We start from the raw sequence: 144,179 nt of genomic DNA, 5'->3' as shown, positions 1-144,179 counted from the left end.
GGCAATAATGACGGACTGCTATCGTCTGAAAGTAGTCGGAAGAAAAAGAAAAAGAAGAAAAAGAAACGACACACAGATTTGGAACAGGAGGAGCATAATGTCGACAACCACAAAGAAGATGCCGTGACTGAACCAGAGGCCGAGACGAATGAGAAACCTAAGAAAAAAAGAAAGAAAAGGAAGAAAAGGCATCTCGAAGAAGATTTAAATGGTGAAAATATTGGTAACCAAACCGAGCATTTTAAAGTCGGTACACTGGGAGGTGTCGATTACGACCATTTGTTGTAACTAAACTGCATGGGTAGTCAAACTGTTCATATTAATGATTCCAAATGACTTTGATAACATAAACACGGCTGTGCAATTATGAATGTCTGCAGTGTACTGTGAATAAATTCTCTATAACACACGGTATACTGTTGTATGCATTCGGGTGTGACGAAGTCACAATTTTTATCTTTGGTATGTGTACATTTTGGTCCTTACATGCACCTATATTTTATCATTTAATTATTCCATATATCCAACACACAAGCATAGATCAATCATTTACTGAGTCAGTGATGCGTTAATTGGCATCTCACATCCAGCGAATATTATTTGCTGACCTGTCTTGATAATGTTTAAAGATATTTATTTTCAGTTTACGTTTATATCAAGAACTGTTTCAAGTATTTACTGATACATATTTGTTCATAACTGCTTAGGCTTTACTTTACGCCAGTTAACAATCGTCTGGTTTAATAGTATATTTGGTGGTTGTAGTGGTAGTGGTGGTGGTGTGGTGGTGGTAGTTGTGGTGGTAGATGTAGTAGTCGTAGTAATAGTAGTAGTTGCAGTAGTAGTAGTAGTAGTAGTAGTAGTAGTAGTAGTAGAAGTTGTAGCAGTAGTTTATAGTTAGATAATAAATTAAGTACATGTTTCATCATTTGTGTCATGCGACTTGACTTAATACATTGCTTAAACATTATATATCTGCACACAAGCTCACGTCAGCGAAATTGTTCGTTCCGTATTTGTTTCTATAATCCAGGAAGGTAGCGAATTGACAGTGCAGAAATGCTTTCAATATTGTTTTAAATTTTGCGTAACCAGTTAGCGAGTTGTTCAAACGCCGTCTTTTATTTGTTTCATTTGCTTAGGTTCTGTGAAATTTTCTTCAGGATTCATTGGTATACTGAAATTACGTCATAGTCTGTTTCCATGCACATTTTTGACATGTAGAAACGATTAGAATACAGATGAGTGCATGACATGTGTGACGCAACAATACAACAAACGATAACACTCCAGATACTTAATCAGGAGTAAATGTGTTGTTCGTGTTCACTACAGGACAGCTTTACGCATAAAATTAATAAACTGGTATAATAACCTCCGTAGAACGGTCAATGCAAAATGTTGAGGATCTGAACTTATTTTAGCGCTGGTCGAACCTCACATCTACCCCAGATATAATCACAAAACACACTCGCTTCTTAAACGATATAAAATTAACAAAATATCCCACACGAAGACAAATACAAACATGCTTGCCAATACTTGACGGGAAAACTAAACACTGCACATAACCTTTTGTGTGGTAGTGTCTTAAGTATAGGAATACTTTTGAAACGATTAGGGGATACAGTGTAAAGTTTTTCGTTTACAACGATATATATTTCATCTATAATACATACAGCCTATCAAGTAAGTGATGTATCTACAGAAATTGAGGATATGCACAAGGGTACGCTCTACTCCATCCACACAGCACAAATCAAACTGTATTGATACTTAATAAAGTAAGCAAAATCTTGAGCCCAATAAATAAAATCGCGGGTCCGCAGATTATAAAGATCAGTTGTTGTTTTAACTTCGTCATTTGTCGTCATCTTTTTATATGCGTGCATGCCTTTCGCCACCTATCCAATCTCCAATTCGGATACAATGAAACCATTCGGACGACATTTCAAAGGTAGAGGCACTGGGGGCCGGGCGAAATAAATGTGCAAAAATATGTTTGTAACATGCTTATTCAGAGCAACTAGAGGGGACATTTGGATTGTGAGATAAATTCTAAAACTTACCAATCACTTGTATACCAGAAAACGCATGTACACGATTTATGCGATTATCTTCAACAAGGAAGTTTGGTATGGACATTATTAAATTTCGCGAGATTATCAAGATGAGAATAAGTCTGGTAATATCCAACCAAGCAAGACAATGTTATAGATTTTCTGTCAAGATAGTGTTATTTATGCTTAAATTCCTTGTTGTATACAGATTTAAGCGTGATAAAGCAAATTGCAGTACGGGGTTAAACACTCTTTTTGCATAGATTCTGCTCAGCAATGTATGCAAACAATTGAGTCTATATTTTTATACAATATTTTGACACAATAAACGCGATATATTTCGAAAACATGTTAGTAACGATATATTTCATAGACCACAGAAGTAAAAAAAATAATTTTATGTGTAACTTTTTAACACCATGTTCAATCATGAATCCGAATTTTCTCACTTTTGTTAAGTAAAACATTTCCAAAAACGAAAATAAACTAAGATACAGCACGCAAAGCGTTTGCAAATATAATGCCCAGCCCTTCTCCCAAAGATCGGTTTGTCGATAGGTAGGTTGAGGTTCCGTAGACCATTCGTTGCCGAACTATATCTTTTGAGAATTCTTTGAAATACAACCATGAAAATTGGTTTGATTGTTACCTAGGAGGAAAGGAAGATACTTACGCCAAGATCGCATGGGCTTGTTGCACGCAATTACAAAGGTACATTTTCAGCATAAATATCAGTGATAGCAATTTGAACATTTCTTAAGAAGACGTCCACATTATTATAACACCGCATCTGAACATTAAACACAGTATTACATCATTATTAGATAGATTACAAATTGTTTGTCGGACAGTTTAATTCATGAAATAAAATTGTCCGGGTTAAGCAGGTGTTCCCAGAAAAACAGTTTGATGCATGCTGCTTAAAGGGGGGGGGGGGACAAATTTTTCATACCGTATGTGGGATAAGCAGGGACTGTCCAATGGATTATGGTCTGAACAAAACACAAAATTATTGTTTTAGATATTAAAAACGATTATCGCCTTTGATTTAAGGATATAAAAACTCAAAGCAGACTAAAGGAAGTATCGTGTAAGTACCTGTTATCGAACAGCACCTTATATCGGACGTTTTGTTTTGGTTCTGTATGCACATGCGCAAAAGTGCGCATGACGTCACATTGATAAACAAATGGTCACACATGAAGTCCATGACCTACTTGCCTACTTAGCTTGAAACAAATGCGCCAAAAACAGGTTAAAGGAATGCATTTATTGTTATTTACACCGTTTTGTGTGTTTTTTGCTATTACTTTTTGAATGCATTTATCAAAACATGCATTTACACACCGAAAATCATATTTCCGTTTGCAATTTTTATTTCAGCAGACGCAGATTTTTTCGCCGAGTCCGGGTCACGTGATAGTCATGTGACTTTGTATATACTGGAGTAGTATTTATGAAGTGTTGGATAATAGGTCATGTTTACATTGGCCGCCATTTTGTTTTGTCTGCTAGAGGTGACAATAATCAGGGAATCATTGTTATGAATTCTTGAAGGTAGTTTGCTGGAAAACTTTACAGATAAATCATTCAATGATTGAACTGTTAGTCATTAGTTAAAACAAAATGTTTTTGTCATTTTAAGTGTTGCAATTTTAAGGTAATTGAACGTAATTTCTTAGGTGTTCGATAACTGGTTCGTCCACCATATAACACAAACCAACACATAAGCCCAAGCGGATGGGAATTCCATATTATATTTCAAAAACGCCGCTCGACGTTTTTGACCTAAAAATAAATGTAGCTGAAAATCAGCTGACAAGTCACGTGGTACATGGTACTGTCATTTATTTTCGGCATAGAAATTACATTATTTCTAAAGAAAGAGATTTAGCTTGTTGAGCAAATAATTGATTTTCATTGAATATTTTTGATAAACCAATAAAATATACTTCATATTTAAATCAATATTTTTATTGGAAAATCACTTTTCACAAATACGAATATGCGGTCGAAAACTGAAAGCCATCAGAATTCAAGATGGTTCGGACAAAAACAAGTGCTAGCGCTAAGACTAAAAAAACAAGAGATGCAAGGTACAGGCGTAATAAAAGGGAGAGGATAATAGGCATTGGTATTCAGTGTGATCGACGGAGAAGAGTAAAAGAAGCTACTGGGATTGATAAGGACGAGAAAATGATGGAAATATTGCCTGCCTATAATACTCGAAAGAGCGGTTGGCAGTATACAGAGATAGATAGATAGATAGATATTGATCGATGCGTAAGTCTTCTTCATTTTCAGTTTGTGTTTCATAGCTACTTTTCTGTAGTATAAATTCCCGTAATTATTTTGCTACATAATGAACACGATTTGACTTACACACACACCAAACCGTATAAGTATAAAAGATTTGTTTTAGAAATGTACAATGCTTTTAAATTTCAGAACTACTTCTGAACTAGAGAGCTTCAACAATCATCTTTTGATGTACACTCCAAACCAAAGCGAAATGCTTTCAGGTAAATAAAAAGTTAAATGTTTAAAAAATACACTTGTTAAAGTGTTTCTTTTTTACTTTATGAACACATGCTCATTCATTGAACAAAGGAATTTATGCTCTTTCCTGCTTTCTTTTTGAGAATTTACATTTTAATAGTGTAAAAATGATGTACCCTTTGTGACAAGTCTCGTAATAAACTTCCTGAATGACTAAAATATGAATATATTTTTAGCTCGGCTGTTTTCGGAGAAAATCCGAGGCATTGTCATAGCCAGCTCGTCGTTGTTGTGTCGTCAGCCAGCTGCTCGTTGTCGTGTTGTCCGCCGGCGTCGTGCTATAACTTTTACATTTTGCTCTACAATCAAAGTGCTTCCACCTACAACTTTGAAACTTCATAATGTGGATTCACCTTGATGAGTTCTACACGCCACACCCATTTATCGGTCACTAGGTCAAAGGTCAATGTCCCTGTGACCTCTAAAAAAAATTATGACAAGCTTTCGAAGCCTAGCGTGGCACCCGTAACGTGGTGCTCTTGTTTCATGTGATAGTAAAATTATTTATGAACAGGATTTTTGTATTTGTTCACAGGATGTTTAAACAACTAGTAGTTAATCAAGAAATGAATTCTGATTATGAATATGTCAAGTCATTGGTGTTGAATTAGTTCATATCTAGTGTAACATCATCAAAGTCCTAAAGGCAGATTTTCACATGATGGCATGATATTTTCTGAGTTTTATTTCTAAAAATTTTTTTTCAGCTATGCTGTTTATAGATGCAGGTGTCAGTTAGCAGCAATAGATTATTCAAAACACTTGAATCGTCCTGTTTTGTTGGACAAAGAAGGAAATGAGAGATATTTATATTATTGTTTTCGCCCTGTATGTTGGTTTGTTTGTTTGTGTGTTTGTTTGTGTCAAACTTTAACATTTTGCCATAACTTTTGCAATATTGAAGATAGTAACTTCATATTTGGCATGCATGTGTATTTCATGGAGCTGCACATCTTGAGTGGTGAAAGGTCAAGGTCAAGATAATCCTTCAAGGTCAAAGGTAAAAAAAAACAAATTCAAGAGAAGTAATAAGCTTTAAAGAGTTCATCTGAACCTACCAAATGATAAAATAAAATAAATTAACTACTGTAGCAGAGTATGCACTGAATCAGTAAATTTATATTATGGCATATATATTGTCTATAGATCTTTATCCTTTTGTTTTGTTTTAGCAATTGTCATTTAATTTTTTCAAACATCATGTCAGTTATAAAACAATCTTTCAGGAGAAAAAAAGTGTACTCAAAAGCTGCTTGTAATTGGAGCGCAAGGCCTGTGAAAAAAACATACATAACCGGTTTGATCACTGAAGTTATAAATGAATTCACCATAGGAAAGAAAAAAATAAGTGGCACATGTGAACAGCTGCCTGAAGACTCCAAAAGAATTAGGTCAACTATAGCCCCTGTCACCTCTCCACCTACATCAATACTTAGAGATCAGCATGTCTCTAGATTGAGAAAAGCGAAAAAAATGAATTGTTGCCCAAGACGTGTTTGATATTCATTTGAAGTTGACGCAGAAGTTATCTTTGTTAGATAACTATTTAAGTTTCACATCTTTAGTGTTAATATAATTTTAGAAGTGTTTTGAAAATGTACAATCTTACATTATGTTATAAATAATGAATGCTCTTGGTTGTACAATGCAATTACATTTTTTAGGAAGTTTTAATATTGAATTTAGCATAAAATATTTTTTAATGTTATATTTTGTGCAATTTTTATCAATACATTTTTATGCTCCCCTAAAATTTATTTTGGGGGGAGCATATAGTCGCCGCTTCGTCTGTCCGTCCGTGTGTCCGTCTGTGACCAATTTTTGTCCAGACTATTTCTCAGAAAGTAATGACCGGAATTCAATGAAACTTGATGGGAAGCTTTACTACCAAGAGATCAAGAGGAGATGTGCATATTATCAGCCGGTTCTCTTCAGATGATTTTTCACAGAGTTATGGCCCTTTGAAATTTTCCATTGTACATATAGTGCAATTCTTGTCCAGGCTATTTCTCAGCAACTAATGACTGGAATTCAATGAAACTTTATGGGAAGCTTCACTACCAAGAGGAGATGTGCATATTATCAGCTGATTCTCGTCGGATGATTTTTCACAGACTTATGGCCCTTTGAAATTTTCCATTGTACATATAGTTCAATGCTTGTCCGAGCTATTTCTCAGCAACTTATTACAGTAATTCAATGAAACTTGATGGGAAGCTTCACTACCAACAGGAGATGTGCATATTATCAGCCGGTTCTGGTCGGATGATTTTTACAGAGTTATGGCCCTTTGAAATTTTCTATAAACTGTACATATAGTGCAATTCTTGTCCGGGCTATTTCTCCCCAACTACTGACCGGAATTCAATGAAGCTTTAATCCATCCATCGTATAATTTTGTCCGAAGTTATGCCCCTTATGACGTTTCCTTTTATCTGAATATATAGTGCAATATTGTGACAAAAAAAACAACTTTTGGGGAGCATCACCAGTCTACACCGGTTTCTTGTTACACATGTAAAGAACACAATTTTTCTTACAAAATGTTTAGTTTTTTGCTTGATTATCGATATGTGTTTTTCATTGTCTTCTTTATTACCTGTAATTAATAAACCATTGTAGTCAATGTCTCTAAGCCTCTTATAATTGACCTCGAGAGTAGTTTCCTCTTTAATTATCGATACTATGAATGTGATAGTGTATCCAGATATGCCTCAGTGTTCTATTTACACATCAACATTTAATAATTTTTAATGGCCATACTCATTTGAAATGCAAATCATCTAAATAATTAAATGCCAGCATCATACACTCGAACCAACTTCAATTAGTTCTCAACTCCTGTCACATTTCTATGTGCATGTATTGAGTTCGATCCGTTTTCTGACACCAGATGAATATAATACAAAATTTGTAAAAAAAATCAAACTTCAATGCATGGATCAAGTTCATATCACACTGAATAGAATACCTCAACTGTATATCAATTTAGAAGATAGGAAAAACTCGGCTGAGCTAAAATGTAGACAGTCTGCACAGGTTACTACATAAAGAAAGCACACAATATACAAAACATTGTTGAACAATAATAAGATACTATTTTTTTAAATTTCAACGGCAACTTGTTGCTTTTTTATTGATTTCAAAATGTTAATTCATGCATTAGCATATGTCATGTTTGAAATGTATTTTAAGAAACCTGATCTAACAAAATATCAAGTGTGAAACAAAATGACTCAAAATAAAAATAAACAAGGGCTGTTTGTAAAACATGCATGCCCCCCATATGGGCTGTCAGTTGTAGTGGCAGCCATTGTGTGAATACGTTTTTTGTCACTGTGACCTTGACCTTTGACCTAGTGACCTGAAAATCAATAGGGGTCATCTGCGAGTCGTGATCAATGAACCTATGAAGTTTCATGATCCTAGGCGTAAGCTTTCTTGAGTAATCATGCGGAAACTATTTTACTGTGTCGAGTCACCTTGACCTTTGACCTAGTGACCTGAAAATCAATAGGGGTCATCTGCGAGTCATGATCAATGTACCTATGAAGTTTCATGATCCTAGGCTTAAGCATTCTTGAGTTATCATCCGGAAACCATTTTTCTGTGCGAGTCACCGTAACCTTGACCTTTTACCTAGTGACCTAAAAATCAATAGGGGTCATCTGCCAGTCATGATCAATGTACCTATGAAGTTTCATGATCCTAGGCGTAAGCGTTCTTGAGTTATAATCCGGAAACCATTCGGTGGACGGACGGACGGACCGACCGACATGAGCGAACAACATACCTCTTCTTCTTCGAAGGGGGGCATAATAAAAAAATCAAAATGCAAACTAAAATTGAATAAAAGCAAAAGATATAAAAAATAAAAACAGGTAATACACTATTGACTGTTTTTTATGAACGGTCTTTTCAAGCAAACGTTACCATTTTTGAACTCATCCAAAATATCCTTGAGACCAATCTTTTGACAAATTTCATTTAGATTGGGCAATAAATGTGGCCTGTACGGCTGTAGAGTGTTAACAAGGCAAATGTAGACGCCGCACGACGAACAAAAGGCGATCACAAAAGCTCACCATGAGCACATTGTGTTCAGGTGAGCTAAAAAGTGTTAAAATCGAACAATTAAGTTCAAACAAGAAAATAAAATAAGTATACAAGAAATGAATTTTGATATTCAATTAGTTTATTTACATAGTATTCTTAAGAAATATGTCATTGCTTCTTTTATTTCTTTCATCTTACAATCCAGAGTACTCGTGGCATTTCATTCAAATGACACCAAAGTAAGCATACAAATGTAAAAACTACTGTGCAAGTTTTAATAATAAACTAGCACATTTCACACAAATTGGTATTTCAAAACAAAATGCATAGAACTGAAAAATCCAAATGATTAAGCATAACTCAAATGATTTGCATAAATATAAATGTTTCAAAAAAGGAGCCAGAACAAACAATAATCAAAACTAAGAAAAGTTCTATGTCTGATAAATGCAAAAGAATAGCAACAAGGGCTGTTTGTAAAACATGCATGCCCCCCATATGGGCTGTCAGTTGTAGTGGCAGCCATTGTGTGAGTACGTTTTTTGTCACTGTGACCTTGACCTTTGACATAGTGACCTGAAAATTAATAGGGGTCATCTGTCAGTCATGATCAATGTACCTATGAAATTTCCTGATCCTAGGCCTAATTATTCTTGAGTTATCATCGGGAAACCATTTTACTATTTCGAGTCGCTGTGACCTTGACCTAGTGACCTGAAAATCAAAAGGGGTCATCTGCCAGTCATTATCAATGTAGCTATGAAGTTTCATGATCAAAAGGCGTAAGCATTCTAGAGTTATCAGCTGGAAACCATTTTATTGTTTTGAGTCACTGTGACCTTGACCTTTGACCTTGTGACCGGAAAATCTAAAGGGGTCATCTGCCAGTCGTGATCAATGTACCTATGAAGTTTCAAGATCCTAGGCGTAAGCATTCTTGAGTTATCATCCGGAAACCGCTTTACTGTTTCGAGTCACTGACCTTGACCTAGTGACCTGAAAATCAATAGGGGTTATTTGCCAGTCATAATCAATGTACCTATGAAGTTTCATGATCCTAGGCCTAAGCGTTCTTGAGTTATCATCCCGAAACCATCTGGTGGACGGACCGACATGTGCAAAACTATATACCCCTTCTTCTTCGAAGGGGGGCATAAATATGCAAAATTATTAGAACACTGGGCCTTCACCTGGTACGAAGCCTGTACACTGGCCTTAAGGACTAGGAAACTTCTCCCTTATTAATTTAACACAACATGCTGGGACAGTTATTCTGTCTCCAGCAGTCGGTTTCCCATGCATTAAGATGGTAAATTGTCTGTATGCAGCATGTCTGAAAGATTTATTGACATCTTCTAGTGCCTCTGCATAAAAGGAAAACACATCTTGTTGATACTGCTGCTGACTGTAGAGGGTCATCCTATCCAGCACCGATAGAGTCATCTCCTACAAAGAAATTGTAACAGATTTTACTATTAACTTCTTGCAAATGTAACTCCAATCAGCAGTCAGTGAGACAGCACACTAGATTATATGAGCCTTGTTCTGAGAAAACTGGACATAATGCATGTGCGTAAAGTGTCGTCCCAGATTAGCCTGTGCAGTCCACACAGGCTCATCAGGGGCAACACCTTCCGCTTTTATGACATTTTTCGTTAAAATGTCTCTTCTTAGCAAAAATCCCATTTAGGCAGAAAGTGTCGTCCCGGATTAGCCTGTGTGGACTGCACAGGCTAATCTGGGACGACACTTTACGCACATGCATTATGCCCAGTTTTCTAAGGACGCGACTCATATAAAGGGATGGAAAGGTGTTGATGGTATCAATGCAATGGATCAATGGAGTACAAAATATTGAAATGGTATGCAAACTTAACAGTTTTTAAGCAAAAAAAAGAGTTATCCTTTCTTTACTCATGTAAAAACATATATTGTATTGAATAAAATAGCAAGATGACGAACAACTACACAATGTCTTAGAACTTAGCATCTTTGTTGGCATTAGCTGAAATTCATTTTAATAAGCCAATAATGATTCAGTAAATGATTTTCCCACATGACAAAATTGCCTTTATAGCATATTAAGATGGGATATTTAATAGGTTTGCATGGTAGAACATTATTGACCCATTTCTTAGTACTTGTTATAACACAATATGACGCTGCAAAACTTAAGATATTCAGTTACAGAAACTCATAATACATGAATCTTACTCACAGGTCTGTGACTTGAGCATAATTCTGGGACCATCCCACAGCAAACTCGATCTTCCACTCTCTCGTATTGTTGGCATCTGTGACAAAAGCACCACTCCGGACTGGACACGAGGGTCTTGGTCCTTTTTCTCTTTCCTTTTTGATAAAATTCTAGCAATATCTATTATGAAACTCGGTTGGTTCTCACAAACCTCTTTCAAAAATTCTTTCCTTTCGGTGTCTTAAGACTTTCAATTATTTCCTGAAATGATACAGTTAAACTCAATACCAAATTCAAGAATCAGTATCACACACAAGTAATCAATTAACCCTAAACATTAACTGATCTTGAGAGATTGGATATTAAAAACTAGTGCATAACTGTCACTGAAATTCAATTATAAAATCCTCAGGGTAAAAATATGACCACATGAAATAAACTTATGATTATTTCAGAATTTACCCTCAATTAAGTATTGACTTGATATCAAGATTAAAAAAACAGCACTAAATGATATTTAAGCAAATTCTAGTGAGTCGGTGCAAAAAAGGTTTGTTTGTGAAAATGTTTAAATAAAAACCTGCATTGCAACAGAAAATTTAAGGGAAGTGAACACAACAATAACTTGCAGGTTTTTTTGTGAAAAAATAAGTCTCCCTTGCAAAGTTCTTCATGAGCAAAATGGCCAGTTTTCTATTAGAGTCTCAAACAAACTAGGTGTAAGGAGCAGAATTTATGGTGAACAAATAACTATTTCGCATATAACATTATTGGAAATGAGTTTAGTGATACTGAAATTATACTTAATACAGTGCAACCTTTCCAAAGTGGCCCTTACTGGAGGGCAAGAACGGGGGAGACATAATGATCAAATGATTGTTTAATTATGTATTGTAATTATTCCAATCTACATGCATGCTTATTAATCTGTTATAAGCTTTAAACTAGAATTCTTCTGTCTATATTTTCAACAAACACGAAAAACAAACCTTAGATTTTCGTTCTTGTTCTTTTCTATATTCAAGAATTCTTTCTTGTTCTTCATGGTCATAACAGCGCCTTTTCACTTTCTTACTTCCTCTTTTCCTTCCCTTTCGTTCGGTTCTTTAATCATCCTAAAAAAGATTTAATATGACATGTTTGAAAAAAAATACATGATTAAATTTCAATTAGCATGTCCAAACATATATAAAGATGTAAGGTATGCATTTCAGGTATGTTGTTGTTTCACGTTTATCTTACGAGTAACTTCATAATGATATCATATGGACTGCATAGAATGTGTTCTCATATAATACTGTAAATGAATGAACGGACAAACGAAAGAGCGAAAACAATGAAAGATGCATTTTAAACAGCACTGACACTTATGATAATGCATGAACTGACTTTTTAGGATTTAAAACAGCCAAACCAATCTATTGATTATTCGAGAAGAAACATTTTCAGTACTATGCATATATGTTTCTCTAAAACACAGAGAGTTAACGGTAAAATTATGATTTTATAAATAATTGTAATTCAAATAATTTAAGTTACCTCTATCTCACTGAGTGGTTCTCCTTCAGACTCATCAGAACTTGAAGGAACAAAAGCCAGTACTGGTTCCTAAATATAAATAATGCACAACATCCAGGAGAGTTACATATTGCAATGCAACAAATATAAATAGCCAAGTAATAAGATATAAATAAATAACACCTCATCAGAAAAAAATGTAGAAGTTTGGACTTCCAACTTTATCAGCCAGTGAAAGTTTGTTACAAGCTTGTATTTCCAAGAAAACCTTATAAAGATATGAAGTATAATTAGTGCAAATATTCTGCTGTGATCATTTATAAAAATGTTATGTTGAAATAAACAAAAATCTAATCTAAGCACCCACATGTTTTAGTTCCAGGTGAATCACTGAAAAGATGAGGTTAAATGTTAGAATGATAAGTATAAAACCTAACTTACTAACTGCACTTAAAATCAAATAAAAGCAAGTCTTACATCGTCAGACGAGCTATGGCGTTCCAGTGTCCCCTTAGTTATTGTTGCTAATGTATCAACTTTCTGGATCTTTCTGGCAGGACGTTTTCCTTAACTCTTCTGTAGACTTGAATCCTGAGTGTAACAAATAAAACATCATGCATTTGATAAAAACCAAGTAATGCAGAAAATCTAATAAATAATAGCAAAAAGAGTAACCCTAAAATGACAAAATCATGATGTCAATGTCATAACCTAATCACATGAGTTATAATGCATTTCTTGATTTACTACATGTTATTTGCAACCACAGCCTACATCCACAGATTTCGGACCTAAATATTGTGAAGAAAAGCAAAAAGTCCTACTATTCTAAGCCAAGGTCACTGTTCAACTCTCAGGCCTTTACAATAGTAGTTCTAGCTTGTAAATCATAATGATTTATAATCAAACCTGCATTTATCAACACAGAGCGGACAAGGGTGATATTATTATTTATTTTTAGTTTGTTAGTCACAAATAGATATACATAATTCACTATACCCCTCCAGTTGACCAGGTGGGAGAATTTATTGAATAACTGGCACATAATTAAAATGTGTTCACACAAGAGCATTAAAATAAACTTACTGAATCTGTGTCCTGTGAATACAACAACATTCTCTTAGATGGCTGTCTCACGCGTTTACTTCTTCTCATCTCTCCCTCTGTTTTGGCCTAAATAAAAAAACATAAAAAATACACTTATGGTGGACGAACCAGTTATCGAACACCTAAGAAATTAAGTTAAATTTGCAAACACTTAAAATAACAAAAACAATTTGTTTTAACAAATAACTAACAGTTCAATCATTAAATAACTTATCTGTAAAATTTTCAAGCAAATATCCGTCAAGAATTCATAACAATGATTCCTTGTTTATTGTCACCTCTAGCAGACAAAACAAAATGGCGGCCGATGTAAACATGACCTATTACCGAACAGTTCATAAATACTACTCCAGTGAATATAAACAAACATGAAACTGAACATTTTTTTTTTGAAACATGAAAATTAACAAAATTAGAAAAGCATGTAGCTTTGAACACAAAAACACAAGTCTATTCCTCTGCTATATTGTGGCAAGGACAATAGAACGGGTCATTTCTCCTAACAACATTTGTGGCTGTGCAAAACTGCAAGTGCACCCAGTGGCTACAGTTATCAAAGTCACACTTGGCCCACTTTACAAATATCAATGATACGCAGTTAGCAAGTTCTTTTGGCTGAAAGAGGCTGCATACACAACAAGTTTCATCATCATCTTCATCTTCAGAGGATTCAACATCAGTGTTTAGATGGGAGGGTCCAGGCTCTGGGTAAGTGTGTTGTTTTGTTGATTGTTTTTTTTTCAGTTGTTTGTTCCTTGTTTGTGAAGCTGTTTCTTTTGTGGGCATAAGCTTCGAATGTTTGTTGGATTGTTCAGTTTGTTGCTTGTTTTTCTGTTCATTTGTTGTTTCAGCTCTTTCCCTGAGTTTCTGTTCAATTATCGGATCTGTTATTTCTTTGCCAGATGTAAATTCAAGAATGTTATTCTTTTTCTTTGCATTGTTGAATTCTTTCTTTTTGTTAATGACAACTTCTGCTTCATAGAAGAAAACATCAGGATTTCTTTCATGCATGTTTTTGTTGATTTCAGGAACAGATGGTTCAGCAACATATGGTAGCGAAGTGGTAAAAGGCTCCTTGCTAACAGCTGACTCGTCAACAGGAAAAACACCTGATTTCTTGAAGGCAGATCGAAGATTTTCCACAGACAATGCTGCTACGTATGCAGCAGATCCAAGAGGAGCAACATTGCACCTTGTTATTTTTGTAGAGGGATTTTCTCTGATATATCTGTGACACATGGAGTTGTAGATTTTTTGAAGGGGTCCAAAACAACCCACATCAAGGGGTTGAAGGACATGGCTTGTGTGGGCCGGTAAGATGAATAGAATAATGTTATTCTTCTTTGCCCAATCCAGCACTGGAACATTTATGTGGCTTTTATGACCATCAAGCAGAACAAGGATAGGCTGTGACTTGTCCACTCTTTGCACATATCTGAGGAAATGGGTGTCCATGTAGTGTAAAAACACAGCTGAATTTGACCAGCCACTGTCAGACATACACCCTGATGACCCTTGTGTAGACCCTTGTAACAGATCTGCATTCAGGCGTTTCCCTTTGAAAACAAAGAATGGTGGAAGCTGTGTGCCTAATGCGTTTCCACATCCAATTATTGTTGTAACGCAGGACCTTGACGAAGTAACTGCTGGTGCCTTCAATGTGCCACTTATTAAGAATGGTGGGGTATGCTCTGTTTGGATACCTTTTTCGTCAATGTTATAGACACACTCAGGTTTGTTGTGGAGGTCATGTTTTTCAACAACGCTCATCAAATTGTTGAAATATTCATGAACATTGGCCTCTGATGTGGCTTCAGCTCTGTAGTTGGACAGTGCCCTCGGACGAACAACTCGCAACTCAGGCCATCGCTGCTGGAAACCCTTAAACCATTTCACAGACAAAGGTTTATCATTTGGCCTTTTACCAAGGAACACTGCATAGTTTGTAGCACTTGCTACAACTTCACTGATGGTATAACCATACCCAAGGGCAGCCATTGTCTTGACATGGTCAACTAGTTTGACCTCTTCTTCCTGAGAGAAGAGTGGAGCTGGTCCGGGTTTGAGGCATTCAGGGTCAATAACCCCTTTCACACGGTCCCATAGTGTAGTATGAGGAACACCATACTGTTTTGCAACAGTTCTTACTGGCAAGCCACTGTCTTTTACTTTAAGGTATGCATTGTGAAGAGCTGTTGGTGAGTAAAGACCTCTGTGTTTAATTATCTTCTTAGGATTAGACTGAAAAAAAAGAAAAACAAACTTAACTTTATGATGATCAATTGTCAAGAAAGAAAAGCTGGAATATTTTTTCGGAACTGTGCTGTAGCTCTAAGAGCGATAATAAAACAAAGTCAAATGACTATCACATGACTGTCACGTGACCCGGACTCGACGAAAAAATCTACGTCTGCTGCAACCAAAATTGCAAATGGAAATACGCTTTTTGGTGTGTAAATGCACGTTTTGATAAATGCATTCAAAAAGTAATAGCAAAAAATACATAAAACCGTGTAAATAACAATAAATGCATTTCTTTTACCTGTTTTCGGCGCATTTGTTGCAAGCTTAGTGGACAAGTAGGTCACGGACTTCATAAATGACCATTTGTTTATGGATGTGACGTCATGCGCACTTTTGCGCATGCGCATATAGAACCAAAACAAACCGTCCGATATCAGGTTCTGTTCGATAATAGGTACTTACACGAAACCAGCGACATTTAGCGTCGAATTGCAAGGTAAAGGTTTCCAGTCAACTCGTACCTAAGTCAACTCGTACCCTAGTCAACTCGTACCCGATTTGGTCAACTCGTACTTAAGTCATTTTTCAGATTGGTCAACTCGTACCTTTTTAATATTTATTCTTTATGGAAACAAATTGCGATGGGTGAATGCATGCATTAGATGTTTTTAATGTTTATTGCAGGTACGAGTTGACCAAATAAAGTTATATTTTGGCATAGACTAACATTACTTTTATGTTTTTTTTTACCAAATATTTGTTAACTTCTTCCATTGCATGATTTTTATAAATATTACCAAATTGCACAATAATTATCATCCATGTCGTTACACTTGTGTATTAGTTAATAAATGTTGTTGTTGTTGTTCTTGTTGATATATCTCAAATTATGGTTCGTCTGAAAATTTAGTCCATGATTTAATCAGTTAATCAACACCTAAAATACGTATTAACACCTACGTGACACGGGTCGTTAATATCGTAATTTACCTAATCTTCACCGGTCATTTTGGTTTGCATATACAATAAATGGTCTTTTTAATTGAAAAGGCAGACGAAATCGACTAAGGTTATAATATAAATTGACGTTTTATCTCTCCATTTGGAGACCGTTTACATAATTTACGAAATTGGCCTTTAAGTTGCGCTGCTTACCATTTGAATATTTATATAATTAAATAATAATATTCTTATACCTTAATGTATTTATAATAATTGAACATTTTCTTTGAGGCCAATTTCTGCACAATTTAAAATATACCGCTCTGTTTCATTTACATAATTTATGTTTATTTACTTAATCATACGCTAATAATCATATTAAAGATAATTTATAAAAAAATTAATAATATCAGTTCTGTTCTATAAACATGATTTATGCATGCATCAATATTTAGTATACTCTTTAGGATAATAGTTTCAACTTAATAATCATATTCTACATTACTAATTTCTATATGATTTAGTAATTGTTCTCAATGTTAACTATATTAGGTTAATACGCCACTCAATCAATCAATCAATTAACACAGACCGTTATCTCTTTAATCTCTTAATTAATCGACAACGATCAATAAAGGCCAGATGCTACTTCACACAGCGCAATACACGCGATAATTATTGGCAGTTGATCAGTTAAGTAAATTGAATATTGATGATGTTTTTATTGAGATTTAATGATGTTTATATGGATTTTAAATTTATTTGCCTATATTGATCGACAATATTACAATAAATTAGATAATCCGACAGACGGTGGTTATATATTGCTGAATGAAAGAACCATAAACAACGCAAGAAGTTACACTCAAAATCTCATAATCTTAATGATTATCAAACACATATTAATGTACAAATAATTTATAAATTTCCTATATACAGCTTATATATAAAATAATAAATAATGCACTTTATATTGTGTACATTATAATTTAGACTTTACATACTCACCAGTTCCAAATAGTTTATTATAAATGATTATAGCTAGTAATAATGATAAAATAATAAAAACTGACTAGTTATATTTTATTGAGATGTTTTTATTATATACAATTGACAAATTAATTTAAACTAACCAGTTCCACAAAGCCGATGCTGCCAACGTTCACAAACGTCGCGGACCCGATATCGTATATACGTATGTACTGACGCTATATATTATAAAGATGTAAATACCATCAGTTATAACAAAAAAAGGTTTGTATTCCTTAGTTTACGCTTCTATAGAGGTCCGTTTCTCGAATGAAACTTGTTAAAATAATTATAAAGGGATTACTTACCAGATTGACAGTGTCTGTGTTGCCATCTATCGCATTCATCGCACATAATGGCCTTGCACTCATCTAAAACAATATGTCCACACACAACACAAACACAGTCCCCATCTCCCTCATCCATGATGAAGCAGATTAATTAAACAAAACACTTTAAATACGGACTCTGTGTTTCGTGTCTTGGACTTAATTTCATTTATTGTTTATCGTGGAAATACGGACTCTGTGTTTCGTGTCTTGGACTTAATTTCATTTATTGTTTATCGTGGATTATAATTTAAGTTTCAAGATATTAATGATTAAAGCCAATCTGCAAAGCCTTTATATAGTAATTTGGGGATTTACTCATATAAACGTGAGAAAAACATACCCCTTTAAGTAAACTTCAAAGTGGATCATACCTTTAATTGGTTAAGTCATCAGGCGGTGTTTACAATCAAACATTTCATCAAAGAAAATGCCGACAACTACCGCGCGTGTCATTTTAGATGCACGACAAACAAATTGTTTAACAAATCGCCGACTGTCCTGTTGTCATAAAGGTGTTATTAGTCAACATTTTATCAAACAAAGCGCCGACAAACACGTCCTTTATAATTATACACGTGTGAAAATAATGAACTAGTTTACTTTTGAAACAAATTTTTTTTTAAAACCTTTATCTATATTCATATCAAAAACATATACAAAACATATTTCACGTCTTTGATATATATATATATAATATTTTTTTGGAGGGTACGTGTTGACCAATTCGGGTACGAGTTGACTAGTGAGGGTACGAGTTGACCAAAAATCGGGTACGAGTTGACCGAATCGGGTACGAGTTGACCGAAGGTACGAGTTGACTTAGGTACGAGTTGACTAGCTCCCCAAGGTAAAGACCAACAATCCGCTAACATTCAACGGCATATAAACTCATCTTGTTGAATTAAATAACATAAGATCGGAATCTTAATATATTATATTCTATTCAATAAAAAAAACATATTTTCTTACTGGTTCGCTCATTGTAGATATCGAAGCCTCCGCCATTTTGTTTGTTTGTGTCTGAATCACGTGACACGAAGCGCGAAATACAAATAGAAAGGGATTTCCCAAGGTAGACACAAAAGTCGTAATACAATTTGGCTGTTGCTCTTTAGTTTTGTAGTTTTTAGCAAAAGGTTGAGTTGGATATGGTTCAAATTAACGAATGTTATTAATTAATATCAAAATAAAAGCCTGCTAAATTCAGGAAAATAATCCATTGGACAGTCCCTTTAATGTTATATTAATGGAATGGTACAAAATGCCTCATACCATATGCAATCTGTTTTCAGTCTAATTAAATGTCAATGCAAAAATCATATTTAAAATACACATGCTGATTTTTCAAAACTCTATGCACCTTATCTTATTTGCGCACTATGAAGACCCATGTACACTAAAATATTGAGCTTGCAGAGTTTATAAAACAATTTTAAACACACTGTACTGACAGTATAGACGACGATTAGTGTACTTTTTAATATCTCACTAGTAGAATTTTGGATAACTTGTACCAAAGGATCTACAATAAAAATCGATCTAGAACCTTATGTGTTTTTTGAGTTACCAAGCTGAATGCAGACTTTTCGTAAGTCCTTGAATGGTCAGATCTTTATTTTATTTTTTTTACACGTGAAAATGAAACTATTTGTTTTGAAGAAACACAATGTTTACTAATTTACTTGTTTCGTTTTCCGAACCTTAATATGTAAGTGAAAACAAGTGTACATGATTTAATGTATATTGTTAGCTATTGATTGTATGTATTAACATTCTCAGAACAGATGAATTTATGTTATATTACGTGTCATTCCAAAAAGGAAACATGTAATTTACAATTTCCCTTTGTGATATCACAAATCTGTTTACTTAACTTTTATGTACAACTTAGTCGTCAACGATTATATATGTGTATGTATGGAAACTAAACAAACAAAACTCTGCGTATACATCCATCTATATCGAACAAAATTCTATTCCATTTAATATAATTTGAAGGTTTTTAATTATTTGAGATACATTTTTAATAAACCGTTCGATTGTTTTTTTCTTAAATTAATTTCATTTAAATAAAATGAAATCAATACACCTTTAATACTTTGTTGAATTGTGCATTGGAAAGCACCAAAAATAAACGAATATACTTTGTATAGCGTCGATCGCTTGCACATGACGTGTCTCTATTTACAACAAGGAAGTTTGATATCAGACTTTTTAGTATTTTGCTTATCAATACCTATTCGATTGAACCAATTGTTGGCAAACCAATCATTGATTGAAAACACACACACACACAATAATAACGACGATTAAGTTTAAGGTTTTACGGTTTGAGGTAAAACGTTCATCATGTACATCGCGTGCCAATCGGTCTGTGCGACCGAGTTATTAGGGCTGAGAGAGTTTCATACATTTTACGGTTTAAAAATCTAGTAGGATAAACTTTTTGTTCTTTTTTTGTTTTGTAAATATTGTGTTATAAAAGGAATGATCTATGTATCCACATATGTCACTTCTAATGCAACTAGCCTTTGTGATTGAGCGCACACCGCTATTTAATATAGAGGCAAACGCACAGGTGACCGATCTTCAGAAAAGGCAATTTACCACAAATACAATAAGTTATCACATTACATATGTATAGGGTAGATAAAATACCGTTTCATAATACTATTGGTGTATTTTTACTTTTTAGACATTTTTCAATCCTTCTTCGGACTATATAGCTCCATAGATGCACATTTTTATAAAAAAATGGCGTGTATTATCTGATATTGGCATATACATTGCAAAAAGAAGTGAGTCACATTTGCTATTTATAGAATAAGATCTAATACTTAAGAGTTTGATTTCCGATTCTAAGATGTATGACCCATTCATAACTCTGTTTAAATACATTAATTTACATTTAACGTTTTTTTTCTTCCAATAAAAATATGAATGTGTGTGATTGAAATGTTGACATTTCTTGATTGGTTTACCAGAAATATCAGAAATGAAATGAATATAAGATGAACGCATATAATATTTTACAGCATGCAGCGACTGCACAAAATTTATAACTGGAAATTATCTGTCGGACCTCTTAAGTTGAGAATTTATCAAGGGGATACAATAATGCGCATCAAAACGGCCCACAAACACTTTTCCTAAGTTTAATCAAACACACGAAAATTGTAATGCTTAATGCTTTTTTTTAGTTTCTCGTAAAGACTGACCTACATATAGTTCACTTCTCGAATTACAGCGAATTAATGACCAAGTTTTTATTGTATTTATAAGTATTGTCTTGCATGTTAAGTAAGTACTTTCTTATATAAATTATTAGATAATTATAGCCAAAGTGCTGTTCTGTTAGGTCGATAGAGAACTGGATGATTTTGTACCCGTCAACAGTCTAGGAATTTTTAACCGAGCAAGATGGTGTTATGGAATGTCTATTAATATTGTTTATTTTGGGCCTTTCTTTCCGTTTCGTATGCATACGTTGGCGTGAAAACATAAAATGAAGTCCGTGGTCAAAATCCCATAATTGGTCTGAAACAAAATTTAAAGCACCAAAACTTAATTAGAAATTACGCGGCGCTTGACCAAAACTGATAATACCAAAAGCAATCGTGAGTTACAGGCTAATGCCAGAAACGGCAACGGATTATTCCTGATTTGTTATGCCCCCTTTCGAAGAAAAGGGGTATAAAGTTTTAGCACTGTCCGTCCGTCATTCTGTCTGTAAGTCTGTCTTTCAGTCTGTCTGTCAGTCTGTCAGTCTGTCAGTCTGTCACACTTTTCGTGTCCGCTCTATAATTCAAATAGTTTTCATCCGATCTTTACCAAACTTGGTCAGAAGTTGTATCTGGACAATATCTAGGTCAAGTTCGAATATGGGTCATACCGGGTCAAAAACTAGATCACGGGGTCACTAAGTTCATTTCAAGGATTTAGCATGGTGTCCGCTCTCTAATTGAAGTAGTTTTCATCTGATCTGTAAGAACCTAAGCTCTTATGTTTCTGTTAACGCCGTTCGGGAAATTTAATCATAACGTTGGCGCGAAATATATATATACGCATCCGACGTCATTTATCCATTGTTATTCTACGTAAATATCTGTTAAGTTTAAATTGTTTTAAGAGTGTGTCATTTTGTGTATGGAAGAATTAATATCGGTAAATATATTGTTGGTACTTATATTGTATATGTATTTCTGTATGTATTATCATTATTATTACATACGCGCAATCGTTTGAATTATTTATTTAAATACTATGTTAATAATTTGGTATGTTTGTCTGTATATTTTATAAATGTATTGTATTTTTTTTTAGAGAATCGTCAGCAAATAAAAATAATGACGCATATCTCGTGCCTTCGTATTGAAATGGCCAACTCTTAACATGATCTTTACCAAACTTGGTCAGAAGATGTATCAAGACAATATCTAGGTCAAGTTCGAATATGGGTCATGCCGGGTCAAAAACTAAGTCACGGGGTCATTTAGTGCATTTCAAGGATTTAGCATGGTGTCCGCTCTCTAATTGAAGTAGTTTTTATCTGATCTTTACCAAACTTGGTCAGAAATTGTATCAAGACAATATCTAGGTCAAGTTCGAATATGGGTCATGCCGGGTCAAAAACTAGGTCACGGGGTCACTTAGTGCATTTAAAGGATTTAGTATGGTGTCCGCCCTCTAGTTTATGTGGCTTTCTCATTTATTTTGATATTCTAAGACATTTTTATGCTCCCGAAGGAGGGCATATAGTGATCTGACTGTCCGTCCGTATGTCCGTCACACTTTGCGTTTAGATGCTCATAACTTCTATGTCGCTTCAGATAGCAATTTCATATTTGGCATGCATGTGAATATGGACAAGGCCTTTCCATAAGCACACACAATTTGACTCCGGTGGCCTTGACCTTGAACTTAGGGTCCGCGTTTAGTTTTCGAAATCTGCGATTAGGTTTCGAAAAAAGCTCATAACTACTACCAAGCGTTTATAGGGGGGGGGGGGGGAGGGGGGGGGCATAAGTCATCCTATGGTGACAGCTCTTGTGTTTATTGTGATAATCGCGTTCTTTTATTTGCACATTTCTGTACTGCAATTGAGCTTTTGACTTTTTTAACACCCTTATTCTACGGAAAATAGAGACATAAATGCATACAATTCGTTCTCAAAAAGGTTTATTCGCAGAGGCAATCTACACTGCCGATCAGTGTCTGATCACAAATATGTTAAGGATATTGTAATTGAGCTGTTGGTTCAATACTTCCAAGATCATTAATATTTTTGATCGAGATACCTGTTAAGAAAAGTAGCATAACTTTTTGAAAATTAATATTTATTGCTGTTGAGATTGTTGTCTTGTATAACAAGTAAGTGTTAGGAGTTTATCAATACCATGATTAGTTTTTAAAGTTAAAGGATAAAATTGCATGGACTGGATGAGCGTTGAATATTATCCGTAAGCGAAATCACTCTAAGTAGCACCAAACCATAAGCGTCGTGCTTTTTGACGATGCTGGAACAGCAGCGTCCAAGGCTTGATAATCACCTAGAAAATTTTCACAATGGCCATCTATGTAAAAGACCGAGCCAGTCCGATTGAGATAACTCGATTTTTCAGTTACTTCCCTTGGGCATACGCCATTGCGTAGGATCCTAGCATTGATAACATTCTCCTAGCAGAGTTGTCGTTCGTGTTTCAACATTCAACAATGGCCGCCTTAATGAGAGTTTCGATTAAAAACTTTCTTACTGCATATATTGGCTTGTTTCGCTATTAAGAAGCTGTCATTTAGGATATATGAATGATTAATTCACTAAATCTCCGCTTATGACAACAATAGTTGGAATTCGAAGGATATATACTCGATGTGAATGAAGGACTTTCTGGTCTCTGGATCGTAACAGCTTGACACGGCAAAACTGGCATACTGATTACTGGTATTTTTAGTTATCAATATAAGTCACATTGTGCTTTATAAATTGTATTCGAGCATTTTGCGACTTATTGAATGACTATGATACCCGATATCAACATTTCATCGGGGATTTGCAGATCACCAAGCTGTCCTGAGATTCAACATTGATTTCAAACTTTTTACTGGTTAGTACTCTTTCTTAGTGTTAGTAATGCACCTTCCAGTATCGCTCGATTGTTCATTGTCGGCTCGGGTACTACGTACATGTACCCCGGGTACTCTTAAGTATACTTACATGTATCCCGGGTACGGTAAATATACTAAAATGTACCCGGGAAATTTAACCCTAAATCAGTCGTTGTCGACTAGTTTTTGTAATAATTATATATACACATTTATGTCAATTTTCTGAAGAATGGCCTCTATATTATAGGAACACATACTCAAAAAGCATGTTGATGCAGTGTTTTTTGAAGAGAAGTGTGTTTAAGATAATCGGTTGCGCGTTTTACGACATCGGATTTTGGGCGCGAATACAACTCGGGTACAGTCTAATATGGACCGAGTACAATTACGTTTATTTACCGTACCTGGGGTACATGTAAGTATACTTAGAGTACCCAGGGTACATGTAAATATACTTAAGAGTACCCGGGGTACATGTAAGTAGTACCAGAGCCGACAATGACCAATCAAGCTCCATTATCCGTCATGAACCGACTCGAAAAACCGAGTCGGCAATATTTGACTTAATTTTTGGTTTGGTTGCTCTCGAGGGATCGAAAATTTAAGAATCTTCCTAAAAGCCCTACGGGTTTGATCCCCAGAAGCGACATTGAAAACTAGCATACTTTGTTATCTAAAAGGTTGCTAAACCTGATATACAATGATAATGTGAATTTTCTCTCACATGATGTTCATCAGTCATGTTATATAAAAACTTACAGCAGTAGTAAACAACTGGACATAATTAATGAACGCATCTTTCATTTGTCTTTGACACTTTGATTTTGACATGGCCTAGATTTAAATATGTGACTGGACTTTACCAGCACTCTTGTAACAGAGCTTAAGTTTAAATGTACCATTGAAGATCGCCTAAATCCAGGTTTTGCTATTATAGACGTGTGGAAAGTTTTAAGGGTGTGACAAGTAAGCAAAAATTGGTCATTACCCAGAGGCCACAACTGTTCTATGACTGTATTAAAACAAGAAAAATCAGTGCCTGATTTAGATTTCCTTAGATAGTTCAATAAAAACTAATTTCATAAACCTGGTAACAGTTTAACTGTAATGCTACCAATGTGTCACACCAGGGCCTTGAATTTGAAATATAGGACATGCATGGTAATTTCTTCATGAAATCAGGACACAAAATTGTATTTTAAGTCCTTAATTGACCTGGCTATAGTTTTCAGATTATTATAAGCTCAATCAGTATATTTATATCATTATTTATGCTTTGTGTATTGTAAACATATACACAATCATGCAGTTACATGATAGCAATAAATAATATCAAAGCTACTCATACTATAAAGGTCATTGACAAAGCCTATGGTCAAAATGTGAACACATTGGGTGTAATCGCCCTCTCGTGCCAGCAAAAACAACACGTTGACAGGTTGTCATTTTTGACAGATCTACTTTCACTTTCATTTTGTCATATCAAACTATTAAAAATTATGTGGCTGAGAAAAATATCGCCATTGCTTTTTATGCTCCCGGTAGGGTGGCCTATATCAGTTGAACTGTCAGTCAGTCAGTCAGTGTGTCAGTCTGTCCGTCCGTCCGAAAACTTTAATGGCCATAACTGTTTTAATATTGAACATAGCAACTTGATATTTGGCATACATGTGCATCTCATGGAGCTGCACATTTTCAGTTGTGAAAGGTGAAGGTCATCCTTCAAGGTCAAATGTCAAATATAAAGCGTCTGTCTGTCTGTCCGAAAACTTTAACATTGGCCATAACTTTTTCAATATTGGCGTGCATGGGTATCTCATAGAGCTGCACATATTGATTGGTGAACGGTTAAGGTCATCCTTCAAGGTCAAAGGTCAAATTTTGCAATATTGAAGATAGCAACTCCATATTCGGCATGCATGTGTATGTCATGGAGCTGCACATTTTGAGTGGTGAAAGGTCAAGGTCATCCTTCAAGGTCAAAGGTAAAATATATGGGTTCAAAGCTGCGCAGCAGGGGTCATTGTGTTTCACAAACACAGCTCTTGTTTAATATATTTTCTGCACATTTCTTAAAAAAACTTACATCAATACACGATTTTCTTCGTTCATTCAATCATTCCTGACAGACTTGTGTACATATTTCGCTTACATTTTGACGCGCGTAGGTAGGACCGCATTACCGCTTCCGAAATGTGTATTCATACTATTGCCTTCGAGGAACTTATCTGATGTTTGACGGAAAGGGCCAAAAATGTGTGAGTGTGGGTCAAGTTCCCCACAGGTACTACTTTCCCGTTCCCCCATTTTTTTTTTCCGTACCTAAAATTTTTCGTACCCAATTTTTTTTCTTACCCAATTTTTTTTTCCTACCCAATTTTTTTTTCATCCCCAATTTTGTGTTCGTACCCAAAACTTATTCGGTCCCAATTTTTTGGTTCCCAAATTCTTTTTCGTACCCAAATTTGTTTTCATCCCCAAATTTTCTTCGCAAAATTTTTGTACCAAATTTTTTTTTCGTACCAACATACACAATTGTGGTGATTGTGGTGATATGGATAAACTTAACTTGATGCTTTTAGATCCATCCTCTCAAAAGCATCGTCACACCAGTACTATCAGTACTTTGATTGTATATTAATATCAATTAAACTAATTAGCTGTGTTTTAGTGGTAGCATTCAGCTTTGATGTAAACTTACTTCCCTTGTTTACCTTGGAACTCTATTTACATATTAAAACATTCTTTGAACTTGGGATGTTCTTATCTTCTAATATTACAACATACAAATAAAATGGCTTAATGTTGGTAGTATTCATCATTTTACTAATAAATTCTCTTACAAACCTGAAACTTCTTATGCGCCTTTTAATTTTCTAAAGCAATCATTGAGTTTTATGACTGCAAATGACTGCAAATGACGTCCATAGACACTCGTCACTTGTTTTACAAGAAAACACCTTTACAACCCCTTAACAACCAATTAATTATCCCTGGCATCATTTGATTTCCTTTGTAAAGCAATACTTTTAAAGAAGCTATTCTTATTGCAGTGATTATCAAAATTGTAATTATGGACTTCGGTAATATTCTGCAATACATAATAAAATATTCACATGTCGGTAATTCGTTTTATTGCATTACTCTTACTTTAATAGTAAAAATTCTCCGACAATATAAAATAGTGTAAGTCTTGATGGAAACCTAGGATTTAGTTTCTATGGTTCTTTACTTATTACTCTAAGTAGACTGGCTCACATGAAGTATGAATCAGCATATATGGACAAGACAAGACAACGGTAACAACGTACACACTAAATAATGTTTTTTTGATCATTTAATTACAATTAACCAACATGTAAACTGACACATGTATACCATCCGTATGATTGCAATTTAAACCTAATCATTTCTGTCTTTGTATGTTTTATTACTTTTAGAGTAAATTTTGAAATAAAGATTTGATTTGAGATAACAAAAAGAACTTCAATATGTTTAAACAGTGTCTTAATTGAAGTAAATGTTTACATGCTTTATTATGCATATCTATAGAAATATTCCTGAGCATAATACGTCCAAAGAAACAAATGGTGGATCGTAGATTGAATGTTATGCGCTAGCTGTTTAGATACGAGGTATTAAATGAAGTGTTAGATCACTGAACATCACTTGTCAACAAGGGAAGTAGCGAGAATAAATGTTACATATGTAGGTCGAGCTGTTGTGTCAAGATTAATGTAATTTTCAATATTGACGGTTTTTGCATTTAAAGATACGTGTTTAAGCATTATGTCATCTCTGTAAAAAGCATATTTACTTAGTGTCATATAGTGACAAATTAAACCAATGTAAATTTAATCTCTTTTGAAACCTTAAATTACGACATACACTACATTTTCTTAAAGCTTTTATTATAAATATGACTATCAATTTATAGATTGTTATGTCGTAACATTGATGTGCATTACAGTTTTACCTTCGTAGTATTATGCAGATCATGTTAACCCATTTATGCCTAGCGTCTCGTGGCGTCTCATCAGGATCTGCGCTGTTTGCTTAAAGGAATTTTTGTAAGAAATATTCTAAATATAGGAATAAAAATACTAGACATCCCTAATTTTGGAAATAAATTGATTCAATTTAGAAGGATGGGAGAGTCCACTAGGCATAAATGGGTTTAAACTATGTTGAATGCTGCTACACAATACTTGTTCGATGAGCTGTGTTCCCCTGATTGATCGGATCAGTATTCAATTTTTTGTTATTTATGCCGATATTTTATTGTTATTATTATTCAAATCCCGAAGTTATTCTTTATTTTGAAAATATTGTTTGCTAATCTGCGCACGAAGCGCGAATGGTAAGCTATTGGGGTCACCCTATATCCAGCTTTTGTCGTCGTGAGCAGTCGTGTTGTAAATATTTAGCTCGTTATTGCACTAGATGCCACATGTTGAATACCATCTTGATAAAACATGCTCAGAGCAATAATGCCCCTGTTGTTTCAGTAATAACAAAACTCCAAAGCTTCGATGTCGCCTATTGTTTATTTCAAAGGTAAATTAAGCGTTCAAATTTATTATTTCTTGTTTTACAGGTTTTTCGTCAAATGCGGGAAATTTTTCTTGCCTGAGCCAACATGATCATTTAAAGATCGCTTGTTACAAATGTAAACTGCACATTCGAGTAAAACGCTGGTGCGATCGCCTTTACAGATGATGGAACACTTGATGTAATGTGAGTTTTCGAAGTATATTTACGGGTCCATGCGAGTCCTCGTTAAGTGCATCTATAGGGTGGACTGTTATAAGATACCACCACATATTTTTATTTTTACGACAAAACATAGCAAATTACAAATTTTCTCAAACAATAATGAATACTCATCAGACAATGTACAATAGGTTTTCTATATAACAAAGGAAAATGCTACAATAAATAAAACATATTGCACAAATAAGGGGGGGGGATTAAGAAATGGATATAACTCTATAAATATTTAATTATTTATCATAAAACAATTAAAACATAAACCAAACAGTTCAAAAAATTAGTAATCCAGTTGGACTACATCAGTGCTGTGAAAGAGCTATAAAGTTCTCCTTCCTCAGGCATTGCACACTGAAATCAATTGAAAAAAGGAAACATTTGTGATGATAATAATGTAAATATTTATTTAACGAAAAACGAAATAATTAAAATGATAATTCTGTTTAATAAATATATACATACAATTTTACATTTTATAATGCATATTTGTGTTAGAGTATTTAGTTTATAATATCTCGCCACGCTTCAATTATGCATGGTATATTAAATAAATACATTTATATAGAAATAATAACTTTTTTTCACTGTATTGTATGTCTGATATGACCAAAGAATCGAAATCAGATGATAATCCTGAAATGAGAATATATATTTAATACATGGTTTTACTTTATCACACAGTACTGTTGAATTAATTATGATAAGATATATTGAGCATTTGTAAACTATTCGGAATGCAACAGACATTCAATACGTGTCCATTCATTTAGATAAAATGATAGAGATGAAATACGTATCGGCTATACTATATAATAACTGTTTAGTATAGGCGAATTGTACTTCATCATTATTAATTAAAGGGTCATTTTCACGTTTTGGTAAATTGACAAAATTATAAGACACATTGTTTAACTGATTTGGTTTGAAGATGAACATGCGGATATATCATGCTTTATGCAGAGGGCAATAGCAAAAAATGAGTTTCACAATGTTTAAAGGGGACTTTCAAGTTTTGCGAATTTGACAAAATTGAAAACAATTGTTTCGGATTCGCAAATTTTCGTTGTAGTAATGATCTTTATGAGGAGAGAAAACAGAAATACTGAACATATACCATGCTCTAAAATATCCGTTATTTGAATCTTTTGACGATTTAAAAACCTGAAAATTATAAAGCGTTGCAACGCGAAACAATTGAAATATTTGAGTTCTGTTGTTGTCGTTATATTTTGTGATACTACGAAGACAAAAAGCAATTTATAAAAAGTATAAAAAATACCTCTATTTCTATGAGTACGGATAGCCGAGTGGTCTAATCGATAGACTTATTCTCCAGGGTCAGTGGTTCGAGTTCAGATAAGCACTACTTTTCTTTCAATTTTATTCTTATTTTTCTTACTGCAGCATTTTAGATCAAAGGTTACATGTATCAATATAAAGCATTTAATGACAAACTTCAATACAAGCCAAAATCTGTGAGAAGGTCTCTTTAAAAGCATGTGTTGTATTATGTTCATGGGCGTTTATCTTACAATTAATAAATGGTCAAAATCGTAAAATACATTGCATACAAATCGTTTCAAATCGTGTTCCACTAAAGTCGCTAAAGAATAGTTCAGTTTTATTTTTATACTTCAATAAACCAAGAAGACAGTGTCTGAGCATGCACCAGAAATGAGCAACAAACAGTATGAACAATTTAAATGCACGGATATGAATCGTGCGTTATTGAAAGCTTTACCAAGGCACGTGAGCACGATAACAAAAAGTACCTCATTAAAAGCTTTATCTGGGAAGATGAACACATCCTTCTCGACAGCATAAGGTAAATATGTATTGGTTGTATATTTTGCAAGTTTAGATATCAGAATATGTCAATGTATCTTAAAAGACTTCATCATGCTCGATGACATATTAAGAAAAATAACTAACTAAACTATTTGAATACATTTTTTAATTTTGTTTTAGTTGAGACTCATACTACATGTATGTCGGTATTTTTCTGCATATCAGTCAGTGAGATAAAACTATTCACGAGCATTGACGAGCATTTTCGGATGTAAAATATAATCAGTTGCGTGTTTACTGTCACTATCTAGTATGATCCACTCATTGTTTACTCAAACTTGTTATATAAATGAGTGCGGCAAGATTACATTCGAAGTAAATGTATAGAAACGAAGCGTACGCGAATTTAACTTACAATACGAGTGCTAACTACATGTAGCTAGTTCGTCTGTGGCAGTGGTACGTACTTTTTGTACAAACATAAAGCAACATGTGATATATGTCTGGTTGTGAAACGGCAATTATTAATTAATTATTTATTTTAATAAAGCTGTGTATATGTGCAGTTTTAAAGATGTAAATATTGTTTGTAACTATACAGTTTATGTTAGTTATTTCATAAAAAAGAAAACACGATTTACGTATAGAACTAAACGAAAATACACTAGCAGTGGGAGACGAGCTCACGCCGACCTATAAATGAGCATGTGCATTCGCTATGTAACCGTCATTATTAGTGGGCATGTTTATAATGGGACATTTATCCATAAAAAATTATGTACTGTGTTTTTAAGTTATTGTTTACATGTTTTACTAGGTGCATGATGATGAAACTTTCATAAACTATCTTATCTTATCTTAAAAAGTGACATTTCAACATTTTAGTAATGCTAATAATTAAATTATTATGCTACTGAGTGCTGAAAAAATATACGTAAAGAATACATAATAATACAAAAATATCAGTGAGCATGAAGAAATGGGATATATTTAATACTTTTGTCGACCTCGAGTCCATTCGATTAATGTTTAGTAATTAAAATGAAACATTTATATTATAAAATATGTTCAATCGTTTTCTTTCTTCACATATAGCGGAAGAAGGTGTGCGACAGTATACGGAATGGACCCCAAGGCTAATAAACAGGTCCTGAGTTAGTAACAGTTAAAATGTGTGATAAATAAAAATATAATTATCATTTCAATTATATTTTGTTTATTTGTACGATTGCTATTTAAAACAATCTCCTAAAAATAACTGTGAACATATTTTCTACTACTGTAACTACTATAACTACTGTAACTACTACTGCTAGTACTTCTACCACTACTATTACTACTACTACTACTACTACTACTACTACTACTACTACTACTACTAGTACTACTACTACTACTTCTACTACTACTACTACTACTACTACTACTACTACTACTACTACTACTACTACTACTACTACTACTACTACTACTACAACTACTACTACTACTTCTACTACTACTATTACTACTACTACTACTACTAGTACTACTACTACTACTAGTACTACTACTACTACTACTACTACTACTACTAGTACTACTACTACTTCTACTACTACTACTACTACCACTACTAATACTACTACTACTACTACTTCTACTTCTACTACTACTATTACTACTACTACTACTACTACTACTACTACTACTACTACTACTACTACTACTACTACTACTACTACTACTACTACGACTACGACTACTACTACTACTACTACTACTACTACTACTACTACTACTACTACTACTACTACTACTACTACTACTACTACTACTACTACTACTACTACTACTTCTACTACTACTACTACTACTACTACTACTACTACTACTACTACTACTACTACTACTACTACTACTACTACTACTACTACTAATAATAATAATAATAATACTACGAATACTACTACTACTACTTCTACTACTACTACTACTATTATTATTACTACTACTACTACTACTGCTACTACTACTACTACTATTACTACTACTACTACTACTACTACTACTACTACTACTGCTTCTACTACTACTACTACTACTACTACTACTACTACTACTACTACTACTACTACTACTACTACTACTACTACTACTACTACTACTACTACTACTACTACTACTACTACTACTGCAACTACTGCTACTTTTACCACTACTAGTACGACAACTACTTTAGTATAATTTGTTTAATATTGCTTTTAAATCTATATATTTTCAAAAATTTAATTAGAGTTATTTGGCCGAGGTCTCATAAACTTATTTTTATAATCCAGAGTGTTTTTATTTTTTTTAGTTAATAATAAATGAAATTTGTTTCATATGAAGTCTATATTTGTCTTCATTAATTTTTTTGTTTACCAGTGAAAGGTTTTCTATTCGCTGTAAGGCTATATTAATTATTAACAATTAAAAAGCAAAATCTCAACATAAAGTTCTATCCTACATCCAAATCCTTCTAAATACAAAAAAATCAAGTTTGAAGCCAATCCGTGCCGTTAATTAAAACTTAAATACAATATGTATGAAACGGCCTTAACCAAAAAATAATCACAATTTCTACACAACTGTCCACAATAATGGCCATAAATGACCATACACTACTATCTGCTATACTAATAAGTAATTATTATTAAAGAGAAATCAGCGAAGATACAAAACAGAAAGATTGCGAGCTATTATATTATTTTAAGCGATTCATTGAATACTTTTTACTTTTGTTGCAGTATGAGTATGAAGATGAATCCAAGGAAACAAGCAATATTATGGATCTCTTGGGATATGGGCCCCTTATTAGAAAGACAAGAAGAGAAGCTTACACGGAGCTTGACAGGTTTAGGGTGAAATATGTCGACCGTTGGTTGTTCTCCATCACAACAGGGAGCAAGGCGGAGGGACTAACATGTGTATTTAAAAACGATATAGATCAGATATTCGTAGCACGAAATGCTATGTGCCTGGAAGAAGGCATTGACCAAAGCACAATTTCTGGTGACATCGATCTCTTCAATATGAATTTTCAAACAACCAGTGCGGGATATTGTAGACTACTACAAGGCAGACATGGTCCGATTGGCCCGATTCACATTATCAATGCTCTATGTGAGGATGGATGTGGTAACTTTGTATTAAGCAGTACACTGTATTTAGAGCAATATACAAGAGTTCGTTTGCCAGGGATTCTCTACCATGCAAGTGTTGGTCCATCGTTGCCATGCTCTACTGGTCAATTTAGACTTGATAAGGTACACGCAATTCGCTGTCACTGTCCAAGCATATTGCAGACATGGGCAAATCGACTTCGTAATTGGCCACCACAGAAAGTGATTGCAATGGGAGCATTTGTTGCTCCTATTGGTTTTAAAGGCAGCGCATTCAACCATTTAGAGTGGCGGATATGCGTTAATACTGCTGAGACGGAGCTTGTGAATAATCTAAACGACACGCAGGTCAAAATATATGTAATACTGAAGATGGTAGTTCATGATGTATTGTCGCCTAATACAAAAGAGATAACATCATATATATTGAAGAACATCGTATTATGGCTAGCAGAAAACAACCCACAAGAAGTGTTCCATTCAGGAAGTTTGTTTCATTGGCTTCACGGGGGATTTGATATATTACAAAAGTCTATATCAACGAGACATCTATCTTACTATATGATACCTGAGAGAACTTTTATGGCAGAAAGGGACCTACATGATAATCAACAGCGTGAGTTTGCAACATCGATCAATTGTATTATGAACGAAGGTCCAAGGCTACTACTAAGATTGAAGAAAATACGCCGAGCCATTGTGTCCCATCCTGAACCTCTCCTGTGGTACAGCAGGATGAGGACTAAGCTGGAGATTTTATACTTGATGATGTTGAACAGATTTCAATGCACAGACTTTAACGGAATATGTGACGAGTCTGATTCGATGATCCATAGCTTAAGTAAACGTGCGGTTGAGATCGCAGTAGAGGTCGTATGGCATATGCATCAGGAAGGCAGTTAATTAAATGATTCGATGTATCAATTATATGAGAGGATGCTCAGCTAAGTAAGAACATGTTCACAACAACCAAACACTGCAAACATTAACATAACATTCCTTGTATCAAATTTGGGGAATAGTTAATTATTAAAGTAAACTAAACAAAGAACTAAAACTGCTAAATGAACATCACAAATAATGACGACAATGAAGCTCTACTTTACTTATGTATTATCAATTATCCATACCCTCAATATATCATAATGATAATACCGATGTCATTTTAATAAACGAATGAATGACAATTGGACCATCGACATGCGACATTGCAAAATAGAGGAAAGTAATAATGTTATATTTTATTTTGTATATTTGTCAATTCGAAATCATATTGGTTGTTACTTTACAGCGCGATGAGCTTTCATATTGCATTATAAATCATGACACATCTAAAGTATATTGACACATGTGTTGTTGAAAGAACGAACTTATATAGGCATGATTGTAAAGTTGGTTATTTTGTGGTTTGTAAGTATTCAATCAGCATCTGCACAAATTTACAATGTCGCTGATTTTGCTGTCTACCTCCGTAACAAGTATTATACGTCGATATATGAATGTATAGTAGCGTGCGATGTATATCAATTTTGAGGTATACGATATGTGAATCAAACGGAAATATTACCATTTTATACTGTTCTCATCCAAACTACTGCCGCTCCGGTGTCGTGTTGTTTTAGTCAATGCATCTGCGTTGTCTAAAACAATGTGTTAACAAATATACAACAATTATCATTGTGAAATTGTTATTCCATATTGCATCAATACAAATATTTGTATAAAATTGCCGACGTCGTTGTAAGTCTTATAGAGTGATGTTTTAGTTGAAGCAAATGTTAAAGGAACAGTTCACTGGATGACAACCTACTTGCACTACAAAAGCAGGAGTCTGCATCAATAGAAATAACTATACATAGTCCAGATGAAGAACAAATGTACTCACTGGGGAAACAGTTTTAATTTTCTTTCATTCAAATTAACTTCTAGCAGAAACACATTGTTCATCGAGTCCAGTATTTTGTTCTTTTTATAATATCTTTCTTTACATTGGATGCAAAATGCCTGACATAGTGGACCAAGGAATTCCATCTTTGTTTCAACTGCATAGTTTCTAACATGAAAGCTTAAATACCAAAAATATGTTTATTAAATACTTCATTTCATCATCATTTGTTTGAATCTGTATTAAAACCGACGGTTTTCCGATTTAAAAAAAGTTTGGTATGAAGCGCTCTTTAACAAAACCGCCGACCTTTCGTACCCATTGAACATTAAAAGAAAAAAATCACATTTTACATGCACAAGTAAATATCAACACTTTCGTGAATCAACAAATAAAAGTGTATTCTTTATCATATGAGCGTATTTGTATGTAAAATACTGAAAGTTTAATGTTTATATGCATAAATGGGTTTCGCATTTCAGGCACCTGTCAAAATCGCTAATTTCGTTTTGCATGTATATATGAATTTCATAATAAATTTAGTCAATTTCATACTATGAATATTATAAAAACACGATGAAATAATACAATATTTACTTACAAATCGATTACTGTGCAATTATTGGAAAATTGGAAGATTTCGCTTGTGATAGCGGCGTAGCGATGTTTACTAATTTATGCGGGTGGTAAATACGGTGTGTAATATAAAAATGTAGACTTCAGTTGAAAGGGAAAGGAATGCAGTTTCAGAAAATATATCTCTCTAAAATATAGTATCTGACTTTTATTTCCGGAAATCTTTTAATAGTAAAATATATGCCGTAATGTTTTTGAACAAATGTCAACTTTGATGTACCCATGTTGCTCGAAAGAAGAATAACCTATAGAAAAGAAACTTTTTACATTGTAAATAGAATTACAAAAAAATAATCTGTTAAAGCTGATATGAAATATATTCAGTGGATCGAATTAAGTTAAGCTGGCATAACGGCTATTGCATTGAGTACTCTCTTTTTTACGGTGGGACGTACACTTGCGTACTATTCTTATCAGACATCGTCGTAATTTCCACAAAAGTTTTATCAGCCGTTAGATATTATTGATCGATTTTCTTGCAGAAGATGTGAAACAGGCACCATTGTTTCCAAACAAACCAGGTTCGCAGCAAAGGGCAAATATAACAAGAGTTCTGATTGGCTGATGCCACAATAAAAAAAATAAATGCTGGTCGAGCAGGATTTTTCTGCTGCAGCAGAAAAAAATGCTGCTCGGGCAGGAATTTGCTGGTCGAGCAACATCTAGATGCTGCTCGACCAGTAAATTCTTGCTGTACCAGCATCTAGATGCTGCTCGAGCAGCATTGATTTTCTGCTGCAGCAGAAGTTAAAGTTTCGACCCCTTTGGTGCGCCATAGTGAATGTCATTGCGGGCGTGAAAGGTGCTATCGGCTTTGCGTGGTTAAACACACTGTAAATAAACAATTTTGACATGAATTTAACGGGATTTAAATACAAAAATATATTATTAAACAAGTTAATACACTCCTTACGTTTGTCTTAACCAAGTTGTTTTTCTTGTGCAATTATTGGGGGTACTTTTAAAAAGTAAAAGTATAGGGATAGAGTACTCCAACCATTAAATTTGAATAAATAATACTTGTCAGGGTTTGCTTCATGCTTTCAAGGTTATCGAAAAGGTGTTCGAAAATGTTCGTGTACAACAAAAGAGCGAAGATCGGGAATCCGATCTTTGACCATTATATATGTGTATATCAAGGATAAAAATGTCATAAACTATCATTTCAACGTTCTCATGAAGACAATTACTCACAGTAAGTAGTTTAATACAAACTATATATATTTTACCTTATGTTCAAATTATGCAAGAGTAGTCGGTTTTGTTTACCATGTATGCACACGAGTTTATTATTATAACTCTATTTAAATATTCAATATTTCGTGCGACACATTTCATAGCTCCATTGCGAAAGACAACAGCAATACTGAAACTAAATGCATACAGAATGCTATCATTCGATCACTAATGTTCGCAATACCGTTGGTTATGAGTAAAGAAACAAAAGGCAGTTCAGAACAATTCATATTGATATTTAGTTGTACTATTGCGTAGTCTTAAATTTATACATGAAACAATCTTCAGTTTTATCTCGGCTTTAGCTACCGATCTATTCATTTAATATTTTGCGGCTTTCACCACCGTTAAAAGCTTTTTTTGTTAAAGTGTTGTGGTATTTTCAACGATCAATACTGGAAATGTGTAACTGGTTTTAAATAAATTATAAGAGGATGGTAGCAAAAGAGTCTCGGATGAAGAGGTTCAGAAGATTCATTTGTTCTGTATTGTTTACACATTTGTGTTTTTTATTTGTAGAATTTAGCGTTTTAAAATAGTTTTACACAGGCTTGACTATTGCATCGCATTAGAATATTACACCACACATGTTCCAAGAAAAGCATATGTTCAATATTTTAGATCTCTATTTTAGTCAAATCAAGAAGTACACAGAAAGCAAACTAAACCAATCTCAGAATCTCAGATGAGCTCAAACAGGACATCAATTATGTCAAAGTTCCCACTTTATGCAACATTGCCGCTAAGAATTGCATCGTTTTCATCAGTGGTTCTGCGAGTTTCAACGCAGTTGCTAAGCGTTGCAGGATTTTTCTTGGTTTCCAATGAAGGCGAAGATGCAACAAGATGCTTTCATTGTGGAATCGGTAAGAGTTCTTTTCCAAAAGAGTTGATGAAATACTGATTTATTAGTTTTACAGTTGTAACACCAATATATGTATTAAACATAATTAAAACAGTTTGAGTTTAACACGAATAATATATTTGAATGTAATGAAACTATATCCTGGGTTTAAAAATGTGATAAATTAAATACGGAATTAGACTAAACTGTACACCTGTATGTCCATTCATGAGGACAACATAGAAGAATTTAGACAAACATGTACATGTCATATATTTTAAATTTACTTACATGTAATTCATTTTAGGTTGGTACCTATGTTTTTTTCAGCCGTGGCTTTGTATGGAAATAAATACTCATCTGTAAGAAAAACTTATTATATCATAAGTTTTGACTACTTACGAGAGCAAAATTTATGAAAAACATACTTTCGTGAACTAGAAAATAAAACACAATTGTAAGGCATTTCGTTCTCGTTTAAAAGAAATGTGCAATATATATATGCAACATGTGCCTGGTTTCCAGGGTTACGCAATTGGAGCCAGGATGATGACCCGTGGGTTGAGCATGCACGTTTCTCTCCCAATTGTGACTTTCTGTTGAACATGAAGGGACAGGAGTTTGTGGATCTTGTCCAGTTAGCGGTTAAATATTCATCAAATGTAAGCATACTTGTTGTGATGAACATTAAGGATTATATATTTATTTGTTGCATTTTTTATAATTTGCAATGAGGCAAATAGTTTAAAATCGCTTTGCAAAAATATGATGGCTTTGTTTAGTTGTCAACATTAAACAAACACAACACTACATTTATATAGAGATATATTGAATAAATAGCAGCATAATATGTCATGTTTCTTTTGTGGGCGCCCCTTGTGTGCTACTCTACGTTTGTCAACATAAACAATTTGACAACCGTTTGAGCTTAAGATCTGTATTGACACGAAAGGTAATGAAAATAAGGACATTGCTCTGAAATCTTATTTACAAGTTTTATACTAGGATGTTCAATAGATTAATTAAAGTATTATTTAATGTCATGATTCCGTAGTACACGATGCCCCTTTTGAGAAGCACTTGTTCCTTTTGTGGTTCTAGATCTGTCCTAAATTTAGAAATATTTAAAAACTAAATAAAAAACGACTAACATATTGAACAATTAAGCTCTTTTGTTATAATAAAATTAAGCATACCGTCAAATATCTGAATTATGATGATCATTAGCAAATTGAGTTTCAGGTAAATTGCATTGCATACAACTTCAAATATTTTATCTTCAACTAATGCGTCTTCTCCTTTATAAAGTAAGAAACTACACAATTACACCACACTTTACCGTATGTACCACACACTAATTCTTATTCTGTTTATTAAAGATGTTATGTTGTGTACGTGTATCCGTTATGATGTTATAATCGTATACAAATCAAAAGGTTGACTACATTACACATACACTGTTGTTTTTCTATTTTAAATTTATAACAATCAGATGATAGAACTGCACAAATATAATAAGTAATGGTTTATCATGTAATACTATTAAGTGACTATTACGATTGGGCAAGCATGGTAGCAGTTACACGCGTCATAAAACAAACTACATGTATACAATTTACAATTAAGAATACCATGAAATTCCTGAAACATCAGTAAAACGAAACCTCTTATTCCTTACACATTTTTAGAACGAAACTTATATATCACTAATAGGAAACAACTTTATGCAGGCACATCTCTGGTAAGAAACCACTATCTGAGTGTTGTTATTTAAAGGAGATTTCTCACTGGAAATGGCATTTTTTTAATGTGTCGGTAAATCATTAAATTGATAGATGTAAACGACTTAACTGTAGAGCTCTACTTAATTGAACAAATTGAGAAAGATGGAGAGAAAAAAAGAACAAAGCGAGCAAGGCTTGTACCAGTAAACTTTTGGGAGCATAGGTTTTCGCTTTAAGCAAATACCATCGAGACTGTGATAATATGTTTTAATATCTTATATAAGTGATCCACTTGTTAGAATGAAATTGTACGGAAACAATAGGATCATTCCAAATTATTATGTCAGTGCGTGTAAAGCATTTTAATTTTAACAATGTCAAACGAATTCTTAAACAAAGCTGTATTTTATAATAAATCTGCTTCAAAAAGTGGTACTGGCCTCTCTGATTATCAGAGTTTTTTTTATTTTTTGACTCCATGCCAAAAAGCTGGAAAATCGACATTTGACAATAAGTGAACATGTTCGTTTAAGACCATTAGTAAAATAAATTACACAATCGATAAAATACAAAATACCACATAATGTCTCAGAGGTAGACGATAATAACATTGAACTTGTTATTCTGTAGACATGTAGACACTGAGGAAACAGCCAGATAAGACTTGTTGAGGCAGAAAGCTGAGTAAGGCATCTTCACGAAGTGTATGTACCGTACCCGCAGTGAGGTTTGCCTGGTTTTCCTACCCTGTGGCCACCTATTTTTTTGCGAGGGACGTGGCAAGGAGCAGCGAATTTGCAAACTAAGTTGAAGCAGTGTCAAAAATACAGTGCGCACATTTAAATCTTTGGGACATTACAATACTACGTCCAACATAATAATTCACCTAAATGATATAATTCTTTGTTGAATAGTATATCGGACAATTTACTATAACTAGCACAGCAAGCTAAAATTATTACTTATGAATAGAAGGTACCATGCTGTTGGTCAAAGTATAGCAGCATGAAATTTGCATACAATACCATGCACTGATTAAGTATACGTTTGCATTCCAGACATACTGTTTCACATTAACTTTATATCGAGATATTAACATACATAGAGATGTAGCATATGAGTATGTATGTTTATGTTCAATTATATACTTGAACATATAAAATGTAATACATTTACTTGAGTTTTATGTTGTTGGTATTGATGCGGAGGATATAAAAGAAATGAAATATACAATGCCTTTTTTCTACTTGCAATATTGTTTAATAACAGAACAATTATTAAAGATTGAAAATATGCACATGCTTTTTGTATTTGTGTTAATTAAATAACAGTGACATAAGAAAACGTATATCGACGCCTGATTGTGTATTCGTATTTATTCGTATAACATGTTTGGCTTCATCAGTTAAACAGAGAACCAAGTAGAAAGCGATACATGTATAGAATCACTTATATGCAGCATTGGTTCGGATACATGCTTTTAAATCAATTGACAAGGCTCGACATTCTGTGAAATAAGTTTGATTTAGTGATCGTGAAATAATATTTAACCGACGAATATATATAGAATTGTATTGACGTTCTTGTTAATTGCGTTGAAATGAACACGCGTCACATCACTTATGATAGACATAGGGAAGACTAATAGTCCAAAGCAAATATTTGTTATTATACAATATGTTAAACCGATCCTCGTTAATAGTCGGTTAAATTCGTTTAGAAGCTTAGCTTATTCTAAATGTAGAACAAAATCCGTGATATTAACGGATATTTGAAGAGATCCTTATAAGATCATTTGAGCAGTTTAAACTCGTCCTCTGATGGTAACAGGGTAAAGACATTAAATTGCCTTTGTCTATTTCGAGGAACATTTACTGATTGTTATTGATAATGTAATTGGATGCTGTATTGCAATATATTTTTACATTTAGAATCATGAACACAAACCTCTTTTTTAAGACCGTTCCGTATCTCACTGTCTCCAAATTAGGTACACCTTCCCTTAAAGTCTTTACCATTTCATTATAAAATGGAATGAAATGACTCAAAACGTAGCTGAATTCTTAGTTGAGTTGTGAATTCTGTTCCACTGCATTAAATAATTTGTATTTATTTTATATTTATAGTAAACAAATGGCGCCGTTAAAGTAATTTCAATGGTGCAATTCAACGGTTGGGAAGTAGGAAGTAATAAGTTTTATCAACGATTCACTTTAACATAATTTTTATGCTATTTTTTAAAAATATGATAAATTGTCCATTTAAATGTTTTTTTTGTTTCCATATAAAGAATGACCAAAGGTAATAAAAAAAAGATAAACAGTAAATTTTATGCCATCCTTGTGTACAAATATTATTTAGAACATTAAAATTGTCATAACTTTCCGTGAACTAATTCTAGCTGGCAAGTAGAATAGCTGTTTCAAAAAGAGAGCTTTGTCTCTAAAATAACGAGCGGCTGTGTTTATACAAACTTCATTGATTGTTGCATGTTTTCTCTTAAAGTTAAATTGAGATTTCGATTTACGTTAAATGAAGACTTCTTTATTAAAACACGTTTGATAAGGTAAAGTTTGGTGAAATATGTATTTTGCATGTTTTTGTTTTGTTATGTGTCGTGTCTCGTATTACATGTATGTTGCATTGTTCCACGGGTTGACCATTAGTTCTTTTCCATAAATAACGGATCACGTGTTCAATACGACTTTCTTTTCTGCTGGTGCTGCTGCAGTTTCACTTTCTTTGTTTTTGCAATTCGTCAAATAAAGTTAATGTTACGTAACGCACCTAGCGTGGAATGGCCGAATTCAAGATATCGTCAACAATGTTAGTTATATCGGCACGGTTTTTAATTACACTGGCAGTTTCACTTTAAATCAAGAACATTTAGGTTTGAAAAGCCCTTAAGGCTATGAATATTATACTTTATAAATGTAAACAGTATGATCTTAATCCGTGAATATTTTGTCTGTTGGTTAATTCCTTTATTGAGCCTATATAAAATGTAATATAATATATATAATGTAATCTAATAATAATAAATCAAAAGAGATCGCACTCATTCATTTAAACTGTTGTAAGTGCTTTTTAAATGTAAAAATAAACACATGTTATGCTACAGTTAATGGTATCTTAGGCAGACACCCATTGTATGTAAATAGATATCTACGTATTGTTAAGTATTGGTTAAAAAGTATTAACAGTAAAATATATTTATACAAACTGTATATTCAAGCATTTAATGACTTAATAAAGAATGCAACAATTGGGTTGCAAATGTTAGACAATTATTAATCTCAGACATATAATCTCACTTTAAATGCATTATTATTGACACCTTAGAGATTATACGATTTTTATACGTGTTAAATTGTAATATATTGATAAAAAATGTTACAATAACTCAAAATAGGCAAACAAAAATACATTGAAGACGAATTTCATAAAATGCAGCAAAGACAAATTAGCGCCCCGAGCTGATTGTGACGAAGATATTTTGTACATATTTTCTTACAATAACCGAAGCATTCGTCTTTTTATTAGGATCGGAATTAGTGTTCGTGTGTCGTCAGAATAGGTATCGTTACAGGAAATTAAAATGATCCCTAAAACTAAATGTAGATTCACATCGCACATGCATGATATACATTCTGGCGAATTCGCCTATACAAACATTTTCGATTTTAGAATTAAATATCTGGCTTATTTCGCATTTTTCAACACATGTTCTTATAGAATGTTCGAAACTTCTCTTGAATATGATATGAACAATACTTATTTGTTAAGCCGTAGAGTCTACGTTTATACTTTGTAAAATTAAGTGCTTCAGAACATCTCTTGAGAATTCCGACCGGAATATACACACGCAAAAATATCACACGTTAAGAACGTTATTGTTGTATTCAAAACCACCCCCACGCTCGGCTTTTGTCCAGTTTATTTGCACCCCTGTGGTATATGAAAGTTCCATAATTCATCCAGATTTCCAAATATGGGCATGCACTTGATGTGTACAAATGCAGTAAAGGTATTAAAAGTTTAAACAGATAATATAAGTATTCTTTTACAGACATTTATTTTTTATAACTTGTTATCTATGGAAGAGCGCCATGAAATGTAAGTGGTTTCAGCCAAGTAGAAATTGGGTTGGTTAAAAACAAAGTGTCATACAATTCAAAATATTATCATTTAAGATATATTTTGAACTTAGTTTTTATAGATACACTATATACAGCAAAAATACCAAGAAATCGACAGATTTGCCGTTTACTTTTTGAAATAAAAATAAAAATGCAACATTCACGATTCGTAATTTCAGTAGTAAATCCCCAATTTAGCCATAACGTTGTTTTAATTTTAAAAATTGAAGAATGTGCATAAACATTGCAATATATTTAACAATTAGCATAGCTTATATGCTATATTAAATCAAATTACGCTTGAAAAGAAATAAAACGCGTCGCAAAAAGTATGCGTTGTCGGAAGGATCTGAACCTGCGCGGGAAGATCCCAAAAGATTTCTAGTCTATTGCCTTAACCACTCGGCCACGTCCATTTCACATTAGTATCGCTTAAATTACCGGTAGATAGCCATAAGTAAAGAGGTTAAAAGGATCTTCGATATTCGAAGAAATCGCGGGAAACCATTACAGATGCGCTACTTTTAGTTCAATAGTTTTGTAAATTCGAAAGATTTAACGTGTGTTAATATGTTAAGGAAGCATTAACAGTATAAAATACAATTGTAAATACCACTAAGTAAATACATAGTTTGATATACTTCCCTTGAAAGATGTTTTGTATCACTTTACAGTCACTGATATTATTTTAATTATTATATATATACATTAGTAAATGAAACGTACTACTTTGTCCCTACTGCCTTTAAAATTATTGTTTCACCTGTGCACAATCTGTGTTGTTCTCTTTCCAATGTTTGTTTCGAAATTTCATTGAACTTTGTTTCGAAAATTCATTAATTCACGTACATATATACTTTGTAGTATTGATTTGGTTACCTACTATAGGATCCTGACACGTGACATTTCTTTATATATAATTATATGCATTGAAGACGATTTACTTAGTTATAAGTCTAAATAAATTGTCTGTTCTGTTCTGAACGGTCTGTGTGTTCATGAAAATACAAATTTTAATGCGCATATTGCGTATAACATATTTGTGTTAATGTTTAAAAATAATCTATTATAAAATAATGATCATATACGTTTGATACTATATTCTGACAATTTATTTTAAGCATTTGTTAAATGTACCAGATAATCTATAAATCAGTGTACTATAATGTAGCTTTAATGTCATTTTAACATACGAAAATATGGGGTTGAATATGAGCGCAATGTGTGCGGTACAGATATAATAATGGAGTTAACCTCAAACAAATTATGGGCCATGTTTTCGAATAAGCTTGTATTCAATAATTCATAATTGATTGCTAGAGCGCGAAAATCGATGATCCATGCATTGCTCTAGCGTGTTTATAAAGGACAAAAATGACATCAACGTAAATTTCACTGCCGACTTCCTTTTTAATGACATTTCTTGGTTGAGTGAAACGCTTTAATAATGGACCTTTTGCGTTTTCATTAAATTGTTGACAACAAATATACTTACCGATCATGTTCATCTGTGGAATACCTTGTTTTAAATTCCTAACTTGTTTGCCATAAACATACCGTGTATGTTTTATTAATAAACATAGTAAACATAGTGGCAGTCCTTACATAACTGTTTGCACGTTATATTGATAAACAAACATAGAACACAATTTATTGTGCTGTGGCTGTGCACGTAATACTATTGTTTTAAGAACAAATAACAGCTGTAAAAAATGAATGACTCCCTCATTGGGATCCCAATTTTTACGGTTTTATACATTTGTACAATCAGCATTATATGCTTTTCTTAAACACATTCGTGTAATAAATAAGTCTTGCTCTAGGAAAACGAGGTGTATGCAGGTGCTTAACGTGTCTTCCCAGATAAGCATGTGCACATGCTTCTCAGGGACAACAATATCCGCCTAAACGTGATTTTCGCAAAGTATAGAGATTATATCAACGAAGAATAACGTAAAAGCGGATATTGTAGTCTTTGATAAGGCTGCACATGCTAATAAGGGACGACAATTTACACATTAATTACCGTTTACACAGAGCGGGCTTCAAACACATATGTGCAGAGAGATAAAAGTCGGCTAAACAAATTATGTATGCAATGCTGATTATAATTATATATGTATTGAGCTGAAGTCCGTCTATACAATGAATAAAAGCATTTCGGATTACAATCTAACAACAATTATTTAAATAGTTAAACAATAATTCAAAGAATGCGAATAATTTAAAAGATGATATATTCATGACAAAAAAGAGATAATGTAACAAAAACAATATGAAGAAAATTAAACCAACTAGGAAGAAACATAATAAACGATGCTATCTTTTCGCTTTAATATTGCAAAAAAGATAAATTTCTATTATTTATGAGTACTTTTAACAGACATTGATGATACTATTTTTAGAATAGCTCAATGTCATAAATGATAGCTGTTTATTGTTTGTACCTCAGATCTATTTATATATAAATATATCGATTTGGTATCCCAATTATTAGATCATCCTGCTGATTTTGGTATTTCGTCATTACCGTTGGCATAAGGCCATTTTTTATCGTTTTCATTATACTTGTGGACTATTTTAAGCAGTGCTTAAACGTGTATTTGTATCAGCTACTGTAGTCAGTTTTAACACAGTAAGTACTTTCATATTATTTTTTTTGCATCTTCACAAGTTTTACAATTAAAATGTCTATTTTAGTTTATTTATTTCTTCTTCTATGTTTAATATACAATTAAAGCTAGGACAAAACAAATGTTGGTTCAGCCCATTTGTTTTATGGCATTTACATGTATAATATGTTGCTTAGGACTTCTAAAACTGATTTCACATTGTTTATAACTTTAGTATAGTATAAGTCTCCATGGCTTCGTCCTTTGATCCCGTAGAGTGTGACGGATGCTTCACTCCGAGCTTACCCTGTTCACTTACGCAAAGTGGCATAGAGGTTTCAGAAGAGCAATTGCCGACTGCATTTAAAATAATTTGCTCTACGGCGTACCAACCTTCGGATGAATTCGACGTGCGAGACAATACTAAAGAAACTAGTGCTATATTGTTAAGTTTCACGAAAACATCGAGTGTGTCTCAAACAAGTTGTCCGGCTAAAACGCATGTTCCAACAACGCTTTTGCAAGCACCAATAGACCATATGGCCCAAATGAAGACTCAACAAGAAGTACAGAGAAAGCCAACTAAAACAAACCAACAGACCGTAGCCAATGTGTCCTCTGCATCTCATATGAAATCAAGCAAGAAATCACCTTTGCCTAAGTACCCACTTTATGCTGCCGTGCCGCAAAGAATGACATCGTTTGCATCAGTCGTTCTTTCAGTGTCAACACAGTTGCTAAGCGCTGCAGGATTTTTCTTGGTCCCCAATGGAGGTGCCGATGCAACAAGATGCTTCCACTGTGGAATCGGTAAGTGCCAGCAGAATTTTTAGAAAGTTATTTGTTAGTTGTTATATAAATATTTATATCTAAAATATTTAACATTTCAACAGTTCGAATTCAATATTAACAACATATTAATACTTGATTGATGTCTGCATGAGGGCAATATTGTGGACATATGTGTACATGTCAGGCATTGAAAATTAATTTTAAGCGTGTTTATGCTCATTCATCAACTTTTTTTCAGACGTGGCGTAATATAATAATTTTTTTCTGTTAGAAAGACCTAATATTAAATGAAACGTTAAGAATATTTCATATTCATAATATATGTTTTGAAGAGCAAGAAAGTAAAGTACCATTGCTAGAGATTTCGTCGTCGTTGAAAAGTATTCGCCTTATTTATATATAACATGCGTCTTGTTTCCAGGGTTACGTCATTGGAGCCAGGATGATGACCCATGGGTTGAGCATGCACGTTTCTCTCCCAATTGCGACTTTCTGTTGAACATGAAGGGACAGGAGTTTGTGAATCTTATCCAGTTGGCTGTGAAATACTCATCTAATGTAAGCATGTTTTGTGTTTTTACTTTGATTAATAATATGTAGGTACATTTATGCGTATATTATTAGCATGGTGTTATGAAAATTTAGGATTGTAATTAAACTTGTTGCAACAATAAAAGTGCATTTAAAATAAGGCAAATAATAACATATCGCAGTGCAAAAATGGTTGCAGGTTTAGTATTCAAAGTTAACTAATATGACAATTCAATTTCATGGAAATATCTTAAGTTATCTAGCAATTTGCTGTATCCTTCTCATTATTTAGTACCCTTTCTGCCCCTATAGGTTGATCAGCACAAACAATCTGACATTTTTTTGACATTAAAATATGTTGGGCGAATATATCATGGCAGATAAATGGATATTGTTTTTGAACCTTACTTACACATTTTTCTATAGAATGTTTCGTAGGTGAAGTTATTATACAATGTCACGTGTATGGTGCCGCATTGCACCCTGCCCAATTTGAGTAAAACTTGTTCCAGTTGTAATCACAGATCATTCATACATTTAGAACTGTATATATTACAACTAAAATGGTGTACAATATAACATATTTGTGAAAAAAGTATTTGTTTCAATATCGTAATTATACTGATCATGATTTTATTAAGATGCAATTTCATTGCAGCAAACTTCAAATAATGATTCCAAGCCGCCGCATAACACTTCTACTTCTACTAACGCGTCTTGTCCTTCTTTAGGTAAGAAAATACACAATGAAACTGCACTTTTGATTATGTACTGTATACGAATTATGGTTTCTAAAGCTGATGTGTACGTTCATCCATTATAATGCTATATTAGAAACACGAGGTTGACTACAGTACACATTCCATGTTGTCTTTAAATTAATAATTTGAAATTATTAAACTGCATGGTAGTTATATTACAGAAGTATTTTTCCTACACGTAGAGTACACACTACGTATTAATTATATGCAAATAAAATAATTATTACGCTTTACCGAATAATTTAATGCTAGCAATTTCGCTATCTTTGTGGTATTTGAAAAAATTCTTTCATATAACATAAAATAAAGTGAAGTGACTACGATTCTGCTGATATATACATGAATAAGACAGGTAATGCAGTTGACGCTGTGTAAATAAGATAATGTTGGGTAAGCCTGATAACAGTGATAAAATTCATAAAACAAACTATCCACTGTTAAACTCAATAGTGCAATAAATATTCTCACACATTTATAAAAGGAAACCACTCAGTGTCATCCGGTTAAAGTATGACTCGTTTCCAAAGTAGGGCACTTCTGACGTGTGCCAGTAAATGTCTTAAAAGACAAGATTATAACCACGAACTGTAGAGCTGTACAATTATATAAATTAAATAATGCAATAAAGAAAACAAATCAGCTAAGTTTGTCCCCAGTGTGGCATTTTCCAGTAATATTTGGATTAATAGACTATCGCTTTCGAACATGTAGACTTCCAAACCCGTTTAAGGCTTTTTATACTTGATATGAGTGATCCACGTGTTGTAACACAATTGAACGGACACAACATTATCTCTCCATATTATTATATCTTTTGGCGTGTAAAACGATTTGTAATTGTATTAATTTAACATCATGATTATTCATTAAAGAAACTGCTTCTCAATTGATACATGTCTCACTTATTAACACTCTTCTTTTTTTTTTAAATATTTGCCAAAGTATTGTGAAATTGTCTTTTGTGACAACATTGGAACCTTTTAAAGCAAGTGCAGTAAAATAAATGATTGTACAAACAATACAACACACAACATTCAAAAAGCAGAAAAGTGGGGAAAATATAACTTCAATATACTTATTATTTTGTAGAAACTGAGGACAAAACCAGAAATGACTTGGTGAGAGAGAACGCCGAGTTACGTAGCATCACCAAGTGTATGTATTGCACTTGTAGGGATGTCTCTCTGGTTTTCCTCCCATGTGGCCATCTCATCTCTTGCGAGCAGTGTGGTAAAGAGCAGCGCACGTGTAGAATGTGTGGTTGCATTGTCAAAGGCACAGTACGCACGTTCAGATATTAGGGACATCGCAAGACCGCGTCCAATTGATTTATTTGCCCAAACTGTTAAAGTTTGCGTTACATAGTGTATCGAGCAATGGGCAATGAAAAGAAAGGCAAATGTAAAGCATGATATTAGAAAAGATGGAGCCCTTTGAATATTCACTATGTAACATCCTGGCGAAGTATACCAACAGTATTATAAAGTAACCGTTTGTATGTCAGGCTCGTTCGAAATGAGAACGCTTTTCCCACGACATACTAGGATTTGTGAAGTGTTTCTGAACTTGTTACATTTGCTTAAAGAGAAAATAAAATTTTCATTTTGCTTTGTTCACTATGACATGATCTTGATATCTTAAGATACACGGGGTTGTATTGTTTTGTCTTACTTTGTTATACATGCAATATTTTACAAAAAGTAAACTGATTTTACTGCATATGATTAAGGTTTTTAATATATAAGTATACACCTTTATAATATACATTAACTTCAGTTTTATGTTGTTGCCATGGATGCAGATAAAATTAAAGAAATATTATAAACTGTACCGTTGTTTTGATTGCCATTGTTTAATTTACTGAAAAATTGCACATGCTTTTTTAATTTGTATTGATTTAAACAGGTGACTGCAGAAAAAGTATATCGACGCATGATTGTGTATCCGTATCTATTTGTGTACCTTGTTTTATTTTGTGAAACAACAGAGGCCTTTATATTATTGTTGAAAGCGGTAAATGTATGGAATAACAAATATGCATCATTGGTTTGCATACCCGCCTTGCAACCATGGACCAGGTTTGTCATTATGTGAAATAAATTTTGATTAAATGGTCGTATTTTTTTAACCCTACGTACATCGAGGATGGCAGAGACGTGCTCGTTATTTGCGTTTGAAATGGATAAGCACTCAACACAGTTTATGTTAGTTTATCGTCAAATTACTAATGACAAACACTGGAAATACTCAATATTTTGAAGCAAAATGGTTTGTATTATACAATTCGGTAACTTGATCCTCGTTAATAGTTGATTAAAATCCGCTTATAATCTCAGCCCATTCTAAATGTATAAGAAATAAATCGTGATAAGAACGGCCATTTGAAGAGACTTTTAGAAGATAATATTGAGCAGTGAAAACTCGCCCACCGATTGTAACAGGGTAAAACAAAGGGAAAAGTACTGATCGTTTAATGTTAATAGACGATAACTGTGTGTTCATGGAGTTCTCCTTATTTTCCCTATATGCTACTCTTTTTCAAACAGATCTTGTCCGTCAGTGTCCACAAATGAAAGTGAATTAATTCTTTTGTTACGTGTAATTCTATTATATTCGCATATATCGGGGAAATTACACATTATCAATATTTAACAATGTTTTAAACCCGTAGGGGAGGTAACCACTCCGAGGAGTGTGAAATGTAGTTGTTCATCTGTAAAACCTAAACGAACGTAAATGTGTTTATGATTGGCATCGTCAAATATAGTCATAAATTATATAACACATTGACGTTTGATTTATTGTTTAATTTTTAAAATTCAGTATTAATAAACGTTGCAGTTTTTATGCAAACCTTATCAAATTCATCGTTAGAAACCCACACACGAAAAGCTAAACGTTTTTTTCACATGACAGAAGTGTATGCACGCAACACATAATTTTTCGCGCTAATACAATGTAAATACTGACACATTTGCCATGCTTAATAATAGATGATGATGTAGCATTCAGAGATTTATTGATTTGAAATGACGACGAATCTTATTGTCGACGGTTACAGTATAAAAAAAACAAAAACAATGAAAAAAACATATGTAAGTGATCTCACATGTACAGATTGTCCTTCAGCAACCATAAATACCAATGAGTCTGTTACTCACTTATGTTCTCATAATAACAAGTGTAATAGTCATCAATATATAAGACATCAGTTTTCATCGTCCATCCATTTTAATGAATAATCTATCTCTTCAGGTTTAGGTAATGACGATAAAAAAAACTATAAATAACTCTTTATTATATGATATAAAGAAATATAATTTTGGCTATAAAACATATTACATAGTATTGAAGCTCTTTGTAAATGATAAAAATATTTATTGTTGTGTTATCATTCTCATCTGCAATGTATTAGCAATTGATATTTTGCACGCACGAAAAGAAAAAACAACAAGAAAACGGGCCTACGTCAACGGTTTGCTTATAAGTTAAATATTAAGCGCATAAACATCTAAGATAGATTTTAGAAGTTTCAAATATATGTTTGCATTAAATGAAATATATTTGACACAAGTCATACGAGCAAGAAACATGGACAAAGATATTAACAGAAGAGCTATTAAATACAAATAAATGTACGAGACTCGTTATAGATTCTGTATTTATTTGCTGAACACAGCTGTCTGTCTGTCTGTCTGTCTGCCAGTCTGCCGGCTTGTCTGTCTGTCTGTCTGTCTATCTGTCTGTCTGTCTGTCTGTCTGTCTGTCTGTCTGTCTGTCTGTCTTTCTGTCTGTCTGTCTGTCTGTCTGTCTGTCTGTCTGTCTGTCTGCCAGACTGTCTGTCTGCTAGTTTGTCTGCCAGTCTGTCTGTCTGTCTGTCTGTCTGTCTGTCTGTCTGTCTGTCTGTCTGTCTGTCTGTCTGTCTGTCTGTCTGTCTGTCTGTCTGTCTGTCTGTCTGTCTGTCTGTCTGTCTGTATGCATGTCTGTCTGCATGTCTGCATGTCTGTCAATCGGTTTGTTCGTTAACGCAAACCTGACCGTAGGCATTTTCCTACTCGAGTTGACGTACACAATTTAACGTCCATGCATTTTTCGTTATAATTTGAAGTTGTGCATAGTCAATTTGTTTTATCAAAAATAAACAGATACAAAAGTAATGCCTATTTTTGATTGGGCGTTCTATAGCAACATGCTTTTTATTGTGCATTATTTGCAGAATATTTTCTTTGAAAACATATGGTTGTACAGATACTGTATTTTGCGTGTAATATTGTATAGAAGACCTCTAAAAACTGTAGTACAATTATGAACTAAAATGTGTTAACACGCGAGCTGTAAAAATGTCTATAGACACTAACAAAGCACAGTTACTTCGAAAAAACGTTTCATCTGACACTGAACATTCCATATATTAAGTGTTTGGTATTCATAATTGAAATAAGGTAATCAACAACAATTTGTTTTGTATACCCATGATTCTAGAATAAAAGTCGCCCCTAACCCGTGGAAAACATGATTTATATAGATTAATATATGTAAAACAACAATTGTAACAATCTTTTCCTCTGAAACCATAATGTATTATTTTGTAAGTAATATTGAATAATAGGCTATTACAAACTTTTCTTAAACCTAGCAGCTGTGGTCAAAACAAACCAAGTAAAGGGTTTACATTAATTTTGCAACAACCTATAAAATAAAAACTCATTTAAACATTTATTCTAAGCTAGAAACAAGTATTTTCGGCAAACGAATGCTACTTCGAGAATGTTCCCCGTGCTCTTTATAGCCATATAATGAAAACTCCCCAACAACTCTTGCGGCCATGTTTTCAACTCAGGTAACAATTAAAACATGCCTTGGGTAAAATGCATTATTCTTGGGCACATAACGTGATTTTCTAGAGTTTTCACAAGAGTTCACATTGTTCATGTATGGGAAATTTTCCTATCACAAGGCGGCCGTGCATTTTAAAAACTTAAAAACTAATATTTTGCCTTTTTTTCAACGCGTCCTATAGAACGTTTCGACGTTTAGGTATTACGAAGATTTGGGCAATACATGTGACCTTTAGGGTGTTTTTAACCCATTTATGCCTAGCGTCTAGAAAAAAGGCCTTGGCAAACAGCGTAGACTCAGATGAGACGCCGCATAATGCGGCGCCTCATCAGGGTCTGCGCTGTTTGCTTAAAGAAATTTCTGTAACACATATTTTAAATATAGAAATAAATATACTAGACACCCCTAATTTTGGAAATAAATTAATCCAGTTTAGAAGGATGGGAAGAGTCCACTAGGCATAAATGGGTTAATGTGATTGTTGACGACAGGAGATGCACGCCGCCTGGAGATCGACGGACCAATGTTCATCATAAAACCGAATATGCATTGGCTTTGATCGTATATAACCTACCTTTATATCCATTTCAGGGTCGTAAAGCATATCGTTGTTGGATCAAAATAAGACATGAATATAATACACTTCTCAATTCTAGGAACTAAATGTACGGTGCCGAACCATAATGAATAAAACGATAACGATAATTTCTTCTGATAATACAAATTCCTATATGTAGTGCTATTAACATAGCATTATCGTTTGACAATAAACCATGATAATCATGATCGTCGTGACATTCCTAATATAATTAAGTTCCAATGTAAGGTGTATGATTTGAGACAAAATATTAGATTTGCTTGTAACTACAATAATTCATATTAATGCTTTCTAAAAAAAATTGGAATGATAGAGGCGCCAATATAACTTTGAAAAAAGAACTTGTAAACAAATACCCACGCATGTTGAAAAATCGCATAGCATGCATAACCTAAAACATTCAATTTAGTGCATGCACGCGATAGCTATTTAAGCATTAGAGCGTAATTCGAAGCTTAAATCTCGTACGCCATAGCTATCGGATGTGCACGTATGTACCGTAACTATCATACGAAATAGATGTCGGATTTGCAGGTATTATCCATCTTACGTAATAACTATCGGTTGTGCATGTATTAAGCATCGCGTGCCCATCTAATAAAGACCACAAAAACGTGCTCAGCGCTTTGAAGGCAAAACGGTAAACATTTCGACAAGTTGAATTGGTCAATAACTGCGTGCGTATGCGCTAGCTGTTGCGTGCGTGCGTAAAACTATAGCGTGCGCATGTTTTAGCTATCGCGTATGCACGTCATTGCTTTCGCGTGTGCTTTCGCTTTCTCGTGTGATACCCATGTTATGCGCAAATAGAGCGCGCTAAATAAAATATTCCACCGTACTCATGGTATTGAGTTATACTATATAAACTCCAAGTAATCTTTCGTAAATGATAACACTAGAAATTTCTTTCGCACAGTATCTGGACTCGATATTGACTTAGCCACGGGCTTTCGTCCAACTCTATATTCAATAAAAATGTTAAAAATAGTATTGACTACACAAAAGGTAACTGCAACTGCCAAAAGGTCAAAAGTGCTTTTCCGCTTTGATTGGCAGACCTCGACTGCCACACAAACGAAGAAAAAGCTCGTTCGGTGACATTTGGAACAAATGCTAAGTCGCACATGATATTCAAAAGTTGCATTGTTGTTTTGACGACAGTAAGTGAAAACGTGTGGCCACTTGACTATTTATAGCGAAAACTTTATCAAGAAACGTGCTATCAATCACCTACAAACCGGTCAGCTATCACCCACGTCATCATTCCACTACTCATCTTGAGCAGACGCACAATCTTATCATTGATCGAAATCTATACGCGGTACTGTTTAAAGAACTCAGTTCGGAGCGTCCATTATTTCATCTTCAGAGAAGGAACTTACAACACTCGCCATGAACACAACCTTAGTAGTTTTTGCAGCAGCGATTGTCGCCGTCGTCCAGGTATTCATGAATTTGTAAACTGGTATTCTTTCAATAAGGAATAAACATTACGTTTATGACTTCTTTCGTAAATTCTTATCATACATCGAACGTTGATTTATTCCATCGGAGAGTTAACCATTGAATTATCGTGCGTTTATCTATGGTATTTTTAAGCAGTTTTCTCATCTCAATTGATGAAAACGAGTACGTGTATGGGAATTCCAAATTTGAATAACTAGGACCGCGTTTTCATCTCAAAGGGCGAAAATACGAGTACGTGTGTGTGAATTAGCTTGGGAATTTAAAAATGTAAATAACTAGGACAGTATTTTCAAATCATAGGATGATACATAATTATGAATAGTGAAGTAAGACTAAGAATTAAGTAGATGAATGACTCAATATCGCGGTTTACCCCTCTTTCACCATAATTCTTTGACTAGGTCACATTATATTGTCGTCAAGCCTTGTGTAAGGATGCTTTATGTGATAGGCCTTCAGTTCACTTAGCTAAAATAGAATTGATCGTCCTTTTTACATTTCTTAAAATAAGGTCGTTAGATGCACCTTGTTTCCATGTGATATAAACCATTTAATACAATAAAACTGTAAGTATAAAAATAACGTTATGAGCTGACCAAGAACAAGGAAACCTTTAACTTTTTTGTCGTTTTGGAAGACCATAAGGATTCATTTAGCGCATTTCGTGAAAAAAAAGAAAACCGTCAGTTTCTAAGCGTCAACTATTTGATTGAATGTTGCATCCTTATAGGCCACCGCTTGCAGGGTGGATAGCGACTGTGGTACTGGACAATGCTGCTACATAAGGCCCGAATTTGAAGTTGTCAGCAAGAAACGCCAGTCTTTACTTCCGGTTATCATGCCCACGGCTAGTGACCAAGGTATATAATAAAACAATATTTTCTAAGTGATATGCACCGTATCAAATAGAAATCTACACCTGCATGATAATTAACGCTTTCGATCATGTTTGATTTTTCAACATAATAATATGAAGTATTCAGATTTTTTACATTTATTACAAAAATAGTCACGAAACATATTTAACTAAAAAAATAAAACCAAAAAGCAAAACTAGTTTTAAGCACAATTGTGGTCTTCAGGTGTTTGCGAGGATTACCACACAGCCAACAGCGACTGCTACCCATTGGAGACGATGAACGGTCATTGCGGCTGCGCACTGGGCACGTCCTGTCAGTTCGTGCCCCTGCCGACCATGAGTATGCCCTCAGCCGTCCATGCTCAAGCCCGGAAAATCTTCATGCCAGGACCCGGGTCCTATAAATGCGTCGCTAAAAGTCCATGAATGAAGTCACATCTTTCATAATCGTTAATGACCCATAAATGTGATCAATGTGTAATTTACAGACAATAAAATACAACTATAATTACTGTGTTTAATCATAGTTTGTTTTTTAAATAGTCAATACACGTTTTCTAACCCAACTTACACAAAAAAGTTGTAATACCATGTCAACAAGATCATTAATAAAAGTTTCACTCGGTTAAACACGAACTGTGGTGAATTAGAAGATAGCGGGCACAAACAATTACTTTTGCTTTTTCAACTACTGCTGCGTCTGCTGCTGCTACTGCTTCTACTGCTACTACTGCTACTACTGCGGCGACCGCTGCTGCTACTACTACTACTACTACTACTACTACTGCTACTACTAATGCTGCTACTGCTGCTACTGCTGCTGCTGCTGCTGCTGCTGCTGCTACTGCTACTGCTACTGCTACTGCTACTGCTACTGCTACTACTACTACTACTACTACTACTACTACTACTACTACTACTACTACTACTACTACTACTACTACTACTACTACTACTACTACTACTACTACTACTAAAGATTCGCTCTGAGTTTGTTTTAAATTTGTACTGCACCATCAGGACATATATGTTTTGAAACGGTAAAATTGTCTTTAAATTCAGGGGTTTTCTTTAAACAGTTTTATACTTTTTGGACAAAAACTGCCATTTTCATTGCTAATCGTATGGATGCAACATCATATTGGTTTTCATCAGATGTAAATATGATTTCATCTTCAAGTTTGGTTGGCGCTATTGTTGGTTTCTTAACGAGAATATGAGGAAACACTGAAGCCGTCAATCTTCCTTTTCGTGCCATAACCCATAGCTAATTATCCTGACATCTGATTATCATTTTCAGTTCTTCAACCACAGATAAGTCACATACTTCCATTATACTGATTTGTTTCCAGTTGTCAAATGTTTTTCCATATTTTTTAAATGTTTATCAATTCATCACTTTTATAATTAATTACATAAGATGTCACAACATCTTCTTCATAGGAAACATTTACGTCACTTTCAGTAGGTGTTGGGTCATCACAGACAGGCAACACGTAAGACACAGCTGGATTGATAACAACCACTACGCAACATTTTTCTAAACGTCATGCGTTTATCTGAACATGGTAGCTGTGAAATGTGGTTCTGAATGTTATTATTTTTATCTTAATGTAGTTTAATGCGTTAACGTTTTATGTGCTCAACTTTCGTTGGACTGTCAAGAGATAACTGACCTTATGAATGATCCGGCCAGTGGAACTCCTGACCAAAGTGCGGGCTCTAGAAATATTTGGAATTTAAGGTTCGGTTTCGTTAATATTTTAATGAATTAAATTATACATAATTTCAATCGCAAAATGAACCTTTTTATATGAAGAAAAAAGCTGACGAAAAAACAAGCACACAATAGGTCGACAAAACTATAAATACTTTATTTTATACCCTATAATATATCATATTTATTTATGTTAGTGGAAACAAACAACTGATTTGTGTGGCCTCATGCTAACTTATTATCACGCTTATGATACCATATTTTATCATACATTCCATAGTAGATTAGGTATTGAAATATGTTCATGTGCGAAATGTTGTTTAAGCGTGTATAGGCTCATGTTATATATTTAACTAACAAAAACCGTTGCTATACTTAAACAAACATTTTTGATAGTTAACCTATTTTTTTTAAATTAGTTTGTAATGATGTTTATACTGTATTGGAAAAAAATCCGCCAATGCAGTTTTACGATTGTTAGGTTTAATTGTATTTTTCGGTGTTATCGCCAACGGGCGGAGCCGTACCGTACACTCAGTAGACTGCGAAAATAATAAAACTCAATTGACTATACATCATTCAAACAAATTAAGTATTGAAAGCGGTTGGTGGATACGGACACAGGTCGTTTGCCTCCATGAACGGACCAAGTGGTCTTTCTTAAATTTATCATTGGGTTTAGTATTATGTTTACTGTTATACTTGGTAAAATATATATATTGGTACATAGATTTCAGTTGAATTGTATTACATTTCACTTAATAAATATGCAAACACATTTATTTAGATAAATTTTAGAATTCCTCTTTCAATTTTATACCCCTGTTTGCAACGTCAAAAACGTTCTTTAAATTCTTACGTTTACTTGTTTACAAAAATATAAAAACGCCTTAGCGATATAGGTTCATAATTCATAATTCGTCTCGGTTTCATCAACCAAAAAATTATTTGTGTTAGAATGGTACTGTTGGGGCTATCATTAAGGTTAATTAGAACAGTATTTTTTATCTCAATGTATTGACTCTCAGTAACCTTCCCCATGGATGAAAATCATGTCACCAATCCTTGAAATATCTCATCAAAAGGCATCCAAATGTTGCATTGCAATTTATGTCTTAAAACAATCGCACACACGCTAATGGTTGTTCGCTATTAAAGTGTAATCATGATCGGCTTCTCCCAATCAAAGTGTAATAAAGTAATATTATATTACATCATTTAAACGGAGAGTTAAAATAGTGCTTAAAATTAATGTTAATCGAACGTCACAAACAATACGGTTTATAATTGTGAAGACAGTATTAACGATAAATGACGCGCAAGGAATTCATGTAGTTTTGTTGAAGTCTAGGTGGAGCAAACAAGAGTATAAAAGCTGATACGGAAATTGAAGTGTTCAATATATGGAAATACAACATGCCGTCAGGCTAGTAAGTATATACGATCAGTATAGTTAATTCGTTGGAATGTTTTAACTTTTAAGGGAAGCTACATTACATGCGTAACACTAATCACATTGAATTATTGTTAATTTCACAACGAATTTCACATTCTATTAATTTGATGAAGAATATGAACATATATACTTTATAGATGTAGGGTAAATTTGTTCTGTCATCTACTAAAATGTGATGTCATCATATAACTGTTTTTCTTTATCTTATTTACGTTCTCTTGTAGGTACTCTGCGTCATGGATTTTGATATTTTTTAATCATTTAAACAGTTCATTTTGTTTTTAACTCTAATTGTAGTCACTCACATTTAATCGGATAGACACATGCGCTTAAGGTCGTGTCTTTCCTTTGCCGCTGTATATGTATTGTGCATACATTGTGTTCTTATGGTGAAGTACGAATGCACGTTTACATGTGCCACTTATTTAAAACTTAATACCTATGGGTATTTTCTAGTAATTTCTCATATTCGGTACTTCCTTTCTTCAATATAAGTCTCAATATTAACTATCATTATCCGTATCGAAATTAAAATGTTATTAATGTGACAGTCTTGATCGTACTCCTTATATTGAAGTTTCGGCATTGCTTCCCTTTTGCAATTACAGAAAATATATTTGATTAATTGTTTACGTCTTTGAAAGCCACAACGTATCTTGTGTTCATACTTTGTTTAAGAATGTATAATTACGTTTTAAATGAAGACGACATAAACGGCATTATCTTAAATGGCAACACAGTTGTAAAACTAAGACAAACAAGAAATGTCGTTAGTATTGAAACATAGCCTGTCACTTTTTGACATTGAAATTAGATGTAAATTTGCCTCGCACATTTAAACAATGGAAATTGTACAGTAAAACATAATATATTATTATTATTAACCTGCGCAGTTCATCATAAACGAAATTAAAAGAACATACTTTATGATGCAGTCTTATATGTAACTGTAAGTAAATAATAATATATATTTGATATATATTTTTCATAGAGACATTATAGATCAGATAAGTTGCATTCAGTAGTGTGACTTTTCTTATCATGTACGTTAAAGATAAATGTTATGCAAATATCTCACACAGTTTATTTGAATACCTTAATACAATTAGGTTGATTAACTTTACCTATTTCGTATCATAAAAAACTTCAAATGCCTCACTTAAATGAAGTAAAATTCATTTGTTGATCAAATAAATTAAATTTATTTTTACAAAAAGTAATAATGAATGAACATATTGTATTTTGTTTCACATAGAACGGTTATCATCATCACACCCAATTAATTAGAATGATATGATTGTTTTGTTTACACTTTTGAACACAAACCTCAATCACAATATTAACATGATTGTTTATGCTAATTATGACATAAATAATAAAATATTATGCATAACACTGATTCATTTTCTTTATACTTAATTTCGTTTTTGAACTTAAAATTATGGAAACGCGGGATGTGTTCAAAAATGAGTAAATAAAAAACTAATAGAGATTTGAATATACAATTTCAGAGACTTCTTTAACATTAATTAAAAAAGGGCAAATCCTAAATTGACTTTTTCCTTGGAACTGATAGCTCCTTGCCATGGCACATATGTGTTGTGCAAAGACGTTACAATATAGGGATAATACACGTTTTCGAGGGCATGATCATCTGCGGGCGTTCGAAAAACTCGTTCCAGCCCGAGTGCGAAGGCCGCAGATGATCATGTCCGAGAAAATGTATATTTTCGATATAATTGCATAAACAAATCACACCTAGAAAAATAAATTAAAATAACATTGGAAACAATTTGTCTTGTTATTTCGACATCCACAAAATAATTCGATTATTTCATATGACGTCATACAGTTCAATGTTGTGTTTTACATATGCCTCACTCGTTCATCATTAGAAATGACGAGGCAGTTTTGGATTTAAAATGTGTTTAAAAAGTGAATTAATGCGAATTTTAAATGCAGCCGCGCAAAGTAAGAAATGATGAATTATTTTGGAATTTACTGGTCGTGACGGATAAATATATCGTCAGAACAAGTCATTGTTTTCATAGATGTTTCTTTCGTGCTGGTCTTTCTTATTTCGTTCCAACTAATTTTTTTTAGAAATTAATACTGCCAAAATATTGTCACTGAAGTATTTCAAGCAAACAGCAGGAACATTGTAGGTACATAAACACTTACATTTACAGCATAGTCTCTTTTAAGTGTTGAGTAAATAACCTTAACTTTGACGTTGACAATAAAATAAACGCTCTTGTCAAGAGAGTGCAGATGGTATAATTTGAAAAGTGGATTGAAATATTCAATACCTTTATTCCTGCATGCATGAAGAAACTGGTGCTTATTCAGTTCCACATTAATGCTTAGAAAGTCGTCGAAGGCTGGAGTTATTAACAAAGTTCATAATAACTTTGTTTAATTTACTAAGAAGAACTCAAAGAAGACTAGGGGAAGTAACTGCGCGTGGACCAGTTCATGGAAATGAAAAACACGTAACAGGGCTTGAACGGCACGTGAATCGCCTTGTTATTACACGATTTCTCCCGTTCAAGCCCTCCTTTAGCCAAGTTTCTGCACCCTCCAGAGGGCATTATAGATAGAGTTTATGCAATAATGTAGAAAAAGGATATGAAATGTTATTATGACAGAAGTGCACTGAAGATGGATCAATGGCAGAAGTATGATCGGGGATTAATAAGCCTGATCTATTTAAGTGTACGTAAGATTTAATATAGTAAGAAATAGTACGTTTATGGTGTATGATGTTAAGAAAATTTATACTAAGTTTTTATTTGTATTTTAGATATATTATTCAACGGCGTGTACACTCTTCACTGTCACAGTGACGATTAATTAAATCAGCTTATAAATGGCACAAATCTATGTTATTAGACCTATAATAACCAGTATCTGCATACAATCAAGCCTCGAATTGTGAAAAGTGGGCTTAATGCATATGTTTATAGTGTAGTCCCAGATTTACATGTACAGTCCGCACAGACTAACCAATTGCGACCCGTTGAGATTTTATGGAATTTTTCTTTTAAAGGAAGACAAACGAAGATCCAGTTTATACGGAAAGTGTCGTCCCTGATTCACCATGTGGAGTTCATGTGCTTATCTGGGAAAACATTCTATGAACATGCATTTAGCCTCGTTTGCAATGAGCGGGGTTCAATTATGTGATGTGATGTTAAGCACCTTCCGTTTAACAACTCTGTTGACTATTTTCATTAGTGATATATGCAGATAGTATGTTTGCAGTAGTAGCCTTTAATATTTGCCACATAATCTTATTTGTTTGTCACATAATTATGTATTGTTCGTGGATAACACACAGTAACAAACAAAGTTTATTTCTGTTTTCATCGAGATTTATTTCTGTTGAATAATTTCTAACACAACACGTCTAATGTTCATGAAGTACAATTTTACAGCGCGGCGGCCAATTGGCCGCCACGTCAAGAAAGCGTGACTGCTCTACTCGATTGTCAAACTAGGACCCTCCAATTCTTTCTTACAACAAAACACAGCATTTTATTCCAAGGTACATGAACATAAAATTTAGAAAGTTTCCTATCTCACTCTTGGTTGGTTAACTGTTCTCTTACCCCGATTTTCTAAACCCACCCCTTCGAATAATCCTTGTTGATTGGAAGGATCGCTTATACACCTACCACATGTCACAGCAGAAGAGTGCAATATACAATTATCACTTTGGGAACAGGAGACCTCATTTCATTTGCATACTTGATCATTCAAACAGATGCTCTATATGGACAAACCACATTAGTAGTGTGAAACCTAACACTCCTATAATCGATTACGTAAACCCCGATACCCATAAGATACACACTCAATCCGAACTTACATTTGTTATGTACATTGGGAAATTGGATATTTCAATTATTTAAATTTCATTATATACCATATCTGAATTGGGGCTTGTTATGTACGAGCCGAATGTTCCCGATAATTGAACTACATTGGAGAAATGAAACCATACTTCCATAAACAATTTTCTAACTTCATTACATGTCCCTTCCGTACTGACATCGGTTATGTTAATTCCTAAATACCCGCAACATACAGCAACGTTAAATACTCAAACATATTATTAAAATATTACCCTATTATTAAATCTATCTGTACTTAAATTTATATACCGTTATGTTACACAACCCTCCCTCTTATTTTGATTTTTTTGTATTTTATGATGCAAAAAAATCTTTGAAATTTAATTATCGAATTACAAAGTACTTAAAAACATCATTCATTTAAACACATCTATGATGGGAAATATGCGGATAACAATAATATTTTTCTTTACAAGCGTCTCGGCTGAAATAGATATATAAGTTATTGTTATACAATGTCAATGTCAATCGGGATGTATTGGAGCACATCATCTGTTGATCGTTGGTCTTCAGTACATCTGTTGTCGTCCACGTAGTATTGAAGTTGCGGCTCGCGGCGAATGAAGTCACTTGAAGTCGGACTGGTTACTACCGTCGCCAAGATTAAGATCGATCGGGTCTATCCTTGTTGCTGTGATGATTAATATAAGCCGATCGTTAGGTCGTCCTTGGCGATACGCGTGCGTTTGGTGTTCCTGATCTTATTTCTGCTGTTCATATTGCGTCAACTATTTTCGTTTCCGTTGTTGTTGTATTTTCGTTGTTGGTTCCAGCGGTTTCTTCTTTTCCCTCGGGACATTAAGATCTTCTATTGGCCATAATGCTCACAAGGTATTAACTATAGCAGTGTTCCCTTTGATGTCTTAAGCCTCGGAAGAACCATTCCGAATACGTTATTTACGCATGTCAAACAGTTGAACGGCTGCATCTAACTCTATAGTGTTTAACGTCACGAGTATTTTGTCCAGTGTTGCGTCACTTGTTGTCCTTCGAAAACTTCTTGCGGTTGTCTCCTTTTAGCGATAGAACCATGTATTCACTTTGAGAGTAAACGCCGTGTTTTCCCATGCTAACCACGTTGATTGTTCTTCAATTCGTTGTGAAAGGCGTTGTTTCGCGATGTCTTCTTCTTTTGCGTTGTCTCCAAATCTCGATATTTTATTTGCGTTGTGGTGATACAAGTATCAGTTGTTCAAAATCACGGCAAACATGTATAAATATCCCCTTAAGTTCCTCTTAAATACCGTCATGACAACTTACTATGAAGTCTAAGTAAATACAACCTTTATTACCCGATTACTATCGAATCACTCCCGTAAAAATTAAACAACCTCTCGGTAGTTTACGTATGTGCTATCAGTAAATTTGTGACAGGTATGTGCTACTTTATTTACCTAGGGTATTGAACTTTAAACAGACATATCGCGTTCGTATCTAAACATCACAAATCTTTATACCATAATAGTTTAGGTATTTTTCTATCGACATATACCCTGCTCGCTCTTAAATACGCGCGTTGGTCTAGACAATTGTGTACATTTTTATGAAAAGGGCGGACTTTTTATATATGCATTCATAATACCAGAACATTTATCGGTATACTTCAAAATTCAGGTCTTTTTTTCCTAATAAAACAATTCAAATAATTCTTATGCAACATCGCATCTTCTGCCCATAGCGTAATTTGCTTCGATGGCACAGGGATAAATTCTCTAACTCATGAGGACGCTAAGGTTATCACAACCTAGGGTTCGGTATGCCCGAACGCTGATCAGTCAGCCGTGCTCATAAAATATAATCGTAACCCTAAAACAATTATATTAGAAATTTAATGCGTACATATCGTTATATTTTAACTGCGCTATATGCGTCAGATCGCATTAAATTCTTACTTAAAATTACTGAAGACCTTCAATATTACCGATATCCTACATATATTTGCAATCAACACAATGACGTATATACATATTTTACATAATTTTTTTTTAAGTGTCTGCCCTATTCATATTTGCTCTCAACATTGTTTCTCTTATAAATGTGTTTACCCTCCTAATTTCTTTATTTTATTAATGCATAAAACCACATACAATTAGTCATGTATACTGATTTTTTATGTACGTCTCTAAATTCCCATTTATTTGCAGGTTTCTATTTCATATCTTATATAAAATGATGTCAAAATCGGATACTCTCTAATTTTTATTCCTACCTTCTAAGTTCCATTTATATAATATCAAAATATTAAATGCCTCCAAAATCTTAAATTATATATACGCCTCTAATACCCGTATTCATAAAATGTATAAAAATTATATTACATTCTTCTAATATTCTCATTTTATCGTACGGTCTATTTTAACGACAATTTACAAAAATACCATCAATTTAAAATGTATTTTTTTATGCAAAAACATAAATTCGTATACAATATATATTCTAACCATAGAAAAATTATATAAAATTATTTAAATATTCTCAATTACTTGTTCGCTTCTAATTTCATTACTTCTATAACTCAGAAAATTCTGTAAATTTCAAATACTTTCTTATTCATTTATTTTATTCTTAATTTTCCGATATTTTAGAAAAACTACTGATCAATGAAAAACTGTATTGATTTTGATACTTGCATAATTTCTCCGTACATGATTACTTATTTCTTTAACACCTAACTACGTAAAATTCTTTAAAACAATTCTTAAAAATGTCGTTGTCATGACGCCTTTTTACTTTTTATTTCTTACTCGATAAAATTTGGAATAAACCCCTGTTTGCCATAATTTATGAAAACACTGACCGTTTTTTCCATCTGCGTTTTTTTTTTCTCCGTTGGCCCGTGAAAGAAGTGGCACTTCAGGTTGATCCTGATCACGGCACCATAAAATGTACTGTGTCACGTAATTATGTATCGTTCGTGGATAACACACAGTAACTAACAAAGTTCATTTCTGTTTTCATCGAGATTTATTTCTGTTGAATAATTTCTAACACAACGCTTCTAATGTTCATGAAGTACAATTTTACAGCGCGGCGGCCAATTGGCCGCCACGTCAAGAAAGCGTGACTGCTCTACTCGATTGTCAAACTAGGACCCTCCAATTCTTTCTTACAACAAAACACAGCATTTTATTCCAAGGTACATGAACATAAAATTTAGATATTTCCTATCTCACTCTTGGTTGGTTAACTGTTCTCTTACCCCGATTTTCTAAACCCACCCCTTCGAATAACCCTTGTTGATTGGAAGGATCGCTTATACACCTACCACATGTCACAGCAGAAGAGTGCAATATACAATTATCACTTTGGGAACAGGAGACCTCATTTCATTTGCATACTTGATCATACAAACAGATGCTCTCTATGGACAAACCACATTAGTAGTGTGAAACCTAACACTCCTATAATCGATTACGTAAACCCCGATACCCATAAGATACACACTCAATCCGAACTAACATTTGTTATGGTCATTGGGAAATTGGATATTTCAATTATTTAAATTTCATTATATACCATATCTGAATTGGGGCTTGTTATGTACGAGCCGAATGTTCCCGATAATTGAACTACATTGGAGAAATGAAACCATACTTCCATAATCAATTTTTCAAACTTTATTACATGTCCCTTCCGTACTGACATCGGTTATGTTAATTCCTAAATACCCGCAACATACAGCAACGTTAAATACTCAAACATATTATTAAAATATTTCCCTATTATTAAATCTATCTGTACTTAAATTTATATACCGTTATGTTACAAGTTGATAGCCGCAATATTCATTAAACCTACGCATAAAGATCCAGTCATTAATTATGAATCTTCTTCTTTTAACATGATAGTTTGCGTTTCATTTTATCTCCGTAATATATTGAATAATTGCAGGTTTGTCGATGATTTATTCTGTTTTTATTAAGGAGTAAATGCTGTTTATAAAATACAACGAGCGGCTATTCGAGATTCAAAGTAGCCAACACCACATGTTTTGTGGAAACCCAATAATTAGACACTACGTAAGTTTAAATTATAGGCACTAAACATAATAATGAGTAGTTATAAATACCGCTTCAAATAAAATAGTAATATACTGTTCAGTTGAAGATGTTGTTTATGGTTAATTTAATGACATGCCAGTTCCGCTGTTATATTTTAAAGTTTAATAAAAGGTTCTGCTATTAATTGTTAAACATAAAACAAAAGATAAAACAACAAAGTTACTGTTTCTTCGCTTAAACTTATTGTAACGTTCCATATAAAATAGTTCCGTATCAATTAACAAGAAGCATATCCCTTCTTGACGGGCATAAAGGAGGGTTCAATGCATGTTTAAATGGTGTTTAATTTAGCGTAATAGACGTACTTTTTGTCATGTGTTATCCCTTTATTGGGTTAAAACTATCAATCAGTGTTTACATGTTCTACTTTTCGTGGTGATTTACAACAAAATTTGGATCTTTTAGTAATCAAATAATCATGCATTTTTCTAACCATGGTTGAATTAAATCACATTTTATTTGTATTATTTACTTGTATTATTCAATTATAAAACTATTTTGCTGCCATAGTCCCTATCGGTGAATTCTCACACGTCTGTCAAGACTTGATCAACTTATTCGTTGTTATCAATCTATATGCAAACAAACCTCTCACTTATCGAATGTTTGCACTTCTAGGCAGACATGAAACAGCTACAAGCAAAATGATAAGATAGGTAAAACCTCCGGAAACCCGATATGCTGTGAGAAGTTGGATGTGCTAGGAGAAGTTGCAGATATATTTCGATGAATTTCGGTAGGGTAAGTTAATCCAGTTCTTTCATTGTTTAAAGGCATTTTTCAATTAAAGTATATTTTTGTGTATGCAAAGGAATTATTACCATGTTTGTTAGAAAAATCCTGGTAATTAATATTCAGGATTTATTGAAATTTGGCTATTTAAAGTCGACGATGCAGGGATTTGTATCATATTTAGCACTTTATTTACAAATTTCTTTAAATGTATGCCAGTGAAAAAGGGTTTGCACCGACAATTATATTAACCAATGTCCCCGAGTAAAATATCCGTCACGGTTTAAAAAAAATCGTATTGTTGGAAAAATTCGTCTTTACATTCAACATGTTGATGAAAAAATGATAAGATATGGTGCTGTACGAAGATGTCGAGATATGACGTGAGTGCTGTTTATTTTTAAATTTTAAAGCTCACTATTACAGCTGATTTATGCCCACTGTGATGCATTGTAGATCATTTTCATTGAAATTTGAGGTTTTATAATTATATCCGTTTTGAAGCTAAGTTCATTTCCAGCTTACTTGTATCTATTTTTATTGTTTGAAAATAATTGTAAATGTAAAGCAATTGATTCATACAGGTAAAAATATACGCCCGTAAATATCTTTACATTTACAATCATTTCCAAACAATAAAAAAAGATACAAATAAGCCATACTTCAATAAATCCTGAAAATTAATAACCAGGATTTTTCTAACATATATCGTAATACCTCCTTTGCATACACAAAAATATTTTTTTATTCAAAAATGCCTTTAAACAATTATATAACTGGATTTACTTACCCTACCGAAATTCATCGAAGTATATCTGCAACTTCTCCTAGCACATTCAATTTCTAACAGCATATCGGGTTTCCGGGGGTGGGCAATGTTTTTTATCATTTACATACAAGCAATACAGTTATATAATCTTTGGTGCAGTGGTCTGACATTCTAATTTCCTGACAATTCAGTGGATCAGGCTGCGTCTGAAAATTAACTTGATAATAAACATGTACGCAAATTCAGAGGTGTAAATACAGTCTTGTGAAAAACACAACACTGACAGAGTAATTCAGTTATTAATGCGTGCGGTTTTACAGCTGTATTCATGTATAATATTGACCAACTTTAGGGTTTTTGCGATAACGTTTATTTCTGTTTCGTAGGATTAACTCTTGTTTCGACACCAAACGAACGGTTATTTGAAATTCAAAGGAACAGTCTCTTCGCCGAAAATCCAATCACTATCTTATGTGAGTATATTTATACGCGATACGTAACAAAAATAGGTATTGTTACACACAAGTAATATTGATTATACATACTGTTTTAACAAAAAGTTAATTGAATATGTTATTAATTGATGGTCTATAAGTTTAGTTGTGATGTTGTTAAATATAATAAATGGCAATAATATCATGGAACAAAAACAACACCAACAACAACAACATTTTAACAATTATTTCAATGTGTCGACGATTTAATCACACGCTTATAGTTTATGATATACTTGTTTCCTCCAAGTAGCTGCCACACGTTTGAAATAAAACAACAATGTCCATAAAGCAACATCATAAGGTTTGCAAGATTATAACGATTATATGTTTTTTCTTGTGTTATTTTTTGCAGAAACTTTGTATCCTGAGACTACGGCTTTCCTTAAAATGTCGAATATTTCGGAGATGACTGCGAACGGAACTATTGAATTGGATTTGGATACTTTAAACCAACTCGCGACTAAAGAAAATCTTCCAAAACTGGTGTTTCTTGTCACTGTAATGCTCATAGGGCTTGTTGGGAATATATGCGTAGTGTTGGTCTACAAACTAAAGTTCAAACGATCAAGCGCGAGGGTGTACATCATTTCACTCGCATTGACAGATATGTCTGTGTGTAGTGTCGGCATTCTTTACCACTTTTATGACTTAACCAATTCAATTACTTACGAAAATGTTCTCACATGTAAAATTCTTAGCTTTATTATCAGTCTTTGCTCTTTAAGCTCGATTTTTATATTACTTGTGGTTGGGTTGGACCGTTATTTAAAAGTGTGTCGGCCCCTTAAAAAGCAAATTGTCGATTTTGGTGACAGAAAAGCATGCATAATTGCAACGCTTCTGGCAGGCCTTTTTTCTGTTCCATATCTAGCAATCTATGGCCACCGCACTGTTCCATTGTCCTATGGCGGGTTTAATATTAGCGGAAGTGAATGTTCTATTGACGACGTATACATTGAAGCCAGTGATTCTTATTTAGGAGTAGCTTTTCTTGGATTCAATTTGATTTTATTTGTGAGCGCTATACTGTATCTTATCATTATTTATGGGCTCATTTGTCACACAATTCGTCGCAATTACAATTTTAACGCTTTTCATAGTAAGTCGACTACAAAAAGCTGTTGTTTTAAGAGTGGACGAGAGGACACTACAAACACTGATACAGCAGACGCAGACCTTAGTGTTGAACACGGAACAAATCAGGAAGAGCTTACACCCGAATCAGTTAAAACAATATCTGAATGTGTGACAGCTAATCAGACTGTTTCTGAAATTGCATGTCCAAATCAAATAACACAAATACATGATGAAACTGGGAAGAAAATTGTACGAAGGACTTTATCAAATACAATGATTCGCCACACAGGTAAAGGGACACATGTCAAAGAGCGGAATTCGTTCAAAATAACAATGATGATGTTGACAATCACTGTCGTTTTCATCGTGACGTATCTTCCATTTATATCAGTCTCCATTTTAGATGGAATGGACGCAGATTTCTGGAAAGGTTTGTCAAAGACACAGATACGTCTGTTCGAATGGCTGTTAAGGATTTATGTTCTTAATAATGCTATCAATCCATTTATTTACTGTTTTTGGGATGCCAAGTTTCGTCAGGAAATCGGCAACGTTTTTCATGCATTGTGCCAGTGTAATTCTAAAACTTAAAACATTCAACTGTTGATAACGACTGAATAATGACGTAATGGAAGTCAATGACATCGTTATCGCGAGGTTTATAATTTGGTCATTTAAACATTTATGATAATATCCCAAGAAAATGCATCCCCGTATGATTTTTCAAATGTTTATACCTATGCTTTATTGACCAATTTGAAAGTTGTTTTCCCTAAAATGCTTCTATTGTATCCATAGCATCGTTCAATTCGGACGATTGTATATATAACTTTGCTTTTTTTGTGTTAATATTATGGTCTTCTGTGTTGTTTTTCACTTAATTGATGCAACGGATACAGAACATAAAGGATGCGTTTTTATTGCTTACGTAACTGGATATTACAATTGTTATTGAAAGCATATTTATATTATGTTATAGCCTTGCTTTTATTTTCTTTATGGAATACACATGGAAACACAGTCTTGCAATATTTATAAAAAAACAGGACAAAGTAAATATGAAAAACAGTTTAAGGCTCAGTGTACTTAAGGCACATATTATATTTTTCGCTATTGTTGGTATGAGAAAAGATGTAAAATTAGTGACGATTTAATACATTATTAAAGGTTAACAGCATGGAATTGCATTTCAAAGGTACTTTGATGCATGGGTTATGTCGAACGAACAACATGAACAGAGATTTCCTTATTTAGCATGTATTGCGACCCGCTTGTTTAAAGTATATGCCAATCACTTTGTTTTGTCGTGTTTCTTTCCTCATTTCTAACACCCTAATGAATATGAATGCAAGCATATCAGATGTTTGTGCTATTGGTTTTGTCTGTATAAATTCACATCAACGTATCTAGGCAAAATGCTACAGAGCTTAAACGGAAGAAGTCTGGATTGCGTATGAACGGGGTTTTCAGGGGCTTATACACGGGATGGACAGAATGTAAACACACCGTTTAGAGCTGTTTTTTTCCAAATATCTCAAGTTATTGAAATACATTTGCAAAAATCTTTAGTACATAAAAGGCCTTTATGCAGTTGGTGACGATATCTTAAGGTACATAAATAATTCATTGAATATGTCTGAAATCGGTCACGTTTGTGCAGCATGATCGTTTTTAGATTGCCATGAGCAGCATAAATCTCTGTCTTTTATGCACTAGTTTAATTTCTTAAGAAAATGGTTTTATAAAGTTATTAGAAAACAGCACCACTTACCGGTGTATTTAGATCCATTACGTTTAATTGGGAACCCCACACAGTCAGGTGATCCTGCACCATGAAAGTGTTGGAATCAGTTTTGGATGATTAACAGAGCAATATAATTGCAAAATTTCGGTGTTGTTTTTCTACCCATTCAAATTTGTTATAAATACTATTGTTAATGTCCATCGTTGGAATGCAGTGAAAATTTCTGAATAAGTGAATATTCACTTTCTCAATGTGTATAGCACAATCTTCATAAAATTGGACTAACTAGCATGCATTTATGGAAGTAGGTAATATTTGGTAAAATATACAAGAAGTTATAATATTGGCAGTTTCTGAGTTTGTTGCCATTAGTTGGTTTGATAGTATGGCAGCAAAAAGCTTATTGGATGATTATTAAGCCTGTTTTTGCAATAATCAAATTGCTTGACATCTTTAGTTTTCGTATAAATATTACTGACTGATACGCTAACTTAAAAAGGTGTTTTGCTGTGTTATTTTAATAAGTGTTCATGGTGATGTTAAATGATTTATATTGTATTTAGTAGGTTTGTTTTTCCACTCCACGGGTCTTAAAAGTACTTTATTTTTTAAGTTGGGCATTAAAATATGAATTCCACTGAATTATATATATATCGAATACCTCTAAAAACCATGTGTTCATAAAGGTAGTAATTGTCGTGTTTATTTGTTAATCTATTATTCGAAATAGATAGTTTCTGTATTGTCCATATTTGTCTTATCATCTCAAGAGACACTGAGACATTCTCACAGAATGTGTTTACGGACTCTAATGTTATGCTCAAATCTTTGTTAATAATAACATATTTAAAAAAAATGTCATATTGTGTTGCTATTTTGTAATAAACGCGCACAAGTGAAATACTGTATGCCTCCAGTAATCGAAGGTTTTCCTTCCAGTCTTGTGTTATGAAGTATTAATACTTTGTTTTTGCGAGTCTGGTCTGTCTCAAAATAATTAAGAGAGCAAACAACACATTGCCTAAACTCTGTTCAAATTCTGCATTGATGTGATATGATCTATGACATTTTTATTGTTCTTGCTAGCAATTCTGTAGCGCAGTGATACTATGAGATATATACTTGTGCTCATTTTGCCTTTGTTCTTGACAGGTTGACTTGCTTCTGATAGTGCAGAGTTGCTCAGGAAGGTTAACACTGATATTGTTGTATATTATATAGATGTTTAATAGTAGTTTTCAGGATGATTTAATATGTCTTTTGATCTTGTATTACTGTATTCGAAAGCATGTTCAGCTGTTGTTCGATTTTATTTGTTCTCGCTTTTTCGACATTTGCACACAAACAACTGTGTGTTCCTTTCAGAACCATCAACGCATTTAGCCTTAGTTTGAAGTAATATTCCTTTTATATCATATTTATGTAACATGTTAAACGAACGTGTTTTGTGCCGCCGAGATGTTAACATTATTTTCAATTACTAATGGTTACTGCCAACTTTTTTTCTAATTTTATAATGCTTGAAGTTTTTTCTTTTCCGTTATTTTGTTTATTTATTAATTGGGATCTTTAATTGTACCGTCTTAAATGTTGCTTAATCATTCCTCGCATTACGTATTTGAATTAGCTTTGCGATTAATATGCGTCATTCCAAATAAAAAGCGCCAGAAAAAAACTTGATGTTCTTGTTTTCAGCGATGGAAGTGTGCGTCGACTTTAATTGGTACTACTGAGTAGTCAGACTTGATCCCTAGGTAATGTTTCAATCTGCTTCAAAATTGACAATATCATAATATATTAAAACAAATTCGAATCGCAAAAATATAGGCGGTCGAGCGCTTGAATTATTACAATGATAGTTACTTACATAATAAAAAGATACCTAAATATAAAACAAACAAAGTATCAACCACTTTTCAATCTGTTCAGCAAAAAAACACATAGCTGAGCGTGATAACGATGTGTCTGCACAACACTAATATCCATGGAATAAACAATTCTTTCAACAAAATTTTTGACAATAAATGTTTTCTTTTAGCCTTGCCTCAACCTTGAACATTATTTGTTTATATTTTCGACACAAATATATATACTACACCACTAGAATAGCGTTTTGAAATTGTGGAAGTTTTGGGATGATTGTTTCTGAATTACTGAAGAGAGCAACATATACAGTTAGACTTGCTTGTAAAATTATCAATCCTAAAGGGGCACATGAAATATACAAGACGCACGTTTTATCAAAATATAATGGGCATATTTATATAGGCACGTGTAAGCGTCCACGCTGACAATCTTATCAATAGGTGCACACGTCAACGCATTTTCGAATAATCGAATACTGGGTTAGTTTTCGGAGAGTACATACGATTTAAAATATTCCTATGAACTACATATTAACGAATTATAAACGAAATTAACGCAATAATTCTCTTTATTCATGCTGATGTCATGCTGTTCATTCTTTTAAATTATTTTCCGGCTCATTTCTTTTTCATTTGTGTCATTCCTTTTTTAAAACCAGCATTGTGCAGACATAAAGTTTAATATGCAAAAGTGTGCAATTGTTTTTGTGCCTTACCTGACACGATTTTATATCAACAGTAATAAATTGTATTGTATGCGATTTTATACAGATGTTTCTTTCCATTTAATTTACTTGAATTTTTAATAACGTGGATGATAATCATGACGCTGATGGAGGTATGATGATAATCATGATTACATAATTGAGATATAATAATGACGACATTTGTGTTGTTGAGTAATCTAAAGATAAAACAGTAAGCAAAATGGGGGATTCGAACCTCCGAATCTAACGACGGATATAGTTGTACTTATATGAATCATATATCACGGTGATCATTTATCGACATCATGGCTGGGTCGACATTGTGTATGTGATAAAAACGATATGAACCTACCTAATGTAGTCCATGTTTCTAATACGGATTCTGTCAATTGGTTCTTAAAGAGATTAAATAATCGACCGTTAAAACAACCCAAATTGTACCAAAACCAACATAACGGAATATATGCTGCGTTTCCGAATTACAGACCGATCCACAAAATAAAATTGGGCCCAATATGTATTTAATAGTGTTTCATAATAATCCACAATTACTGCGTTTCCTCAGTGCTTTGATTTTAAAGAGTCCGTGACCCCAAATTCGCACCAAACTGATATCAATTCCATGTAGTCATGAAATTAATTACTCAAATTACAGACAAAATGTATACATAGCTGATTTTAACGATACACGTGTATACACACTGTTTAAAACGTGCTTAGCTTTATGAGGATTTGGTGTGCTTTGCGTTGCAAAAATCGAGATTCCGCATTTTCCTTCTACATATTTCATACCTAAAAATGCGATTCCGCCGGTAAAACCTTAAAACCAATCAAACTGACCGCATGTAACGCTCAAGTCAGGCTTTCCGATTTGCCCATGTTTACCATTGTAGAACCTGCATATAAAATTTGTAACAGCTGTGCAGAAGTTTCACTAACAATCATTCATTCCACTGATCTTATTATTGTCTTAAACAGCAGTCTCTGTGGCGCAATCGGTTAGCGCGTTCGGCTGTTAACCGAAACGTTGGTGGTTCAAGCCCACCCAGGGAAGTTTGTTTTATCAATTCCAACCGGTGTTGTATTGAGTTTTAAACATAGTATATTTTGTTTTCATATTTTCCCATGAGATTTCATGGTTATTACCATATTAAAGAACGTATTGAACCGTAAAAAATGTACATATACCAGGCAATATTTAAGCAGTCAGTTGCATGATTCGGAGGACAAGACGTTAACATTTTCTTAACTGTCACTTAAACCTTATCACGACACCACTACTTGTATACATAATTTATTTATCGGGATTGGCTTTGAAGAAAACGTTTTGGTAAGAATTTGTGTTTGAGTTTATATTATGCCTTTGTTGATTTCATTATTTATAAAGTGCGATACAAATATGGGCATGTGGCTTGAAGTTTTTACTTTGTTTAAGTAGATGCATATACAGTTGTTAAAATATATAAGTTGAAATACATTTAGCACAATTAAAAAACAACAACACTAGGAACAAAACAACAGTGATTCCACTGGGGATTGAACCCAGGTCCTTCCGCGTGTTAAGCGGATGTGATAACCACTACACCATGGAATCGCTATATAGCATGACTTGTGTTTACAATATAATCGTTCGGTTTTAACGTATTATTTGAGCTACGAATTTACAAGTGTTCTCCTTACATAATTGACACATTTCTGATCGGTTAGTGTGGTTAATGATATCACAAACATTTGAACACATATCAAATTAATTATAGAACGAATCGTACCTGCGTAAGCTTCCAAAATAAACAGCCCATCGGATGGAGACGACCCAGAACTGTTCGGCATGTGTGGCATTTCCCAAGTTTATAAAATACCGTGTTTGCATATCTCACGATAAAACAGTTCGCCCAACGGGGGACTCGAACCCCCGACCCTCAGATTAAAAGTCTGATGCTCTACCGACTGAGCTAGCCGGGCTTATATGTTCAGATACCAGGGTGATTATTGATTGACATTATAGCTGAATCGACATTGTTTAACTGATAAAATCAATATGAACTTACCATGTATAGGTTGTTTATAGTAGTGTATGTTTCTAATAGGGATGGCTGTCAGCAGGTTCTTGAAGGAATTGAGTTTTCGACCGTGAAAATGACCCAAATTATACCAAAACCAACATACCGGAATATATGCTGCGTTTGCGTGTTTCATAATAATCCACAATTACTGCGTTTCCTCAGTGCTTTGATTTTAAAGAGTCCGTGACCCCAAATTCGCACCAAACTGATAACAATATTAGTTATGAAATTAATTACTGAAATTACCGACAAAATATCTACATAGCTGATTAAAAAAGATACACGTGTATACACACTGTTTAAAACGTGTTTAGCTTTATGAGAATTTGGTGTGCTTTGCGTTGCAAAAATCGAGATTCCGCATTTTCCTTCTACATATTTCATACCTAAAAATGCGATTCCGCCGGTAAAAACATTAAAACCAATCACTATATACTAAAAAATGCTTACTCATGTGGAACGGTATAATCTCAACTAAAAAAGACATTTTTTGGGTGAGACCAAGACAATAAGGCCTTTGACTGTTTATTATTTAATTCACAATATACTATAAAGATCATTACAAAATGTTATGTAAAACCTTAAACTTTAGTAAAAGAATAAAGTCAACATTTTGCACGTAAGGAATCCTATAACCTTCATTTTCTTCAAACGCATTCTAAGCTGAGTACAATTAAGAAAAATAAAACAGCTTTGTCAGGTGATATGTAAGAAACCTCTTTACACGAAGCAAAGCTCATTATGTTTTCCACGTCTTTTCTGGCTACTTTTTGGTTGATTGTAACCCACGTTCGCACAAGGTTCCCGCTCTAGTCTCAAACCTTAAAACGTACCGATTTGATTTCGTGTTGACCATCGATGCTTTCAGTGCATTAAGGTAGAAGCAGAATAACAAAACAAGTGCCATTTAAAGAAAGCATGTCTTCAAGTAAAATACGAAGATTTTTGTGTAGAGAGTATAGCATTGAACATCACTGATTTAGTATACTGCAACCACGAGTTGAGGTTAGAAACCACTATACAGAATAAACGAACCGAATTGGGTTCTTATCGTATTGCGTGCAGGTAAGCCTTCAAATTGTTAACACCTATATCATTTAAACTGCTTTAAAAATTGTTTACATCATGCACTCAATCAGTGTGCGTGTAATCAAACTAACCGCATGTAACGCTCAAGTCAGGACTTCCGATTTGCGCATGTTTAGCATAGTAGAACCTGCATATACAACTTGTAATAACTGTGCAGAAGTTTCACTAACAATCATTCATTCCAATGATCTTATTATTTTCTTAAACAGCAGTCTCTGTGGCGCAATCGGTTAGCGCGTTCGGCTGTTAACCGAAAGGTTGGTGGTTCAAGCCCACCCAGGGACGTTTGTCAACGGGTCCAATGATTTCGCCTTTAAGAACCTTAACACTACAATCAGACCAGTCTTCGCCGACCCCGAGAAAACCCTGAACATAATGTTCACACACACGAGCATCCCAGCCAAGTACTCGGAGAACATAAAACGTACGAAATACTGGTCCGGAAACCATTTTGTTCCTCTAGTGAATACAAAACAATCAAGAACTACAGTTCAACCACTCCAGTATTTGTCTGACAGTGCACCAGAAAACTCAGCTGATAAGCCATACATCCTCGATTCCGACGACGATTTCCCTTCGTTGCAAGAAACCGAAGCTATACGAAAACCAACGGTCGGTAAAGGGAGTCTTTCGTCTCCACCTTGTGCTTTGAACGCCGGCGAACCCAGACTTTCCACAGTATCCAAAGACGCTAACAGCTCCCACACCCTACGTTTAGACGACGATTTCCCTTCGTTACCAGAAACCGAAGCTATACGAAAACCAACGGTCGGTAAGGGGAGTCTTTCGTCTCCACCTGGTGCTTTGAACGCCGGCGAACCCAGACTATCCACAGTATCCAAAGACGCTAACAGCTCCCACACCCTACGTTTAGACGAAGATTTTCCTTCGTTACCAGACACCGAAGCTACAAGAAAACCAACGGTCGTATGGTCGAGTCATGTAGAGGATAATGACGATGACGCCATAAGGTTGGCCACCATACAGGAAGAGTCTTACAGCGCAGATGAAACTGACAGTATCTTACACGTTGATAGTTCAATGAGAACAGAAGAGGTCACTGATGTTTCGTCATTTGACGGTGCAGATACTGAAATGCCAATATTTATCCCAGGCCCACGTACTTAATTAATGGAACTGCAAGAAACGCTTGCCATTCTAAAAGGTCATCATGTGGTTCTTCAAGAAATTCCTACAGGTCGGAAAGATGGAATGTTCTTTGTTTTCGACAATTCAGATAACATAAGAAAAAGAGCCAACGGAAATAGGTCGGATTTCTGGGACGAATGTGGGTCATGGGTAAAAGGTGCAACTCCATGTTCAACCTTTATCGAACAATCTGGTAAACTCACTACTGTTTACCGACACAAAGGCCAATACTACTTCGTAAAATTTATTGATAAAAAGAAAGAATATGTACCATTTGACCCTCAGCCAGCTGAAACAGAAATAATTTCCACCCACAGATGTTACTTACAACTCAAAGCGTCTAACAGCGACACCTCCAAGATTAAGATAAGGGTGATTTGGGTAGAAAAGACGGAGAACATTATGCCTGAAATAGCAAACACCATTGCGATAGTAGAGTACATAGTATCATTTCCGGAAAGGCAATGCCATGGCTCTGTAAAAGACATAGATAAAATGTGAAATATATAGGACAAAACCACGAGTTTTGAGGCATTTAGAAAGTAAGGTGAAGCATCGCTCAGTTAAAGACGTTGAAAGGGAGGACAACAATTTGCAAACCAGCGACTTTGAAAAACAGCGCAATCAGAAACAGCTTCGGAATACGAAATATCAATTAAATAAGACAGACACCCATTGGCCCTCTAACGCTGCTGACCAGATTGTAACCTTAGAAGAACTTACAAAAACATCATAATTTGTCCAAACTGTTAAGCACCTGAATGGATTTAACCACCCTGTAATTACACTTTTCAATTCACAGCAAATCCGAGACATAAAGCGATTATGCTGTGTAAACAATGGCCAAGTACTGGGCATGGATAAAACCTTCAATCTCGGGGAATTCCACGTAACACCGACGGTGTATAAAGATATCTCTGTTGTGAACAGATCGAATGGTGAGTCCCCCATCTGCTTTGGACCAACGTTCATACATACAAATTCCACTACGAAAGCGTATAGCTCCTTCTTACACGATGTAGCAGATGAATTAACCGACACCGAAATATCAAAATTGACTGTAGGGACAGACGAAGAAACAGCCCAAAGAAATGCTATAAGTAGGTGTCTCACTGGATGTACACATGTGTTGTGCACCCGTCACCTCAAAGAAAACACCAACAGGTACATGGACTACTTGATCCATGCCAAGGCCTATGATGGAAAGGAAATGAAGTCTTTCAGAGCGCTTTATGGATGCAATTATGTGCAGAATGGATGGATGGGCGATATCTGGTCCATAGAATGCAACGACATTACATACATTAAAGCTACCGTATCTCCTAGTCAGCCAGGTGTGGGTCGGAAGGACTATAACGCATGGATAGCCGTTTCCAAATATCTGTCTGTGGAGACCGTTCATTGCAGCTGTCCAGCCGGGAATGCTCGGTCATGTAGCCACGTATCTGCCATTATTTATGCTATTACCCTAGCGTGGTCTAATGGTGTAGGTGGCGAAACCTGTACTGACAAGCAGCGTACATGGGGGAAAGGAGCAGCTCAAGACCTTTGTCATGACCGGTTGGCAGACATGACATTTTACAGACCGAGCCAGTTCGAGCTGCTGATGTCTACGGATTGTATTGGACCAAAGACCAGTGACCTTCCTCGAACGAAACAATTTATTGATCACACTAACATGAAGGAATTTGTTGCTAGCTCTAGCGTTCAAGGTCTCTGGGAGTGCAGTGGAACATTACTCTACAGTGTCCTTCATGCCCCAGAAATTTCTAATGAAGCTGAAGAGGATACGCCGCATGGCGAACACACCATCAACTGTGTGTGCCCAGTGTCACTACCTCTGTCATGTCCTAAGTGCCAGACATTTTATGAAGCATATGTTCAGCTGACTGACTCATCCAAGTTAGAACAGGCGACAAAACAGCAGAACAACAGTACCTGGACAGACAGCCGCAAGTTAAGGATCACCAGTAGTCGAGTGAGTGATCTGCCCAAAACAAATAGAGCAAACCCTGATAAATTCATCAACAACCACATCTACTCTAGGTTTAAGGGGTGCGCCGCTACTCGCCATGGGCAAAGGTATGAACCTGTTGCACGAGCATGGTATGAGCGATTGAGTGGATGAGCAATCCTTCAGGGATTGTTGTTTGCGAGGAAGAACCATACCTAGCTGCAAGCCCTGATGGGATTTTAGATCCTCACACCATTGTTGAAATCAAGTGTCCTGTTCGGCCCTTAAATGACTTGATTTCATCAGGGAAGTATGATGTGATGCTTGTGGGTGAAAAGCCTGTGCTGAACCCTAAAGGCAAAAATGGTTATTTTTTGTCAAGTGCAGTTTGCCATGTACTGTACAAAAGCTGATCTGTGCAAGTTTGTTGTATGGACTGCTGACAAACAATGTGTGATTGATGTAGCGTACGACCAAGCCTACATGGAACAAGTTCTTCCTCGGATTAGGGAATTTTACTTCCGTCATCTGCTCGTTCGATTGGCAGATGAATTCTCATCTAAACTTTTGAAACTGTCATCAGAGTATAGGTCTGTGTGTGGACAAAAAAAACAGATAAGACTTTTGTTAAATAACACCAATAGCAGTACATGTATTGTGAAAATTGCTGGTTTTTGGAATAAATGTTTTACAGTATTAAAGCAGTAAAAAATGAATAAATTTTCATGATGTAGATTTTACTGAATTGCAAAGTGTAGATGAGCAGTTTTGTTTATTTGCTTATGATTTTGGTTCTGAACTTCATTTGTTTTATTGTTATTGTATTAATTTGCATTAAATTTTGTAAGTCTTTTTAAAATTGTTTTGTGTGTAATATTTTTTATCTTCCATGTCTCAGAGATTGACCGAATCGTTAGGGGGCCATTTCATCAAAGGTTGCACGACAATCTTAATATACGACTGAAATTTAAAAACTGAAAATGTACAAGCTGTTCATAAAAAGCTCCGCAAGATATAAGCCATGGGTAAGACAATTATAATACGATGTTTGATGAAACGGCCCCCAGGACTTAAGGACTTAATTCACAAGGCTCACAAAGAAAAAAATGAAAGCAAACAATAAACTCAAGTTCATTGTTCATATTTAATGTGGACTACACAGATTCAACAGAAGAAACAACCATATATAATATAAAAAGTGCATCACTTCAGTGCATACAAGAGCAATAACATTAAGCGGCAAGCCAGTTATACCTAGCGTGTAGACAAAAGGCCTTGGCAAACAGCGTAGACCCAGATGAGACGCCGCGTGATGTGGCGTCTCATCTGGGTCTACGGCTCTACGCTGTTTGCTTTAAAGGAATTTCTGTAAGAAATATTCTAAATATAAAAATATACTAGACATCCCTAATTGTGGAAATAAATTGATCTAATTTAGAAGGATGGGAGAGTCCACTGGGCATAAATGGGTTAAATTCAAGTAAATATGCTGCATTCAACATCAAATATGTGAATTACAGTTTATGGCATCTAATGACTAATGTCACATTGGCAACTGTTCAGTCAATGATCACATCTTTAATCAAAGGACCTTTCATGTTTCAAAGAGCCGACACAACACGTACAGTTTTATCAGCATTTCTAAGGGATTTGATGTTAAATTTTGTTGACAAAAATATGTAGGATTTCATCCTCATAATGGCTCTTTCCACGTGGATTCTTTGGGCAGCTATCCGTCTGGAGTCGACTGTTTCTTCCTCTGACAGTTGTGTTCTACCCTTCATAAATGCAGGAATGTTCAATTTTACACGCCGACTACACATGTCCTCACCAATTGTGAATCCACGGTCTGCCATAACCTCGTCACCGGGAAGTAAATAGTCCAGAAATCCACACTTCTTTGTTACATAATTGTCACTTGCTCTACCCCCATACAATGGGGAAACATACATAATGAAACCATTTGGCGCTATTGCAATTACAAACTTGGCCGTGTTGTGGCTTTTGTACGTACTCCATGTTTGTGCTCTTACTTTCAATGAAAATGGCCGCTGTATATAAATTTCAGAGCAATTAATAATGAATGTTGTCTTGGGAAAAGATGTAATAAATGACTTTGGTAACGTTCTTTGTATTGTTTCACGAGGTAGCCAAACAATGCACTTTGATAGGTGTTCCGACATAATTTCACTTTGCTGATCAACTGATGTGACAATCTGAAGCGTCTACCAATGTCTTCAAATGTCAGTACCAATCTCAGTCGCAGCAAGACTGACAATATCTGGTTGGCCAAACTCATTTTATAGGGCAGCTCCTGGCCAAACTTACTTAATGTTGCCACCAGTGTCAGGAAAGTTGCCAAACTCAATCCAGTGTAAAACTGGGAATCAGAATCCGTTTCTGAATCAATGTATTCCGCACCAAATTCTGGAGAGTTATGTTGTGTAGAGGCGTTCCGAGTTTTTCCGCTGTACCAATAGCTGTGGTCAAGTGACACAATATCAATTGTCTGTGTGCTGCAATCAACCAACTTAGGTTTGCTGACATTTTTACACATGTTCGGGTATTTCTGACAGCACACAAATACACACTGTTCATTGTCAATGCATTGATCAAAATCTAATATTTTAGTGGCCACCATTTTACAGGGTAAAGTATCTTCATCGGTCACGGCTGGCTTTAGAGGCGTTTCTGACTGAATGTCCAGTTCCGGCTGTTGTTTATTGGGGTAGACATTTTCCATCTCTTCTAATGGTTGTCGTATCAAGGGTCTTCGACCAGGGGTCTTGGGGGTAATTGGCTGATATCCCAGCTCAAGAACAAGAACCGGGTTCTGCTTAGTGGGGCGGCCATCGATAAAATGCCAGACCTGAAACAATATGAAAGAATATTAATTACTATTTTATTGTTCATACATCTTAACATTTTGTAAATGTGAAAAAAAATGATGTAAATGTCCACATGGAAAACATATACCCATATTGCATTTAAGCTATTATTACTTTAGGTTACAACTTATATATGTATATGTTCCTGCAGGCACATGTATATCACCTGTATGTAAAAAAGATTATAATTTATATAAGAGATTCAGTCTATAACATGTGCAAATAATTAAGAGTTACTTTTTGTATAGGACCAGATTTTGCTCTTAGTATTGCCAGCACAAAAGTAGCTCAATATTTGTAGAGCATCAACATGTTGGACTTATAGTTATAAGTTAATAAGAGTCATTATGAGATTAATTATCAGCTTCTAGAATAATATTTAATATTCAATATTGAATAAATGACAGGCGATTAAAGCCATTATTTATTATTATAAATATTCCTGTCACTTACCATTGATTTGGCATGCGGATTGAAATCTTTCCTGTTGATAGATTTCAACCACTGAAGACGATTTTCCCCTTCGGCCGGAATGCAATGGAATTTGATTGGAACTAGACACGGACAATCCTTGGCAATTAAACCTTTGTGCACTTCACACGTTCCATTTTCCCAGTCATACAAATTCTTTTGATTGTTAGTACAGTTAACAACAACACATTGCCTTCCACCACCACGTTTATACGGCATTTTTTCGAGATTCCCGTTATCGTTTACGATTTTCCTTTGTTTCACTTCCTTAATGGCGGCTGTAGATTTGAAGAGTATTTATCAGGGGAGATAATTCGTGCGGTCAATAAAAATAGAATCGTCTATAGCATTGAACATCACTGATTTAGTATACTGGTTACACATGCCCAATTAATTTCCTTCTTTGTTATATATAGAATTCGCAATCTTTGATCTCAAATTTCACCATGACAGAGCGATAAGCCAATATATAACTATACATGACTGGAAAGGTGGTTTCATAAGCTTACAAAAAAACAGAATTTGAAAAAATTCTATACGGCGTAACTCAAAATAATTACCTTAGAACATATGAACCGGTTTTGACAGCTACCGGCACTGCCATTTGAAGGCAAAAACCATGCCCTACTATTGAGGCTGGCAACCACTAACATACAAACAAATGCGCAAATCAGGCCTTTTGCCCTGTGAATTACACATGTACCTTTAAACTCGTACCTAAACTCTTCATTTCAAATACATTTTTAAAATCTTATGCACCAGGACCTGCATCATATGTACTTAGTAGCATATTGACTGCATGTAACCCCCCAAATTCCACTTCCGTTTAGGATTATGTAACCTATTACTGCAACCACGAGTTGCGGTTAGAAACCACTATACAGAAGAAGTGAACCGAATTGGGTTCTTATCGTATTGCGTGCAGGAAAGCCTTCACATTGTTAACACCCATATCATTTAAACTGCTTTAAAAATTGTTGACATCATGCACTCAACCAGTGTGCGTGTTATCAAACTGACCGCATGTAACGCTCAAGTCAGGACTTCCGATTTGCGCATGTTTAGCATAGTAGAACCTGCATACACAACTTGTAACAGCTGTGCAGAAGTTTCACTAACAATCATTCATTCCACTGATCTTATTATTGTCTTAAACAGCAGTCTCTGTGGCGCAATCGGTTAGCGCGTTCGGCTGTTAACCGAAAGGTTGGTGGTTCAAGCCCACCCAGGGACGTTTGTTTTATCAATTCCAACCGGTGTTGTATTGAGTTTTAAACATAGTATATTTTGTTTCCATATTTTGCCACGAGTTTTCATGGTTATTACCATATTAAAGAACGTATTGAACCGTAAAAAAATGTACATATCCCAGTCAATATTTAAGCAGTCAGTTGCATGATTCGGAGGACAAGACGTTAACATTTTCTTAACTGGCACTTAAACCTTATCACGACACCACTACTTGTATACATTATTTATTTATGGGGATTGGCTTTGAAGAAAACGTTTTGGTAAGAATTTGTGTTTGAGTTTATATTATGCCTTTGTTGATTTTGTTATTTATAAAGTGCGATACAAATATGGGCATGTGACTTGAAGTTTTTACTTTGTTTAAGTAGATGCATATACAGTTGTTAAAATATATAAGTTGAAATTCATTTAGCACAATTAAAAAACAACAACACTAGGAACAAAACAACATTGATTCCACTGGGGATTGAACCCAGGTCCTTCCGCGTGTTAAGCGGATGTGATAACCACTACACCATGGAATCGCTATATAGCATGACTTGTGTTTACAATATAATCGTTCGGTTTTAACGTATTATTTGAGCTACGAATTTACAAGTGTTCTCCTTACATAATTGACACATTTCTGATCGGTTAGTGTAATGATATCACAAACATTTGAACACATATCAAATTAATTATAGAACGAATTGTACCTGCGTGAGCTTCCAAAATAAACAGCCCATCGGATGGAGACGACCCAGAAATGTTCGGCATGTGTGGCATTTCCCAAGTTTATAAAATACCGTGTTTGCATATCTAACGATAAAACAGTTCACCCAACGGGAGACTCGAACCCCCGACCCTCAGATTAAAAGTCTGATGCTCTACCGACTGAGCTAGCCGGGCTTATATGTTCATATACCAGGGTGATTATTGATTGACATTATGGCTGGAGCGACATTGTTTAACTGATAAAATCAATATGAACTTACCATGTATAGGTTGTTTATAGTAGTGTATGTTTCTAATACGGATGGCTGTCAGCGGGTTCTTGAAGGAATTGAGTTTTCGACCGTGAAAATGACCCAAATTATACCAAAACCAACATACCGGAATATATGCTGCGTTTGCGTGTTTCATAATAATCCACAATTACTGCGTTTCCTCAGTGCTTTGGTTTTAAAGAGGCCGTGACCCCAAATTCGCACCAAACTGATAACAATATTAGTCATGAATTTAATTACTCAAATTACAGACAAAATGTATACATAGCTGATTAAAAAAGATACACGTGTATACACACTGTTTAAAACGTGTTTAGCTTTATGAGGATTTGGTGTGCTTTGCGTTGCAAACATCGAGATTCCGCATTTTCCTTCTACATATTTCATACCTAAAAATGCGATTCCGCCGGTAAAAACATTAAAACCAATCACTATATACTACAAATTGCTTACTCCTGTGGAACGGTATAATCTCAACTAAAAAAGACATTTTTTGGGTGAGACCAAGACAATAAGGCCCTTGACTGTTTATTATTTAATTCACAATATACTATAAAGATCATTACAAAATGTTATGTAAAACCTTAACCTTTAGTAAAAGAATAAAGTCAACATTTTGCACGTAAGGAATCCTATAACCTTCATTTTCTTCAAACGCATTCTAAGCTGAGTACAATTAAGAAAAATAAAACAGCTTTGTCAGGTGATATGTAAGAAACCTCTTTACACGAAGCAAAGCTCATTATGTTTTCCACGTCTTTTCTGGCTACTTATTGGTTGATTGTAACCCACGTTCGCGCAAGGTTCCCGCTCTAGTCTCAAACCTTAAAACGTACCGATTTGATTTCTTGTTGACCATCGATGCTTTCAGTGCATTAAGGTAGAAGCAGAATAACAAAACAAGTGCCATTTAAAGAAAGCATGTCTTCAAGTAAAATACGAAGATTTTTGTGTAGAGAGTATAGCATTGAACATCACTGATTTAGATTACTGCAACCACGAGTTGCGGTAAGAAACCACTATACAGAAGAAGTGAACCGAATTGGGTTCTTATCGTATTGCGTGCAGGAAAGCCTTCACATTGTTAACACCCATATCATTTAAACTGCTTTAAAAATTGTTGACATCATGCACTCAACCAGTGTGCGTGTTATCAAACTGACCGCATGTAACGCTAAAGTCAGGACTTCCGATGAGCGCATGTTGAGCATAGTAGAACCTGCATACACAACTTGTAACAGCTGTGCAGAAGTTTCACTAACAATCATTCATTCCACTGATCTTATTATTGTCTTAAACAGCAGTCTCTGTGGCGCAATCGGTTAGCGCGTTCGGCTGTTAACCGAAAGGTTGGTTGTTCAAGCCCACCCAAGGACGTTTGTTTTATCAATTCCAACCGGTGTTGTATTGAGTTTTAAACATAGTATATTTTGTTTCCATATTTTGCCACGAGTTTTCATGGTTATTACCATATTAAAGAACGTATTGAACCGTAAAAAAATGTACATATCCCAGGCAATATTTAAGCTGTCAGTTGCATGATTCGGAGGACAAGACGTTAACATTTTCTTAACTGGCACTTAAACCTTATCACGACACCACTACTTGTATACATAATTTATTTATGGGGATTGGCTTTGAAGAAAACGTTTTGGTAAGAATTTGTGTTTGAGTTTATATTATGCCTTTGTTGATTTTGTTATTTATAAAGTGCGATACAAATATGGGCATGTGACTTGAAGTTTTTACTTTGTTTAAGTAGATGCATATACAGTTGTTAAAATATATAAGTTGAAATACATTTAGCACAATTAAAAAACAACAACACTAGGTACAAAACAACAGTGATTCCACTGGGGATTGAACCCAGGTCCTTCCGCGTGTTAAGCGGATGTGATAACCACTACACCATGGAATCGCTATATAGCATGACTTGTGTTTACAATATAATCGTTCGGTTTTAACGTATTATTTGAGCTACGAATTTACAAGTGTTCTCCTTACATAATTGACACATTTCTGTTCGGTTAGTGTAATGATATCACAAACATTTGAACACATATCAAATTAATTATAGAACGAATCGTACCTGCGTGAGCTTCCAAAATAAACAGCCCATCGGATGGAGACGACCCAGAACTGTTCGGCATGTGTGGCATTTCCCAAGTTTATAAAATACCGTGTTTGCATATCTAACGATAAAACAGTTCGCCCAACGGGGGACTCGAACCCCCGACCCTCAGATTAAAAGTCTGATGCTCTACGGACTGAGCTAGCCGGGCTTATATGTTCATATACCAGGGTGATTATTGATTGACATTATGGCTGGATCGACATTGTTTAACTGATAAAATCAAAATGAACTTACCATGTATAGGTTGTTTATAGTAGTGTATGTTTCTAATACGGATGGCTGTCAGCGGGTTCTTGAAGGAATTGAGTTTTCGACCGTGAAAATGACCCAAATTATACCAAAACCAACATACCGGAATATATGCTGCGTTTGCGTGTTTCATAATAATCCACAATTACTGCGTTTCCTCAGTGCTTTGGTTTTAAAGAGGCCGTGACCCCAAATTCGCACCAAACTGATAACAATATTAGTCATGAATTTAATTACTCAAATTACTGACAAAACGTATACATAGCTGATTAAAAAAGATACACGTGTATACACACTGTTTAAAACGTGTTAAGCTTTATGAGGATTTGGTGTGCTTTGCGTTGCAAACATCGAGATTCCGCATTTTCCTTCTACATATTTCATACCTTAAAATGCGATTCCGCCGGTAAAAACATTAAAACCAATCACTATATACTACAAATTGCTTACTCCTGTGGAACGGTATAATCTCAACTAAAAAAGACATTTTTTGGGTGAGACCAAGACAATACGGCCCTTGACTTTTTATTATTTAATTCACAATATACTATAAAGATCATTACAAAATGTTATGTAAAACCTTAACCTTTAGTAAAAGAATAAAGTCAACATTTTGCACGTAAGGAATCCTATAACCTTCATTTTCTTCAAACGCATTCTAAGCTGAGTACAATTAAGAAAAATAAAACAGCTTTGTCAGGTGATATGTAAGAAACCTCTTTACACGAAGCAAAGCTCATTATGTTTTCCACGTCTTTTCTGGCTACTTATTGGTTGATTGTAACCCACGTTCGCGCAAGGTTCCCGCTCTAGTCTCAAACCTTAAAACGTACCGATTTGATTTCTTGTTGACCATCGATGCTTTCAGTGCATAAAGGTAGAAGCAGAATAACAAAACAAGTGCCATTTAAAGAAAGCATGTCTTCAAGTAAAATACGAAGATTTTTGTGTAGAGAGTATAGCATTGAACATCACTGATTTAGATTACTGCAACCACGAGTTGCGGTAAGAAACCACTAAACAGAAGAAGTGAACCGAATTGGGTTCTTATCGTATTGCGTGCAGGAAAGCCTTCACATTGTTAACACCCATATCATTTAAACTGCTTTAAAAATTGTTGACATCATGCACTCAACCAGTGTGCGTGTTATCAAACTGACCGCATGTAACGCTCAAGTCAGGACTTCCGATTTGCGCATGTTTAGCATAGTAGAACCTGCATACACAACTTGTAACAGCTGTGCAGAAGTTTCACTAACAATCATTCATTCCACTGATCTTATTATTGTCTTAAACAGCAGTCTCTGTGGCGCAATCGGTTAGCGCGTTCGGCTGTTAACCGAAAGGTTGGTGGTTCAAGCCCACCCAGGGACGTTGGTTTTATCAATTCCAACCGGTGTTGTATTGAGTTTTAAACATAGTATATTTTGTTTCCATATTTTGCCACGAGTTTTCTTGGTTATTACCATATTAAAGAACGTATGGAACCGTAAAAAAATGTACATATCCCAGGCAATATTTAAGCAGTCAGTTGCATGATTCGGAGGACAAGACGTTAACATTTTCTTAACTGGCACTTAAACCTTATCACGACACCACTACTTGTATACATAATTTATTTATGGGGATTGGCTTTGAAGAAAACGTTTTGGTAAGAATTTGTGTTTGAGTTTATATTATGCCTTTGTTGATTTTGTTATTTATAAAGTGCGATACAAATATGGGCATGTGACTTGAAGTTTTTACTTTTTTAAAGTAGATGCATATACAGTTGTTAAAATATATAAGTTGAAATACATTTAGCACAATTAAAAAACAACAACACTAGGAACAAAACAACAGTGATTCCACTGGGGATTGAACCCAGGTCCTTCCGCGTGTTAAGCGGATGTGATAACCACTACACCATGGAATCGCTATATAGCATGACTTGTGTTTACAATATAATCGTTCGGTTTTAACGTTTTATTTGAGCTACGAATTTACAAGTGTTCTCCTTACATAATTGACACATTTCTGATCGGTTAGCGTAATGATATCACAAACATTTGAACACATATCAAATTAATTATAGAACGAATCGTACCTGCGTGAGCTTCCAAAATAAACAGCCCATCGGATGGAGACGACCCAGAACTGTTCGGCATGTGTGGCATTTCCCAAGTTTATAAAATACCGTGTTTGCATATCTAACGATAAAACAGTTCGCCCAACGGGGGACTCGAACCCCCGACCCTCAGATTAAAAGTCTGATGCTCTACCGACTGAGCTAGCCGGGCTTATATGTTCATATACCAGGGTGATTATTGATTGACATTATGGCTGGATCGACATTGTTTAACTGATAAAATCAATATGAACTTACCATGTATAGGTTGTTTATAGTAGTGTATGTTTCTAATACGGATGGCTGTCAGCGGGTTCTTGAAGGAATTGAGTTTTCGACCGTGAAAATGACCCAAAGTATACCAAAACCAACATACCGGAATATATGCTGCGTTTGCGTGTTTCATAATAATCCACAATTACTGCGTTTCCTCAGTGCTTTGGTTTTAAAGAGGCCGTGACCCCAAATTCGCACCAAACTGATAACAATATTAGTCATGAATTTAATTACTCAAATTACTGACAAAACGTATACATAGCTGATTAAAAAAGATACACGTGTATACACACTGTTTAAAACGTGTTAAGCTTTATGAGGATTTGGTGTGCTTTGCGTTGCAAACATCGAGATTCCGCATTTTCCTTCTACATATTTCATACCTTAAAATGCGATTCCGCCGGTAAAAACATTAAAACCAATCACTATATACTACAAATTGCTTACTCCTGTGGAACGGTATAATCTCAACTAAAAAAGACATTTTTTGGGTGAGACCAAGACAATAAGGCCCTTGACTGTTTATTATTTAATTCACAATATACTACAGTAGACTCTGTAAATACCGGACTCTCTGAATACCGGAACTCTCCCGATTCCGGACGGTCGGGCCAGTCCCGTATTTTCTCCTTCAATTTATTTGTTAAAAAATGTTGAATAAACCGAACTCTCTGAAAACCGGAAACCGGACGGGTATCTCCGTAAATTTGGTCATTTTTAACGTAAAATACATTGAGTATACCGGACGGTCTAAATTCTCAAGATGCCCGAAGCATGAAAATAACAATACCTTGTCAGCACAGCGAGTGCGGTGTCACACATATTGCTCGCGCAATTATCGATAATCGGATTAAACATACCATAAAGGTGTCAAGTCGTTACCGCGCTATGGGAGTCCGATTTAGTAATGTAAAACAAACTGTGAATGTCTATAATAGACGTGCGGTAACACCAAAAAGTTATTAACTCGATCGTTTTATTAATTATTTATTATCGCCTGATAAACAATTAAAATAAAAAATTAAGAATTAGTAGGTTTTGAGATTATGAATATCTTAAAAAATAATTATGACGCTGTTTTTTGCTTGTGTGTATGTTTTATGAAATGTAGTACATGTATGTATTGAATAATAAATCTTGTATATACAACAATCTTATTTGTGTCGTCACTCGCCTATATGACAAATGCCACGTACGTACATGTATAAAGCATCACGCTCACTTTGGGACTAATCAAAACAAGTCGGTATGGAATTTTTTTTGCTTTTAATCGATTAAAAACCCATTTTTTAAGAATGCAATTAACATCATCAGTACCTGCGTACAATTATCACATGGTACATGTAAATGTATATGGTTTGTTTTATTTTTATGTGATTCTGTACACAATGCATAACATGTATATTTCGGCAATATGCACACTCTTGGTAAACCGGAACTCTCTAAAAACCGGACGATCAGGCCGGTCCCGAGATCGTCCGGTTTACAGAGAGTCTACTGTATAAAGATCATTACAAAATGTTATGTAAAACCTTAACCTTTAGTAAAAGAATAAAGTCAACATTTTGCACGTAAGGAATCCTATAACCTTCATTTTCTTCAAACGCATTCTAAGCTGAGTACAATTAAGAAAAATAAAACAGCTTTGTCAGGTGATATGTAAGAAACCTCTTTACACGAAGCAAAGCTCATTATGTTTTCCACGTCTTTTCTGGCTACTTATTGGTTGATTGTAACCCACGTTCGCGCAAGGTTCCCGCTCTAGTCTCAAACCTTAAAACGTACCGATTTGATTTCTTGTTGACCATCGATGCTTTCAGTGCATTAAGGTAGAAGCAGAATAACAAAACAAGTGCCATTTAAAGAAAGCATGTCTTCAAGTTAAATACGAAGATTTTTGTGTAGAGAGTATAGCATTGAACATCACTGATTAAGTATACTGCAACCAAGAGTTGCAGTTAGAAACCACTATACAGAAGAAGTGAACCAAATTGGGTTCTTATCGTATTGCGTGCAGGAAAGCCTTCACATTGTTAACACCCATATCATTTAAACTGCTTTAAAAATTGTTGACATCATGCACTCAACCAGTGTGCGTGTTATCAAACTGACCGCATGTAACGCTCAAGTCAGGACTTCCGATTTGCGCATGTTTAGCATAGTAGAACCTGCATACACAACTTGTAACAGCTGTGCAGAAGTTTCACTAACAATCATTCATTCCACTGATCTTATTATTGTCTTAAACAGCAGTCTCTGTGGCGCAATCGGTTAGCGCGTTCGGCTGTTAACCGAAAGGTTGGTGGTTCAAGCCCACCCAGGGACGTTGGTTTTATCAATTCCAACCGGTGTTGTATTGAGTTTTAAACATAGTATATTTTGTTTCCATATTTTGCCACGAGTTTTCATGGTTATTACCATATTAAAGAACGTATGGAACCGTAAAAAATGTACATATCCCAGGCAATATTTAAGCAGTCAGTTGCATGATTCGGAGGACAAGACGTTAACATTTTGTTAACTGGCACTTAAACCTTATCACGACACCACTACTTGTATACATAAATTATTTATGGGGATTGGCTTTGAAGAAAACGTTTTGGTAAGAATTTGTGTTTGAGTTTATATTATGCCTTTGTTGATTTTGTTATTTATAAAGTGCGATACAAATATGGGCATGTGACTTGAAGTTTTTACTTTTTTTAAGTAGATGCATATACAGTTGTTAAAATATATAAGTCGAAATACATTTAGCACAATTAAAAAACAACAACACTAGGAACAAAACAACAGTGATTCCACTGGGGATTGAACCCAGGTCCTTCCGCGTGTTAAGCGGATGTGATAACCACTACACCATGGAATCGCTATATAGCATGACCTTGTGTTTACAATATAATCGTTCGGTTTTAACGTATTATTTGAGCTACGAATTTACAAGTGTTCTCCTTACATAATTGACACATTTCTGATCGGTTAGTGTAATGATATCACAAACATTTGAACACATATCAAATTAATTATAGAACGAATCGTACCTGCGTGAGCTTCCAAAATAAACAGCCCATCGGATGGAGACGACCCAGAACTGTTCGGCATGTGTGGCATTTCCCAAGTTTATAAAATACCGTGTTTGCATATCTAACGTTAAAACAGTTCGCCCAACGGGGGACTCGAACCCCCGACCCTCAGATTAAAAGTCTGATGCTCTACCGACTGAGCTAGCCGGGCTTATATGGTCATATACCAGGGTGATTATTGATTGACATTATGGCTGGATCGACATTGTTTAACTGATAAAATCAATATGAACTTACCATGTATAGGTTGTTTATAGTAGTGTATGTTTCTAATACGGATGGCTGTCAGCGGGTTCTTGAAGGAATTGAGTTTTCGACCGTGAAAATGACCCAAAGTATACCAAAACCAACAAACCGGAATATATGCTGCGTTTGCGTGTTTCATAATAATCCACAATTACTGCGTTTCCTCAGTGCTTTGGTTTTAAAGAGGCCGTGACCCCAAATTCGCACCAAACTGATAACAATATTAGTCATGAATTTAATAACTCAAATTACAGACAAAATGTATACATAGCTGATTAAAAAAGATACACGTGTATACACACTGTTTAAAACGTGTTTAGCTTTATGAGGATTTGGTGTGCTTTGCGTTGCAAAAATCGAGATTCCGCATTTTCCTTCTACATATTTCATACCTAAAAATGCGATTCCGCCGGTAAAAACATTAAAACCAATCACTATATACTACAAATTGCTTACTCCTGTGGAACGGTATAATCTCAACTAAAAAAGACATTTTTTGGGTGAGACCAAGACAATAAGGCCCTTGACTGTTTATTATTTAATTCACAATATACTATAAAGATCATTACAAAATGTTATGTAAAACCTTAACCTTTAGTAAAAGAATAAAGTCAACATTTTGCACGTAAGGAATCCTATAACCTTCATTTTCTTCAAACGCATTCTAAGCTGAGTACAATTAAGAAAAATAAAACAGCTTTGTCAGGTGATATGTAAGAAACCTCTTTACACGAAGCAAAGCTCATTATGTTTTCCACGTCTTTTCTGGCTACTTATTGGTTGATTGTAACCCACGTTCGCGCAAGGTTCCCGCTCTAGTCTCAAACCTTAAAACGTACCGATTTGATTTCTTGTTGACCATCGATGCTTTCAGTGCATTAAGGTAGAAGCAGAATAACAAAACAAGTGCCATTTAAAGAAAGCATGTCTTCAAGTTAAATACGAAGATTTTTGTGTAGAGAGTATAGCATTGAACATCACTGATTAAGTATACTGCAACCAAGAGTTGCAGTTAGAAACCACTATACAGAAGAAGTGAACCAAATTGGGTTCTTATCGTATTGCGTGCAGGAAAGCCTTCACATTGTTAACACCCATATCATTTAAACTGCTTTAAAAATTGTTGACATCATGCACTCAACCAGTGTGCGTGTTATCAAACTGACCGCATGTAACGCTCAAGTCAGGACTTCCGATTTGCGCATGTTTAGCATAGTAGAACCTGCATACACAACTTGTAACAGCTGTGCAGAAGTTTCACTAACAATCATTCATTCCACTGATCTTATTATTGTCTTAAACAGCAGTCTCTGTGGCGCAATCGGTTAGCGCGTTCGGCTGTTAACCGAAAGGTTGGTGGTTCAAGCCCACCCAGGGACGTTTGTTTTATCAATTCCAACCGGTGTTGTATTGAGTTTTAAACATAGTATATTTTGTTTCCATATTTTGCCACGAGTTTTCATGGTTATTACCATATTAAAGAACGTATGGAACCGTAAAAAATGTACATATCCCAGGCAATATTTAAGCAGTCAGTTGCATGATTCGGAGGACAAGACGTTAACATTTTCTTAACTGGCACTTAAACCTTATCACGACACCACTACTTGTATACATAATTTATTTATGGGGATTGGCTTTGAAGAAAACGTTTTGGTAAGAATTTGTGTTTGAGTTTATATTATGCCTTTGTTGATTTTGTTATTTATAAAGTGCGATACAAATATGGGCATGTGACTTGAAGTTTTTACTTTTTTTAAGTAGATGCATATACAGTTGTTAAAATATATAAGTTGAAATACATTTAGCACAATTAAAAAACAACAACACTAGGAACAAAACAACAGTGATTCCACTGGGGATTGAACCCAGGTCCTTCCGCGTGTTAAGCGGATGTGATAACCACTACACCATGGAATCGCTATATAGCATGACTTGTGTTTACAATATAATCGTTCGGTTTTAACGTATTATTTGAGCTACGAATTTACAAGTGTTCTCCTTACATAATTGACACATTTCTGATCGGTTAGTGTAATGATATCACAAACATTTGAACACATATCAAATTAATTATAGAACGAATCGTACCTGCGTGAGCTTCCAAAATAAACAGCCCATCGGATGGAGACGACCCAGAACTGTTCGGCATGTGTGGCATTTCCCAAGTTTATAAAATACCGTGTTTGCATATCTAACGATTAAAACAGTTCGCCCAACGGGGGACTCGAACCCCCGACCCTCAGATTAAAAGTCTGATGCTCTACCGACTGAGCTAGCCGGGCTTATATGTTCATATACCAGGGTGATTATTGATTGACATTATGGCTGGATCGACATTGTTTAACTGATAAAATCAATATGAACTTACCATGTATAGGTTGTTTATAGTAGTGTATGTTTCTAATACGGATGGCTGTCAGCGGGTTCTTGAAGGAATTGAGTTTTCGACCGTGAAAATGACCCAAAGTATACCAAAACCAACATACCGGAATATATGCTGCGTTTGCGTGTTTCATAATAATCCACAATTACTGCGTTTCCTCAGTGCTTTGGTTTTAAAGAGGCCGTGACCCCAAATTCGCACCAAACTGATAACAATATTAGTCATGAATTTAATTACTCAAATTACAGACAAAATGTATACATAGCTGATTAAAAAAGATACACGTGTATACACACTGTTTAAAACGTGTTTAGCTTTATGAGGATTTGGTGTGCTTTGCGTTGCAAAAATCGAGATTCCGCATTTTCCTTCTACATATTTCATACCTAAAAATGCGATTCCGCCGGTAAAAACATTAAAACCAATCACTATATACTACAAATTGCTTACTCCTGTGGAACGGTATAATCTCAACTAAAAAAGACATTTTTTGGGTGAGACCAAGACAATAAGGCCCTTGACTGTTTATTATTTAATTCACAATATACTATAAAGATCATTACAAAATGTTATGTAAAACCTTAACCTTTAGTAAAAGAATAAAGTCAACATTTTGCACGTAAGGAATCCTATAACCTTCATTTTCTTCAAACGCATTCTAAGCTGAGTACAATTAAGAAAAATAAAACAGCTTTGTCAGGTGATATGTAAGAAACCTCTTTACACGAAGCAAAGCTCATTATGTTTTCCACGTCTTTTCTGGCTACTTATTGGTTGATTGTAACCCACGTTCGCGCAAGGTTCCCGCTCTAGTCTCAAACCTTAAAACGTACCGATTTGATTTCTTGTTGACCATCGATGCTTTCAGTGCATTAAGGTAGAAGCAGAATAACAAAACAAGTGCCATTTAAAGAAAGCATGTCTTCAAGTAAAATACGAAGATTTTTGTGTAGAGAGTATAGCATTGAACATCACTGATTAAGTATACTGCAACCAAGAGTTGCAGTTAGAAACCACTATACAGAAGAAGTGAACCAAATTGGGTTCTTATCGTATTGCGTGCAGGAAAGCCTTCACATTGTTAACACCCATATCATTTAAACTGCTTTAAAAATTGTTGACATCATGCACTCAACCAGTGTGCGTGTTATCAAACTGACCGCATGTAACGCTCAAGTCAGGACTTCCGATTTGCGCATGTTTAGCATAGTAGAACCTGCATACACAACTTGTAACAGCTGTGCAGAAGTTTCACTAACAATCATTCATTCCACTGATCTTATTATTGTCTTAAACAGCAGTCTCTGTGGCGCAATCGGTTAGCGCGTTCGGCTGTTAACCGAAAGGTTGGTGGTTCAAGCCCACCCAGGGACGTTGGTTTTATCAATTCCAACCGGTGTTGTATTGAGTTTTAAACATAGTATATTTTGTTTCCATATTTTGCCACGAGTTTTCATGGTTATTACCATATTAAAGAACGTATGGAACCGTAAAAAATGTACATATCCCAGGCAATATTTAAGCAGTCAGTTGCATGATTCGGAGGACAAGACGTTAACATTTTCTTAACTGGCACTTAAACCTTATCACGACACCACTACTTGTATACATAATTTATTTATGGGGATTGGCTTTGAAGAAAACGTTTTGGTAAGAATTTGTGTTTGAGTTTATATTATGCCTTTGTTGATTTTGTTATTTATAAAGTGCGATACAAATATGGGCATGTGACTTGAAGTTTTTACTTTTTTAAGTAGATGCATATACAGTTGTTAAAATATATAAGTTGAAATACATTTAGCACAATTAAAAAACAACAACACTAGGAACAAAACAACAGTGATTCCACTGGGGATTGAACCCAGGTCCTTCCGCGTGTTAAGCGGATGTGATAACCACTACACCATGGAATCGCTATATAGCATGACTTGTGTTTACAATATAATCGTTCGGTTTTAACGTATTATTTGAGCTACGAATTTACAAGTGTTCTCCTTACATAATTGACACATTTCTGATCGGTTAGTGTAATGATATCACAAACATTTGAACACATATCAAATTAATTATAGAACGAATCGTACCTGCGTGAGCTTCCAAAATAAACAGCCCATCGGATGGAGACGACCCAGAACTGTTCGGCATGTGTGGCATTTCCCAAGTTTATAAAATACCGTGTTTGCATATCTAACGTTAAAACAGTTCGCCCAACGGGGGACTCGAACCCCCGACCCTCAGATTAAAAGTCTGATGCTCTACCGACTGAGCTAGCCGGGCTTATATGGTCATATACCAGGGTGATTATTGATTGACATTATGGCTGGATCGACATTGTTTAACTGATAAAATCAATATGAACTTACCATGTATAGGTTGTTTATAGTAGTGTATGTTTCTAATACGGATGGCTGTCAGCGGGTTCTTGAAGGAATTGAGTTTTCGACCGTGAAAATGACCCAAAGTATACCAAAACCAACATACCGGAATATATGCTGCGTTTGCGTGTTTCATAATAATCCACAATTACTGCGTTTCCTCAGTGCTTTGGTTTTAAAGAGGCCGTGACCCCAAATTCGCACCAAACTGATAACAATATTAGTCATGAATTTAATTACTCAAATTACAGACAAAATGTATACATAGCTGATTAAAAAAGATACACGTGTATACACACTGTTTAAAACGTGTTTAGCTTTATGAGGATTTGGTGTGCTTTGCGTTGCAAAAATCGAGATTCCGCATTTTCCTTCTACATATTTCATACCTAAAAATGCGATTCCGCCGGTAAAAACATTAAAACCAATCACTATATACTACAAATTGCTTACTCCTGTGGAACGGTATAATCTCAACTAAAAAAGACATTTTTTGGGTGAGACCAAGACAATAAGGCCCTTGACTGTTTATTATTTAATTCACAATATACTATAAAGATCATTACAAAATGTTATGTAAAACCTTAACCTTTAGTAAAAGAATAAAGTCAACATTTTGCACGTAAGGAATCCTATAACCTTCATTTTCTTCAAACGCATTCTAAGCTGAGTACAATTAAGAAAAATAAAACAGCTTTGTCAGGTGATATGTAAGAAACCTCTTTACACGAAGCAAAGCTCATTATGTTTTCCACGTCTTTTCTGGCTACTTATTGGTTGATTGTAACCCACGTTCGCGCAAGGTTCCCGCTCTAGTCTCAAACCTTAAAACGTACCGATTTGATTTCTTGTTGACCATCGATGCTTTCAGTGCATTAAGGTAGAAGCAGAATAACAAAACAAGTGCCATTTAAAGAAAGCATGTCTTCAAGTTAAATACGAAGATTTTTGTGTAGAGAGTATAGCATTGAACATCACTGATTAAGTATACTGCAACCAAGAGTTGCAGTTAGAAACCACTATACAGAAGAAGTGAACCAAATTGGGTTCTTATCGTATTGCGTGCAGGAAAGCCTTCACATTGTTAACACCCATATCATTTAAACTGCTTTAAAAATTGTTGACATCATGCACTCAACCAGTGTGCGTGTTATCAAACTGACCGCATGTAACGCTCAAGTCAGGACTTCCGATTTGCGCATGTTTAGCATAGTAGAACCTGCATACACAACTTGTAACAGCTGTGCAGAAGTTTCACTAACAATCATTCATTCCACTGATCTTATTATTGTCTTAAACAGCAGTCTCTGTGGCGCAATCGGTTAGCGCGTTCGGCTGTTAACCGAAAGGTTGGTGGTTCAAGCCCACCCAGGGACGTTGGTTTTATCAATTCCAACCGGTGTTGTATTGAGTTTTAAACATAGTATATTTTGTTTCCATATTTTGCCACGAGTTTTCATGGTTATTACCATATTAAAGAACGTATGGAACCGTAAAAAATGTACATATCCCAGGCAATATTTAAGCAGTCAGTTGCATGATTCGGAGGACAAGACGTTAACATTTTCTTAACTGGCACTTAAACCTTATCACGACACCACTACTTGTATACATAATTTATTTATGGGGATTGGCTTTGAAGAAAACGTTTTGGTAAGAATTTGTGTTTGAGTTTATATTATGCCTTTGTTGATTTTGTTATTTATAAAGTGCGATACAAATATGGGCATGTGACTTGAAGTTTTTACTTTTTTAAGTAGATGCATATACAGTTGTTAAAATATATAAGTTGAAATACATTTAGCACAATTAAAAAACAACAACACTAGGAACAAAACAACAGTGATTCCACTGGGGATTGAACCCAGGTCCTTCCGCGTGTTAAGCGGATGTGATAACCACTACACCATGGAATCGCTATATAGCATGACTTGTGTTTACAATATAATCGTTCGGTTTTAACGTATTATTTGAGCTACGAATTTACAAGTGTTCTCCTTACATAATTGACACATTTCTGATCGGTTAGTGTAATGATATCACAAACATTTGAACACATATCAAATTAATTATAGAACGAATCGTACCTGCGTGAGCTTCCAAAATAAACAGCCCATCGGATGGAGACGACCCAGAACTGTTCGGCATGTGTGGCATTTCCCAAGTTTATAAAATACCGTGTTTGCATATCTAACGTTAAAACAGTTCGCCCAACGGGGGACTCGAACCCCCGACCCTCAGATTAAAAGTCTGATGCTCTACCGACTGAGCTAGCCGGGCTTATATGGTCATATACCAGGGTGATTATTGATTGACATTATGGCTGGATCGACATTGTTTAACTGATAAAATCAATATGAACTTACCATGTATAGGTTGTTTATAGTAGTGTATGTTTCTAATACGGATGGCTGTCAGCGGGTTCTTGAAGGAATTGAGTTTTCGACCGTGAAAATGACCCAAAGTATACCAAAACCAACAAACCGGAATATATGCTGCGTTTGCGTGTTTCATAATAATCCACAATTACTGCGTTTCCTCAGTGCTTTGGTTTTAAAGAGGCCGTGACCCCAAATTCGCACCAAACTGATAACAATATTAGTCATGAATTTAATACTCAAATTACAGACAAAATGTATACATAGCTGATTAAAAAAGATACACGTGTATACACACTGTTTAAAACGTGTTTAGCTTTATGAGGATTTGGTGTGCTTTGCGTTGCAAAAATCGAGATTCCGCATTTTCCTTCTACATATTTCATACCTAAAAATGCGATTCCGCCGGTAAAAACATTAAAACCAATCACTATATACTACAAATTGCTTACTCCTGTGGAACGGTATAATCTCAACTAAAAAAGACATTTTTTGGGTGAGACCAAGACAATAAGGCCCTTGACTGTTTATTATTTAATTCACAATATACTATAAAGATCATTACAAAATGTTATGTAAAACCTTAACCTTTAGTAAAAGAATAAAGTCAACATTTTGCACGTAAGGAATCCTATAACCTTCATTTTCTTCAAACGCATTCTAAGCTGAGTACAATTAAGAAAAATAAAACAGCTTTGTCAGGTGATATGTAAGAAACCTCTTTACACGAAGCAAAGCTCATTATGTTTTCCACGTCTTTTCTGGCTACTTATTGGTTGATTGTAACCCACGTTCGCGCAAGGTTCCCGCTCTAGTCTCAAACCTTAAAACGTACCGATTTGATTTCTTGTTGACCATCGATGCTTTCAGTGCATTAAGGTAGAAGCAGAATAACAAAACAAGTGCCATTTAAAGAAAGCATGTCTTCAAGTTAAATACGAAGATTTTTGTGTAGAGAGTATAGCATTGAACATCACTGATTTAGTATACTGCAACCAAGAGTTGCGGTTAGAAACCACTATACAGAAGAAGTGAACCAAATTGGGTTCTTATCGTATTGCGTGCAGGAAAGCCTTCACATTGTTAACACCCATATCATTTAAACTGCTTTAAAAATTGTTGACATCATGCACTCAACCAGTGTGCGTGTTATCAAACTGACCGCATGTAACGCTCAAGTCAGGACTTCCGATTTGCGCATGTTTAGCATAGTAGAACCTGCATACACAACTTGTAACAGCTGTGCAGAAGTTTCACTAACAATCATTCATTCCACTGATCTTATTATTGTCTTAAACAGCAGTCTCTGTGGCGCAATCGGTTAGCGCGTTCGGCTGTTAACCGAAAGGTTGGTGGTTCAAGCCCACCCAGGGACGTTTGTTTTATCAATTCCAACCGGTGTTGTATTGAGTTTTAAACATAGTATATTTTGTTTCCATATTTTGCCACGAGTTTTCATGGTTATTACCATATTAAAGAACGTATGGAACCGTAAAAAATGTACATATCCCAGGCAATATTTAAGCAGTCAGTTGCATGATTCGGAGGACAAGACGTTAACATTTTCTTAACTGGCACTTAAACCTTATCACGACACCACTACTTGTATACATAATTTATTTATGGGGATTGGCTTTGAAGAAAACGTTTTGGTAAGAATTTGTGTTTGAGTTTATATTATGCCTTTGTTGATTTTGTTATTTATAAAGTGCGATACAAATATGGGCATGTGACTTGAAGTTTTTACTTTGTTTAAGTAGATGCATATACAGTTGTTAAAATATATAAGTTGAAATACATTTAGCACAATTAAAAAACAACAACACTAGGAACAAAACAACAGTGATTCCACTGGGGATTGAACCCAGGTCCTTCCGCGTGTTAAGCGGATGTGATAACCACTACACCATGGAATCGCTATATAGCATGACTTGTGTTTACAATATAATCGTTCGGTTTTAACGTATTATTTGAGCTACGAATTTACAAGTGTTCTCCTTACATAATTGACACATTTCTGATCGGTTAGTGTAATGATATCACAAACATTTGAACACATATCAAATTAATTATAGAACGAATCGTACCTGCGTGAGCTTCCAAAATAAACAGCCCATCGGATGGAGACGACCCAGAACTGTTCGGCATGTGTGGCATTTCCCAAGTTTATAAAATACCGTGTTTGCATATCTAACGATTAAAACAGTTCGCCCAACGGGGGACTCGAACCCCCGACCCTCAGATTAAAAGTCTGATGCTCTACCGACTGAGCTAGCCGGGCTTATATGTTCATATACCAGGGTGATTATTGATTGACATTATGGCTGGATCGACATTGTTTAACTGATAAAATCAATATGAACTTACCATGTATAGGTTGTTTATAGTAGTGTATGTTTCTAATACGGATGGCTGTCAGCGGGTTCTTGAAGGAATTGAGTTTTCGACCGTGAAAATGACCCAAATTATACCAAAACCAACATACCGGAATATATGCTGCGTTTGCGTGTTTCATAATAATCCACAATTACTGCGTTTCCTCAGTGCTTTGGTTTTAAAGAGGCCGTGACCCCAAATTCGCACCAAACTGATAACAATATTAGTCATGAATTTAATTACTCAAATTACAGACAAAATGTATACATAGCTGATTAAAAAAGATACACGTGTATACACACTGTTTAAAACGTGTTTAGCTTTATGAGGATTTGGTGTGCTTTGCGTTGCAAAAATCGAGATTCCGCATTTTCCTTCTACATATTTCATACCTAAAAATGCGATTCCGCCGGTAAAAACATTAAAACCAATCACTATATACTACAAATTGCTTACTCCTGTGGAACGGTATAATCTCAACTAAAAAAGACATTTTTTGGGTGAGACCAAGACAATAAGGCCCTTGACTGTTTATTATTTAATTCACAATATACTATAAAGATCATTACAAAATGTTATGTAAAACCTTAACCTTTAGTAAAAGAATAAAGTCAACATTTTGCACGTAAGGAATCCTATAACCTTCATTTTCTTCAAACGCATTCTAAGCTGAGTACAATTAAGAAAAATAAAACAGCTTTGTCAGGTGATATGTAAGAAACCTCTTTACACGAAGCAAAGCTCATTATGTTTTCCACGTCTTTTCTGGCTACTTATTGGTTGATTGTAACCCACGTTCGCGCAAGGTTCCCGCTCTAGTCTCAAACCTTAAAACGTACCGATTTGATTTCTTGTTGACCATCGATGCTTTCAGTGCATTAAGGTAGAAGCAGAATAACAAAACAAGTGCCATTTAAAGAAAGCATGTCTTCAAGTAAATACGAAGATTTTTGTGTAGAGAGTATAGCATTGAACATCACTGATTAGTATACTGCAACCAAGAGTTGCAGGTTAGAAACCACTATACAGAAGAAGTGAACCGAATTGGGTTCTTATCGTATTGCGTGCAGGAAAGCCTTCACATTGTTAACACCCATATCATTTAAACTGCTTTAAAAATTGTTGACATCATGCACTCAACCAGTGTGCGTGTTATCAAACTGACCGCATGTAACGCTCAAGTCAGGACTTCCGATTTGCGCATGTTTAGCATAGTAGAACCTGCATACACAACTTGTAACAGCTGTGCAGAAGTTTCACTAACAATCATTCATTCCACTGATCTTATTATTGTCTTAAACAGCAGTCTCTGTGGCGCAATCGGTTAGCGCGTTCGGCTGTTAACCGAAAGGTTGGTGGTTCAAGCCCACCCAGGGACGTTTGTTTTATCAATTCCAACCGGTGTTGTATTGAGTTTTAAACATAGTATATTTTGTTTCCATATTTTGCCACGAGTTTTCATGGTTATTACCATATTAAAGAACGTATTGAACCGTAAAAAATGTACATATCCCAGGCAATATTTAAGCAGTCAGTTGCATGATTCGGAGGACAAGACGTTAACATTTTCTTAACTGGCACTTAAACCTTATCACGACACCACTACTTGTATACATAATTTATTTATGGGGATTGGCTTTGAAGAAAACGTTTTGGTAAGAATTTGTGTTTGAGTTTATATTATGCCTTTGTTGATTTTGTTATTTATAAAGTGCGATACAAATATGGGCATGTGACTTGAAGTTTTTACTTTGTTTAAGTAGATGCATATACAGTTGTTAAAATATATAAGTTGAAATACATTTAGCACAATTAAAAAACAACAACACTAGGAACAAAACAACAGTGATTCCACTGGGGATTGAACCCAGGTCCTTCCGCGTGTTAAGCGGATGTGATAACCACTACACCATGGAATCGCTATATAGCATGACTTGTGTTTACAATATAATCGTTCGGTTTTAACGTATTATTTGAGCTACGAATTTACAAGTGTTCTCCTTACATAATTGACACATTTCTGATCGGTTAGTGTAATGATATCACAAACATTTGAACACATATCAAATTAATTATAGAACGAATCGTACCTGCGTGAGCTTCCAAAATAAACAGCCCATCGGATGGAGACGACCCAGAACTGTTCGGCATGTGTGGCATTTCCCAAGTTTATAAAATACCGTGTTTGCATATCTAACGATAAAACAGTTCGCCCAACGGGGGACTCGAACCCCCGACCCTCAGATTAAAAGTCTGATGCTCTACCGACTGAGCTAGCCGGGCTTATATGTTCATATACCAGGGTGATTATTGATTGACATTATGGCTGGATCGACATTGTTTAACTGATAAAATCAATATGAACTTACCATGTATAGGTTGTTTATAGTAGTGTATGTTTCTAATACGGATGGCTGTCAGCGGGTTCTTGAAGGAATTGAGTTTTCGACCGTGAAAATGACCCAAATTATACCAAAACCAACATACCGGAATATATGCTGCGTTTGCGTGTTTCATAATAATCCACAATTACTGCGTTTCCTCAGTGCTTTGGTTTTAAAGAGGCCGTGACCCCAAATTCGCACCAAACTGATAACAATATTAGTCATGAATTTAATTACTCAAATTACAGACAAAATGTATACATAGCTGATTAAAAAAGATACACGTGTATACACACTGTTTAAAACGTGTTTAGCTTTATGAGGATTTGGTGTGCTTTGCGTTGCAAAAATCGAGATTCCGCATTTTCCTTCTACATATTTCATACCTAAAAATGCGATTCCGCCGGTAAAAACATTAAAACCAATCACTATATACTACAAATTGCTTACTCCTGTGGAACGGTATAATCTCAACTAAAAAAGACATTTTTTGGGTGAGACCAAGACAATAAGGCCCTTGACTGTTTATTATTTAATTCACAATATACTATAAAGATCATTACAAAATGTTATGTAAAACCTTAACCTTTAGTAAAAGAATAAAGTCAACATTTTGCACGTAAGGAATCCTATAACCTTCATTTTCTTCAAACGCATTCTAAGCTGAGTACAATTAAGAAAAATAAAACAGCTTTGTCAGGTGATATGTAAGAAACCTCTTTACACGAAGCAAAGCTCATTATGTTTTCCACGTCTTTTCTGGCTACTTATTGGTTGATTGTAACCCACGTTCGCGCAAGGTTCCCGCTCTAGTCTCAAACCTTAAAACGTACCGATTTGATTTCTTGTTGACCATCGATGCTTTCAGTGCATTAAGGTAGAAGCAGAATAACAAAACAAGTGCCATTTAAAGAAAGCATGTCTTCAAGTAAAATACGAAGATTTTTGTGTAGAGAGTATAGCATTGAACATCACTGATTTAGTATACTGCAACCACGAGTTGCGGTTAGAAACCACTATACAGAAGAAGTGAACCGAATTGGGTTCTTATCGTATTGCGTGCAGGAAAGCCTTCACATTGTTAACACCCATATCATTTAAACTGCTTTAAAAATTGTTGACATCATGCACTCAACCAGTGTGCGTGTTATCAAACTGACCGCATGTAACGCTCAAGTCAGGACTTCCGATTTGCGCATGTTTAGCATAGTAGAACCTGCATACACAACTTGTAACAGCTGTGCAGAAGTTTCACTAACAATCATTCATTCCACTGATCTTATTATTGTCTTAAACAGCAGTCTCTGTGGCGCAATCGGTTAGCGCGTTCGGCTGTTAACCGAAAGGTTGGTGGTTCAAGCCCACCCAGGGACGTTTGTTTTATCAATTCCAGCCGGTGTTGTATTGAGTTTTAAACATAGTATATTTTGTTTCCATATTTTGCCACGAGTTTTCATGGTTATTACCATATTAAAGAACGTATTGAACCGTAAAAAATGTACATATCCCAGGCAATATTTAAGCAGTCAGTTGCATGATTCGGAGGACAAGACGTTCACATTTTCTTAACTGGCACTTAAACCTTATCACGACACCACTACTTGTATACATAATTTATTTATGGGGATTGGCTTTGAAGAAAACGTTTTGGTAAGAATTTGTGTTTGAGTTTATATTATGCCTTTGTTGATTTCGTTATTTATAAAGTGCGATACAAATATGGGCATGTGACTTGAAGTTTTTACTTTGTTTAAGTAGATGCATATACAGTTGTTAAAATATATAAGTTGAAATACATTTAGCACAATTAAAAAACAACAACACTAGGAACAAAACAACAGTGATTCCACTGGGGATTGAACCCAGGTCCTTCCGCGTGTTAAGCGGATGTGATAACCACTACACCATGGAATCGCTATATAGCATGACTTGTGTTTACAATATAATCGTTCGGTTTTAACGTATTATTTGAGCTACGAATTTACAAGTGTTCTCCTTACATAATTGACACATTTCTGATCGGTTAGTGTAATGATATCACAAACATTTGAACACATATCAAATTAATTATAGAACGAATCGTACCTGCGTGAGCTTCCAAAATAAACAGCCCATCGGATGGAGACGACCCAGAACTGTTCGGCATGTGTGGCATTTCCCAAGTTTATAAAATACCGTGTTTGCATATCTAACGATTAAAACAGTTCGCCCAACGGGGGACTCGAACCCCCGACCCTCAGATTAAAAGTCTGATGCTCTACCGACTGAGCTAGCCGGGCTTATATGTTCATATACCAGGGTGATTATTGATTGACATTATGGCTGGATCGACATTGTTTAACTGATAAAATCAATATGAACTTACCATGTATAGGTTGTTTATAGTAGTGTATGTTTCTAATACGGATGGCTGTCAGCGGGTTCTTGAAGGAATTGAGTTTTCGACCGTGAAAATGACCCAAATTATACCAAAACCAACATACCGGAATATATGCTGCGTTTGCGTGTTTCATAATAATCCACAATTACTGCGTTTCCTCAGTGCTTTGGTTTTAAAGAGGCCGTGACCCCAAATTCGCACCAAACTGATAACAATATTAGTCATGAATTTAATTACTCAAATTACAGACAAAATGTATACATAGCTGATTAAAAAAGATACACGTGTATACACACTGTTTAAAACGTGTTTAGCTTTATGAGGATTTGGTGTGCTTTGCGTTGCAAAAATCGAGATTCCGCATTTTCCTTCTACATATTTCATACCTAAAAATGCGATTCCGCCGGTAAAAACATTAAAACCAATCACTATATACTACAAATTGCTTACTCCTGTGGAACGGTATAATCTCAACTAAAAAAGACATTTTTTGGGTGAGACCAAGACAATAAGGCCCTTGACTGTTTATTATTTAATTCACAATATACTATAAAGATCATTACAAAATGTTATGTAAAACCTTAACCTTTAGTAAAAGAATAAAGTCAACATTTTGCACGTAAGGAATCCTATAACCTTCATTTTCTTCAAACGCATTCTAAGCTGAGTACAATTAAGAAAAATAAAACAGCTTTGTCAGGTGATATGTAAGAAACCTCTTTACACGAAGCAAAGCTCATTATGTTTTCCACGTCTTTTCTGGCTACTTATTGGTTGATTGTAACCCACGTTCGCACAAGGTTCCCGCTCTAGTCTCAAACCTTAAAACGTACCGATTTGATTTCTTGTTGACCATCGATGCTTTCAGTGCATTAAGGTAGAAGCAGAATAACAAAACAAGTGCCATTTAAAGAAAGCATGTCTTCAAGTAAAATACGAAGATTTTTGTGTAGAGAGTATAGCATTGAACACCACTGATTTAGTATACTGCAACCACGAGTTGCGGTTAGAAACCACTATACAGAAGAAGTGAACCGAATTGGGTTCTTATCGTATTGCGTGCAGGTAAGCCTTCAAATTGTTAACACCCATATCATTTAAACTGCTTTAAAAATTGTTACATCATGCACTCAACCAGTGTGCGTGTTATCAAACTGACCGCATGTAACGCTCAAGTCAGGACTTCCGATTTGCGCATGTTTAGCATAGTAGAACCTGCATATACAACTTGTAACAGCTGTGCAGAAGTTTCACTAACAATCATTCATTCCACTGATCTTATTATTGTCTTAAACAGCAGTCTCTGTGGCGCAATCGGTTAGCGCGTTCGGCTGTTAACCGAAAGGTTGGTGGTTCAAGCCCACCCAGGGACGTTTGTTTTATCAATTCCAGCCGGTGTTGTATTGAGTTTTAAACATAGTATATTTTGTTTCCATATTTTGCCACGAGTTTTCATGGTTATTACCATATTAAAGAACGTATTGAACCGTAAAAAATGTACATATCCCAGGCAATATTTAAGCAGTCAGTTGCATGATTCGGAGGACAAGACGTTCACATTTTCTTAACTGGCACTTAAACCTTATCACGACACCACTACTTGTATACATAATTTATTTATGGGGATTGGCTTTGAAGAAAACGTTTTGGTAAGAATGTGTGTTTGAGTTTATATTATGCCTTTGTTGATTTCGTTATTTATAAAGTGCGATACAAATATGGGCATGTGACTTGAAGTTTTTACTTTGTTTAAGTAGATGCATATACAGTTGTTAAAATATATAAGTTGAAATACATTTAGCACAATTAAAAAACAACAACACTAGGAACAAAACAACAGTGATTCCACTGGGGATTGAACCCAGGTCCTTCCGCGTGTTAAGCGGATGTGATAACCACTACACCATGGAATCGCTATATAGCATGACTTGTGTTTACAATATAATCGTTCGGTTTTAACGTATTATTTGAGCTACGAATTTACAAGTGTTCTCCTTACATAATTGACACATTTCTGATCGGTTAGTGTAATGATATCACAAACATTTGAACACATATCAAATTAATTATAGAACGAATCGTACCTGCGTGAGCTTCCAAAATAAACAGCCCATCGGATGGAGACGACCCAGAACTGTTCGGCATGTGTGGCATTTCCCAAGTTTATAAAATACCGTGTTTGCATATCTAACGATAAAACAGTTCGCCCAACGGGGGACTCGAACCCCCGACCCTCAGATTAAAAGTCTGATGCTCTACCGACTGAGCTAGCCGGGCTTATATGTTCATATACCAGGGTGATTATTGATTGACATTATGGCTGGATCGACATTGTTTAACTGATAAATCAATATGAACTTACCATGTATAGGTTGTTTATAGTAGTGTATGTTTCTAATACGGATGGCTGTCAGCGGGTTCTTGAAGGAATTGAGTTTTCGACCGTGAAAATGACCCAAATTATACCAAAACCAACATACCGGAATATATGCTGCGTTTGCGTTTTCATAATAATCCACAATTACTGCGTTTCCTCAGTGCTTTGGTTTTAAAGAGGCCGTGACCCCAAATTCGCAACAAACTGATAACAATATTAGTCATGAATTTAATTACTCAAATTACAGACAAAATGTATACATAGCTGATTAAAAAAGATACACGTGTATACACACTGTTTAAAACGTGTTTAGCTTTATGAGGATTTGGCTGTGCTTTGCGTTGCAAAAATCGAGATTCCGCATTTTCCTTCTACATATTTCATACCTAAAAATGCGATTCCGCCGGTAAAAACCTTAAAACCAATCACTATATACTACAAATTGCTTACTCCTGTGAAACGGTATAATCTCAACTAAAAAAGACATTTTTTGGGTGAGACCAAGACAATAAGGCCCTTGACTGTTTATTATTTAATTCACAATATACTATAAAGATCATTACAAAATGTTATGTAAAACCTTAAACTTTAGTAAAAGAATAAAGTCAACATTTTGCACGTAAGGAATCTTATAACCTTCATTTTCTTCAAACGCATTCTAAGCTGAGTACAATTAAGAAAAATAAAACAGCTTTGTCAGGTGATATGTAAGAAACCTCTTTACACGAAGCAAAGCTCATTATGTTTTCCACGTCTTTTCTGGCTACTTATTGGTTGATTGTAACCCACGTTCGCACAAGGTTCCCGCTCTAGTCTCAAACCTTAAAACGAACCGATTTGATTTCTTGTTGACCATCGATGCTTTCAGTGCATTAAGGTAGAAGCAGAATAACAAAACAAGTGCCATTTAAAGAAAGCATGTCTTCAAGTAAAATACGAAGATTTTTGTGTAGAGAGTATAGCATTGACACCACTGATTTAGTATACTGCAACCACGAGTTGCGGTTAGAAACCACTATACAGAAGAAGTGAACCGAATTGGGTTCTTATCGTATTGCGTGCAGGTAAGCCTTCAAATTGTTAACACCCATATCATTTAAACTGCTTTAAAAATTGTTTACATCATGCACTCAACCAGTGTGCGTGTTATCAAACTGACCGCATGTAACGCTCAAGTCAGGACTTCCGATTTGCGCATGTTTAGCATAGTAGAACCTGCATATACAACTTGTAACAGCTGTGCAGAAGTTTCACTAACAATCATTCATTCCACTGATCTTATTATTGTCTTAAACAGCAGTCTCTGTGGCGCAATCGGTTAGCGCGTTCGGCTGTTAACCGAAAGGTTGGTGGTTCAAGCCCACCCAGGGACGTTTGTTTTATCAATTCCAGCCGGTGTTGTATTGAGTTTTAAACATAGTATATTTTGTTTCCATATTTTGCCACGAGTTTTCATGGTTATTACCATATTAAAGAACGTATTGAACCGTAAAAAATGTACATATCCCAGGCAATATTTAAGCAGTCAGTTGCATGATTCGGAGGACAAGACGTTCACATTTTCTTAACTGGCACTTAAACCTTATCACGACACCACTACTTGTATACATAATTTATTTATGGGGATTGGCTTTGAAGAAAACGTTTTGGTAAGAATGTGTGTTTGAGTTTATATTATGCCTTTGTTGATTTCGTTGTTTATAAAGTGCGATACAAATATGGGCATGTGACTTGAAGTTTTTACTTTGTTTAAGTAGATGCATATACAGTTGTTAAAGTATATAAGTTGAAATACATTTAGCACAATTAAAAAACAACAACACTAGGAACAAAACAACAGTGATTCCACTGGGGATTGAACCCAGGTCCTTCCGCGTGTTAAGCGGATGTGATAACCACTACACCATGGAATCGCTATATAGCATGACTTGTGTTTACAATATAATCGTTCGGTTTTAACGTATTATTTGAGCTACGAATTTACAAGTGTTCTCCTTACATAATTGACACTGAGTACCTGAGTGAGCTTCCAAAATAAACAGCCCATCGGATGGAGACGACCCAGAACTGTTCGGCATGTGTGGCATTTCCCAAGTTTATAAAATACCGTGTTTGCATATTTAACGATAAAACAGTTCGCCCAACGGGGGACTCGAACCCCCGACCCTCAGATTAAAAGTCTGATGCTCTACCGACTGAGCTAGCCGGGCTTATATGTTCATATACCAGGGTGATTATTGATTGACATTATGGCTGGATCGACATTGTTTAACTGATAAAATCAATATGAACTTACCATGTATAGGTTGTTTATAGTAGTGTATGTTTCTAATACGGATGGCTGTCAGCGGGTTCTTGAAGGAATTGAGTTTTCGACCGTGAAAATGACCAAAATTATACCAAAACCAACATACCGGAATATATGCTGCGTTTGCGTGTTTCATAATAATCCACAATTACTGCGTTATCTCAGTGCTTTGGTTTTAAAGAGGCCGTGACCCCAAATTCGCACCAAACTGATAACAATATTAGTCATGAATTTAATTACTCAAATTACAGACAAAATGTATACATAGCTGATTAAAAAAAGACACACGTGTATACACACTGTTTAAAACGTGTTTAGCTTTATGAGGATTTGGCGTGCTTTGCGTTGCAAAAATCGAGATTCCGCATTTTCCTTCTACATATTTCATACCTAAAAATGCGATTCCGCCGGTAAAAACCATAAAACCAATCACTATATACTACAAATTGCTTACTCCTGTGAAACGGTATAATCTCAACTAAAAAAGACATTTTTTTGGGTGAGACCAAGACAATAAGGCCCTTGACTGTTTATTATTTAATTCACAATATACTATAAAGATCATTACAAAATGTTATGTAAAACCTTAAACTTTAGTAAAAGAATAAAGTCAACATTTTGCACGTAAGGAATCCTATAACCTTCATTTTCTTCAAACGCATTCTAAGCTGAGTACAATTAAGGAAAATAAAACAGCTTTGTCAGGTGATATGTAAGAAACCTCTTTACACGAAGCAAAGCTCATTATGTTTTCCACGTCTTTTCTGGCTACTTATTGGTTGATTGTAACCCACGTTCGCACAAGGTTCCCGCTCTAGTCTCAAACCTTAAAACGTACCGATTTGATTTCTTGTTGACCATCGATGCTTTCAGTGCATTAAGGTAGAAGCAGAATAACAAAACAAGTGCCATTTAAAGAAAGCATGTCTTCAAGTAAAATACGAAGATTTTTGTGTAGAGAGTATAGCATTGACACCACTGATTTAGTATACTGCAACCACGAGTTGCGGTTAGAAACCACTATACAGAAGAAGTGAACCGAATTGGGTTCTTATCGTATTGCGTGCAGGTAAGCCTTCAAATTGTTAACACCCATATCATTTAAACTGCTTTAAAAATTGTTTACATCATGCACTCAACCAGTGTGCGTGTTATCAAACTGACCGCATGTAACGCTCAAGTCAGGACTTCCGATTTGCGCATGTTTAGCATAGTAGAACCTGCATATACAACTTGTAACAGCTGTGCAGAAGTTTCACTAACAATCATTCATTCCACTGATCTTATTATTGTCTTAAACAGCAGTCTCTGTGGCGCAATCGGTTAGCGCGTTCGGCTGTTAACCGAAAGGTTGGTGGTTCAAGCCCACCCAGGGACGTTTGTTTTATCAATTCCAGCCGGTGTTGTATTGAGTTTTAAACATAGTATATTTTGTTTCCATATTTTGCCACGAGTTTTCATGGTTATTACCATATTAAAGAACGTATTGAACCGTAAAAAATGTACATATCCCAGGCAATATTTAAGCAGTCAGTTGCATGATTCGGAGGACAAGACGTTCACATTTTCTTAACTGGCACTTAAACCTTATCACGACACCACTACTTGTATACATAATTTATTTATGGGGATTGGCTTTGAAGAAAACGTTTTGGTAAGAATTTGTGTTTGAGTTTATATTATGCCTTTGTTGATTTCGTTATTTATAAAGTGCGATACAAATATGGGCATGTGACTTGAAGTTTTTACTTTGTTTAAGTAGATGCATATACAGTTGTTAAAATATATAAGTTGAAATACATTTAGCACAATTAAAAAACAACAACACTAGGAACAAAACAACAGTGATTCCACTGGGGATTGAACCCAGGTCCTTCCGCGTGTTAAGCGGATGTGATAACCACTACACCATGGAATCGCTATATAGCATGACTTGTGTTTACAATATAATCGTTCGGTTTTAACGTATTATTTGAGCTACGAATTTACAAGTGTTCTCCTTAAATAATTGACACATTTCTGATCGGTTAGTGTAATGATATCACAAACATTTGAACACATATCAAATTAATTATAGAACGAATCGTACCTGAGTGAGCTTCCAAAATAAACAGCCCATCGGATGGAGACGACCCAGAACTGTTCGGCATGTGTGGCATTTCCCAAGTTTATAAAATACCGTGTTTGCATATCTAACGATAAAACAGTTCGCCCAACGGGGGACTCGAACCCCCGACCCTCAGATTAAAAGTCTGATGCTCTACCGACTGAGCTAGCCGGGCTTATATGTTCATATACCAGGGTGATTATTGATTGACCTTATGGCTGGATCGACATTGTTTAACTGATAAAATCAATATGAACTTACCATGTATAGGTTGTTTATAGTAGTGTATGTTTCTAATACGGATGGCTGTCAGCGGGTTCTTGAAGGAATTGAGTTTTCGACCGTGAAAATGACCAAAATTATACCAAAACCAACATACCGGAATATATGCTGCGTTTGCGTTTTCATAATAATCCACAATTACTGCGTTTCCTCAGTGCTTTGGTTTTAAAGAGGCCGTGACCCCAAATTCGCAACAAACTGATAACAATATTAGTCATGAATTTAATTACTCAAATTACAGACAAAATGTATACATAGCTGATTAAAAAAAGATACACGTGTATACACACTGTTTAAAACGTGTTTAGCTTTATGAGGATTTGGTGTGCTTTGCGTTGCAAAAATCGAGATTCCGCATTTTCCTTCTACATATTTCATACCTAAAAATGCGATTCCGCCGGTAAAAACCTTAAAACCAATCACTATATACTACAAATTGCTTACTCCTGTGAAACGGTATAATCTCAACTAAAAAAGACATTTTTTTGGGTGAGACCAAGACAATAAGGCCCTTGACTGTTTATTATTTAATTCACAATATACTATAAAGATCATTACAAAATGTTATGTAAAACCTTAAACTTTAGTAAAAGAATAAAGTCAACATTTTGCACGTAAGGAATCTTATAACCTTCATTTTCTTCAAACGCATTCTAAGCTGAGTACAATTAAGAAAAATAAAACAGCTTTGTCAGGTGATATGTAAGAAACCTCTTTACACGAAGCAAAGCTCATTATGTTTTCCACGTCTTTTCTGGCTACTTATTGGTTGATTGTAACCCACGTTCGCACAAGGTTCCCGCTCTAGTCTCAAACCTTAAATCGTACCGATTTGATTTCTTGTTGACCATCGATGCTTTCAGTGCATTAAGGTAGAAGCAGAATAACAAAACAAGTGCCATTTAAAGAAAGCATGTCTTCAAGTAAAATACGAAGATTTTTGTGTAGAGAGTATAGCATTGACACCACTGATTTAGTATACTGCAACCACGAGTTGCGGTTAGAAACCACTATACAGAAGAAGTGAACCGAATTGGGTTCTTATCGTATTGCGTGCAGGTAAGCCTTCAAATTGTTAACACCCATATCATTTAAACTGCTTTAAAAATTGTTTACATCATGCACTCAACCAGTGTGCGTGTTATCAAACTGACCGCATGTAACGCTCAAGTCAGGACTTCCGATTTGCGCATGTTTAGCATAGTAGAACCTGCATATACAACTTGTAACAGCTGTGCAGAAGTTTCACTAACAATCATTCATTCCACTGATCTTATTATTGTCTTAAACAGCAGTCTCTGTGGCGCAATCGGTTAGCGCGTTCGGCTGTTAACCGAAAGGTTGGTGGTTCAAGCCCACCCAGGGACGTTTGTTTTATCAATTCCAGCCGGTGTTGTATTGAGTTTTAAACATAGTATATTTTGTTTCCATATTTTGCCACGAGTTTTCATGGTTATTACCATATTAAAGAACGTATTGAACCGTAAAAAATGTACATATCCCAGGCAATATTTAAGCAGTCAGTTGCATGATTCGGAGGACAAGACGTTCACATTTTCTTAACTGGCACTTAAACCTTATCACGACACCACTACTTGTATACATAATTTATTCATGGGGATTGGCTTTGAAGAAAACGTTTTGGTAAGAATTTGTGTTTGAGTTTATATTATGCCTTTGTTGATTTCGTTATTTATAAAGTGCGATACAAATATGGGCATGTGACTTGAAGTTTTTACTTTGTTTAAGTAGATGCATATACAGTTGTTAAAATATATAAGTTGAAATACATTTAGCACAATTAAAAAATCAAAGCGCCGAAGGCGCTGAAGGCCTGGGGCTAAATTTAGGGTGCTTGGAAAGAAGTGTAGTGACTAAACTGAAGTAAATGCAAACGGATCCACGCTATTTTGCTGCCAGATACAGTGTACATGTATACTGATGTTATGAAGTTGAAGATTTAATATGTTACTCGTGCTTAATATGTCTATCTGGTTTTAAACACTTCGACCTTTAAGCTAAGGTCATTCAATGGTCAAGGTCATCATAAAGTAGGTCAGTGGGAAGGTCTTGTCCAAAAGGGAGTTATGGACAAAAATAAAGTAAATCCAATCATGAACCACAAAGTTATGGTGAATGTTAAGTTATTGGGTGCTTTGACTTTTGAGTTCAAGGGCCAAGGTCATCAAGAAATATGTCCGTGGGAAGGTGTTGATCAAAGAAGAGTTGTGTACAAATATCAAGTGAAAACAATTATTCTGTAGTATGGAAGTTATGGCAAAAGTATAATTTTTCGGACAGACAGTTCAGAAACCATATGCCTGCCTTCGGGGCTTTAAAACAATGTATGTATGAAAAAGTTTAAATTAAATATTAGATTTATGGTTGTATTTTACAGACAAACATTTTCAAGAGATGAAGAGGAAGATTCATAAGTAAGGCTAGGTTTCTTTAAGTGTTGAACGGATGTCAAGCTTCTCATTTGAAAGCTTCGATAGTGTTTGAGAAATTGTAAGTCGGTAAACTAATAACTAGTAAAATATGAAGGATAAAGGTATGTGCTTTTAACAGAAGTTGCATGTCATCATATTATATAAGTATGTAGACTGTCAAGTTGAAAGGTTGGACAATGTTTGAGAAAATTAAGTTTTTTGTTGAGAATTTGACAATATTTCTATGTACTAAGTCAAAACAAGGGCAGATAATTCCATAAATATAGGTCACATGGTAACCAGCCTTGTCAGTATGGACTTAACAGGCGAAATTGAGCAAGTATTGTAAGTTTGAAGAGGATATCTTTGATAGTCTTTGCGGAAATTGACATTTACAGACAACTAAACAAACGCGAACATCGACTACCTGGCTATGACAATAGCTCTTGTTTTGTTCTAAAAGTCGAGCTAAAAAGGGAGATATTAATTAAGTTATGTGTGACTGGTAGACTATTTTCAGTCAATATAATGACAATGATGGCATTTTGAAAGGAAAGTGCTAATGATAATGAAATGTTTGAAAATGGTTTTGAGATCAATCTGAAGGCAGGGCAAAGTTACTAATACCATCACAATAAATGAACAAGTACTTCGTGCTGAGATCAATTTAATGAACACAATGTATCAACATTAAAGGTAATTGTTATTATCATCAAAGCTTAATATAACTTGACATAATGAACTATTAACTAATAATCTAGCTCTACACAATGACTTTAAAATGTTTGGAACAAGAATGGTATCATGCAATTCCGTCCTTTTGTGTGAGTATAAACATATGTACTGTAAATGTACAAGGGCTAAATAACAAAGACAAATGCACTAAAAGTTTCAAATGGTTACACAAAAAAAGTAATATATGTCTTTTTTATACAGGAAAGTCACCTAATACATACCTTAGCAAAAACATTGACAAACAAAGTGGTTGGGACGGAGATATTTATCTTAGCGGACAACATACAAATAAACAAGGCATCGCTTGTCTGAGTAAAAGCCATACAGGAATAACAGTGGATTACTTGAACGAAATAATTATTGGCAGACACGCAAGTATAGATATAAAAATACACGAAAAACAATTAACATTAATGAACGTTTACGGTCCGAACATAGATGAATCCAAATGTTATAATAAATAACCAAGATAAGAACATTATAGTCGGAGAGGATTTTAATAATGTTCTTAACCCATTATTAGAGATAAAAGAAATGGAAATCTTTATACTCACTCCAAAAAAAGGAACATTTTGAATAACATTATTGAAAACTACAATTTGATAGACATAAGGCATACAGTTTATCATAATGAAAGAAAATTCACCTGGCACTCAAACACAAAAACAGCAATATTTTGGAGATAAGATTTTTTTAAATATGCGAGTCTATTTGCAACCTTATCAACACATGCAACTTAAAAACCAGGATTTATGACTGATCACTCGATAGTTGAACTTTAACTGCATGAAATACAACCTGAAAGAGGCCCAAGGTACTTTAAAAGTTAATAATAGCTTCTGAAAAGATACACAATATCAAACACAAATATAACAGGTAATAACCAATACAGTTTAAGATAACAAAGATGCAAATCCAAACACCTTATGGGAAATAATTAAAGGCAAGATACTTAACACAACAATAAGATGCACGTCATTTAAAACAACAGGGCCGTTAGGCCCTAAGGCGCTCACCTGAGAGCAAAAGGAACTAGACTATTCTGGACAAATGCAAACTGATTCATGAAGATTAGACCAAAAAAGTGACTTTCAACATGTTTATTCTTATATTTGACCTAGCGACCTAGTTTTTAAGCTCATATGACCCAGTTTCAATCTTCGCTAAGATTTCATTGGGACAAAATAATGTTTTGACCAAGTTTCATGTAGATTGGCCAATAAATAAGGCTAATATAGCGTCAACAAGTTTTCACTAAAGCCATATAAGGACAACTGCCCCCCCCCCCATCATTAGAACAAATGTTCTGACTAAGTTTCATGAAGATTGAACAATGAATTTGACTTCTACAGAGTGAACAAGTTTTACTATAGCCATAATAGGAAAACTGCCCCGCCCCCTGGCGGCCATGTTTTTCTTCCAAACGGAACCATTTTTGAACTTGTCAAAGATTTTATTGGGACACATGTTCCGACCAAGTTTCATGATGATTAAACAAAAAATGTAACTTCTAGAGTCTTAACAAGGTTTTACAATAGCCATATTAGGAAAACTGCCACGCCCCCTGACACCCAGGTTTTTCAACAACAAGAAGCATTTTCGAACTCGTCCAAGATATTAATGGGACACATGTTCTGACCAAGTTTCATGAAGATTGGACAATAAATGTGACCTCTAAAGTGTTAACAAGGTAAATGTTGACGCTGCATGACAGACAAGGCACAAAAGGCGATCTAAAAAGCTCACCATGAGCACGTTGTGCTCAGGTAAGCTAAAAAAAAAGAAACACACAAACTTGAAAATGAAGCCATAAAAGTCATTGAAGCACTTGAAAAACAGATGCATAAAAGAAACACAAATTATGCCACCTCCATTGAAGAAGGAAATTCTTACAAAACAAGGGCTGTTTGTAAAACATGCATGCCCCCCTATATGGGCTAAAAGTTGTAGTAGCAGCCATTGTGTGAATACGTTTTTTGTCACTGTGAACGGTGGTGGTGGTGTAGTGGTGGTGGTGTGTAGTGGTGTTGTAGTAGTAGTAGTAGTAGTAGTAGTAGTAGTAGTAGTAGTAGTAGTAGTAGTAGAAGTAGTAGTAGCAGCAGTAGCAGTAGCAGCAGCAATACAATACCAATACTTAAGAATGATCAAATGGGAAAAGGTAACCTAGCACTGGCAGTAAATATGGGGCTCATTTACAGGTCAGATTTGGAATCTCTGCTGTAAAATAAGATTTTAAATGAATTAAAGGGAGGCAAATGCTGTAATAAAAAGAACATGCATAAACGGTAGTTGTTTCCCTTGTTTGAACCATGCTAAATCCTTAAAATGCCTATTTCCAGTAACTGTGACCTTCACCTGTGACCTTGACCTTTGACCTAGTGACCTCAAAATCAATAGGGGTCATCTGCGAGTCATGATCAATGTACCTATGAAGTTTCATGATCCTAGCCCCAAGCATTCTTGAGTTATCATCCGGAAACCACCTGGTGGATGGACCGACCGACCGACCGACATGAGCAAAGCAATATACCCCCTCTTCTTCGAAGGGGGGCATAAAAAAAAATATAATAGAAGGAATTTATCACACACACCTCAATGGCATAATACTTCGAGCCAGGCACATCATGTTGAACACAATGAAAACAATACAAAATACTGTGCAAACATTTTCAAACGTAGAAGCAAACACAAAACTATACACAGACTAGTAGTTAATGGCAAAGACATATCAAATAAAAGACAAATAATAGAAGAAGCCTATTTTTTGAAACACTATAAACGAAAGAATGTCGAAAATAACAACCTCTGTAAAATAATAACACATCATGCTTTAAAGGAAGAGGAATAACAAGTATGTGAAGGATTACAAACTGAATGTGAATATTGTGCAAATAATAGTACAAGCCTATATTTTGAAACCCTATAAACGAAAGAATGTTGAAAATAACACCCTCTGTAAAAAAACACGTCATGCTTTAAATGAAGAGGAAAAAGAAGTATGTGACGGATTACTAACTGAATATGAATGTGGACTAGCTCTTAAAGAAATGCAAAATAACAAAAGTTCGGGATCTGATAGCATCACTAACAAGTGTTATAAAATATTTTGGAACGATATTCAAACACATTTAACTAATTCACTAAATTATTCATTCATTTAACAATGGTGGTCTTACCACGCGGAAAGCAAAGTGTTAACAAGGGACAAAATTGTCACAAAACCATGTTTTCATTGTGAAAAAAAATTCTGATAAAGGGAGAAAACTCAAACTGAACTTTTGAAATGAACAAACAAAATTAACCCCCTTTGTAAGTTTTTTTTTTTTTTAAATCTATTTTTAGTCGTGGCGACCTTGACATTGGAGATATTGACGTGATTCTTTCGTGCGACACACCGTCCCATAATGGTGAACAAATGTACCAAATGATTTTAAAATCTCACAATGAATGACATAGTTATGGCCAGGACAAGCTCATTTATGGCCATTTTTGACCTTTGAACTCAAAGTGTGACCTTGACCTCGGAGATATCGACGTAATTATTTCGTGCGACACACCGTCCAATGATGGTGAACAAATGTGCCAAATGATTTTAAAAACTGACAATGAACGACATAGTTATGGCCCGGACAAGCATGTTCCGCCCGCCCGCCAGCCAGCCAGCCAGCCCGCCCGCATTCGCCAATCTAATAACCAGTTTTTTCCTTTGGAAAACCTGGTTAATGATAATGAAATGTTCAAAAAATGGTATCGAGATCAATTTAAATGAAGGCAGGGCATAGTTACCAATACCATTGTAATAAATGAACAAGTACGTAGATCAATTTAATGAACAGAATGTATCAACGACATGGAAGGTTATTGTTTTTAACGTCAAAGCGTAATATAATTTTGCATAATTTAGTATCAATAAATAATCTAGCTCTACAAAATGATTTTAAAATGTTAGAAACAAGAAAAGTGGCATGTATTTCTTCTCCTTTTGTATGAATATTAACATATGTACTCTAAATGTAAAAGGGCTAAATAACAAAGACAAACACACTTAAATTTTCAAATGGTTAGACGAAAAAAAGTCTTTTACAGGAAAATCACATCACACGTACCTGCGCACAAACATTGAAAAGTGCATGGGACGGAGATATTTATCTTAGCGGACAACATACAAATAAACAAGGCATCACTTTACTGATCAAAAGTAATACAGGAATAACAGTGGATAACTTGAAAGAAATAATAATTGTCAGACAAGCAAGTATAGATATAACAAGCAAATTTGTTGAATTGATATCCCCCGCCAATATGCTGCTGGACACAAGTGTTATATTTGACACTCAAAAAAGCATTTTTTCAAGATAAAAAGGGCCATAACTCCATTATTAACAGATAATGTACAATTCCATTTGGCGTGAATTATTATCTTATCAATATATATACTCATTCAAAGTTTCAATGAAATCCGCCAAAGCACTCCCAAGATATAGCTGCTGACACGCAAACAAATGCATTTTTTCAAGATACAAAGGGCCATAACTCCATTATTAACAGATGGTGTACAATGCCATTTGGTGTGCATCATCCTCTTATCCATATATATACTCATACCAAGTTTCAATGAAAACCGCCAAAGCACGTCCAAGATATGGCTCCGGACACAAAAGAACCTGTAGTAAAAAGCATTTTTTCAAGATACAAAGGGCAATAACTCTGTTTTTAACAGATAGATGGTATACAATGCCATTTGGCGTGCATCATCCTCTTATGCATATATATACTCATACCAAGTTTCAATGAAATCCGCCGAAGCACTTCCAAGATATGGCTCCGGACACAAAAGTGCCTATAGTAAAAAGCATTTTTTCAAGATACAAAGGGCCATAACTCTGTTTTTAACAGATGGTGTACGATTCCATTTGGCGTGCATCATCCTGTTATGCATATGTATATACACACAGTCGTCGAAATTCGCACTAGTCCGACAGCAAAAAACTAGTTGCTTGTACAATTCATTTAACAAAACAAGTTCGAATTTCATTTTCAATATTTGTAAACGAAGTTTTGAGCCGCTTAAATCAACAGCTGCTTATGTTTTAACACACTGCGCGCACGTGCTGGGCAATCAGCCGATAATTGGATTACTGCGCATAAAGCGCATGGTTTTGTGGTTCCCGGATTATTATTATGTAAAATAAATCTTTTGCGTTTCGTTCGGGACACAGAGAGTAATGGCCTAACAGTTGTCATTGAAGTACGTCGTTGAGGAATGCAAATCTGAGGTAAGTGTGATTGACGCATTTGTCAACTGGCTTTTTGTAGAATAACCTAGCACTAAATTGCTTATATATTTTCTGGTGGTTCAGGTTTGCTCTCTCTTTCACATGGATATATGGGATACATTTCTGCTAATTTTTTACCTAAACTTAATGTATACATGTATATTTATAATTGTGATTAAATTGAAATCCGTGTGTGAAATTAATTTCTTCTTATTTCAGGATCCGAAAGAGGCTGGCTCAGATGAAGAGGAAGCTGACTTGGATGAGGATGAAATTAATAAGAGTGTTGTATTGTGTTCTAAAGATTGAATAAATAAATGCTTCTTTGGATGTTTTATGTTATGTTTATCTGCATTTTTAACAAAAATGTTTGGGCTAGTAAAATCTGACTCAGGCTACTTCGAATTCGCATATTACTAGCCCCACTTGCTTGTAGATTTACATCTAAATTTCAATGACTGTACACATACCAAGTTTCAATGAAATCCGCCAAAGCACTTCAAGATATGGCTCCGGACACAAAAGTGCCTATAGTAAAAAGCATTTTTTCAAGATACAAAGGGCCATAACTCTATTTTTAACAGATGGTGTACAATGCCATTTGGTGTGCATCATCCTCTTATGCATATATATACTCATACCAAGTTTCAATGAAATCCGCCAAAGCACTTCCAAGATATGGCTCCGGACACAAAAGTGCCGGACAGACAGCTGGACGGACGGACAATGCCAAAACAATATCCCTCCGCCTCTGGCAGGGGATAATTATACACAAAACACAATTAACATTAATAAACGTTTACGGCCTGAATATAGATGAATCCAAATTTTATGAAACATTACATTCCGATAAAATAAATAACAAAGATAAAAACATTTTAGTTGGAGGTGATTTCAATTTTGTGTTTAACGCATAATTAGAGATAAAAATAATGGAAATCTTATACTCACTCCAAAAATAGGAACATTTTGAATAACATAGTTGAAAACTACAATTTGATGGCATAATACTTCGTGCACGGGCACAGCATGTTGAACACAATGAAAACAATACAATATACTTTGCAAACAATGAAAAACTTACAAACGAAAACAAAACTATACAGAAACTTGTAGTTGATGGCAAAGACATTGTTTTATAATAATAAGCTAAAAATGGGGGTCACCAGTGAAAACGAAAAGTTCCGGCTTTACAATCAAGGCTACCCCCCTTTTCCAGAAACGCCATACTGAATTTGAGATTTTTATATGTGAGCATTAAGATGAGCTAAATGTTCAAAAATAATTATAAAAAGATAAAACAAGGGCTGTTTGTAAAACATGCATGCCCCCCATATGGGCTGTCCGTTGTAGTTGCAGCCATTGTGTGAATACGATTTTTGTCACTGTGACCTTGACCTTTGACCTAGTGATCTGAAAATCAATAGGGGTCATCTGCGGGTCACGATCAATGTACCTATGAAGTGTCATGATCCTAGGCAAAAGCGTTCTTGAGTAATCATCCGAAAATCATTTTACTATTTCGGGTCACCATGACCTTGACCTTTGACCTTGTGACCTCAAAAGGGGTTATCTGCAAGTCATGATCAATCTACATGTACCTATGAAGTTTCATGATCCTAGGCGTATGCGTTCTTGAGTTATCATCCGAAAACCATTTTACTATTTCGGGTCACCGTGACCTTGACCTTTGACCTAGTGACCTCAAAATCAATAGGGGTCATCTGCGAGTCATGATCAATCTACCCATGAAGTTTCATGATCCTAGGCGTATGCGTTCTTGAGTTATCATCCGGAAACCATTTTACTATTTCGGGTCACCGTGACCTTGACCTAGTGACCTCAAAATCAATAGGGGTCATCTGCAAGTCATGATCAATCTACCCATAAAGTTTCATGATCCTAGGTGTATGCGTTCTTGAGTTATCATTCAAAAACCATTTAACTATTTCTGGTCACCGTGACCTTTGACCTAGTGACCTCAAAATCAATAGGGGTCATCTGCGAGTCATGATCAATGTACCTATGAAGTTTCATGATCCTAGACCCAAGCGTTCTTGAGTTATCGTCTGACAACCACCTGGTGGACGGACCGACCGACAGACTGACCGACAGACCGACATGAGCAAAGCAATATACCCCCTCTTCTTCGAAGGGGGGCATAAAAAAGAGGAAAAGCCTATAATAAACCCATCAGGGGTTTTTTTTAGAAAAAGGGGAAGACGCTGGACGCTGGGTAAAAGGGGAAAATCGAGCGCGAAAGAGACATATTTGGGGAAAAAATCAAAACTGTTCATTTCAATGTCTATAACTGACCTACAGACTTCAGGTTTTTTTTTAGAAAAAGAGTCATGTCTCTGACCTTTTTGTTCTTAAACACATGAACAAGTATGATATTAAAGTCAAAGTCCTAAATAAAGTTGCAGGGGTAGATCTAATAATGGGAAATGTTTTCAACTTGGGCCGGGGAACGATGTCAATATTGTGATTTCAATTTCATGATGAATGGGTTGACGATCTAGATCTGCTACAGTATTGGAAGGGAAAGGTGCGGCAGCTGCCGATTGTCTACTTTCACTTTCACAATAATCCGACAGTATTAATCGATGTTGATTACATGTACCTCCGAATCCTGCTGGGTTTCAACGGTTTTTGATGATTCATTCTTAAAAAATACGTCAACGCAATTAATATTTTCCGAGTCCGAACGTTTTATTTTGTTCGTGTATGAACGCCAATTGTGAGACTTTTTCTGTTTTAACGTTTATATCTTGGCTTTCACATAACCCGGATGAAAATTCGACTGGTTTCCGGTAATTAATTGACGAAACACCCTTCTCGCGCAAGACCGGAATCCAGTAAAATAGTCACATGATTAATACGATTAGTTGCCTGGTTTCCATGACGTAATTTAAGAGCTATATATAGAATCACTGGGATTCCCAGATTTGAGTGTTCGTCGGGAGAGAGAGAGAGAGAGAGATCGTTGTACATGGTACAAATTGGATAAGCGTCGACTTCCCAAAAGAAAAAAAAATTTCTTCGAGGGTAAAATATTATATTTTGGTGAAAAATTATATTTTTGGAGGGGAAATGGTATTTTTAGGGGAAAAATTCTGGTAGGGGAAGACGCCGAATATCGGCGTCACTTTCTTAGTAAAAAAAAACCCTGCCCATAAACATATAAACATACATACATCTCATATATCATGTGTGAGACGAAACCTAGTCAGTGCAGTAAGATTTGCTAACCTTGTTTGAAATTGCATGTGAAATGCGTTCTTCTATGAATAAGACTTGAAAATGTTACAGGGAAATAAGAACATTAATAATTAAGTAACAAGGCACATATAATCATTCAATCAAACACGTTTAAAGGAAAAAAGATTTATCAATGTATCAATGACTAGTGATACTAGTGATATTAAACATTAAACTTATTATGACAAACAAAACAAATACACGATTGTCATGGTAGTTCTTTGAAGAACTTTGACAGGTTGGAATAAGTGTCTCCAAAAGACGCTTGGCATTGGTGACCCTGGGCTGACCGTCAAAGTTATTTATTATAAAAATGTTCTTGAGACAATCGCGTTCAAAGATCATTTTAAGATGCATATGGTCGAGTCCAGAGCCAGCTATAATATTTATGTTGTGGCAGCATTAAACACATGACTGTAAACAAGAACACTCAGTGACTGCAAGTTCCTAGCTTTTTTACGGGTTGAATTCGAGTCCATAATCTGTCTGGTTTCATTTTCCTCCTGCACAGGTAATCAGCATACAATGTATCACTGAAATGTTGAAGTTGATATTTGACTAGTACATGTAGTTATATTCAGACAGGTTCATAAGATCATCAATTACCGTAATTACTCTATGTTTTCGGACACTTAAAAATAATTATTTGTATTCGTGTCCGAAAACTTAGATACGAAAATTATTCTCAAAATACAGGTATCCGAAAACTTAGAGTCAAAAATTGAAGTGTCCAAAAATAGCGTCCATTGTATCAACGACTACCGGTGATAGCACGCGCTTGTAAAATATCATTTAGAATAAATTACAGTTATGTTTGCATTATCTTTTAAATAATTTTAAATGCTTAAATTATTTGACAGAAAGTTACTACTAGGTTGTACTTTGGCCAACGAGTTGACAGAAGAGCATGTGATGTACCGATACTCGCTATTATGAACCTGTAATTAACGCAATAAAAAAGCAAACTATGAATTCTTTGTTTGTTCGTTTCCGAAAGTTGTTGTCTTACACCTTCCATTAATCGTAAAACTTGCAATAGGGTGCATCATACTTTGAAGCTTTTATTATTTGTTACAGCTATTTTACTGAGAATCGGTAATACCATTGCGCTAGATAATTGAACTTGTTAATTGGCACTACCCCTGATAATTGTCATAACGCTTATGCTATCGGGCGAAACCAATATTTAATACCGGTTTACAGGGTTATTTACCCAATAATGCAAATGTAATGGTCCGTTGCCCTCAGGCATGCACCTGCCACGTTTTATGATGTTAATCCGGTTGTAAAACCCCATAATCGAAGTGTCATTATATATCAAAAACAGGACCAACATTTGGTAAAACAGCGCTGTAATATATACTGTCCGAAAACTTAGAGATATTAATTATTGACAAAAACTCGAGTGTCCGAAAATTAAGAGTCACGAAAAATAATTATTTTTGCTAAAAAAAGGGGTGTCCGAAAACTTAGAGCAGAGCTCCAGATAAGGGTCGTATTTTCGTAATTACGAATTATTTTCAAGTCCGTTACGTATTTATTTTAAAATCTTGTCATACCATTAAGAATTTCAAAATCCAGTTACGAATATTATTTTTACATCGGATCGTATCGATTTTTATTAAGTTCTTTTTGCGTATTAAAGATCTTTGCGGTGCTTATATAGAATGGATATCAGGTTTGTATAAAAAAGCGCATTTTTTCCAATAAAAGCGGCGTATACAGTCTATCTGGCAAAAAAAATGGCGGCGCCCAGAGAACGTCCTAAAAAAATGCAAAGCGTCCAAAAACACGCTTTTAACATATTGTACGCAAAGTAAGCCGAAGTTAAATGTTAAGAAAGACATTATAGAAAAGATCTTATACGATGTTGTTTGTTCAGTTGCCGACACAGTCAGAAAAGCTAAACAAAAACGCAACACGACGGGTCCAAACTTAAACACAAAAAAAAACATTGAACGAGTGGAAGGGACAAGTCCCGTGGCTAATCGTTGAAAAGATTGAAGGGGAGATCCGTTCTAATTGTGAAATATGTAAAAATTCATCAAAGGCATACAATCTAAGCACAGTTTGGGCATATGAAGGTATTTGAAAAATAACATTGTATAATACTGAAAAGACACTGTTGAACTCGCATAAATAAAGTTGCTAGTATGTTTATTTTGAATTTTTTTTGCATGAAAATAACCATTATTATTTATTTTTAGGTCTTTTAGAAAAAATAAGAATTATTTTCCAAAACTTAGTAGTAACGTTAAATATAAAATTTCAGAGTTAAGAATTCTTTTTGAAAATCTGGTAGTAATTTAAAAATTTCACAAAACCTTATCTGGAGCTCTGCTTACAGTGTCCGAAAACATAAAGTAATTACGGTAGTTTCAGTCAACAAAATTATGCACAATTGCAAATTGTGTATGAATAATTTTAACTATTTGTATTTATTAAAATAGAAATATTTGGTCTTTTCTTATTAATTTGGCTTCAATAAGCCTTCTCAAAGTTGTTTCTATAAATTGACAACATTTTCTTCAAGTTCTTTAACAAAATAATTATATACAGATGTCAAATACACAAGCACTTGTATAGGAGTAAGAACTGATATTAGTGTTTCATGAGAAGTGTGAAATGATCCATTATGATATGCGTCATCGTTTTTATTTATTCAGACATTCACGACATAGCATGTCATTACTCAGTATTTTATATGATAAACCCCTTTTAACTGGATTAATAAGTAAGTGTAAACACCACATATCCAGTAGGGATAATACATGTATTTGGTATTAACAATTGGATGAAGAATGTATATACCGGTATATAGATGATCACACAAAAAGTATATCATTTTCAGAATAGTAATTTTTGTATTTTGGACATAATATACTTTTTTGTTGTTTGTTTGAGGAAAACATCAATACTCGGTCATAAAATTCAAATATGCTGTCCTTGATTTCCATGCATTTACAACACAACTTTTTCGGCTAGATTGAACTTTACCGGTACGCAGTTGTTTACCACTATCAAACAAAGCGGGGGTTTGGGGGTGGTAGCCCCCGATACTAAGGAAATATATAGGATAAATAGGATTATAAGGTGTTGCGTTAGTTGTTATATGTTAGGTGTTAAGGGTTAGGGTACGCTGTTTGATGTAAAGTGTTGCGTACCGGTAAAGTTCAATCATCCCACTTTTTCCTTACATGGCACGTTTTCTTTTTCAAAATGAAAGCAAATATGAGCCCGATTATGTGGTAAAAATCACTGACAGGGTGCACTTTTCCTACAAAATTTACTTTACTCCAATTATGAATAATGAAACTGTTATACTTGAAAAAAAAATCTATGTACCTTCCTGTTCCGAGCTTTGTGTTGATAGCAAAACAAGGCTTTCTTGAAAAGTTGAAGACTCTTCTTTACGTGATGGGTTTTGCCGTACGATAACCCGTTCACATGGCTACAGTCATCACACAAGCATAAATCCACTTATTCCCCTTTTACATCTCACCAACAATATAAAATGTTGTAAGTGACACGGGTTCTAAACGTTATTCTTCACAGTGGTCAAAATTTTCAACCGTTTCACATCGTATTTCCAGGAATCGTTTTTTTTTTTCATAAATATCAACACTGCCATGCATTAGTTGACGTTTATCATTAACTCCAGTCACATTAATATGAACAATAATAACACTTTTTTTAATCGTTCTCTTTCAATATAGCAAATTGCTTTTCTTTAAACGACCAATCTGGTACAATGTCGGCCATATTTGTTGTCTTTGTATTTAGCGGATCCTACATTTAGTATTTCTAGCGTATTTATAGAATATTCGTAGTTTTCTGCACATTCCCGGATAACGTTCGGGGGACCGTTTCAATAAGCTCTCGTAAGTATGTTACGACTCGTAAACCAGTTGCGATTATCGCAACTTGCCATTTTGCGTTTTAATAAACTTTCGCAACTTACGATATCGTAGAATTCTCTCGTAAGTCTACGAGACGTAAGAAGCAGTCGTAGTTACGTCGAAAACAAAATGGACGCCGCGTATGTTGTGCATATAGACGCCGAATAAGAAGCTTTTGGCTCCGTCTTTTTATCGACGACAATACAGAGGAAGTAAACATGTTGTTTTTTATCCCTTGATTACTTTCTGCAAAATATTTAACGTTGGAATCAATATGTCAGTTACTGCCCTTTGTTTATATTCGATAAGGATGATAAATCAAAATAAATTGCAATTTATCATACGTGAAAACCCTACGTGTTTATTATGTGTGTGGTTCAATTATATTGTTCAATAGCAGTTGAAGTATATGCGCTTTCCGCCGCTCAAATTATTGTGCAATGATTAATTTTGCTGTAAGCTTTTATCTCCATTGCATGTGATTTCGGAAGTTTTTTTGTTCGGATAAGTACTCAATGGAGCCTTGTTTTTTATTGGTAAATGTTTGTTATCAAGGCTATACAACTCGTTACAATCTATTCCTTTTCTTTGTAGAATGTTTATTTAATATTCTGTCAGAACGATACATGCATTGCTAAATTATGTTGGATTGTAAAATGTGCCCAGTTAGGCAACTGTTAGCCTACATGTGTATCAAACCTTCAACCACAAAACACCAAAGTGATGATCATCATGAAATAACAAATCAGTTACTGAGTTATCAAAATATCTTGTTGTTCTTGAACACACATACACAACAGTAACATATTATAGTATTTTCATTACATTAGAAGACTAGTATTATTCACTTTTTCATATTGTACTACACCAACAGGTACTCATCACTGACATCATTTAAAGATTTTTGGCCAAAGGAAACATCTATTCCAAGCTGGCAGATCTTCGTGGAATCAGCAGATCATCTTTCATTATTTGACACGCCTTCAGGAGTTCAATCAGCAAACATATGATCAGTAAATGTCTTTATTTCTATAATCAATTACTCAATCATGATTTTAAACTGTTGTAGAAAAAATGTTATTTATTTAAATACATCATGTCTTACATATAGGATCTGGCACCAGTTGTCATATCATACCATATTTCATTAAACGAGTTAAGATATTGTGTAAGTAAACGAGCCTTTGGGGAGCTTACCAATGAATTTCCTGGACGAGTTTAATAAAATATGGTACATGTATGATATGACAACAAGTGTGAGATCTTTTTTATCACATGCTTTTAAATGAGCAAATTAAATAAATATTATCGCAAACATAATGATAAATCCCAAATGTTGTTTACATTTCGTGGCATCATTTGACGTTGCTACGTCATTTCGGTGAAATAACAAAATGCGATTGGTCAATAAACGAAAACTAAGCCAATGAAAACGCTTAAAAAGTATACAACACATGTGTAACAGGGTATAGCATGTGATAAAATCTCATATAGATTTTGGGTCAAATAATTAAAGTTAAAATTATTTTTCATTTTACAGGGATGGTTCAATCATAATTTATTTACTTTTCATCTTTTTTTATTCCTCATTTGTTTTTTTTATTTGATACATAAACTATATGTGAATAAAAAATCAATAGATGATGAAAACTTGAGCACAGTTAATCAATGAAAATTTAAACACAGTTAATCAAATCATGCATATAAATGCTTTATCATGTACTGTTAATTTTAAACACATGATACATTCCATAGGTTTCCAGTCCGTGTACAACAACAAACTTGCATGAAGGTTGGATTCTGCCACAAGGCCCGGGTGCAGTGGATGGGACTCTCATACCCATAATACTGAATACGTTATATTACACACATGCAGTTGAACACAGCAGGAACTCTTGAAGAAAAAAATGTGTATTTTTTTTATTCGAACTTAAATGTAAAATATATATTTAATTTCAGCTCGACTATACCTTGAATGATAAGCTGTGTATAAAATTATGGTAAACATGCAACATCCTTATATCACTGTTTCTATTACATATTTTCATTAAAAGCACTTATGTATTCAGGGTCATTATGTCATTGTGAGGTCACTGACCAAGTTGCTTATCTCTGACCTGCATTTAGCTAAATAATGCCCCTTTTGTACTTAAAATGTTCCACTTAAATTGTGTGTACAGCTACTCCATATCCCTATATTTTCTACAGATAATCCTGCACATATGTCGTCAGATTTTTTAAAAATCATATAAATAATATTTCTTTGGGTCATTGTTATAACCACTACAAATATTTACTGTTGTTGCGAATAAAGTTGTTAAAACTGTTTAAACTCGATGTTGCGTTATTGAATCTTTAAGAGAAGAAGCTTCTTGAATAATGTCACTTTAGCTTCTTACTTCACAATCTTTTTATTCAACATGTAATTAAATACATTTTAAATTATAAAGTGGATTGCAATACAGAGAACGCAGAAAAAGCGCTTACATTTGTACTTAAAAAGAATGATGTTTGAAGTTGTCAGCATTTTCATGGTGAACATTTTGATTGTATGGCCCCAATGGAAAAAATACTTTGTTACTAATTTAAATTTTAGCAATTAAACACCTAATAATGCTTTTAAGAATGAGTTATTTTGTTTCTAAAGTAAAAATATGTCCTAACCTAGAAAAGATACACTTTAAACATTTTATAAATTGAAAAGATGTACTTAAAACTCCACTGTCTAAGAAAAAGTGGATTATTTATTTAAAAAAAAGAAAAATACACTTCCGAATTTAAAGAACATGAAAAAAGGCTTCATCTGTTTCTAATTAATTAATGCAATAAAGTGTACTCTTTGGAAAATGCAGAGATTAGCTTAAACAAGTGCACATAAAATGCCATTTTTTAAGAGCATTTTGGTAAAAAGCACATTTCATTTTCAGAAGGGTTACTGCTGATGCAGATATTAGAAACAATGATAGGACACCATTTGAGATTCCAGTATTTCTTCATTATTCTAGGAACACACTGTTATGTGAAGTTGGAATAAGACTTCAATTTGGGAATAAATAGTGTTTTTTCAACACTGAAGTACATGCAGTTGAACCTGTTATTAATTTGTACAAAATATAAGTAAAATAGACACTATTGCATATATAATTGTATCATTTTAATTGATTTCACTGGGTGTTTAATTTGATTTTTTCTTAAATCCAAAAAAAAATGAAACCCTGTGGATGTGTGCCTGCACACAGTTTAAAAATACAATGAAAATAATAAAAATACCATCACCGTTAAACATTAGAAAAGTACAAATAATACAAAAGTATACACAGTATTTAACAAAAATACATTCAGAGCATGAAATGAATTTGTATATGCAAGTATCTATTTTACTAATAATTTTGTCAAATAAATAAATACAATAGGAAAGAAAGCACATTATAATTGTTGAACATATGTTATATTCCAACTTCACATAGTGTCACTGTGTATAATTAAACATTACAGTTTTATATTGAACTTGATGGGTAGCTATATTTTGAAATACTAGTAATAGCAATACAAAATGCATTTTGTCAACCATAAGTAAACCATTTTAGGACTACTGCTCATAAATAGGCGTTGGTACATGTATGTATATGAAAATGTAATTAATGCAAATTTAATACACTTGTGTGTACTTTTTCAGTTTTGTTTATTCCAAAAAGTTAATTAAATTATTTGAAAATATACTTTAAACACAATTAAAATGCACTTATGGTTACCTACTTATTTTCTGATGAAGTGCATTTTTCACAAGGAGAAATAAATTTTTTAATACACAAAAATGAATGTATGCAGGAAACATGCAGGAAAAACAAGAAATGTGTTTGTCGGAAACACTATGTCCCCTTCTGCGCCACTTTGATTTTTATATAGTCGCTGCTTCGTCAGTCCGTCCGTCCGTGTACAATTTTTGTCCGGGCTATTTCTCAGCAACTAATGACCGGAATTCAATGAAACTTTATGGGAAGCTTCACTACCAAGAGGAGATGTGCATATAATCAGCGGGTTCTGGTCGGATGATTTTTCACAGAGTTATGGCCCTTTGAAATTTTACATTAACTGTACATATAGTGCAATTCTTGTCCGGGCTATTTCTCAGCAACTAAAGACCGGAATTCGATGAAACTTTATGGGAAGCTTCACTACCAAGAGATGTGCATATTATCAGCCGGTTCTGGTCGGATAATTTTTACAGAGTTATTGCCCTTTGAAATTTTCCATTAACTGTACATATAGTGCAATTCTTGTCCGGGCTATTTCTCAGCAACTAATAACGATTCAATGAAACTTTATAGGAAGCTTCACTACCAAAAGGAGATGTGCATATTATCAGCGGGTTCTGGTCGGATGATTTTTCACAGAGTTATTGCCCTTTTAAATTTTATATATAAATATTCTTGTCCCCCCAACTACTGTGCCCTCAAGACGTTTCCTTTTATCTGAATATATAGTGCAATATTGTGACAAAAAAAAAACTTTGAGGAGCATCACCCGTCTCCGACGGTTTCTTGTTTTTACCTTTGACCTTGAAGGATGACCTTGACCTTTCACCACTCATAATGTGCAGCTCCATGAGATACACATGCATGCCGAATATGAAGTTGCTATCTTCAATATTGCAAAAGTTATGGCAAAATGTTAAAGTTGGAGCAAACATACCAACAGACAGACAGGGCAAAAACAATATGCCCCCCACTATAGTGGTGGGGGACATAAAAATGATGTTAAAAGTATATTATTTTTCTGCATGTCAAGTTTATTTACATGATCATTAAACACAGACAAATATGGTGCAAATACCCTCCATTTCATTTGTCAAGACCTTTTTGTGTTGAAGTTTAAAAGGCAACATAGTGACTGTAATTTAGGAACAGTTACTGAGGCTTGATTGGTCATTTACGGCTCGGGTACTATTTACATGTACCGCTGGTATTCTTAAGTATACTTACATGTACCCCGGGTACGGTAAATATACTAAAACATACCTGGGAATTTTCACGCTAAATCGGTTGTTGTCTGTTATTTTTTTTAAATTAATTATGTTCACATTCATGTCAAATTTTCTGTACAAAGGCCTCTATATTATCAAAACTCTTACTCAAAAAGCATGTTGATACAGTTTGTGTTTAAAGATTAGTTTGTTGAAGATAAGCAATATCGTTTTAGGGTTATCGGTGACCCGGGGTACATTTAAGTATACTTAAGAGTACCCAAGGTACATGTAAGAAGTACCCGAGCCGACAATGACCAATCAAGCGTTACTGAGAGAGTTGGATGTGCATTGTGATAAACCATGTTTTTAATGAAGCAAAAAAATGAGTAAAACATATTGTAACTGTTCTAATATGTAACTACATGTATTACAGAATCATCAATGATTATATGCACTTTTGAATAAATTAAAGCTTGTCGGGTTTTTTTAGGTCACAGTGACCTTAGACCTTGTTACCCAAAAATGGGTGTGGCATATAGAACTCATCAAGGTGCATCTACATATGAAGTTAAAAAGTTGCAGGTGGAAGCACTTTGATTTTAGAACAAAATGTCAAAGTTTTAGCACGATGCGGAAGGCAGACGGCGGGCGACGAGCTGGCTATGACAATACCTTGGGTAAAAAGGTTGCCCTGGAATATTACATAATTATAGTGTCTGTCTAGCTACTTTTATCAGAAGGTCCCACTTTGATACCCACTGGGAATGAGGGAGGGTCCTCAAGATCATCTCTGAAGACACAAAGTATTGGTTCTACTCGGGAAATAGACTCCAGTGTCTTGATAAGCATCATACTTTTTCAGGAATCAAGCTTTAATACAAAGAGTCAAATAAATATTTATATGTGAAAGTGTATGATATTAATGTGAAAATACTGAGCAAAAGCCGGGGATTGAACCCACGACCTCCAGAGTGGTAGTCAGACACTTTAACCGCGTCGCTAAAGAGCTAGCCCAACAGCCTTAGTGACCTTATTTCACTACACTCCTCCCCCTTTTAATGTTTCAAGGCCCAGACACGCTCGCTACAGCATGTCTTGCATCTGCATGGCCCTCCCAGAAACCATTAAACAGCTCAGACCCAGTCCCGCATTCACAGTTCGTTTTTTGCCTCGTCGCCATTAATGTGAAAATACTGAGCTCAAGCCGGGCATAAAACCCACGACCTCCAGAGTGGTAGTCAGACACTTTAACCGCGTGGCTAAAGAGCTAGCCCAACAGCAAGGCTGTTGGAAGTGACCTTATTTCACTACAATATGTTAGTAAAATAAACACTGCACAATTATTTATTTTACCTGTATACAAGTACCATTCCAATCTTGGCAGATAGTGAACTATTTTAAAAGCACCATAACTATGAAACACTTATATAAGGCATATCGCAGTGTTCCACAGAAATGATGCTGTTGATAATTCAGCATGATGATTAGACATTTCTAAATTCCATTTCCACTTACGACGTTAGTAACAATTCCAGTGAGTTCATGGACTTTGCACACAGTGAAAAACAACGGGTTATGGAGGTTTCGGTAAATGACAAGTTCGGTAAATTGATTTATAGAGTAAAAGCCGTGGAGGTTTCGGTAAATTGATTTTATAGAGGAGGTATACCTACAACGAGGTGTTAATGACACCTATTATCGGCTTACAATAACATTAGGGGCATTTATTTGCAAACTGTGGATTAATTTTGATGTACATTAATTGAGTTGTTTGGCACTAATTAATTTATCGGTTTAAATGTACGGACTTGATTTTATCAAATTAGAGATGTTTGCAAAGTTTTATTATTAATTATCCAGGCTTGCAACATATAAATATTCTAATCGATGGAGGTAAATTATATATTAAGGTCATGGTCGTTTTGTATTTTATATATGTTTTTAAACAATTAGTTGATAAAAACCTTAATTAAAGCGTATCAGTTAAAAAAATATAATAATGTGGCTCTTACAAGAGGTGGCCTCCACGTGGCAAGAGCTGGGATACATATTCATTATGTTGGCACACTACCTCATGTTTATATAATGGTTAAGTTTCGGTGGTTTAAAATACTAAGATCAAATATGTTTGTTTCGTATATAAATAAATTTCTCGCTTCTTTTTCCTAGCTATCAGTTAAATTTTATATATTGTTTTTTCTTGTGTTTTTCTCAACCAGAAACCAGAAAGAAATAATAAAACATATAAATAAATATAAAATTCATCATGAAATCATTTTTATTAAATCATATTTTACAAGAAACTTTTTAAAATAGCATTAAACTTAATTGAAGAGCTTACATTGATTCCGCCATAAATCATTATTTCTTATTACTATTATGTTACTATTATGTTATTTAAATAAAAGCACCAATTTAAAAAACAAACAACAGTATTGCGTTATTTAAATCGTAAAATTAACCAAAAATTTCCTAACAGAATTCGTTTTTCAGAGGTTGCATTTTCATTTCCCTTAATTCTTTACCTTAGGCATAGCATTAATTACTCTACTCAAAATTAATCCACAGTTTGCAAATAAATGCCCCTAATGTTATTGTAAGCCGATAATAGGTGTCATTAACACCTCGTTGTAGGTATACCTCCTCTATAAAATCAATTTACCGAAACCTCCACGGCTTTTACTCTATAAATCAATTTACCGAACTTGTCATTTACCGAAACCTCCAGCACCCAAAAACAACACTATTCCACTGTAACACGGTACGAAAGATTGATTTATGCAATAAATCGTCGATTGATTCCGTGTGAGCAATCTCACTCTCTGTTCAATGTTTGTTATATGTGCTTTTTCTCAAATATTCGCAACACATTACGAAAACAACACTGTGTAAACACCCTACCGGATGTTGACAGTTTGAATATAACCCCAAAGAAAACCGAATGTACAATAAAGAAATCGTAGATTGCGAGAGCGATTTACGAGGACATTTACGAGGGCGTTATTGAAACGGTTTACGAGAATCGTAAATCCAATCGCAACTACCCGAGTTACGATATCGTTATATTTACGATACGATATCTTATTGAAACGGTCCCCGGATTGACGGATATGTACGAAGGAAGGCAATCGGGACTCCTCGGACAATTCCGCCATAACGGCGATCGTCTCTCGGGTGTATTTGGTGGAATGATATGTCTAACGCCTCTAGGCGGAAGATATTACACCGAAAATATAGTTCGGGTTACACACCAGTAAATTTGCACTAAATCAACCGATAATATAGATATATAAGGACCAATATCTTTAAGGAGTAATATAACAGAATATTTATTAATGTTATTGTTTAAAATAAGATATTATTGCATGCAAAATATTCAAATTTTAATAAAATGTTAAGAAAGCCAATTAGTTGTTTATTGAAGTGAAAACAACAACATTATTCAAACTTAAAAGAATCAGTATTTCTTAAATTATATTCATTGCAACATTGCTGATGTTCGGCTGCAGGCGACAAACTTTGAGATTTAATCAATATGTTTATGTTCTATACCATAAACAATCGTATAACACTGTACAGTGGTAAAGAGAAAACTCTTCGGTGTAATATAAGAAATAGTTGGTCCCAATGGCATTATAGTGACCAGCCAGGCAGTCACAAACTGTATCTCAATGTCAGAGAACTAACATTGAGTGGGGCTTGATTGAATTTGAAAAACGATTCTTTCTGTCCATTTGATGATGGCAACCCTACAGTACTTCTGGCAGATATTGTTTATATTTTATTCTAGGCATTTTAATTCCAGATGTTGTTATCCCGGCCAGGCAACTAGCTTTTCAAAGCCTTAAACAATCCAGTGCCATTAAAATTAGAGACAGTGTAACAATGTTCAGTTTGGTAATATTAATATATTAAGGCATAACTTTGCCCTTGGAAATGAACTCAATTCAGAATGGCCTCTCAAAATAAGACATACTGTATTTGAAATGTTAAAACTGAGCAGTGGTGTTGTTAAAATTTATATTATTTATCTTTTAAGAAACTTAAAGATACATATCAAAGGCATGCCCATGGTTTTGGGTCGGTACTCTTTAGATGGGAAACAAAAACACTAAATATGGTCGACAGTGCAGGCAACAATTGTAAAAAGATATTTTCCATCCCTGACTGCCATTACTGACATGAAGTAATTTAATGGTAATATGTCTGGAAACAGTGTCAGTCACACTTTTCTAAATATTGAATTATTCATGCATAGGTATATATATGTCATACAAGAACAGATCATACAATACAGTAAATTTACAACATTTAACAATTGGAAAACAATTATCACAGGTTTTGGGTCACGATGCATTGATATATCACATTTTGAATATCACAGTCAAAGTTAATCAGTTAAATTCAGTTACAAGTAACTAGTCAGTGTATTTAGCAGAGATCTGAAATAACAAGTAGCTACAAGATGTTGAAATCAAGACATGATATATATATATATACCACAGGATGTCCCATGAAAGTTTTGCAACTTATTTCCAATAGGGTCCTATATAAGGGTGGCAAATGTACAAAAATGGTGGCATTAATACACATAAAAATATCATTCATTTAAACTTGAGACTATAGTCTTGAGATCAAATAGTAATTAGCATATATTATTAAAGAGCACTGGTTATACTATTATCTTGTTACTAGTATCACATTTAGATGTATGTTTTCATGTAACATATTCGGGCCTACAGCTCAAAAAATGCTAGCTACGCCCCTGAATAATCTTATTCTTGAGTTCACCTTTTTAATAATATTATTAACAATAGATGTAGCAGAAAGATCAGTGTCGAATATTGAACCAAGGTGTTCAACAGATGATTGAGAAACAATAGTGTGATCATTACATTTAACATTAAAATTATGAAGTTTAGATAATTTCCTTTTGGAACCAAACACTATACATTCAGTTTTTCCAAGGTGTAAAGACACTTTGTTATCCACTAACCATTTAATACAATTTTCAAGTTCTTTACAAAAAACACTACTGATGATACTAGGATCTTTGTGAAAATAAAGGATGACAATTACATCAGCATATAGAATAAGTTTACATAAATATAATAATCAAAAATCACTAATATCCTTTATCAGTGTTAAGGCATTTTGAAATGGAAATGGGTGTGACAAGTAACAAGAACCCTACACATTTACATCACAAAACATCTGATATCTACAATTACTGGATATAATATATATGTTGACAGTTAATATTAAGAGGGCAATACAAAAGAATGTACAAAAGTAGTAATAAAGACAAAACAACCAGTTTACAATGTTAAGATTTATGCAGTTGTTGGCATTAAGAGAACAATTACCATTCTTAACTTTGAATTTTGCAAGTGTAAATATGTAAATCAGAACACAAGAATTTGTTTCCCTGTCACTTTGAGCTATATAAGTGCCCAATGTTTACACTCAGTGAATTTGTAAAACCAACTTATATGTGCTAACTGTCTGTCCGGAAACTTAAACATTTCCTATAACTTTTGCAATATTGAAGATAGCAACTTAATATTTGGCATACATGTGTATCTTATGGAGCTGCACATTTTGAGTACTGAAAGGTCAAGGTCATCCTTAAAGGTCAAATATATGGCTTCAAAGCGGCGCAATAGGGGGCATTATGTTTCTGACAAACACATCTCTTATTTTTACATGAAAAACCACAGACATTGTTGGAATTTGCCACATATTAGGCATTGTGTATACATTTTTAAACTCAATTTTCCACACAATGAAACAACTTTTCAAAAAGGCACCAACAAATGTTCCTCCATCCCCTTTGCATGCTAAACAAAGAATCAGTTTTTAGCTCCACTGGCCAAATTTGTTCAAATTATGCCTCTGGGTCAAATTTGACCCTGCCCCGGGGGTCACAAAATTGAAAATTGCTTATTTAAGGCCTATTTTGTGAAAACTTTCAAAATCTTCTTGCCCATAACCATTGGGCCTAGGGCTATCAAATTTGGTATGTAGAGAAATCTAATAGTCCTCTACCAAATTTGTTCAAATTTTACCCCTGGGGTCAAATTTGACACTGCCCCGGGGGTCACAAAATTGAACATATGCGTATATAAGGCCTATTTTGTGAAAACTTTAAAAACTTCTTGTCCATAAGCATTGGGCCTAGGGCTACCAAATTTGGTATGTAGTGGCATCTTATAGTCCTCTACCAAGTTTGTTCAAATTATGTCCCTGGGGTCAAGTTTGACCCTGCCCCGAGGGTCACAACATTGAACATATGCTTATATAAGGCCTATTTTGTAAAAACTTAAAAAAATTCTTGTCCATATCCATTGGGCCTAGGGCTACCAAATTTTGATTGTAGTGGCATATAAAGTCCTCTACCAAGTTTGTTCAAATTATGCCCCTGGGGTTAAGTTTGACCCTGTTCCCGGGTTCACAAAATTGAATATATGCTTATAAAGTGCTTATTTTGTGAAAACTTTAAAAATCTTTTGTCCATATCCATTGGGCCTAGGGCTCCAAAATTTGGTATGTAGTGACATCTTATAGTCTTCTACAAAGTTTGTTCAAATTATGCCCCTGGGGTCAAGTTTGACTCTGTCCCAAGGGTCACAAAATTGAACATATGCTTATATAAGGCCTATTTTGTGAAAACTTTAAAAACTTCTTGTCCATAACTGTATGGCACAGGACTACCAAATTTAGTATGAAGTTCTCTTCTTAGTTTGTGCACATTATGCCCCTGGGGTCAAATTTGAAACTGCCCCGGGGGTCACAAAATTGAATATATGCTTATAAAGGGCTAATTTTTTGTGAAAATTTAAAACCTTCTTGTCCATAACCATTGGGCCTAGGGCTACCAAATTTGGTATGTAGTGACATCTTATAGTCCTCTACCAAGTTTGTTCAAATTATGCCCCTGGGGTCAAATTTGACCCTGCCCTGGGGGTCACAAAATTGAACATACGCTTATATGGAGCC

At 34.8% G+C, this 144,179-nt stretch overlaps 5 protein-coding genes, 2 long non-coding RNA genes and 44 other non-coding genes across 54 annotated transcripts in view; 23 read left to right on the top strand and 28 right to left on the bottom strand.

Annotated features, from left to right (window-relative positions):
- The window catches only part of LOC127858603 (uncharacterized), a 6,658-nt gene extending 6,248 nt beyond the window's left edge, over positions 1-410 (top strand). Inside the window, exon 8 of the mRNA XM_052395802.1 lies at positions 1-410. This exon is cut by the window's left edge and continues 186 nt beyond it. Coding sequence (XP_052251762.1) covers positions 1-288 — 288 coding nt within the window. The 3' untranslated portion in view covers positions 289-410.
- Positions 411-3,917: 3,507 nt separating this feature from the next.
- On the top strand, positions 3,918-5,469 carry LOC127858613 (uncharacterized). Its single transcript, XR_008038987.1, has 3 exons — positions 3,918-4,343; positions 4,509-4,582; positions 5,327-5,469. It is a non-coding gene; the product is annotated as an uncharacterized LOC127858613 (long non-coding RNA).
- Positions 5,470-30,639: 25,170 nt separating this feature from the next.
- Positions 30,640-35,578, top strand: LOC127858604 (uncharacterized). 3 transcript variants are annotated; one of them, XM_052395803.1, is made up of 3 exons: positions 30,640-30,744; positions 31,803-31,854; positions 33,476-35,578. In XM_052395803.1, the coding sequence occupies exons 2-3, from the start codon at positions 31,831-31,833 to the stop codon at positions 34,751-34,753; spliced, it is 1,302 nt and encodes a 433-aa protein (XP_052251763.1). In that variant the 5' UTR covers positions 30,640-30,744; positions 31,803-31,830; the 3' UTR covers positions 34,754-35,578. The 3 variants fall into 3 exon arrangements, with proteins under 3 accessions (XP_052251763.1, XP_052251764.1, XP_052251765.1); XM_052395804.1 differs by lacking the exon at positions 30,640-30,744 and adding an exon at positions 30,990-31,166; XM_052395805.1 differs by lacking the exon at positions 30,640-30,744 and adding an exon at positions 31,264-31,283.
- Positions 35,579-37,540: 1,962 nt separating this feature from the next.
- LOC127858609 (uncharacterized) lies at positions 37,541-41,470 on the top strand. Its single transcript, XR_008038984.1, has 4 exons — positions 37,541-37,566; positions 38,242-38,473; positions 38,977-39,113; positions 40,806-41,470. It is a non-coding gene; the product is annotated as an uncharacterized LOC127858609 (long non-coding RNA).
- Positions 41,471-46,815: 5,345 nt separating this feature from the next.
- LOC127858607 (baculoviral IAP repeat-containing protein 3-like) lies at positions 46,816-51,122 on the top strand. 2 transcript variants are annotated; one of them, XM_052395810.1, is made up of 5 exons: positions 46,816-46,949; positions 47,203-47,736; positions 48,140-48,276; positions 48,908-48,980; positions 50,100-51,122. In XM_052395810.1, exons 2-5 carry the CDS (start codon positions 47,466-47,468, stop codon positions 50,309-50,311), a joined length of 693 nt encoding a protein of 230 aa, XP_052251770.1. In that variant the 5' UTR covers positions 46,816-46,949; positions 47,203-47,465; the 3' UTR covers positions 50,312-51,122. The 2 variants fall into 2 exon arrangements, with proteins under 2 accessions (XP_052251770.1, XP_052251769.1); XM_052395809.1 differs by having other exon boundaries at positions 47,162-47,736.
- A 4,593-nt stretch (positions 51,123-55,715) lies between these two features.
- On the top strand, positions 55,716-57,281 carry LOC127858608 (uncharacterized). Its single transcript, XM_052395811.1, has 3 exons — positions 55,716-55,890; positions 56,645-56,774; positions 56,997-57,281. The coding sequence occupies exons 1-3, from the start codon at positions 55,840-55,842 to the stop codon at positions 57,197-57,199; spliced, it is 384 nt and encodes a 127-aa protein (XP_052251771.1). The 5' UTR covers positions 55,716-55,839; the 3' UTR covers positions 57,200-57,281.
- A 2,306-nt stretch (positions 57,282-59,587) lies between these two features.
- On the top strand, positions 59,588-71,872 carry LOC127858605 (vasopressin V1b receptor-like). Its single transcript, XM_052395807.1, has 3 exons — positions 59,588-59,920; positions 69,812-69,898; positions 70,275-71,872. The coding sequence occupies exon 3, from the start codon at positions 70,310-70,312 to the stop codon at positions 71,588-71,590; it is 1,281 nt and encodes a 426-aa protein (XP_052251767.1). The 5' UTR covers positions 59,588-59,920; positions 69,812-69,898; positions 70,275-70,309; the 3' UTR covers positions 71,591-71,872.
- A 4,423-nt stretch (positions 71,873-76,295) lies between these two features.
- Trnan-guu (transfer RNA asparagine (anticodon GUU)) lies at positions 76,296-76,369 on the top strand. The gene has a single exon. It is a non-coding gene; the product is annotated as a tRNA-Asn (tRNA).
- Positions 76,370-76,836: 467 nt separating this feature from the next.
- Trnav-aac (transfer RNA valine (anticodon AAC)) lies at positions 76,837-76,909 on the bottom strand. Its single transcript has one exon. It is a non-coding gene; the product is annotated as a tRNA-Val (tRNA).
- A 295-nt stretch (positions 76,910-77,204) lies between these two features.
- Positions 77,205-77,277, bottom strand: Trnak-uuu (transfer RNA lysine (anticodon UUU)). Its single transcript has one exon. It is a non-coding gene; the product is annotated as a tRNA-Lys (tRNA).
- Positions 77,278-78,678: 1,401 nt separating this feature from the next.
- Positions 78,679-78,752, top strand: Trnan-guu (transfer RNA asparagine (anticodon GUU)). The gene has a single exon. It is a non-coding gene; the product is annotated as a tRNA-Asn (tRNA).
- Positions 78,753-86,089: 7,337 nt separating this feature from the next.
- On the top strand, positions 86,090-86,163 carry Trnan-guu (transfer RNA asparagine (anticodon GUU)). The gene has a single exon. It is a non-coding gene; the product is annotated as a tRNA-Asn (tRNA).
- Positions 86,164-86,631: 468 nt separating this feature from the next.
- Trnav-aac (transfer RNA valine (anticodon AAC)) lies at positions 86,632-86,704 on the bottom strand. Its single transcript has one exon. It is a non-coding gene; the product is annotated as a tRNA-Val (tRNA).
- A 291-nt stretch (positions 86,705-86,995) lies between these two features.
- On the bottom strand, positions 86,996-87,068 carry Trnak-uuu (transfer RNA lysine (anticodon UUU)). The gene has a single exon. It is a non-coding gene; the product is annotated as a tRNA-Lys (tRNA).
- A 1,401-nt stretch (positions 87,069-88,469) lies between these two features.
- Trnan-guu (transfer RNA asparagine (anticodon GUU)) lies at positions 88,470-88,543 on the top strand. The gene has a single exon. It is a non-coding gene; the product is annotated as a tRNA-Asn (tRNA).
- Positions 88,544-89,011: 468 nt separating this feature from the next.
- Trnav-aac (transfer RNA valine (anticodon AAC)) lies at positions 89,012-89,084 on the bottom strand. The gene has a single exon. It is a non-coding gene; the product is annotated as a tRNA-Val (tRNA).
- Positions 89,085-89,375: 291 nt separating this feature from the next.
- On the bottom strand, positions 89,376-89,448 carry Trnak-uuu (transfer RNA lysine (anticodon UUU)). The gene has a single exon. It is a non-coding gene; the product is annotated as a tRNA-Lys (tRNA).
- A 1,401-nt stretch (positions 89,449-90,849) lies between these two features.
- On the top strand, positions 90,850-90,923 carry Trnan-guu (transfer RNA asparagine (anticodon GUU)). Its single transcript has one exon. It is a non-coding gene; the product is annotated as a tRNA-Asn (tRNA).
- Positions 90,924-91,391: 468 nt separating this feature from the next.
- Trnav-aac (transfer RNA valine (anticodon AAC)) lies at positions 91,392-91,464 on the bottom strand. The gene has a single exon. It is a non-coding gene; the product is annotated as a tRNA-Val (tRNA).
- Positions 91,465-91,755: 291 nt separating this feature from the next.
- Trnak-uuu (transfer RNA lysine (anticodon UUU)) lies at positions 91,756-91,828 on the bottom strand. Its single transcript has one exon. It is a non-coding gene; the product is annotated as a tRNA-Lys (tRNA).
- A 2,356-nt stretch (positions 91,829-94,184) lies between these two features.
- Positions 94,185-94,258, top strand: Trnan-guu (transfer RNA asparagine (anticodon GUU)). Its single transcript has one exon. It is a non-coding gene; the product is annotated as a tRNA-Asn (tRNA).
- A 467-nt stretch (positions 94,259-94,725) lies between these two features.
- Trnav-aac (transfer RNA valine (anticodon AAC)) lies at positions 94,726-94,798 on the bottom strand. The gene has a single exon. It is a non-coding gene; the product is annotated as a tRNA-Val (tRNA).
- A 292-nt stretch (positions 94,799-95,090) lies between these two features.
- On the bottom strand, positions 95,091-95,163 carry Trnak-uuu (transfer RNA lysine (anticodon UUU)). Its single transcript has one exon. It is a non-coding gene; the product is annotated as a tRNA-Lys (tRNA).
- Positions 95,164-96,564: 1,401 nt separating this feature from the next.
- Positions 96,565-96,638, top strand: Trnan-guu (transfer RNA asparagine (anticodon GUU)). Its single transcript has one exon. It is a non-coding gene; the product is annotated as a tRNA-Asn (tRNA).
- A 467-nt stretch (positions 96,639-97,105) lies between these two features.
- Positions 97,106-97,178, bottom strand: Trnav-aac (transfer RNA valine (anticodon AAC)). Its single transcript has one exon. It is a non-coding gene; the product is annotated as a tRNA-Val (tRNA).
- Positions 97,179-97,470: 292 nt separating this feature from the next.
- On the bottom strand, positions 97,471-97,543 carry Trnak-uuu (transfer RNA lysine (anticodon UUU)). The gene has a single exon. It is a non-coding gene; the product is annotated as a tRNA-Lys (tRNA).
- A 1,401-nt stretch (positions 97,544-98,944) lies between these two features.
- On the top strand, positions 98,945-99,018 carry Trnan-guu (transfer RNA asparagine (anticodon GUU)). The gene has a single exon. It is a non-coding gene; the product is annotated as a tRNA-Asn (tRNA).
- A 466-nt stretch (positions 99,019-99,484) lies between these two features.
- Trnav-aac (transfer RNA valine (anticodon AAC)) lies at positions 99,485-99,557 on the bottom strand. Its single transcript has one exon. It is a non-coding gene; the product is annotated as a tRNA-Val (tRNA).
- Positions 99,558-99,848: 291 nt separating this feature from the next.
- Trnak-uuu (transfer RNA lysine (anticodon UUU)) lies at positions 99,849-99,921 on the bottom strand. The gene has a single exon. It is a non-coding gene; the product is annotated as a tRNA-Lys (tRNA).
- A 1,401-nt stretch (positions 99,922-101,322) lies between these two features.
- Trnan-guu (transfer RNA asparagine (anticodon GUU)) lies at positions 101,323-101,396 on the top strand. Its single transcript has one exon. It is a non-coding gene; the product is annotated as a tRNA-Asn (tRNA).
- Positions 101,397-101,862: 466 nt separating this feature from the next.
- Trnav-aac (transfer RNA valine (anticodon AAC)) lies at positions 101,863-101,935 on the bottom strand. Its single transcript has one exon. It is a non-coding gene; the product is annotated as a tRNA-Val (tRNA).
- A 291-nt stretch (positions 101,936-102,226) lies between these two features.
- On the bottom strand, positions 102,227-102,299 carry Trnak-uuu (transfer RNA lysine (anticodon UUU)). Its single transcript has one exon. It is a non-coding gene; the product is annotated as a tRNA-Lys (tRNA).
- A 1,400-nt stretch (positions 102,300-103,699) lies between these two features.
- On the top strand, positions 103,700-103,773 carry Trnan-guu (transfer RNA asparagine (anticodon GUU)). Its single transcript has one exon. It is a non-coding gene; the product is annotated as a tRNA-Asn (tRNA).
- A 467-nt stretch (positions 103,774-104,240) lies between these two features.
- Positions 104,241-104,313, bottom strand: Trnav-aac (transfer RNA valine (anticodon AAC)). The gene has a single exon. It is a non-coding gene; the product is annotated as a tRNA-Val (tRNA).
- A 292-nt stretch (positions 104,314-104,605) lies between these two features.
- On the bottom strand, positions 104,606-104,678 carry Trnak-uuu (transfer RNA lysine (anticodon UUU)). Its single transcript has one exon. It is a non-coding gene; the product is annotated as a tRNA-Lys (tRNA).
- A 1,400-nt stretch (positions 104,679-106,078) lies between these two features.
- Trnan-guu (transfer RNA asparagine (anticodon GUU)) lies at positions 106,079-106,152 on the top strand. The gene has a single exon. It is a non-coding gene; the product is annotated as a tRNA-Asn (tRNA).
- A 467-nt stretch (positions 106,153-106,619) lies between these two features.
- Positions 106,620-106,692, bottom strand: Trnav-aac (transfer RNA valine (anticodon AAC)). The gene has a single exon. It is a non-coding gene; the product is annotated as a tRNA-Val (tRNA).
- Positions 106,693-106,983: 291 nt separating this feature from the next.
- Positions 106,984-107,056, bottom strand: Trnak-uuu (transfer RNA lysine (anticodon UUU)). The gene has a single exon. It is a non-coding gene; the product is annotated as a tRNA-Lys (tRNA).
- A 1,401-nt stretch (positions 107,057-108,457) lies between these two features.
- Trnan-guu (transfer RNA asparagine (anticodon GUU)) lies at positions 108,458-108,531 on the top strand. Its single transcript has one exon. It is a non-coding gene; the product is annotated as a tRNA-Asn (tRNA).
- A 467-nt stretch (positions 108,532-108,998) lies between these two features.
- Positions 108,999-109,071, bottom strand: Trnav-aac (transfer RNA valine (anticodon AAC)). The gene has a single exon. It is a non-coding gene; the product is annotated as a tRNA-Val (tRNA).
- Positions 109,072-109,363: 292 nt separating this feature from the next.
- Trnak-uuu (transfer RNA lysine (anticodon UUU)) lies at positions 109,364-109,436 on the bottom strand. The gene has a single exon. It is a non-coding gene; the product is annotated as a tRNA-Lys (tRNA).
- Positions 109,437-110,836: 1,400 nt separating this feature from the next.
- Trnan-guu (transfer RNA asparagine (anticodon GUU)) lies at positions 110,837-110,910 on the top strand. The gene has a single exon. It is a non-coding gene; the product is annotated as a tRNA-Asn (tRNA).
- A 467-nt stretch (positions 110,911-111,377) lies between these two features.
- Positions 111,378-111,450, bottom strand: Trnav-aac (transfer RNA valine (anticodon AAC)). The gene has a single exon. It is a non-coding gene; the product is annotated as a tRNA-Val (tRNA).
- Positions 111,451-111,741: 291 nt separating this feature from the next.
- Positions 111,742-111,814, bottom strand: Trnak-uuu (transfer RNA lysine (anticodon UUU)). The gene has a single exon. It is a non-coding gene; the product is annotated as a tRNA-Lys (tRNA).
- A 1,399-nt stretch (positions 111,815-113,213) lies between these two features.
- Trnan-guu (transfer RNA asparagine (anticodon GUU)) lies at positions 113,214-113,287 on the top strand. Its single transcript has one exon. It is a non-coding gene; the product is annotated as a tRNA-Asn (tRNA).
- Positions 113,288-113,754: 467 nt separating this feature from the next.
- On the bottom strand, positions 113,755-113,827 carry Trnav-aac (transfer RNA valine (anticodon AAC)). The gene has a single exon. It is a non-coding gene; the product is annotated as a tRNA-Val (tRNA).
- Positions 113,828-114,051: 224 nt separating this feature from the next.
- Trnak-uuu (transfer RNA lysine (anticodon UUU)) lies at positions 114,052-114,124 on the bottom strand. The gene has a single exon. It is a non-coding gene; the product is annotated as a tRNA-Lys (tRNA).
- A 1,402-nt stretch (positions 114,125-115,526) lies between these two features.
- On the top strand, positions 115,527-115,600 carry Trnan-guu (transfer RNA asparagine (anticodon GUU)). The gene has a single exon. It is a non-coding gene; the product is annotated as a tRNA-Asn (tRNA).
- Positions 115,601-116,067: 467 nt separating this feature from the next.
- Positions 116,068-116,140, bottom strand: Trnav-aac (transfer RNA valine (anticodon AAC)). The gene has a single exon. It is a non-coding gene; the product is annotated as a tRNA-Val (tRNA).
- A 291-nt stretch (positions 116,141-116,431) lies between these two features.
- Trnak-uuu (transfer RNA lysine (anticodon UUU)) lies at positions 116,432-116,504 on the bottom strand. Its single transcript has one exon. It is a non-coding gene; the product is annotated as a tRNA-Lys (tRNA).
- Positions 116,505-117,905: 1,401 nt separating this feature from the next.
- Trnan-guu (transfer RNA asparagine (anticodon GUU)) lies at positions 117,906-117,979 on the top strand. Its single transcript has one exon. It is a non-coding gene; the product is annotated as a tRNA-Asn (tRNA).
- The last annotated feature ends 26,200 nt before the right edge of the window (positions 117,980-144,179 follow it).

The sequence above is a fragment of the Dreissena polymorpha genome, chromosome 14 (assembly GCF_020536995.1).
Source record: "Dreissena polymorpha isolate Duluth1 chromosome 14, UMN_Dpol_1.0, whole genome shotgun sequence".
Taxonomy (NCBI): domain Eukaryota; kingdom Metazoa; phylum Mollusca; class Bivalvia; order Myida; family Dreissenidae; genus Dreissena; species Dreissena polymorpha.
The sequence above is the reverse complement of the archived record's forward strand: the minus strand, read 5'-3'. Positions and strand labels throughout refer to the sequence as shown.

Excerpts from the sequence above, each read along its gene's own strand:
- LOC127858605 (XM_052395807.1), top strand. The coding sequence starts at position 70,310 with ATGTCGAATATTTCGGAGATGACTGCGAACGGAACTATTGAATTGGAT.
- LOC127858604 (XM_052395803.1), top strand. The coding sequence starts at position 31,831 with ATGGACCCCAAGGCTAATAAACAG. Across the intron at positions 31,855-33,475 it reads ACCCCAAGGCTAATAAACAG|TATGAGTATGAAGATGAATC; the intron begins GTCCTGAGTTAG and ends CTTTTGTTGCAG.
- LOC127858608 (XM_052395811.1), top strand. The coding sequence starts at position 55,840 with ATGAACACAACCTTAGTAGTTTTTGCAGCAGCGATTGTCGCCGTCGTC. Across the intron at positions 55,891-56,644 it reads CGATTGTCGCCGTCGTCCAG|GCCACCGCTTGCAGGGTGGA; the intron begins GTATTCATGAAT and ends GCATCCTTATAG. Across the intron at positions 56,775-56,996 it reads GCCCACGGCTAGTGACCAAG|GTGTTTGCGAGGATTACCAC; the intron begins GTATATAATAAA and ends TGTGGTCTTCAG.
- LOC127858607 (XM_052395809.1), top strand. The coding sequence starts at position 47,178 with ATGGCTTCGTCCTTTGATCCCGTAGAGTGTGACGGATGCTTCACTCCG. Across the intron at positions 48,277-48,907 it reads CTGTGAAATACTCATCTAAT|CAAACTTCAAATAATGATTC; the intron begins GTAAGCATGTTT and ends ATTTCATTGCAG. Across the intron at positions 48,981-50,099 it reads CGCGTCTTGTCCTTCTTTAG|AAACTGAGGACAAAACCAGA; the intron begins GTAAGAAAATAC and ends ATTATTTTGTAG.